Source organism: Convolutriloba macropyga, chromosome 10, assembly GCF_964194025.1.
Source record: "Convolutriloba macropyga chromosome 10, txConMacr16.3, whole genome shotgun sequence".
Classification (NCBI taxonomy): domain Eukaryota; kingdom Metazoa; phylum Xenacoelomorpha; order Acoela; family Convolutidae; genus Convolutriloba; species Convolutriloba macropyga.
The window spans coordinates 8,330,492-8,434,196 of NC_134477.1; the positions used below are offsets into that span (position 1 = coordinate 8,330,492).

Here is a 103,705-nt window from a genome sequence, read left to right on the forward strand (position 1 = left end):
TCCATAGGAAGCCGCTAAGAGCTTTAATTATCCAGAATTTATCTTGGACTACAAGAAGTACGAAGAGTAAAAAAAACAACAAATTCCTTTCAATTCTGCTCGAAGCCATTAATACTAGAAATTATTTACTGAAAATTAATCTTTTCATTTGTGCCCCCTTTTCTAAAGGCCAATAACCTGATACTTGACCTGTCAAAAATGTAACAAGACTAGAAAAAGAACCTCAAAGACGTTAAAACGTTGAAAAATCAAATTTTTTCTAAAATTTTGTAGTATCATAACAGAAAAATGAATACTTAAAACGTAAAACAACAAAAAAAGTATTGGTCCATTTGAAAGACCATAAAAACTGTTTTATTGAACTTTGCAACAAACTGACCAAAAAAGAGAACAAAGTCGCAAAACTCAAAAATCCATGGTTTATTTTGAAAATATGTGTCGAAACGACGATAAATTTTCGACAAAAAACTGGATTGGTATCCTTGAAACTTAAACTTTTTGAACCTGTCTTTAGTACGCTTAGATCTGACTTGTTTTGTTCTTTAATTAAACAACAAAAAAAAACAAAAAAAAGCAAAAATCATGTAAAAAAACATCGAGTGTTTAAAATCCGAAAAACTTCCCGCTTCCCGAAAACAGTGATTACGACAAAAATAGCCTTACCATTGCCGTTCGACCATTAGAATTACGTGTTTCTTCCGCATTTTATAGTTATGGATAATTTAACTATTAACATCAACATATAATAAAAATATTCAAAATTATTCTGTTAGAATAGCAAAAAACCGGCAAAATGTTAATTCGAAATTACTCACAAAGAATGCACAAGATACAATTGCTATTTCGCAAGCAGTTTTCATTTGTGATAATCCCGCAAAATTTAGGAAAGGGTACTAAAATGCTTATTTTATTCCATTTTTACTGAAAAAAAGGCTCAATTTGGAAAAACTTAGCAACAATTGATGCAAGAAATTAGAATAAACAGTTCAACAACATTCTTCTGTTTTTGGGGTAAGACAAAGAAAACAACTGTTTTTACTTAAGTTAACATTTTTTTGGCAACATTGGAAAAAATTGTAAATGTACGGAAATTATGAACAAAAGCAACGAAAATCAGTCAACTGTCCACGAAAATATAAACTTCGATAGCCCCGTGGAGAAAAAATATTAAATCCTATTTAGTTAAATATTCTACGATGGACGGGCCTTTTAATGACACCACTCACAACGGTCATTATATTTAAAAAAACCGTCTGAGTATATAGTCCCTCCACCTTAACGTAGGTCGGAACATGAATGCCAATTTAACATACAAAAATCATAAACATCAAGCTGTGTTCTTATCTCAAAATTAACCAAGACGGCACCTATATTCGCAATTCAGTGGCTTTTGTTGCGAAACTTGCTCAACAATTTCAACGCTTTCTCCTCAAATACTATATTCAAAAATTGTCTCGATAGAAGCTCACTTAGCTGTAAAAATGTGTGTGGCTAGCGATTTTTAGTTCCGACCCTAGTGAGTTTTTTGTTCCGACCCTCTTGAGGGGGGAGGAACTATATACTCAAATGGGTTTTTTTTGTTCCGTGAATTTTCGCCGCTCGATATAATCATCGTAGAGAGTTGAGACTGGTATCAATAGAAAGCTCGTCCAGCGTAGAATATGGAATTAAAAAGATTTTTTAATTATCGTTTTCTACAGGGAGTTATCAAGGTTTTAACATCTGAGAAAAGAAGAGTGAATTCACGTTGTTTTTATTCACATTTTCCGGAATTTTTGCCTAAACTTTCGTCAATTTTGCTAAAATTTGTTATAATTTTAAAGAATAGTGTCGTTGATTTTATTTTTGAAGACGAACAAGCATTGTTGATTGTTTTGATTTAATTTTTTTGGTCAAAAAATCTGCTTAAACATTTCAAAATTTAGCCTTTTTCATCAAAAACAGCACGAAGTAAGCTACTTTAGTCCATTTTCATTAAATTTGTCGACAGTAAAGCCCAAACAACACTCATACAATCTTTGTAGACTTAGAGGGGGGCTATTTCTACTTCACAGTCCGCTGAGAGTGCACTGTAGTTAAAATTTGCCGTTTTTTGCTAACTTTATTCGTTGATTATCAAAAATGCAGAATTTATTTTGAGTTTTCAACTAACAAATTAACTATATCTACAACATTCGAAAAATCAATTGTTCCTAACGGACAATAAGTATTAGCAGGGTTAGTTTTGGGCCATTCTTGGACTGCTACAATCTTAAAAAAAATCGGGTTGTAATCAGTCGGTCTTTTTTTTTAAAAAAAAAGACTTTTTTTTAATAATAGAGAACAGAACATATCAAATCAAAGCTCAGGAGTGATAGGTCCAACTGAATCGCTTGCTAAGCAGCTCCAAGCTAATGAATTTAGTTTTTTAATTGAAAATTTGTGGTCGTTTCTTTTTTTAAAAATAATTGACTTTTCAATAAATAATGGCTTAATTAACTTTTCCTCTACTTTTTTCCTAATCTGTTAAACTTCCAGCTTAGTGTCAGCAAAGAAAGACTGCTTCTTCTTTCTACTGATTTAACATTTATTCTCGGTTGCAGTTTCAAGCCTGAAGTTATTGTTTTCTGGCTTTGATACTACAAGACTTCAGATTTTTCTTTGTTTTGATATTTGCCAGTTTTTCACGTTTTCTAATTTTGTCACATTATCACATTATTGATAGTTCTCATGTCACCTTATTAGCATTCAGAATAAGACAAAATTGAAATATTAAAATCCTGAAAGATATACATCATCGTCTTAATGGCCTCGACGCCTCTTTCTTGAAGAAATCAATTGAATTTTTTAATTTTGTCTCTAACTGTCATTTATACTTTGTCGCTTCGGTCATATGAAATTTCCTGTATAGTATCACACAGTCCAAATTTGCGCATCTGAGCAGCCAAAATTCAAAAAGAAAAATATCAAACGTTTTAGACAAGAAAATTGCGCATTTTATCGTTTTAGGAAAAAAAATTTATTGAATATCATTACATGTGCGATCGAATTGGCTCAATCTGGTTCTGTTTAATAGAATTTGCGAATTTACTGGTGTGCAACTACGTGCATGCCTCAAATAGGAAAGAGCAGAACAAATTGGCAGTGAAAGAAAATAGTATCCTTATTATCCTAGTTATACCACATTTACGCTATCCAAAAATATATTATAAGACCAAAATCTATAATGTAGGCTTTTATAAGTTGGTCAAGTCATATTTGACGGCTGTTTGAGGGATAAGTTTCAAGAAGATAAGCTCAAAAAACATGCACGAACTGAAATATAACGATTTTAACAATTAGCAAAGAAATACAGCAAAAAACCATCAAAGCCAAAGTTTGAACGGGTATTTAGCGACGATCCACCCACGTTTGCGCGACTGTATTACCACTACTTTCAAATACTTTGTTTGTATAATTCACGATAGGGATGCTTTCTCATACTCAAAAATACATAACCGATGTTCATAAATTGCTTTTAAAAACTTCGTTTTTTTCTGATTGTTTTGAGGTCACAATGCCGAACCCAAAAAATCATGTTCTGCCTGTTAGAAGAACAAGACGTTTTTTCTTGGTTAAAACTGAGCAAACTTCGGCTCTAAAATTCCCCTGAAAAACCATGATACAGTACTGAATAGACTAATTACTATTACAAACTATTTTTCGGGAATGATATAGTATGTCACTAGGATCCGGGCAGATAAAATTTAAACTTTGCATGCATACGTTGTTGATTATTACAAAAGAAGTTGTCAGCAATAATAATAATAATAACAATTGTTGTTTCTGCGTAATCGCAGTGGAACAGCATTAGGCCTACAGTAGCCTGTTTTCAGCTGCCCTTTTTCTTATTATTCCCCACCTTTCAGGCTGATCTTTTCATGAGCAGCATTGCTCTTTTTTGGTGACTACAGCCACTTTTTTTTGCGTCTGAAACTTTCACGTGGTACCATCATTGCAGCCAACATTGGTCAGGCTATGGTCAACCTGAAGCTATGGTTAAGTAAGAGCTCATCCTCACACAGACAGCTTCACGGAGGCAGGGGATTGAACTATCAATCATTGGCGTGTGAACCACACACCTTACCTCTCGGCTATCACGCGACTATCCCGCCAATCTTTTAGTTATTTCTATTACACAAGAAATCCCTTAATATTAGTATCAATGATTTGAGGTAGTAATACACCTTATTAAGATACAATTTTGCTCAAAATTTAGCTTGCATTTGTTTCAATCCAACGTTGCAATTCAGTTCGTTTTTTCCCGACGTCACAAACGACAAATATACTCGGGTCGAGTGCGATTGATTAGCGTGTTAGATTTGAACGTTTCTTACAACTTCTTGCAAGAAGATGCATCGGCTTGCAAGCTTTTCTTCCGAAACCGCTGGAGAGTTCTCACAAGTTAACCACTCGACTCAAGAGATATGTTCTTACAAGATAACCCCTCTGCTTGTTCAAGCTCAGGGAAAAACGGTAAGACTGGGTCCGCTTACATATCTTTGTCCAGAGCATTTGATTACACTGAAAAGATAACCGGGTCGAGGAGTCCACACTAAAATTTGCTTTTTGAACGTAAGAATTGCGTTAATTTTGAAGAATCTGGTGAAAAGAAAAGAAGTCTTTGCTAAGAATCGCAAATCGTAGTTCAATTCACCGCTCAGTTTACCAAAATTTTTCACCGCAGGAAACATCGCAAAAAAGGTAAAACAATGGTGCTGAATGCGTTGAGAGCAGTTAAAAAGTAAAAATCAGAGCTCAGAATCGCAAAATTAGGAAATTTCACCATTAAATTTACCAATTCTCTTCACCGCAAAAAATATTGCAAAACAGATGTAGGAAGAGCGGTGAAAGCGTTGAGAGCGGTGAAAAAGAAATTCGCTGCTGGAAACTGCTAGAAGTTCACTACAAAATTTGCAGTAAGTTTCAACATTTCACCACTAAGTTTGCACAATTTTTTATTGAGTTCATTCTTAAGAAAACACTATGTAAGATACGAGGTGAAAACTTTAAAGGCACTGAGAAAATTGCCGACTTTAGAGCAAAATTCACTGAGAACCTAGCTGCAGTAGTAATAGCAAAGGTCGTTTTTTGACAAAAAAGATTTTCTACTTATGCTTTCTGTTCAACTTTCTCCGCGGGCCATTTTTTGATGTTTTCGATGCAACCAGTCGACAAATAGAAAACTTTTATCTTTTCAAAAATTTCAGTAAAACAACTTATATAAATCCGGAAAATATTACGAAAATCTACGAAAATGTCAAAATAAATTGAAACTCATAGTCAGTATCTCATTTGTATTTTTAGTATAGCTTGTCGGGAACACAGTTAGAAGTTCATCTGATTTTGTTTGCAAATATGCAAATATATTTATTCGAAAAGAGTTAATTTTTGTCGGAATAGGGAGTTATTCAAATCAAATCAAAATTTTTGTTCATTGTCATCTATTTGTGGTAAGTCATAATATCATAATTAAAACATGTTTTTGGAGCATTTTCTCTCTAAAAAAATATGTTATGATCGCTTAAATTGGCGAGAAGAAAAATTCCACCAAAAAACACCGTAACTTTGTGAAAATTTTGGTTTTTATCGATGATTTTGTTTAAATTTTTCCCCCATTCCTGTTGTAGCGGTGACTGGTTATTTTCTCCGCCTAATCCGTGAAGAGAAAAGATTCACTGTTGACAACCGCGAATTTTACAGAATTTCAGCGCATAGGTTTTTCAAAAATTTTGTTAGATCTGATTTAAATTCACAAGAAATATCAAAGATTTTAGTGACAGAAGGCGCTGTCGAATAAGAAGTTGTTGACCGGAGGTGGGAGGTTCGACCTCTCGTGCGGCAGTTTCTTTTTTAAATGAAATTCGGCGATTGCGGTGAAATTATAAACTTCACCGCTAAAAACTGCAAACTGGACGCGGAGGTGAATATTCACCAAAATCCAAATACTTGTTTTTCTGCAAAAATATTCATCTATGAATTTCAACAACATCTACAAAGGGTTCAAAACAAAATTTGCTGCTAATTATTTTTAATCCCAGATGTAATAGAATGTAGCCGTGTCTTATTCTGGGTTTTGTATAATTCTCAATGGTAGTTGAATCTGGTTTACCGATCATAAGAGCCCAAAATTAACTGTAACCTTTGTGATTACCAATGTAGAATTGTCTTGTATCCTGTTTACTTAATTGGTTTTGTTTATTTTTTCAACCTAAGCAGGGCGGATCTTCAATCTTTCAACTGAAGCTCAAACAAGAATATTTGTCGAAGTGAAATGACAGACTGACAAAGAAAGTCTATATTTTGAATTTGGTTCACTTTTGATTTTCAACCTCGATTGTGAATAGTTGTCATTTTGTTTACTTCTAGTGACTAGCTAACTCATAAATTAGTGGGTAGATTGGTGCTGGTTTGTTGACAAGTTTATCTTACATCGTTTTCAGCTGTCCTTTTAAGTCTTTAATAGTATTCAACTAGGAAAAATATTTTATTTTGCTTTCCCTAATTAGGAATCGTTGCAAGTTTTATCAAGATGCCAGTTTACTTTATTTATAATCTAAGATGGTATTATTGTGAAATGTTTTACCAAATTTCCTATTTATTGATATCAATAATTGTTTTAGTTGGTTTGTTCATTATTATTTTCAATTTCGTGGTGGCCCGGATTTTCATTTCGATATCAAAACTGACTCCCTCCGACTCACTCATAGTAACAGGTCTGGGTCTTTCCCTTTATAAGCCCCCATTACCAAAAAATGTTTCATACCCGTGTTGCTCATCATAATTGTTTTCCCAACAATCATACAAAGTCATATATGATTCTTAGTAATCATACAAAGTCATATATGACTTGTATGAATTCTTGACATCAATAATAAGATCATAAGAAAAATAAACTTATCCTAAAAAAACTGGCACAGCAACACTTCGTACCATAAGATCATATAGAAATTAAACAAAAGAGCAAAAAAACGCCTACATTTACTAAAGCATCTTGGTAATCATACTAGGTCATATATGGTTTTATGAAATCTTGACAACCATACTAAGACCATCAAAAATGTTACCATTGCAGTATATACATGATGTTAACGTGTGGCTGACCTCCAAATACTACCTAAATTGAGGTTTTGGCCAGAGAAAGACATAGAGTCAAACTAAAAGGAATCAGCAACAAAGCAATTTATATTCTCACTATTTAATTTTTTGAAAAGCAACATTTAGGCTCCGCTGGCCAGCTGGTAAAGGTCGGCATGGACTTTTATTATTGTCTGGCATGTAAGTGTACCCAATTGGACCTAATGCACTCAAATAAAACAGTCATATATAATATAATGCAAAAATGTCACCTCTCATAATGTTATCAGAGCTGTAAGTAGATAGAAAAACTCTTAAAAGCTGGTAGAGAAATTTCAATGGTCGGGAAAAAAATTTCAACCGCAGTTTTATGCCTCTATCTATAAGTTCAATTGAGTACTAAGGCTGTTCTGCTATAGGAGGTCCCTAAAAAAATTTGGAACCTTCATAAAAGTGCCACTTAACAATTTTTGCGGTGACATTATTAAGACATTTAAAAACGTTTATTATCACATCAAAAATGTTACCATTGCAGTATATACATGATGTTAACGTGTGGCTGGTCTCCAAATACTACCTACATTGAGGTTTTGGCCAGAGAAAGACATAGAGTCAAACTAATAGGAATCAGCAACCAAGCAATTCATATTCTTATTATTTATTTTTAAGAAAAGCAACATTTAGGCTCCGCTGGCCAGCCGGTAAAGGTCGGCATGGACTTTTATTATGGTCTGGCATTTAAGCTGACCCAATTCGGCCTAATGAACTCAAATAAAACAGTCATATATATTATAATGCAAAAATGTCACCTCTCATAATGTTATCAGAGCTGCAAGTAGATAGAAAACCTCTTAAAAGCTGGTAGAGAAAATTCAATTGTCGGGAAAAAAATTTTCGACCACAGTTTTATGCCTCTATCTATAAGTTAACTTCAGCACTAAGGCGGTTCTGCTATAGGAGGTCCCTAAAAAAGTTTGGAACCTTCATAAAAGTGCCACTTAACAATTTTTGCGGTGACATTATTAACAAATTTAAAAACGTTTAATATCACAACAAAAATGTTACCATTGCAGTATATACATGATGTTAACGTGTGGCTGGTCTCCAAATACTACCTACATTGAGGTTTTGGCCAGAGAAAGACATAGAGTCAAACTAACAGGAATCAGCAACAAAGCAATTCATATTCTTACTATTTATTTTTAAGAAAAGCAACATTTAGGCTCCGCTAGCCAGCCGGTAAAGGTCGGCATGGACTTTTATTATTGTCTGGCATGTAACTGTACCCAATTGGACCTAATGGACTCAGATAAAACAGTCATATATAATATCATGCAAAAATGTCACCTCTCATAATGTTATCAGAGCTGTAAGTAGATAGAAAACCTTTTAAAAGCTGGTAGAGAAATTTCCATGGTCGGGAAAAAAATTTTCAACCGCAGTTTTATGCCTCTATCTATAAGTTCAATTGAGTACTAAGGCCGTTCTGCTAAAGGAGGTCCCTAAAAAAGTTTGAAAACTTCATAAAAGTGTCACTTAACAATTTTTGCGGTGACATTATTAACACATTTAAAAACCTTTAATATCACATCAAAAATGTTACCAGTTCAGTATATACATGATGTTAACGTGTGGCTGGTCTCCAAATACTACCTACATTGAGGTTTTGGCCAGAGAGAGACATAGAGTCAAACTAATAGGAATCAGCAACCAAGCAATTCATATTCTTATTATTTATTTTTAAGAAAAGCAACATTTAGGCTCCGCTGGCCAGCTGGTAAAGGTCGGCATGGACTTTTATTATGGTCTGGCATGTAAGCTGACCCAATTCGGCCTAATGAACTCAAATAAAACAGTCATATATATTATAATGCAAAAATGTCACCTCTCATAATGTTATCGGAGCTGCAAGTAGATAGAAAACCTCTTAAAAGCTGGTAGAGAAAATTCAATTGTCGGGAAAAAAATTTTCGACCGCAGTTTTATGCCTCTATCTATAAGTTCACTTCAGCACTAAGGTGGTTCTGCTATAGGAGGTCCCTAAAAAAGTTTGGAACCTTCATAAAAGTGCCACTTAACAATTTTTGCGGTGACATTATTAACAAATTTAAAAACGTTTAATATCACAACAAAAATGTTACCATTGCAGTATATACATGATTTTAACGTGTGGCTGGTCACCAAATACTACCTACATTGAGATTTTGGCCAGAGAAAGACATAGAGTCAAACTAAAAGGAATCAGCAATTAAGCAATTCATATTCTTACTATTTATTTTTAAGAAATGCAACATTTAGGCTCCGCTGGCCAGCCGCTAAATGTCGTCATGGACTTTTATTATTGTCTGGCATGTAAGTTGGCCCAATTGGGCCTAATGAACTCAAATAAAACAGTCATATATAATATTATGCAAAAATGTCACCTCTCATAATGTTATCAGAGCTGCAAGTAGATAGAAAACCTCTTAAAAGCTGGTAGAGAAAATTCAATTGTCGGGAAAAAATTTTTCGACCCAAGTTTTATGCCTCTACCTATATGTTCACTTCAGTACTAAGGCCTTTCTGCTATAGGAGGTCCCTAAAAAAGTTTGGAACCTTCATAAAAGTGCCTCTTGACAATTTTTGCGGTGACATTATTTACAAACTTAAAAACATTTAATATCACATCAAAAATGTTACCATTGCACTATATACATGATGTTAACGTGTGGCTGGTCTCCAAATACTACCTAAATTGAGGTTTTGGCCAGAGAAAGACATAGAGTCAAACTAATAGGAATCAGCAACAAAGCAATTCATGTTCTTACTATTTATTTTTAGGAAAAGCAACATTTAGGTTCCGCTGGCCAGCCGGTAAAGGTCGGCATGGACTTTTATTATTGTCTGGCATGTAAGTTGATTCAATTGGACCTTATGAACTCAAATAAAACAGTCATATATAATATAATGCAAAAATGTCACCTCATATAAGGTTATCAGAGCTGTAAGTAGATAGAAAACCTCTTAAAAGCTGGTAGAGAAATTTCAATTGTCGGGAAAAAAATTTTCAACCCCAGTTTTATGCCTCTATCTATAAGTTCAGTTCAGTACTAAGGCCGTTCTGCTAAAGGAGGTCCCTAAAAAAGTTTGGAACCTTCATAAAAGTGCCACTTAACAATTTTTGCGGTGACATTATTAACACATTTAAAAACGTTTAATATCATATCAAAAATGTTACCATTGCAGTATGCACATGATGTTAAGGTGTGGCTGGTCTCCAAATACTACCTACATTCAGGTTTTGGCCAGAGAAAGACATAGAGTCAAACTAATAGGAATCAGCAACAAAGCAATTCATATTTTTACTATATATTTTTAAGAAAAGCATTATTTGGGCTCCGCTGGCCAGCCGGTAAAGGTCGGCATGGACTTTTATTATTGTTTGGCATGTAAGTTGACCCAATTGGGCCTAATGAACTCAAATAAAACTGTCATATATAATATAATGCAAAAATGTCACCTCTCATAATGTTGTCAGTGCTGCAAGTAGATAGAAAACCTCTTAAAAGCTGGTAGAGAAATTTCAGTTGTCGGGAAAAAAGTTTTCAACACCAGTTCTTTGCCTCTATCTATAAGGTCACTTCAGTACGAAGGCCGTTTTGCTAAAGGAGGTCCCTAAAAAAGTTTGGAACCTTCATAAAAGTGCCACTTAACAATTTTTGCGGTGACATTATTAACACATTTAAAAACGTTTAATATCATATCAAAAATGTTACCATTGCAGTATGCACATGATGTTAAGGTGTGGCTGGTCTCCAAATACTACCTACATTCAGGTTTTGGCCAGAGAAAGACATAGAGTCAAACTAATAGGAATCAGCAACAAAGCAATTATTATTTTTACTATATATTTTTAAGAAAAGCATTATTTGGGCTCCGCTGGCCAGCCGGTAAAGGTCGGCATGGACTTTTATTATTGTCTGGCATGTAAGTTGACCCAATTGGGCCTAATGAACTCAAATAAAACTGTCATATATAATATAATGCAAAAATGTCACCTCTCATAATGTTGTCAGTGCTGCAAGTAGATAGAAAACCTCTTAAAAGCTGGTAGAGAAATTTCAGTTGTCGGGAAAAAAGTTTTCAACACCAGTTCTTTGCCTCTATCTATAAGTTCACTTCAGTACTAAGGCCGTTCTGCTAAAGGAGGTCCCTAACAAAGTTTGGAACCTTCATAAAAATGCCGCTTAACAATTTTTGCGTTGACATTATTAACAGATTTAAAAACGTTTAATATCACATCAAAAATGTTACCATTGCAGTATATACATGATGTTAACGTGTGGCTGGTCTCCAAATACTACCTACATTCAGGTTTTGGCCAGAGAAAGACATAGAGTCAAACTAATAGGAATCAGCAACAAAGCAATTCATATTTTTACTATATATTTTTAAGAAAAGCATTATTTGGGCTCCGCTGGCCAGCCGGTAAAGGTCGGCATGGACTTTTATTATTGTCTGGCATGTAAGTTGACCCAATTGGGCCTAATGAACTCAAATAAAACTGTCATATATAATATAATGCAAAAATGTCACCTCTCATAATGTTGTCAGAGCTGCAAGTAGATAGAAAACCTCTTAAAAGCTGGTAGAGAAATTTCAGTTGTCGGGAAAAAAGTTTTCAACACCAGTTCTTTGCCTCTATCTATAAGTTCACTTCAGTACGAAGGCCGTTCTGCTATAGGAGGTCCCTAAAAAAGTTTGGAACCTTCATAAAAGTGCCACTTAACAATTTTTGCGGTGACCTTATTAACACATTTAAAAACGTTTAATATCACATCAAAAATGTTACCATTGCAGTATATACATGATGTTAACGTGTGGCTGATCTCCAAACACTACCTACATTGAGGTTTTGGCCAGACAAAAGACATAGAGTCAAACTAATAGGAATCAGCAACAAAGCAATTCATATTCTTACTATTTATTTTTAAGAAAAGCAACATTTAGGCTCTGCTGGCCAGCCGGTAAAGGTCGGCATGGACTTTTATTATTGTCTGGCATGTAAGTGTACCCAATTGGACCTAATGGACTCAAATAAAACAGTCATATATAATATAATGCAAAAATGTCACCTCTCATATTGTTATCAGAGCTGTAAGTAGATAGAAAACCTCTTAAAAGCTGGTAGAGAAATTTCAATTGTCGGGAAAAATATTTTCAACCCCAGTTTTATGCCTCTATCTATGAGTTCACTTCATTACTAATGCTGTTCTGCTAAAGGAGGTCCCTAAAAAAGTTTGGAACCTTCATGAAAGTGTCACTTAACAATTTTTGCGGTGACATTATTAACACATTTAAAAACGTTTAATATCACATCAAAAATGTTACCATTGCAGTATATACATGGTGTTAACGTGTGGATGGTCTCCAAATACTACCTACATTGAGGTTTTGGCCAGAGAAAGACATAGAGTCAAACTAATAGGAATCAGCAACAAATCAATTCATATTCTTACTATTTATTTTTAAGAGAAGCAACATTTAGGCTCCGCTGGCCAGCCGGTAAAGGTCGACATGGACTTTTATCATTGTCTGGCATGTAAGTGTACCCAATTGGACCTAATGGACTCTAATAAAACAGTCATATATAATAAAATGCAAAAATGTCACCTCTCATAATGTTATCAGAGCTGTAAGTAGATAGAAAACCTCTTAAAAGCTGGTAGAGAAATTTCAATTGTCGGGAAAAAAACCTACAACCCCAGTTTTATGCCTCTATCTATGAGTTCACTTCAGTACTAAGGCCGTTCTGCTAAAAGAGGTCCCTAAAAAAGTTTGGAACCTTCATGAAAGTGCCACTTAACAATTTTTGCGGTGACATTATTAACACATTTAAAACGTTTAATATCACATCAAAAATGCTACCATTGCAGTATATACGTAATGTTAACGTGTGGCTGGTCTCCAAATACTACCTACATTGAGATTTTGGCCAGAGAAAGACATTGAGTCAAACTAATAGAAATCAGCAACAAAGCAATTCATATTCTTACTATTTATTTTTAAGAAAAGCAACATTTAGGCTCCGCTGGCAAGCCGGTAAAGGTCGATATGAACTTTTTTATTGTCTGGCATGTAAGTTGACCCAATTGGGCCTATTGAACTCAAATAAAACAGTCATATATATTATAATGCAAAAATGTCACCTCTCATAATGTTATCGGAGCTGCAGTAGATAGAAAACCTTTTAGAAGCTTGTAGAGAAAATTCAATTGTCAGGAAAAAAATTTTCGACCCCAGTTTTATGCCTCTATCTATAAGTTCACTTCAGTAATAGGGCCGTTCTGCTATAGGAGGTCCCTAAAAAAATTTGGAACCTTCATAAAAGTGCCACTTGACAATTTTTGCGCTGACATTATTTACAAATTTAAAAACGTTTAATATCACATCAAAAATGTTACCATTGCAGTATATACATGATGTTAACGTGTGGCTGGTCTCCAAATACTACCTACACTGAAGTTTTGGCCAGAGAAAGACATAGAGTCAAACTAATAGGAATCAGCAACAAAGCAATTCATATTCTTACTATTTATTATTAGGAAAAGCAACATTTAGGCTCCGCTGGCCAGCCGGTAAAGGACGGCATGGACTTTTATTATTGTCTGGCATCTAAGTTGATTCAATTTGACCTAATGAACTCAAATAATACAGTCATATATAATAGAATGCAAAAATGTCACCTCTCAAAATGTTATCAGAGCTGTAAGTAGATAGAAAACCTCTTAAAAGCTGGTAGGGAAAATTCAATTGTCGGGAAAAAAAATTTGACCCCAGTTTTATGCCTCTATCTATAAGTTCACTTCAGTACTAAGGCCGTTCTGCTAAAGGAGGTCCCTAACAAAGTTTGGAACCTTCATAAAAATGCCGCTTAACAATTTTTGCGTTGACATTATTAACAGATTTAAAAACGTTTAATATCACATCAAAAATGTTACCATTGCAGTATATACATGATGTTAACGTGTGGCTGGTCTCCAAATACCACTTACATTGAGGTTTTGGCCAGAGAAAGACATAGAGTCAAACTAATAGGAATCAGCAACAAAGCAATTCATATTCTTACTAATTATTTTTAAGAAAAGCAACATTTAGGCTCCGCTGGCCAGCCGGTAAAGGTCGACATGGACTTTTATTATTGTCTGGCATGTAAGTGTACCCAATTGGACCTAATGGACTCAAATAAAACAGTCATATTTAATAAAATCCAAAAATGTCACCTCTCATAATGTTATCAGAGCTGTAAGTAGATAGAAAACCTCTTAAAAGCTGGTAGAGAAAGGTCAATTGTCGGGAAAAAAATTTCAACCCCTGTTTTATGCCTCTATCTATAAGTTCACTTCAGTACTAAGGCCGTTCTGCTAAAGGAGGTCCCTAAAAAAGTTTGGAACCTTCATAAAAGTGCCACTTAATATTTTTTGCGGTGACATTATTAACACATTTAAAAACGTTTAATATCACACCAAAAATGTTACCATTGCAGTATATACATGATGTTAACGTGTGGCTGGTCTCCAAATACTACCTACATTGAGGTTTTGGCCAGAGAAAGACATAGAGTCAAACTAATAGGAATCAGCAACAAAGCAATTCATATTCTTACTATTTATTTTTAAGAAAAGCAACATTTAGGCTCCGCTGGCCAGCCGGTAAAGGTCGGCATGGACTTTTATTATTGTCTGGCATGTAAGTGTACCCAATTGGACCTAATGGACTCAAATAAAACAGTCATATTTAATAAAATCCAAAAATGTCACCTCTCATAATGTTATCAGAGCTGTAAGTAGATAGAAAACCTCTTAAAAGCTGGTAGAGAAAGGTCAATTGTCGGGAAAAAAATTTCAACCCCTGTTTTATGCCTCTATCTATAAGTTCACTTCAGTACTAAGGCCGTTCTGCTAAAGGAGGTCCCTAAAAAAGTTTGGAACCTTCATAAAAGTGCCACTTAATATTTTTTGCGGTGACATTATTAACACATTTAAAAACGTTTAATATCACACCAAAAATGTTACCATTGCAGTATATACATGATGTTAACGTGTGGCTGGTCTCCAAATACTACCTACATTGAGGTTTTGGCCAGAGAAAGACATAGAGTCAAACTAATAGGAATCAGCAACAAAGCAATTCATATTCTTACTATTTATTTTTAAGAAAAGCAACATTTAGGCTCCGCTGGCCAGCCGGTAAAGGTCGGCATGGACTTTTATTATTGTCTGACATGTAAGTTGACCCAATTGGGCCTATTGAACTCAAATAAAACAGTCATATATAATATAATGCAAAAATGTCACCTCTCATAATGTTATCAGAGTTGCAAGTAGATAGAAAACCTCTTAAAAGCTGGTAGAGAAAATTCAATTATCGGGAAAAAAATTTTCGACCCCAGTTTTATGCCTCTATCTATAAGTTCACTTCAGTACTAAGACCGTTCTGCTAAAGGAGGTCCCTAAAAAAGTTTGGAACCTTCATGAAAGTGCCACTTAACAATTTTTGCGGTGACATTATTAACACATTTAAAAACGTTTAATATCACATCAAAAATGTTACCATTGCAGTATATACATGATGTTAACGTGTGGCTGGTCTCCAAATACTACCTACATTGAGGTTTTGGCCAGAGAAAGACATAGAGTCAAACTAATAGGAATCAGCAACAAAGCAATTCATATTCTCACTATTTATTTTTAAGAAAAGCAACATTTAGGCTCCGCTGGCCAGCCGGTAAAGGTCGACATGGACTTTTATTATTGTCTGTCATGTAAGTGTACCCAATTGGACCTAATGGACTCAAATAAAACAGTCATATATAATAAAATCCAAAAATGTCACCTCTCATAATGTTATCAAAGCTGTAAGTAGATAGAAAACCTCTTAAAAGCTGGTAGAGAAAGGTCAATTGTCGGGAAAAAAAATTTCAACCCTCGTTTTATGCCTCTATCTATAAGTTCACTTCAGTACTAAGGCCGTTCTGCTAAAGGAGGTCCCTAAAAAGTTTGGAACCTTCATAAAAGTGCCACTTAATATTTTTTGCGGTGACATTATTAACACATTTAAAAACGTTTAATATCACACCAAAAATGTTACCATTGCAGTATATACATGATGTTAACGTGTGGCTGGTCTCCAAATACTACCTACATTGAGGTTTTGGCCAGAGAAAGACATAGAGTCAAACTAATAGGAATCAGCAACAAAGCAATTCATATTCTTACTATTTATTTTTAAGAAAAGCAACATTTAGGCTCCGCTGGCCAGCCGGTAAAGGTCGGCATGGACTTTTATTATTGTCTGACATGTAAGTTGACCCAATTGGGCCTATTGAACTCAAATAAAACAGTCATATATAATATAATGCAAAAATGTCACCTCTCATAATGTTATCAGAGTTGCAAGTAGATAGAAAACCTCTTAAAAGCTGGTAGAGAAAATTCAATTATCGGGAAAAAAATTTTCGACCCCAGTTTTATGCCTCTATCTATAAGTTCACTTCAGTACTAAGACCGTTCTGCTAAAGGAGGTCCCTAAAAAAGTTTGGAACCTTCATGAAAGTGCCACTTAACAATTTTTGCGGTGACATTATTAACACATTTAAAAACGTTTAGTATCACATCAAAAATGTTACCATTGCAGTATATACATGGTGTTAACGTGTGGCTGGTCTCCAAATACTACCTACATTGAGGTTTTGGCCAGTGAAAGATATAGAGTCAAACTAATAGGAATCAGCCACAAAGCAATTCATATTCTTACTATTTATTTTTAAGAAAAGCAACATTTAGGCTCCGCTGGCCAGCCGGTAAAGGTCGACATGGACTTTTATTATTGTATGGCATGTAAGTGTACCCAATTGAACCTAATGGACTCAAATAAAACAGTCATATATAAAAAAATGCAAAAATGTCACCTCTCATAATGTTATCAGAGCTGTAAGTAGATAGAAAACCTCTTAAAAGCTGGTAGAGAAATTTCAATTGTCGGGAAAAAAAATTTCAACCCCAGTTTTATGCCTCTATCTTTAAGTCCACTTCAGTACTAAGGCCGTTCTGCTAAAGGAGGTCCCTAAAAAAGTTTGGAACCTTCATAAAAGTGCCACTTAACAATTTTTGCGGTGACATTATAAACACATTTAAAAATGTTTAATATCACATCAAAAATGTTACCATTGCAGTATATACATGATGTTAACGTGTGGCTGGTCTCCAAATACTACCTACATTGAGGTTTTGGCCAGAGAAAGACATAGAGTCAAACTGATAGGAATCAGCAACAAAGCAATTCATATTCTTACTATTTATTTTTAAGAAAAGCAACATTTAGGCTCCGCTGGCCAGCCGGTAAAGGTCGACATGGAGTTTTATTATTGTCCGGAATGTAAGTGTACCCAGTTGGACCTAATGAACTCAAATAAAACAGTCATATAGAATAAAATGCAAAAATGTCACCTCTCATAATGTTATCAGAGCTGTAAGTAGATAGAAAACCTCTTAAAAGCTGGTAGAGAAAATTCAATTGTCGGGAAAAAAAATTTCAACCCCAAGTTTATGCCTCTATCTCTAATTTCACTTCAGTACTAAGGCCGTTCTGCTAAAGGAGGTCCCTAAAAAAGTTTGGAATCTTTATAAAAGTTTCACTTAACAATTTTTGCGGTGACATTATTAACACATTTAAAAACGTTTAATATCACATCAAAAATATTACCATTGCAGTAAATACATGATGTTAACGTGTGGCTGGTCTCCAAATACTACCTACACTGAAGTTTTGGCCAGAGAAAGACATAGAGTCAAACTAATAGGAATCAGCAACAAAGCAATTCATATTCTTACTATTTACTTTTAAGAAAAGCAACAATTAGGCTCCGCTGGCCAGCCGGTAAAGGTCGACATGGACTTTTATTATTGTCTGTCATGTAAGTGTACCCAATTGGACCTAATGGACTCAAATAAAACAGTCATATATAATAAAATGCAAAAATGTCACCTCTCATAATGTTATCAGAGCTGTAAGTAGATAGAAAACCTCTTAAAAGCTGGTAGAGAAAATTCAATTGTCGGGAAAAAAATTTTCGACCCCAGTTTTATGCCTCTATCTATAAGTTCACTTCAGTATTAAGGCCGTTCTGCTATAGGAGGTCCCTAAAGAAATTTGGAATCTTCATAAAAGTGCCACTTGACAATTTTTGCGGTGACATTATTTACAAATTTAAAAACGTTTAATATCACATCAAAAACGTTACCATTGCAGTATATACATGATGTTAACGTGTGGCTGGTCTCCAAATACTACCTACATTGAGGTTTTGGCCAGAGAAAGACATAGAGTCAAACTAATAGGAATCAGCAACAAAGCAATTCATATTCTTACTATTTAATTTTAAGAAAAGCAACATTTAGGCTCCGCTGGCCAGCCGGTAATGGTTGGCATGGTCTTTTATTATTGTCTGGCATGTAAATTGATTCAATTTGACCTAATGAACTCAAATAAAACAGTCATATATAATAGAATGCAAAAATGTCAGCTCTCAAAGTGTTATCAGAGCTGTAAGTAGATAGAAAACCTCTTAAAAGCTAGTAGAGAAAATTCAATTGTGGGGAAAAAATTTTTTGACCCCAGTTTTATGCCTCTATCTATAAGCTCACTTCAGTACTAAGGCCGTTCTGCTATAGGAGGTCCCTAAAAAAGTTTGGAACCTTCATGAAAGTGCCACTTAACAATTTTTGCGGTGACATTATTAAGACATTTAAAAACGTTTATTATCACATCAAAATTGTTACCATTGCAGTTTATACTTGATGTTAACGTTTGGCTGGCCTCTGAATACTACCTACATTGAGGTTTTTGCCAGAGAAAGACATAGAGTCAAACTAATAGGAATCAGCAACAAAGCAATTCATATTCTTACTATTTATTTTTAAGAAAAGCAATATTTAGGCTCCGCTGGCCAGCCGGTAAAGGTCGGCATGGACTTTTTTTATTGTCTGGCATGTAAGTTGACTCAATTGGGCCTAATGAACTCAAATAAAACAGTCATATATAATATAATGCAAAAATGTCACCTCTCATAATGTTATCAGAGCTGCAAGTAGATAGAAAACCTCTTAAAAGCTGGTAGAGAAAATTCAATTGTCGGGAAAAAAATTTTCGACCCCAGTTTTATGCCTCTATCTATAAGTTCACTTCAGTACTAAGGCTGTTCTGCTATAGGAGGTCCCTAAAAAAGTTTGGAACCTTCATAAAAGTGCCACTTAACAATTTTTGCGGTGACATTATTAAGACATTTAAAAACGTTTATTATCACATCAAAATTGTTACCATTGCAGTTTATACTTGATGTTAACGTTTGGCTGGCCTCTGAATACTACCTACATTGAGGTTTTGGCCAGAGAAAGACACAGAGTCAAACTAATAGGAATATGCAAAAAAGCTATTCATATTCCTACTATTTATTTTTAAGAAAAGCAACATTTAGGCTCCGCTGGCCAGCCGGTAAAGGTCGGCATGGACTTTTATTATTGTCTGGCAGGTAAGTTGACCCAATTGGACCTAATGAACTCAATTAAAACAGTCATATATAATAAAATGCAAAAATGTTACCTCTCATAATGTTATCAGAGCTGTAAGTAGATAGAAAACCTCTTAAAAGCTGGTAGAGAAATTTCAATTGTCGGGAAAAAAACCTTCGACCCCAGTTTTATGCCTCTTTTAGAATTCTCAATTAGTGGGGAGTATGCCCATATATATTTTCCATAGCATTTTACGGAATTGAGATAGTCAAAATTGGCTCTGAAGTCAGGTCACCACGCTTTTTTGGTCATTTGGTACGGTACCTTATAATTGCTATAATTCCTTGAAGAATGCACCGATTGTGCTCATTTTTCAATATGATGCGTATCTCAAGCAGTGCTACAAACTTTACTAGGGGGGTTTGTTTTTGTTACGCCGTTTTGGAGAAATTGGCCAATAAACTTGCCCTCGATATTAGCCCCAGAAGCGGTTGACACCAGCGGGTGACCCCGTTGACACCGTTGACAACTTGAAGCTTTGAACTGTATTAAAAAAAAATAGTGTTTTGAATAGCTCGTCCAACGTAGATTCTGAATACGTATACTTTATATAGCTTTTTCAGAGGTTTAGGTGTTCAATTTAAGCTCTGAAGACAGTGTACCTCTACTACAGGGTCATTTGGTACGGTACCTTGTTTTTGCTATAACTTCTTGAAAAATGCACCGACTGGGCTCATTTTTTAATATGATGCGTGTCTCAAGCAGTGCTACATTTGTTTCGTGATGGTATGAAACAAGTGATGGTATATATGGTTTTAAAGCCCGTTTCACGAGCAATTCAATGAACTATGTCTCGTTTCAATTGGTTCCGTATTTCAGAAATTATTAACGATTTTTGACCTCGAACCTCCGAAAATGACCACATGCTCACTGCTCGATCTTTAATTTTTCTTTAATCAGAGTGTTTATGATGATAATCGGTTAATATGAGTTGCGATATTATTGCAGCAAACTTTTAAGACTATGGCGAATGCTTTTGATGCACCCTTGGGGAAACAATTACCGAACGAGCGTTTGGTACCAATTGAAAAATGAGCATTGTGGCTGAATTCTCATCGGCTTTGATTTCCTAAGTACTTATCTGAAACAAGTGGTGGTATATATGGCTTTGAAGCCCGTTTCACGGGCAATTCAATGAACTATGTCTCGTTTCAATTGGTTCCGTATTTTAGAAGTTATTAACGATTTTCGACCTCGAACCTCCGAAAATGACCACATGCTCACTGCTCGATCTTTAATTTTTCTTTAATCAGAGTGTTTATGATGATAATCGGTTAATATGAGTTGCGATATCATTGCAGCAAACTTTTAAGACTATGGCGAATGCTTTTGATGCACCCTTGGGGAAACTATTACCGAACGAGCGTTTGGTACCAATTGAAAAAAGAGCACTGTGGCTGAATGCTCATCTGCTTTGATTTCCTAAGTACTTATCAGAAGCAAGTGATGGTATATATGGTTTTAAAGCCCGTTTTAAGGGCAAGTCAATGAGCTATCTCTCGTTCCAATTGGTTCAGTATTTCAGAAGTTATTAATAATTTTCGACCTCGAACCTCCGAAAATGACCACATGCTCACTGCTTGGTCTTTAATTTTTCTTTAATCAGAGTGTTTATGTTAAAAACCGGTTAATATGAGTTACAATATCATCGTATCAAATTTTAAGACTATTTTGAACGTTTTTGGTTCGCTCTTCGGGAAGCTATAACCGAACGAGCGTTTGGTACCATTTGAAAAAATGGCATAGCAACTGAATGCTCGATGACTTTTCATCGGTCCAAGGAGTTGTCCAATTCCAACCAAGCTCGGTATGGGGTATCACCAGTGCATTTGTAGTGCAACACAAAAAGATTTTTTGGTATAGCTTGCCAAGCAAAAAAGTTGGTGTTTCATACGGAAGTTTTTGAGTTTTGCTAATAACGAATATCAAATCTAGTTATTTTTGATTGGGTCAGGAAGTGGTCCAAATTGAACCAAACTTGGCGTGGAGTATATACTGGGTAGGTAGAGTGTAGGAGAAAAAGATTTTTTGGTATGACTCGCCAAGCAAAAAAGTTGGGTTTTCATACAGAACTCTTTGAATTTTGCGAATAACGGATATCAAGTCTAGTTATTTTTGATTGGGTCAGGAAGTGGTCCAAATTGAACCGAACTTGGTGTGGAGTATCCCCTGGGTATGTAGAGGGTAGGAGAAAAAGAATTTTTGGCATAGCTTGTATAGGAAAAAAGTTAGCTTTTCATACGGAAATTTGCGATTATTTCAGAATAATTTTGATTAAGTATAATTAAAATTAGCTCTTTTTGAGCGGGTCAAAGAGTTTTCCAAATCAAACCAAACTTAGTATGGAGTATCCCCTGTGTAAGTAGAGTATAAAATGCCACGAATTTTGCCATAGCTTGTCTAGTAAAAAGTTTGGTTTTCATACGGAAATTTGCGATTATTTCCATGGACAACTTTTTCCGAGACAAGCTATAGCAAAATTCGTGGCATTTTATACTCTACGGACACAGGAGATACTCCATACTAAATTTGGTTCGATTTGGAAAACTCTTGGACCCGCTCAAAAAGAGCTAATTTTAAATATACTTAATCAAAATTATTCGGAAATAATCGCAAATTTCCGTATGAAAAACTAACTTTTTTTCCTTTACAAGCTATACCAAAAACTCTTTTTCTCCTAAACTCTACCTACCCAGGGGATACTCCACACCAAGTTTGGTTCAATTTGGACTCTTTCCTGACCGAATTAAAAATAACTAGATTTGATATTCGTTATTCGCAAAATTCAAAAATTTCCGTTTGAAAACCCAACTTTTTTGCTTGGCAAGCTATACCAAAAACTTTTTTTCTCCTACACTGTACCTACCCAGGGGATACTCCACACCAAGTTTGGTTCAATTTGGACCACTTCCTGACCCAAACAAAAATAACTAGATTTGATATTCGTTATTCGCAAAATTCAAAAATTTCCTTATGAAAACCAACTTTTTTGCTTAGCAAGCTATACCAAAAATCTTTTTCTCCTACACTCTACCTACCCAGGGGATACTGCACACCAAGTTTGGTTCAATTTGGACCATTTCTTGACCCAATCAAATATAACTAGAGTTGATATTCGACCTGACGAAATAGACCTATTTTTGAAATTCAATAATCGAAATATTCGAAAATTTACGTATGAAAAACTAAAATTTTTCCTATGCATGCTATACCAAAAAGTCCTTTTTCCTATGCTCTACCTACACAGGGGATACTCCATACCCAGTTTGGTTTGATTTGAACAACTCCTTGACCCGATGAACCGCTCATAAGAAGTTATTAACGATTTTCGATCTCGAACCTCCGAAAATGACCACATGCTCACTGCTCGATCTTTAATTTTTCTTTAATCAGGGTGTTTATGATGATAATCGGTTAATATGAGTTGCGATATCATTGCACCAAACTTTTAAGACTGTGGCGAATGCTTTTGATGCACTCTTGGGGAAACTATAACCGAACGAGCGTCTGGTACCAATTGAAAAAAGAGCATTGTGGCTGAATGCTCATCGGCTTTGATTTCTTAAGTACTTATCAGAAACAAGTGATGGTATATATGGTTTTAAAGCCGGTTTTACGGGCAATTCAATGAGCTATCTTTCGTTCCAATTGGTTCAGTATTTCAGAAGTTATTAACGATTTTCGACCTCGAACCTCCGAAAATGAACACATGCTCACTGCTCGGTCTTTAATTTTTCTTTAATCAGGGTGTTTATGTTAACAACCGGTTAATATGAGTTACAATATCATCGTATCAAACTTTTAAGACTATTTTGAACGTTTTTGGTTCGCTCTTCGGGAAGCTATAACCGAACGAGCGTTTGGTACCATTTGAAAAAATGGCATAGCAACTGAATGCTCGATGACTTTTCATCGGTCCAAGGAGTTGTCCAATTCCAACCAAACTCGTTATGGGGTATCACCAGTGCATTTAGAGTGCAACACAAAAAGATTTTTTGGTATAGCTTGCCAAGCAAAAAAGTTGGTGTTTCATACGGAAGTTTTTGAGTTTTGCTAATAACGAATATCAACTCTAGTTTTTTTTGATTGGGTCAGGAATTGGTCCAAATTGGACCAAACATGGTGTGGAGTATCCACTGGGCAGGTAAAGTGTAGGAGAAAAAGATTTTTTGGTATAGCTTGCCAAGCAAAAAAGTTGGGTTTTCATACGGCAATTTTTGAATTTTTCGAATAACTAATATCAACTCTAGTTATTTTTGATTGGGTCAGGAAGTGGTCCAAATTGAACCAAACTTGGTGTGGAGTATCCATTGGGTAGGTAGGGTGTAGGAGAAAAAGGTTTTAGGTATGGCTCGCCAAGCAAAAAAGTTGGGTTTTCATACAGAAAATTTTGAATTTTGCGAATAACGGATATCAAGTCTAGTTATTTTTGATTGGGTCAGGAAGTGGTCCAAATTGAACCAAACTTGGTGTGGAGTATCCCCTGGCTAGGTAGAGGGTAGGAGGAAAACAATTTTTGGTATAGCTTGTATAAGAAAAAAGTTAGCTTTTCTTACGGAAATTTGCGATTATTTCCGAATAATTTTGATTAAGTATATTTAAAATTAGCTCTTTTTGAGCGGGTCAAAGAGTTTCCTAAATCGAACCAAATTTAGTATGGAGTATCACCTGTGTATGTAGAGTCTAAAATGCCACGAATTTTTGCTATAGCTTGTTTAGGAAAAAGTAAGGTTTTCATACGGAAATTTGCGATTATTTCCATGGAAATAATCGCAAATTTCCGTATGAAAACCTAACTTTTTCCTAGACAAGCTATAGCAAAATTCGTGGCACTTTATACTCTACGTACACAGGAGATACTCCATACTAAATTTGGTTCGATTTGGAAAACTCTTTGACCCGCTCAAAAAGAGCTAATTTTAAATATACTTAATCAAAATTATTCGGAAATAATCGCAAATTCCGTATGAAAAACTAACTTTTTTTCCTTTACAAGCTAAACCAAAAATCTTTTTCTCCTACACTATACCTACCCAGGGGATACTGCACACCAAGTTTGGTTCAATTTGGACTCTTTCCTGACCGAATTAAAAATAACTAGATTTGATATTCGTTATTCGCAAAATTCAAAAATTTCCGTTTGAAAACCCAACTTTTTTGCGTGGCAAGCTATACCAAAAACTTTTTTCTCCTACACTCTACCTACCCAGAGGATACTCCACGCCAAGTTTGGTTCAATTTGGACCACTTCCTGACCCAAACAAAAATAACTAGAGTTGATATTCGTTATTCGCAAAATTCAAAAATTTCCTTATGAAAACAAACTTTTTTCCTAGCAAGCTATACCAAAAATCTTTTTCTCTTACACTCTACCTACCTAGGGGATACTGCACACCAAGTTTGGTTCAATTTGGACCACTTCCTGACCCAATCAAATATAACTAGAGTTGATATTCGACCTGACGAAATAGACCTATTTTTGAAATTCAATAATCGAAATATTCGAAAATTTACGTATGAAAAACTAAAATTTTTCCTATGCATGCTATACCAAAAAGTCCTTTTTCCTATGCTCTACCTACACAGGGGATACTCCGTACCCAGTTTGGTTTGATTTGAACAACTCCTTGACCCGATGAACCGCTCATAAGAAGTTATTAACGATTTTCGACCTCGAACCTCCGAAAATGACCACATGCTCACTGCTCGATCTTTAATTTTTCTTTAATCAGGGTGTTTATGATGATAATCGGTTAATATGAGTTGCGATATCATTGCACCAAACTTTTAAGACTGTGGCGAATGCTTTTGATGCACCCTTGGGGAAACTATAACCGAACGAGCGTCTGGTACCAATTGAAAAAAGAGCATTGTGGCTGAATGCTCATCGGCTTTGATTTCTTAAGTACTTATCAGAAACAAGTGATGGTATATATGGTTTTAAAGCCGGTTTTACGGGCAATTCAATGAGCTATCTTTCGTTCCAATTGGTTCAGTATTTCAGAAGTTATTAACGATTTTCGACCTCGAACCTCCGAAAATGACCACATGCTCACTGCTCGGTCTTTAATTTTTCTTTAATCAGAGTGTTTATGTTAACAACCGGTTAATATGAGTTACAAAATCATCGTATCAAACTTTTAAGACTATTTTGAACGTTTTTGGTTCGCTCTTCGGGAAGCTATAACCGAACGAGCGTTTGGTACCATTTGAAAAAATGGCATAGCAACTGAATGCTCGATGACTTTTCATCGGTCCAAGGAGTTGTCCAATTCCAACCAAACTCGGTATGGGGTATCAGCAGTGCATTTAGAGAGCAACAGAAAAATATTTTTTGGTATAGCTCGCCAAGCAAAAAAGTTGGTGTTTCATACGGAAGTTTTTGAGTTTTGCTAATAACGAATATCAACTCTAGTTATTTTTGATTGGGTCAGGAACTGGTCCAAATGGAACCAAACTTGGTGTGCAGTATCCACTGGGTAGGTAGAGTGTAGGAGAAAAAGATTTTTTGGTATAGCTTGCCAAGCAAAAAAGTTGGGTTTTCATACGGAAATTTTTGAATTTTTCGAACAACTAATATCAATTCTAGTTATTTTTGATTGGGTCAGGAAGCGGTCCAAATTGAACCAAACCTGGTGTGGAGTATCCACTGGGTAGGTAGAGTGTAGGAAAAAAAGATTTTTTGGTATTGCTTGCCAAGCAAAAAAATTGGGTTTTCATACAGAAATTTTTGAATTTCGCAAACAACGAATATCAAGTCTAGTTATTTTCGATTGGGTCAGGAAGTGATCCAAATTGAACCAAACTTGGTGTGGAGTATCCCCTGGGTAGGTAGAGGGTAGGAGAAAAAGAATTTTTGGTTTGGCTTGTATAGGAAAAAAGTTAGCTTTTCATACGGAAATTTGCGAGTATTTCCGAATAATTTTGATTAAGTACATTTAAAAATAGCTCTTTTTTGAGCGGGTCAAGTAGTTATCCAAATCGAACCAAATTTAGCATGGAGTATACCCTGTGTATGTAGAGTCTAAAATGCCACGATTTTTGCTATAGCTCGTCTTGGAAAAAAGTTAGGTTTTCATACGGAAATTTGCGATTATTTCCATGGAAATAATCGCAAATTTCCGTATGAAAACCTAACTTTTTTCCTAGACAAGCTATAGCAAAAATTCGTGGCATTTTATACTCTACGTACACAGGAGATACTCCATACTAAATTTGGTTCGATTTGGAAAACTCTTTGACCAGCTCAAAAAGAGCTAATTTTAAATATACTTAATCAAAATTATTCGGAAATAATCGCAAATTTCCGTATGAAAAACTAACTTTTTTTCCTTTACAAGCTATACCAAAAATCTTTTTCTCCTCTACTCTACGTACCCAGGGGATACTGCACACCAAGTTTGGTTCGATTTGGACTCTTTCCTGACCGAATTAAAAATAACTAGATTTGATATTCGTTATTCGCAAAATTCAAAAATTTCCTTATGAAAACAAACTTTTTTGCTTAGCAAGCTATACCAAAAATCTTTTTCTCCTACACTCTACCTACACAGGGGATACTGCACACCAAGTTTGGTTCAATTTGGACCACTTCCTGACCCAATCAAATATAACTAGAATTGATATTCGACCTGACGAAATAGACCTATTTTTGAAATTCAATAATCGAAATATTCGAAAATTTACGTATGAAAAACTAAAATTTTTCCTATGCATGCTAGACCAAAAAGTCCTTTTTCCTATGCTCTACCTACACAGGGGATACTCCATACCCAGTTTGGTTTGATTTGAACAACTCCTTGACCCGATGAACCGCTCATAAGAAGTTATTAACGATTTTCGACCTCGAACCTCCGAAAATGACCACATGCTCACTTCTCGATCTTTAATTTTTCTTCAATCAGAGTGTTTATGATGATAATCGGTTAATATGAGTTGCGATATCATTGCACCAAACTTTTAAGACTGTGGCGAATGCTTTTGATGCACCCTTGGGGAAACTATAACCGAACGAGCGTCTGGTACCAATTGAAAAAAGAGCATTGTGGCTGAATGCTCATCGGCTTTGATTTCTTAATTACTTATCAGAAACAAGTGATGGTATATATGGTTTTAAAGCCGGTTTTACGGGCAATTCAATGAGCTATCTTTCGTTCCAATTGGTTCAGTATTTCAGAAGTTATTAACGATTTTCGACCTCGAACCTCCGAAAATGACCACATGCTCACTGCTCGGTCTTTAGTTTTTCTTTAATCAGAGTGTTTATGTTAACAACCGGTTAATATGAGTTACAAAATCATCGTATCAAACTTTAAGACTATTTTGAACGTTTTTGGTTCGCTCTTCGGGAAGCTATAACCGAACGAGCGTTTGGTACCATTTGAAAAAATGGCATAGCACCTGAATGCTCGATGACTTTTCATCGGTCCAAGGAGTTGTCCAATTCCAACCAAACTCGGTATGGGGTATCAGCAGTGCATTTAGAGTGCAACACAAAAATATTTTTTGGTATAGCTCGCCAAGCAAAAAAGTTGGTGTTTCATACGGAAGTTTTTGAGTTTTGCTAATAACGAATATCAACTCTAGTTATTTTTGATTGGGTCAGGAAGTGGTCCAAATGGAACCAAACTTGATGTGCAGTATCCACTGGGTAGGTAGAATGTAGGAGAAAAAGATTTTTTGGTATAGCTTGCCAAGCAAAAAAGTTGGGTTTTCATACGGAAATTTTTGAATTTTTCGAACAACTAATATCAATTCTAGTTATTTTTGATTGGGTCAGGAAGCGGTCCAAATTGAACCAAACCTGGTGTGGAGTATCCACTGGGTAGGTAGAGTGTAGGAAAAAAAGATTTTTTGGTATTGCTTGCCAAGCAAAAATATTGGGTTTTCATACAGAAATTTTTGAATTTCGCAAACAACGAATATCAAGTCGTTATTTTCGATTGGGTCAGGAAGTGATCCAAATTGAACCAAACTTGGTGTGGAGTATCCCCTGGGTAGGTAGAGGGTAGGAGAAAAAGAATTTTTGGTTTGGCTTGTATAGGAAAAAAGTTAGCTTTTCATACGGAAATTTGCGATTATTTCCGAATAATTTTGATTAAGTATATTTGAAAATAGCTCTTTTTTGAGCGGGTCAAGTAGTTATCCAAATCGAACCAAATTTAGCATGGAGTATACCCTGTGTATGTAGAGTCTAAAATGCCACGATTTTTGCTATAGCTTGTCTAGGAAAAAAGTTAGGTTTTCATACGGAAATTTGCGATTATTTCCATGGAAATAATCGCAAATTTCCGTATGAAAACCTAACTTTTTTCCTAGACAAGCTATAGCAAAAATTCTTGGCAATTTAGACTCTACATACACAGGATATACTCCATGCTAAATTTGGATCGATTTGGATAACTACTTGACCCGCTCAAAAAGAGCTATTTTTAAATATACATAATCAAAATTATTCGGAAATAATCGCAAATTTCCGTATGAAAAGCTAAATTTTTTCCTATACAAGCTATACAAAAATTCTTTTTCTCCTACACTCTACCTACCCAGGGGATACTCCACACCAAGTTTGGTTCAATTTGGACTCTTTCCTGACCCAATCAAAAATAACTAGAGTTGATATTAGTTATTCGAAAAATTCAAAAATTTCCGTATGAAAACCAACTTTTTTGCTTAGCAAGCTATACCAAAAATCTTTTTCTCCTACACTCTACCTACCCAGGGGATACTGCACACCAAGTTTGGTTCAATTTGGACCACTTCCTGACCCAATCAAAAATAACTAGAGTTGATATTCGACCTGACGAAATAGACCTATTTTTGAAATTCAATAATCGAAATATTCGAAAATTTACGTATGAAAAACTAATTTTTTACTATGCATGCTATACCAAAATGTCCTTTTTTCCTATGCTCTTCCTACACAGGGGATACTCCATACCCAGTTTGGTTTGATTTGAACAACTCCTTGACCCGATGAACCGCTCATAAGAAGTTATTAACGATTTTCGACCTCGAACCTCCGAAAATGACCACATGCTCACTGCTCGGTCTTTAATTTTTCTTTAATCAGAGTGTTTATGTTAACAACCGGTTAATATGAGTTACAAAATCATCGTATCAAACTTTTAAGACTATTTTGAACGTTTTTGGTTCGCTCTTCGGGAAGCTATAACCGAACGAGCGTTTGGTACCATTTGAAAAAATGGCATAGCACCTGAATGCTCGATGACTTTTCATCGGTCCAAGGAGTTGTCCAATTCCAACCAAACTCGGTATGGGGTATCAGCAGTGCATTTAGAGTGCAACACAAAAATATTTTTTGGTATAGCTTGCCAAGCAAAAAAGTTGGTGTTTCATACGGAAGTTTTTGAGTTTTGCTAATAACGAATATCAACTCTAGTTATTTTTGATTGGGTCAGGAAGTGGTCCAAATGGAACCAAACTTGATGTGCAGTATCCACTGGGTAGGTAGAGTGTAGGAGAAAAAGATTTTTTGGTATAGCTTGCCAAGCAAAAAAGTTGGGTTTTCATACGGAAATTTTTGAATTTTTCGAACAACTAATATCAATTCTAGTTAATTTTGATTGGGTCAGGAAGCGGTCCAAATTGAACCAAACCTGGTGTGGAGTATCCACTGGGTAGGTAGAGTGTAGGAAAAAAAGATTTTTTTGGTATTGCTTGCCAAGCAAAAATATTGGGTTTTCATACAGAAATTTTTGAATTTCGCAAACAACGAATATCAAGTCGTTATTTTCGATTGGGTCATGAAGTGATCCAAATTGAACCAAACTTGGTGTGGAGTATCCCCTGGGTAGGTAGAGGGTAGGAGAAAAAGAATTTTTGGTTTGGCTTGTATAGGAAAAAAGTTAGCATTTCATACGGAAATTTGCGATTATTTCCGAATAATTTTGATTAAGTATATTTAAAAATAGCTCTTTTTTGAGCGGGTCAAGTAGTTATCCAAATCGAACCAAATTTAGCATGGAGTATACCCTGTGTATGTAGAGTCTAAAATGCCACGATTTTTGCTATAGCTTGTCTAGGAAAAAAGTAAGGTTTTCATACGGAAATTTGCGATTATATCCATGGAAATAATCGCAAATTTCCGTATGAAAACCTAACTTTTTTCCTAGACAAGCTATAGCAAAAATTCTTGGCAATTTAGACTCTACATACACAGGGTATACTCCATGCTAAATTTGGATCGATTTGGATAACTACTTGACCCGCTCAAAAAGAGCTATTTTTAAATATACATAATCAAAATTATTCGGAAATAATCGCAAATTTCCGTATGAAAAGCTAAATTTTTTCCTATACAAGCTATACAAAAATTCTTTTTCTCCTACACTCTACCTACCCAGGGGATACTCCACACCAAGTTTGGTTCAATTTGGACTCTTTCCTGACCCAATCAAAAATAACTAGAGTTGATATTAGTTATTCGAAAAATTCAAAAATTTCTGTATGAAAACCAACTTTTTTGCTTAGCAAGCTATACCAAAAATCTTTTTCTCCTACACTCTACCTACCCAGGGGATACTGCACACCAAGTTTGGTTCAATTTGGACCACTTCCTGACCCAATCAAAAATAACTAGAGTTGATATTCGACCTGACGAAATAGACCTATTTTTGAAATTCAATAATCGAAATATTCGAAAATTTACGTATGAAAAACTAATTTTTTACTATGCATGCTATACCAAAATGTCCTTTTTTCCTATGCTCTTCCTACACAGGGGATACTCCATACCCAGTTTGGTTTGATTTGAACAACTCCTTGACCCGAAGAACCGCTCATAAGAAGTTATTAACGATTTTCGACCTCGAACCTCCGAAAATGACCACATGCTCACTGCTGGATCTTTAATTTTTCATTAATCAGAGTGTTTATGTTAACAACCGGTTAATATGAGTTACAATATCATCGTATCAAACTTTTAAGACTATGTTGAACGTTTTTGTTTCGCTATTCGGGAAACTATAACCGAACGAGCGTTTGGTACCAATTGAAAAAATGGCATAGCAACTGAATGCTCGGTGACTTTTCATCGGTCCAAGGAGTTGTTTAATTCCAACCAAACTGGTACTGGGGTATCACCAGTGCAATTAGAGTGCAACACAAAAAGATTTTTCGGTATAGCTTTCCAAGCAAAAAAGTTGGTGTTTCATACGGAAATTTTTGAGTTTTGCTAATAACGAATATCAACTCTAGTTATTTTTGATTGGGTCAGGAAGTGGTCCAAATTGAAACAAACTTGGTGTGGAGTATCCACTGGGTAGGTAGAGTGTAGGAGAAAAAGATTTTTTGGTATAGCTTGCCAAGCAAAAAAGTTGGGTTTTCATACGGAAATTTTTGAATTTTTCGAACAACTAATATCAATTCTAGTTATTTTTGATTGGGTCAGGAAGCGGTCCAAATTGAACCAAACTTGGTGTGGAGTGTCCCCTGGGTAGGTAGAGTGTAGGAGAAAGAGAATTTTTGTATAGCTTGTATAGGAAAAAGTTCAGCTTTTCATACGGAAGTTTGGGATTATTTCCGAATAATTCTGATTAAGTATATTTAAAAATAGCTCTTTTTGAGCGGGTCAAGTAGTTATCCAAATCGAACCAAATTTAGCATGGAGTATACCCTGTGTATGTAGATTCTAAAATGCCACGATTTTTGCCATAGCTTGTCTAGGAAAAAAGTGAGGTTCTCATACGGAAATTTGCGATTATTTCCATGGAAATAATCGCAAATTTCCGTATGAAAACCTAACTTTTCTCCTAGACAAGCTACACCAAAAATTCTTGGCATTTTAGACTCTACATACAAAGGGTATACTCCATGCTAAATTTGGTTCGATTTGGATAACTACTTGACCCGCTCAAAAAGAGCTATTTTTAAATATACTTAATCAAAATTAATCGGAAATAATCCCAAATTTCCGTATGGAAAGCTAACTTTTTTCCTATACAAGCTAAACCAAAAACTTTTTCTCCTACCCTCTACGTACCCAGGGGATACTCCACAACAAGTTTGGTTCAATTTGGACCACTTCCTGGCCCAATCAAAAATGTCTAGAGTTGATTTTCGTTATTCGCAAAATTCAAAAATTTCTGTATGAAAACCCAACTTTTTTGCTTGGCAAGCTATACCAAAAAAATCTTTCTCTCCTACACTCTACCTACCCAGTGGATACTCCACACCAAGTTTGGTTCAATTTGAACCACTTCCTGACCCAATCAGAAATAACTAGACTTGGTATTAGTTATTCGCAAAATTCAAAAATTTCCGTATGAAAACCCAACTTTTTTGCTTAGCAAGCTATACCAAAAATCTTTTTCTCCTACACTCTACCTACCCAGGGGATACTGCAGACCAAGTTTGGTTCAATTTGGACCACTTCCTGACCCAATCAAAAATAACTAGAATTGATATTCGACCTGACGAAATAGACTTATTTTTGAAATTCAATAATCGAAATATTCGAAAGTTTACGTATGAAAAACTAAGTTTTTTCCTATGCACGCTCTACCAAAAAGTCCTTTTTTCCTATGCCCTACCTACACAGGGGATACTCCTTACCCCGTTTGGTTTGATTTGAACAACTCCTTGACCCGATGAACCGCTCATAAGAAGTTATTAACGATTTTCGACCTCGAACCTCCGAAAATGACCACATGCTCACTGCTCGATCTTTAATTTTTCTTTAATCAGAGTGTTTATGTTGACAACTGGTTAATATGAGTTACAATATCATCGTATCAAACTTTTAAGACTATGTTGAACGTTTTTGGTTCGCTCTTCGGGAAACTATAACCGAACGAGCGTTTGGTACCAATTGAAAAAATGGCTTATCAACTGAATGCTCGGTGACTTTTCATCGGTCCAAGGAGTTGTCTATTTCTAACCAAACTCGGTATGGGGTATCATCAGTGCAATTAGAGCGCAACACAAAAAGATTTTTTGGTTTAGCTTGCCAAGCAAAAAACTGGGGTTTCATACGGAAATTTTTGAGTTTTGCTAATAACGAATATCAACTCTAGTTATTTTTGATTGGGTCAAGAAGTGGTCCAAAATGAACCAAACTTGGTGTGGAGTATCCCCTGGGTAGGTAGAGTGTAGGAGAAAAGGATTTTTTGGTATAGCTTGCATAGGAAAAAATTTACTTTTTCATACGTAAATTTTCGAATATTTCGATTATTGAATTTCAAAAATAGTTCTATTTCGTCAGGTCGAATATCAACTCTAGTTATTTTTGATTGGGTTCGGAAGTGGTCCAAAATGAACCAAACTTGGTGTGGACTATCCCCTGGGTAGGTAGAGTGTAGGAGAAGAGAATTTTTGGTATAGCTTGCCAAGCAAAAAAGTTGGGTTTTCATACGTAATATTTTGAATTTTGCGAATAACGAATATCAGCTCTAGTTATTTGTGATTGGGTCAGGAAGTAGTCCAAATTGAACCAAACCTGGTGTGGAGTTTCCCCTGGGTAGTTAGAGTGTAGGAGAAAAAGATTTTTGGTATAGCTTGCCAAGGAAAAAAGTTGGGTTTTCGTAAGGAAATTTTTGAATTCTGCGAATAACGAATATCAACTCTAGTTGTTTTTGATTGGGTCAGGAAGTGGTCCAAATTGAACCAAACTTGGCGTGGAGAATCCTCTGGGTAGGTAGAGTTTAGGAGAAAAAAGTTTTTGGTATAGCTTGTCAAGCAAAAAAGTTGTCATACGTAATATTTTGAATTTTGCGAATAACGAATATCAGCTCTAGTTATTTGTGATTGGGTCAGGAAGTAGTCCAAATTGAACCAAACTTGGTGTGGAGTATCCCCTGGGTAGTTAGAGTGTAGGAGAAAAAGATTTTTGGTATAGCTTGCCAAGGAAAAAAGTTGGGTTTTCATAAGGAAATTTTTGAATTTTGCGAATAACGAATATCAAAACTAGTTGTTTTTGACTGGGTCAGGAAGTGGTCCAAATTGAACCAAACTTCGCGTGGAGTATTCTCTGGGTAGGTAGAGTGTAGGAGAAAAAAGTTTTTGGTATAGCTTGTCAAGCAAAAAAGTTGGGTTTTCATACGGAAATTTTTGAATTTTGCGAATTACGAATATCAACTCTTAGTTATTTTTATTCGGTCAGGAAAGAGTCCGAATTGAATCAAACTTGGTGTGGACTATCCACTGGGTAGGTAGAGTGTAGGAGAAAAAGAATTTTTGCTATAGCTTGTAAAGGAAAAAAGTTTCTCATACGGAAATTTGCGATTATTTCCGAATAATTTTGATTAAGTATATTTAAAATTAGCTCTTTTTGAGCGGGTCAAAGAGTTTTCCAAATCGAACCAAATTTAGTATGGAGCATCTCCTGTGTTCTTAGAGTATAAAATGCCACGAATTTGGTTCGATTTGGATAACTACTTGACCCGCTCAAAAAGAGCTATTTTTAAATATACTTAATCAAAATTATTCGGAAATAATCGCAAGTTTCCGTATGAGAAACTTTTTTCCTTTACAAGCTATACAAAAATTCTTTTTCTCCTACACTCTACCTACCCAGGGGAGACTCCACACCATGTTTGGTTCAATTTGGACTCTTTCCCGACCCAATCAAAAATAACTAGAGTTGATATTCGTTTTTCGCAAAATTCAAAAATTTCTGTATGAAAACCAACTTTTTTGCTTGCCAAGCTATACCAAAAAATCTTTTTCTCCTACACTCTACCTACCCAGTGGATACTCCACACCAAGTTTGGTTCAATTTGGACCACTTCCTGACGCAATCAAAAATAACTAGGTTTGATATTAGTTGTTCGCAAAATTCAAAAATTTCCGTATGAAAACCCAACTTTTTTGCCTAGCAAGCTATACCAAAAATCTTTTTCTCCTACACTATACCTACCCAGGGGATACTGCACACCAAGTTCGGTTCAATTTGGACCACTTCCTGACCCAATCAAAAATAACTAGAGTTGATATTCGACCTGACGAAATAGAACTATTTTTGAAATTCAATAATCGAAATATTCGAAAATTTGCGTATGAAAAAGTAAATTTTTTCCTATGCAAGCTATACCAAAAAGTCATTTTTTTCCTATGCTCTACCTACACAGGGGATACTCCATACCCAGTTTGGTTTGATTTGAACAACTCCTTGACCCGATGAACCGCTCATAAGAGGTGGGGTGGTACTAAACGTGATTCTCCAAATTTCTCACTCCATAGCTGTTCAGAATTGGTCCACTGTTGTTTTTTGCAGCCCACTGGTACTTGCGTTTGGCCCAGTTTAGTTATCGTAACTGCATTTTCTAGTTTAGTTGGCCCGGCGCCTCTTTGCACTTCATGTGCTTCTCATTGTGTCAATGTACTTCATGTGATGTATTTAATTCTCAGTCAAATTCTCCTTTCAGCGGTAGGTGTCACCCAGCTGCACGGGTCGAGGCAGCGCCCAAATAATGTGATCGGCGATCGCAGGGCACAAAATTAGTAGGCTAAGTTAAGAGATAAGATTTTAAGAAATTTTTTGATCAAATTTAGATGCAAATCCTTTTTAAAACTCTGGTGTGGGGCACCAAATGTGTATTTTGAACATTTCAGCATAAAGATCTGCCTGAGTGTTATCCCAGCTGCTATTTTAAGATATGCATGAGGTCTTTGAGTATTATAAAGTTGGCATAATAGGAGATTCCCACTTAATGAGGATGAAACCTTATATTCCTTCACATGTACGTGTTCTCGGACGGGGAGGAGAACGAGCCCATAATGGTCTCCGCTACAGAAAGTATTTCGACGGGCTGGACATCATAGTAATATTCCTCGGAGGCAATGAAGTCACGGGAAAAGATGGGGCTGAAAGTCCTTCGACAATAACCGAATTTGTTGATGACATAAAGGCAATTGCTGCTGCTGCGAAGGAAATGGATATCCATTGTTTAACGGTAGACCTTGTACCGAGAGAAGCTAACCCTGCCGGTACTGCAATGTCTAACCAAAGGCTCTTAAAACGTTTCAAGAAACGTCATGTGACGTTGAATGGCTTCAAATTTATTCAAGCGAAAGACAAAGTGCACATCGAGAATTATGACGAATTGTGGGAAGTTCTTTACAAGAAAATTATTATACGAATTGTGGCGGCAATTGCATATGACGGCTGCGAAGGATGAGGAGTAATCAAAAATGACATTGATGTTGTTATTTGTAAAATAGGAAAGCCGACAGTGGCTGATACTCAAAAGTTTTGATTTTTTGTGCTTTGAACTGAATTATTATTTGAACAGCCGATAGTGGCGTTGTTTTTTTTCCTGATGATGACTTCTAAATTTGACTTCTACTTAATTGAAACTACTGTTTAAAGCTATGTTTTCAATAGCAGTAAAGACATCAGTAAACGTAACGTTTCGCAGCTAGTTTTGGGGTAAGTCGTATTTTTTCCAAAAAAAAAATGTTAAATCATTGAACCGAAGGCCTGACTGTTTTAAAGTGTTGCTTGAATCACCGATTGGGGTGTGTAGGACTTTTATTAAGTTTCATAGGCGCTAGGGTAGAATTAAAACTTTGTAACACCTAATGTGGTGTAGAAGTCACACCGATTGTGGTGCAAAAAAAAATTTTGTGTGTACTTGTCTGTGTGTGTGTCTGTTTGTGAGTATGTCTGTGCGTGGTGTGTGTTTGTGTGTGCACTCCTCTGTTTGTGGGCACGTGTGTGTTTGTGTGTGTGTCTGTCTGTGTGCGTGTGTGTTTGCGTGTGTCTGTGAGCTGGTCTGTATTTGTGTGCGTGACTGTTTGTATGTCTCTGTCTCTGTGTGCTGGTTTCTGTAAGTGTGTGTGTGTGTGCGTCTAAGTGCGTGTCTGTCGGTCTGTGTGTCTATCGTGTGTGTGTGTGTGTGGAGTGCGCGTGTCTACGTGTGCGTGCATGTCTGTGTTTCTCTCTCTGTATGTGTCTCAGATTTTGTGTATGTGTTTGTCGGTATGTGTGTTGTGCGTATTTGTTTGAATGTATGTGTGTGTGTGCGCGTGTGTGTGTGTGCGTATGTGTTTGTATGTGTGTATGTGCGTTTGTGTGTGTATTTGTGCGTCTCTCTCTCTCTCTCTCTCTCTCTGCTTGTGTTTCTGTTTTTCTGTGTGTGTGTGTGTGCGTTTGTGTGTGTGTGTCTGTGTGTGTGCGTATGTGTTTGTACGTATGTGTGTGTGCATATGTGTTTGTATGAATGAGTGTGTGTGATTGTGTGTGTGTCTGTGTGTGTATGTGTTTGTATGTGCGTGTGTGTATGAGTTTTTATGTGGATGTGTGTGTGTGCGTGTATGTGTGTGTTTGTGGTGTTTGTGTGTGTATGTGTGTGTGCGTATGTGTGTGTATGCGTATGTTATTGTATGAGTGTGTGTGCTTGTGTCTGTGTGTGTGTTTGTGTGCGTATGTGTTTGTATGTGTGTGTGCCTATGTGTTTGTATGTGTGTGTGTGTGTGTGTGTGTGCATACGTGTTTGTGTGTATGTGCGTGTGTGTGTATGTGTTCTTATGTGTATGTGTGTGAGTGTGCGTGCGGGCGCGCGTGTATGCGCGTCTCTGTGTCTGTGTTTCTGTTTTTCTGTGTGTGTATGTTCGTGTGTCTGTGTATGTGTGTGTGTGTGTGTGTGTGTGTGTGTGTGTGTGTTGTATCGACGGATATTGTTTTCTGTGACAAAAGGAGGAGTTGCATCTTTCCATTTCGCGATTTCTGTTTCTTCGAATTTTGTTAATCCTTTAGGTCAACAATGCTACGTTCTCCGAGGTCCACAAGAGGACTCTCTACTCAAAATTTTGATGATTTTGACGAAAAACCAATGAAGCGGGCCCGGGAAATAACTTTCATCTTTGTGAAAAAAGGTTATTTGAGTCCAATTGTTATTGCCTATAACAGTGTCATGTGGCCAACTGATATGACGACACGACAGAAAGTCAATTTGGCCAACAAGAAGGAAAAAACGAAATTGTTTTTGAGTTACGAGGGAAAACCTATTCTTTGCTCATTAAGTTGTGTTGTGGAAAACAAACTAATTTCCGATGCCCAGAAGCAAGTTGGTGAAAAAATGGTAGCCGATGAGGGACAACTGAGTGATATTAGTTTTCACAGCACTCAGCAAGTTAGCCCTTCGCCCTTACCATCATTATTTAAGCGAAACGTTGTTTGTAATGCCCAAAATGCTGGTACCAAAGCGAAGAAGAGCATTAAATTCTCTGAAAAAGATGCTGATCCAGAAGTAAGTTTGTATCAAGAAAAAACAATCTGCCAGGAAACCGCTATTGATGATCCCTCCGCTGACAACTTGTTTGATCTGTCGGGCTTAAAGGAGGGTTTCTCGAACAGCATTCAGACAAAATTTAAAGAGATGACTGAAGTTCACGAGGAGCACGCCCGTAAGCTCTGTAAACAAAATAGCAGTTTCCGAAACCGACTGGTTGAAATGCTTAGACGTGACAAATGCGTGGAAGCCCTAAAACCATCAGTTGTCGTTTCTGGTGAGCCAATAAAATTTGGGGACTTGGACTTGATGACTCTGAACCCTATAGGTGGGCCCTCGTCCTTTGGGCGGTTGTTAGCGGCTACGTTGTTCGGTGCCGAAGAAAAGTATGAGCTTATGAACAAACGCCTGGGTGCTAAAATAATGCGATCAAACTGCCGTGAAAGAGCCAGCTTAGAAAAAGAGCAACTCTTCAAAGACTGCATTGCAAGATTTTATCCGGATGATGTCAACAACGCAATTTCGCTAGCAATCCGAGGAGGCAATCAATACGTAGTTGACATGAAAAATAAGTATCAAAAATATGATGAGAATATTCCGCCTAATGATTAAAATAGACTGGCCTTATATCTATTGCTCCCAAAAACTGCTTTATATAGCAACCGTTGCCTTTAATATAAGAAGGACAGACTGTGGTCTACCATGTGCTGTTGATTTGTTGTTGTCATTCACGTTATGTTAACGTTTCCAGATAAACTAATGATTTATTTGAGGGACGGAATGGTTCTTTTTCATTTTGATTTCGTCATTTCTCCTTATTATCGGGCCGTAGACGCCTTCTCTTAAACTCTTCCCTATACGCTGATGGAGAACGACCGACTGCGGTCTTCAATTCTGTTAAGTTTTGCTTGTTTGCTTTTATGTTTCTTAATTGATCACAGATTAGCTCAAAATTTATTTGAGCAAAAATATTATTTCCTTGTTTCGTGTTTTGTTATTTTTTTTCTATATATTGCCCTATACACATACTTCCTCTACAACCAGTGATTTTAAGATTATTGAGAAGGACCGACTGTGGTCTTCAATGCGCTGTAAGATTGTTGCTCTTATCATTGATTACAGTATATTATTGTTCATATTTAATCTCATAATTATCCAACGAAGAAACTTCAATTTCCTCCGTTTTCATGTTTTCTCTGCCTCAAACAACTGAATAGCTGAAAGGAGTGGTTGCATCATTGAGAGGCAAAATTGTTAGAGGGAAATGGGTTTTCTATAATTCGTCAAATCAATATCTTTCTTTAGGGTCCGCTGCTTTTTTGTAGTTAATGTTGATAAAGGTTTTTGTTCTAAAGAGTAGTTTGATATCCTTTTTCTAGATACTGTTTTAATCTCTCGCTTATCAGCTCTACTTGACTCTAGCTCCGAATCTGAAGATGAACTTGCTTGTTCTCAATCTGCTGTATCGTCACTTGATGAATCTGAGAATGATGTCATTTCAAACTTGAGTCACGATGACGGAAGAATGCCTACTCCTAGTCATGTTGTTAAGCCTGGCAAAACTTCAACTCTTCAGCAAATAAATCGAGCGGTTGACGACTTGAATAAACATCTGGATATCATGATTCAATCACATAAGACGTCACTTAGAAAAATACGCCAAAGAATGCAGGCGGACAATCAAGAGTTTCTGGCTACTCTCGAAGCTGAGTTATCAGGCGAGCGGGTAGTAAACCACAATGAGAATTTGGGGCAAGTGATACACAACGGTAGAAATTTAATGTCTCTTGTTGCGGGGAACAACCCGTACCGATTTGGACGTGAGCTGGCAAAAGTCGTGTTTGGCGAGGGTAACGATTGCCTGCTCATTGATTTTATGATTGGCCAGGAAAAGAGCAGCCCGTTCTCAAGGCCTCGTGTTGATCCTCAATTGGAAAATGTTTTCTGCAAGGTCGTACGGATGAAATACCCGCGTGATCCTGAGCATTGTTTAAGAGAGGCAAGATCAGCTGCAAATCAATTCGGTTTAGATTGCCGAAGACGAAAGCGCAGCATTGCAAATATGCTCTCAGGAAGAGATGAAAGAGTTGATGAGTAGTGTGTTTGATATAAAAGGAAATTGACCCAAATGTGATAGCAATTCTGGCTCTTGAGATCTCCAGTACTTAATTTCATTTGATATTTATTTCTGCAACTGAATCATTTTGTTGTTTCTACCATCGGTGCTGCAACCAAGAAAATAAAACATAATTTGATTTTCAGTACGATATTCGTTTTTCACCATGAGATCTCTATAAAAACTATATAAGATAACCTATCGGAGCACCGATTGTGGTGTAATTAGTTTTGTATCGTCGACTGTGGCGTATTTGTTTTTCATGGAGCACCGATTGTGGTGAAAAAGGACTCACAAAAGAATTGATTGCGTTTTAAGGTAACCTATTGGAGCACTGATTGTGGTGTAATTTGTTTTGTCTTGCCGAACGTGGTGTAATTGTTCTTCAAGGGGCACCGATTTGGGTTTAAAGTGAATCACAAAAGAGATTATTGAGTTTAAGCTATCTTATCGGAGCACCGATTGTGGTGCAATTAAGATTGTAACGCTGACCGTGATTTGCTTGTTTCCCTTAAAACACCGGTTGTGGTGTCGAATATCTTGCAAAGGAACTGATTGCCTATTAAGGTATCTTTTTGGAGCACCGATTGTGGTGTAACTAATTTTGCATCGCCGACTGTGGTGCATTCGTTCCCTATGAAACACCTATTGTGGTGTATATTAATTTCTGACTTCTAATTGCGTTGTTCTCTCTTTGCTTTGGATCGAATATGGTTATTGTAGATCTGATTTAACGTTAATTTAGGAAAAGTTTTTCATTTTAGAATTATGCCAAACTCGGGAAAGCCTAAATCAATAGTTATTGCGCAGTGTGATGCCCACATCACTAATAAGGTTGTAATGAAAGCTGGAAAAAAGTCAGGTCCATGGTTGAGTCAATTCCTGAAACTGATTTTGAGGAGATGTGTAGACTTGACAATCGATTTAAAAGAGGCTACAATTTGTTAACAAACTGTTATAAGGATGCAACTGATTCTGGATTTCATTTCGAGCATGACGCTTTTGGTGGTTATGGTCTTTTTCTTAAAGGAGGCGATTTGTATGTAAAAAAGAAGAAAGATTTTTTGCTGCCTGGTTTGCACGCCGTGCTTCAGACTGTTAACGACGAAGACGTGGATAAGTTTGAGCCAATATCCATCTTTGCTCGCACGGATCTGTGCAAAAAGAACCGCATAATGGTTGGGCCAGTTCGCTTTGCCAATCATTCCTGCAAACCGAACTCTGAGTATGTTGCTTCCAGTTACAAAGGTCATCAATGTGTTCGACTAAGAGCACTTCAAAATATACGAAGAGATTACAGTCTACTATGGCGCAAACCTCTTTGGTACTGGAAATTGGAATTGCAGTTGCGAACATGTTGTGGCACATGCTAAAAAACCTTCAGTATTTAGTGACAGCTTAAATTGATCTCTGCAAACCTTGAGAAACGTTTCGTGCAAAAAGCTCGCAGAGACCGCACGGCTTTGCCTACAAAAAAGCAAAAATTTTCCGAAATGAGAGATTTCTCGAGTGAATCTTGTTCTGACGAAAGTTTGTTGGTTGGCGATTGTGCTACTACGGACCATTTCCTGTCTGAACCTGAAGCACAAATTAGAGACGAAACCTCTGAACGCTATGGAGTGAATACTCAAGATGAATCTCCCTCTGAGGCTTCTTTTAACGATGACCAAAACGCCACCGAAGACCGTATAAGCTCAAATTATGCTCCTGAGACTGACATGCGCTCATCTCATTGTCATGAAAATGAACCAAAAGCAAGCAATAATGACGAAAAATTAAGCTCTGATGGTTTTGAGGAAGCAACTGATTTTGGATCAGTCACGGAACAAAATTTTGTTACCGCTATTCACTCCATATGCGCCAAACACGGAACATCAGATCAAGAGTTGAAGGATTGGCTTGCATTGATGAAAACTGCGTTTCCGAATTCATACGTAGCCAGTTTCAGGAAAGTAAAAAGCATGTACCATGTTCCTGCTAAGTTTCAAGAAAACTGCCTGAAAAAATGCGAGTCCGGACAGTTCTGGTTTTTAGATTTCAAATCCGAGCTTTTGAAAATTTTATCTCCTAATTGGGATTCTATCGAAAAATATTCGAAATTATGGAAGAAAGAAACCGATATAAACGTGAAACCTTGCATTATAAATGAAAACAGAACTGTATATATTTCCCTAATAATGAACTCGGATGGCGTGCGGTTTGTTAAATCGAGCCCCGTTCAGCTTTGGCCTGTTTGGTTTGCAGTTGCAAATTTGCCTCCGGCTTTACGATGTTCCTTTAAAAACATAATACTTGGAGCACTGTGGTACGGTTTTTGCAAACCTGATTGGAATGGGGTCTTTGGCTATTTATCGCTTTTCTTTCCAATCACAACTAATTTGGAATTAAAAAATGTTAGATTCAAGGTTGTTGTGAGATTAGTTTTATTAGTTGCTGACATTCCCGCGAAAGCGTCCATCCTCAACATGCATCATCACTTAGCCAAGTACGCGTGCACACTTTGCCATATCGAAACTCAATTAGAAGATAGAATTCGGTACTTTCCGTACAAGAAATTTCCGATGCGGACTATAGAAGGACACGCTGAAGATGTTCAACAGATTCAGAGAGAGAACTTAAATTCCATAAGAGGGATCAAGGGACCAAGCATTTTGTTTGAACTAATACCAAATCTGCCGTTAACTGCACCCTATGATTGTATGCATCAAGTTTACTTAGGTGTTACTAAAGTTCTTCTGCAGGTAATTATTAAAAAGCGTGAAGGCCGATCTCGAGTGTCTACAGCGTTCAGTATCAAACTTCAAATTGCCTTCAGACTTCAAACGGAAGGCCAGATCTTTAGATCAGCTCGAATATTTCAAAGCAAACGAGCTCAAGTTATGGTTATTGTAATTAGGGCCTGCTTTGTTTGCGGAAAGTATCAACGAAAGGCTCGCTGAGCGATTTAGTTTACTGAGTTATGCCATAAGACTTCTAATGACTTCCTCTGAGTATGCCAAGGATGCAGAAAAACATCTGGATAGGCTGCTTGATATGACCCAAGAGGACCACTCAGAAGTGGTTTTTTCCGCAAATGTGCACGCACTGACGCATCTACCTTGGCAAGTTCGTAATTATGGTCCCTTGTGGACGAATTCCGGTATGATGTTTGAGTCAGCAAACTATCTGCTTAGTTCCAAATTTACAGGAACAGTAAATCATCTCTCCCTTCTCGTAGAGAGATATCACAAAAGCAAAGATGTAAGGCGAGCTACTTAGAAAACGACAGATTAGCAAAATTTTGTAGTAAAATGAACGGGACTAGAATGTTCAAAAGAAAAAGCATTCCGCCTACAGAGATACCCGAAGCAGCAAGAAGTTATGGGACTGCGTTTTATAAAAATCAACAGTTTTCCTTTTTTCAAATCGAGGGATTTGGCAATACGAAAGATTGCTATGTCTGTGTGTTGGTCGATAGGCAAATGATTTGCGGAAAAGTGAGGTTCTTTTTTTCTAACGGCAGCAAGAATTATGTTTCAATCCAAGTCTACAAACTGAAAAAACTATTCAAATCGCCAATTGGCAGTCAAAATGCACTTTACAGTTATATGCTAGTTGAAGAGCCGGAAAGTGAAGACTTTCTATCAGTTTCTGAGGATTTTGTAACTGAAAAACTTATCCGTTTCGATATGTCTGCTATGATTTATTTCGTTCCTTTGCTAAATATTTTTGAACACGATTAAGAACTTTCAGTCTCTGACAGAATTGTGGAACAAAACTTTTAAAACATTAGTCTGATCAAGTAACACCTTTTTATCTGTAATTGACAACTTTTTCTCGATTGAAATTAAGTAATTAATGTCTTATCTAACATGCTTTTCAAATTTCCGTATAAAAATGAACTTCAGCCTAAGCTTGCTGTAGCAATATTTCTCAGCGTTATTCACTCCTCATAGACATGAGACGTCTGACAATAAGTTTGAATTGATTTGAACAACTCAATAAATCTTGAAATAAATATAAGTAGTTATTCAAAAAAAATTAAAAAATTACATACGAGAGATTCTTTTTTTTCCTAGGCACTCTATAGCATAAATTTGTCTTCGTTTTCTGCTCTACATTCCCAGGGAATACTTCATTCGAAGTTTGGCTTGATTTGAACTATTGCTTCACACAATGTAAAAGACTCATTTTTAAAATTTGGTATTCTCGAAAATTTTTGTATGAGAACCTAATTTTTTCCCCAGTCAAGCTATTGCAAAAAATTCTTTTTGTTTTACACTGTACATACACAGTGTATAACCCGTGCCATTTTTCGTTTGATTTGGACAATTCCCTGGTCAGATGAAAAATATTTATTTAAAAAATTCGGTATTCTCGGAAAACTGTCTGAAAATTTCTGTATGAAAACTTAACCTTTTCCCTAGGCAAGCTATAGAATAAATTTCTTCCTTCCACACTCTACATACCCAGGCTACAAGATGTGTAAAAATTGGTTTGATTTAGACAATTTCTTGGTCAGATAAAAAATGTTCATTTTCAAAATTCGTTATTCTCGAAAATCCAAAATTGAGTGAAAACCTAACCTTTTCCCTCGGCAAGCTATAGAAAAAATTTTTTTGTCCCAATCTGTACACACAAAGGTTATACTATGTGCAAAATTTGGTTTGATTTGAACAGCTCCTTAGTCTAATAAAAAACCTTATTTCCTTGATCAGATAAAAACATTTATTTTCAATATTCGTTATTCTCAAAAATTTCTGTATGAAAAACAGACACTTTTTCCCCAGGCAAGCTATCGCAAAAAATCCTTTTGTTTTACACTTTGCATACACAGGGTGTATTCCGTGCCATCTTTTGTATGATTTCGACAATTCCTTGGTCCGATAAAAAAATATTTATTTTCAAAATTCGTTGTTCTCGAAAATCCAAAATTTCTGTGTGAAAACCTAACTTTCCCCAATCAAGCTATTGCAAAAAAATCATTTCGCTTAACACTGTACATACATATTGTATACCCCGTGCCATGTTTTGTTTCATTTGGAAAATTCCTTGGTCAGATGAAAAATATTTATTTTCAATATTTGTTTTTCTGGAATAACCAAAATTTCTGTGGAAAAACCTAACTTTTTCCCTAGGCGAGCTATAGACAAAAATTCTTTCGTCGCACACTACATACACAGGGCACACTCTGTGCAAATTTGGTTTGATTTGGGCAAACCATTGGTCTGATTATAAAAACTTATTTCCTTGGTCAGATAAAAAATATTTACTTTCAAAATTCGTTATTCTTTAAAATCCAAAACTTTGTGTGAAAATCTAACTTTCTCCCTAGGCAAGCTATAGAAAATTTTCTTTTGTAACTTACTCTACATACAAAGGGCATACTCTGAGCAAAATTTGGTTTGATTTGGAGAACTCCTTGGTCTGATAAAAAATACTTATTTTCAAAATTCGTTATTCTCGAAAATCGAAAATTTCTGTATGAAAACCTCACTTTTTCCCCAGGCAAGCTATTGCAAAAAATCCTTTCGTTTTACACTTTACATACACCGTGCCATATTTTGCTTGATTTGGACAATGCCTTGATCGGATAAAAATATTTTTTTTTCAAAATTCGTTATTCTCGAAAATCCAAAATTTCTGTGGAAAAACTTAATTTTTTCCCTAGGCAAATTGTGGAAAAAAATTCTTTCCTAACCCACTCTACAAAAACAGGTTATACTCTGTGAAAAATTTGGTTTGATTTGGACAACTCCTTGGTCTGATAAAGAAAACTTATTTCCTTGGTCAGATACAAAAATATTTTCAAAATTTGTTATTCTCGAAAATTCAAAGCTATCGCAAAAAATCTCTCGAAAATCCAACGTTATTGCAAAAAAGTCTTTCCTATTACAAGCTACATACACTGGGTATGCCACGTGCCAAGTTTCGTTTGATTTGGACAACTCCTTGATCTGATAAAAAATATTTATTTTTAAATTTCGTTATTTTTGAAAATTGCAAATTTCAGTATGAAAACCTAACGTTTTTTCTGTTCATCTATAGACTACTTTCCGTGTCTCATGATGTATGACTCTTACATCCAGTAAAATTGTTGTTCGATTTGTAGCTCATGGCTGCAATTTTTTTGTTTTTTTAATATTCTGTCAAAAAAAAATAATTTTTCAAATAGGAAAAAAATCGGTTTTTTCTTAGGTGCCCCTTTCCCTGTGCCCTTATGAGGATTTTCCCATTAGGTTGTTTGTCTTCCTTGCCTTTATATGTTATGGTGCTACATTTTGTTGTTATGGTGCTACATTTTGTTTTTTTTTTAGGTTCTGGCTTATCCGGAACCTGTTTGTGTCTTTTTAGCTATGAGAGCCTCTGTTTTTTTCTTGGGCTGCAAAGGAAAACTCGCCTAAAGTGCGGACAGTTTTTCTTGCAGTTCGAGATAGTAAGAGGTATCACAAAAAAACCTGGACAGATTCATCATATTTCTTAAAAATCATACTAAGATCATATATGATTTCTTAAAAATCATACTAAGACCATATATTATTTCTTAATACTCATAGAAAAATAATATATGCTTGTTCGATGTTTCAGCGAACGCCATTGCTTATGGTTTCTGGGTTTTAATACAAAGATCATTAATGACTTCTTAAAAATCATAGAAAGTCATATATGAAGAAATGGAAATCTTATTAAGATCATTCTAAGATATAGTCTATGATTTGTATGGTATCATATATGATCTTAGTATGATTATTAAGAAGTGGCGACACGGGTAGTCGTGAGGTGGGGGGGGGGGAGGTTGTAGTTTTGGTAGTTTGTGGAGGACAAAAATTTCGTAAATTTTGGGTATAATGGGAAAGTTCCACAGGTCTTATTGGTGACGGTGTCTACGGTTTAATCTTTTTATGCAGCCCGATAGCCCTGTTAGCTTATTATTATGACCACACGTATAGCTTTTCATCTTACTACAAAAAGAGCATTCCGGTACTCTGGTTGATTTTGGACAGTTCTTTGGCACTTTTCTCGCTACTGATGGTGTTTCTCATGACAATGAACCGATACGTTGCAGTTGTGAAGCCTTTCAAATACAAATCCTACTTTCAAACACGCAATGTTCGGTTGATGATATCAGTTGTAGCCACTGCCACAGTTGTTTTCCTGGTTGTTGGGGCGATCTTTCTTGCATTCCCGGAAAGACGGTTTCCATACCAGGGACTTAGCGGATCTCGGTCCGATTACTACGACAAGCCACCAAGAACTGTAGCAAACATTGCTTTCTATTTTTGCGCTTTCATATGGCCGTGCATTCAACTATTCATTGTCTTTATTGATTCAGTGCTCATGATTTATGTCTATATCGGAGTTGCCAGCTCGTATGATTTGAAAATTGTCTCGTGTTTCATGAGGAAAGAATCTCAGTCGCATAAGTTGCAAGAGGGAAAGACTTCAAAAGCCACTACAGGTGCAACTGACCTCAATGAGTATAGAGGTAAGTCTTTTGAGCATATTGACAAAAACGAGCTGGAAAGTTAGAACAATTAGAGGTCACAGGAACAGGTGCGCATCGCAAGGCAATTCTGATCACACTTACGAGTACCAGGCTAAAAGGATCAAACTTGCCTCATATCAAGCTAACTTGAGTGGTGCATGCGGTCATCGGACCTGAGTTGTGTCGCGCAATCGAAGTGAAAGACTAATTTGGATCGCGTACATTGGATTCCAGACCTATCCAATCAGAAATTTAAACTATTTTTAAAATAGTGGTAAACATTGGTATAAGGCATTTTCGAGAATATTAGACTTTAGTAGTATACTAAAATGCACGTATTGTCACGGGGGGGGGGGGGGGGGACGTCCCCACCCGTGACGAATCGTGCGGTACATTTTTTGAGGTCGAAAAATTTTGTCTCTCAATTTTGCCGGAGGGACAAAAACTTTTAAAAATTTTCTCGATTTGTGCCGGGGACAATTTCTCAAATTTGTGGGGACAAAAACTTGTAAAATTTTTGTCAATTTTGTGCAGTAAGAAAAAAACTTGTGAAATTTTTGACAAATTTGTTGTGTGGGCAAAAACTTACGATATTTCCAGCAATTTTGTGCGGGGATAAAAACTTGTTAAAATTTCACAGTTTGCTGGAATTATTAATCTTCAGTCAGCCTTCAACAAATCAGAGTTCGGCAAAACAAGTCCAAATTGGATGGTTTTGATCCAACATCTGGTTTTAATTTGATAGTTTTATTGCCCATTTGCTATCCCAGATTAGGGAGTGTGGGCAGATTAGAAAACCAATAAAATTTAAGTGCCAGGGCTTCAAATTGAGAATTATTGTGTCTGATAAGAAATTTGCAGCGTCAGAGGTGAAAAGAAGGCAACTTTGCAGAGAATAAGGAAGAAATATACGTTTGAAATGGACAAAATAAATGCTCGAAACTAAATGAAATGTTCCAAAAAAGTACTGAAAAAGTGTTTGAAAGTGTGCGGTAAAGCAATTCATCTACCACGTTTAAATGACGGGAGAGTTAGAAATCGAGAAAAAAATTGTGTATTGGATAATTTTAAGCAAAATACTTCCAAAAAAAGCAATTCCATTATGCACAATTTGTTTTGCATTGTGAATGACAACAATTTTCAGACCGGTAAATTGTGTAACACAAGGTGTTTGCGGGATAATGCAAATGTGATCACGTAATATGTTGTAAAACTTGGGTAAAATTCTAAAAAATCTCAAAATTTTAACGGGAAAAACTGATGTCCGACTGAACCTTACAGCGTAACCTAGGCAAAATGATAGATTGAGCAGTCTATTTCCTTTATTTACTTAAGAAAACTAACTTCTCGTTTTTGTGAAGGACATTCTCTTTTTTTTTTACTTTACTTTAATAAACAGTTTTCCTGTTATGTTTTTGTTCTCCTGATGGTTTCATAGCACTAAAAATAACTATAGCTGTATGTCTATAATGTTCATCTATTTTCATCCAATTTGGACTTGTTTTGCCGTACTCTGATTTGTTGATGGCTGACTGAAGATCAATTTTAAACTTGTGCATATGATAAAATATGCTTTTGTTATTTTTGTTTCGCAAGTTTTGGTCTCGGCGTTTGTGATTGGTTGGCCAAGTTTTAGATATTTTTATGTCTACTACATGCGCCAACATGTGTTTTTCATTTCCATGAGCACTTCACTGTGGTCGACTTGGCTTCTCTGATTGGTCAGTCGAGTTAAAGCTTAAATACCGTCTTGCACATATTTGAACACGTATTGTTTTATTATCAAAGACAAGGTGTGGTCACAAGTTTGAGTTTGTGTTGAGAAGGTGTGGTCTGTTTTTATTACCATAAGCAATTCAGTTTGGTCGTCTCCGACTCTCTGATTAGTCAGTCGAGTTGAAGTATTAATACCGTCTTGCACATGTTTGAACACGTGTTGTTTGATTATCAAAGACAAGGTGTGGTCTTTTTTTATTACCATGAGTAATTCAGTGTGATTGTCTCCGACTCTCTGAGTGGTCAGTCGAGTTTATGCTTTATTGCCGTCTTTCACAGGTTTGAACACGTGTTGTTTTATTATCACAGACAAGGTGTGGTCTTTTTTATTACCGTAAGCAATTCATTGTGGTCGTCTCCGACTCTCTGATTGGTCAGTCGAGTTTAAGCTTTATTACCATCTTGCACATGTTTGAACACGTGTTGTTTTATTATCAAAGACAAGGTGTGGTCACAAGTTTGAGTTTGTGTTTAAAAAGAAAGTAGTATGTCGTCGTCTCAAGATTACTTTGATTTTTATCACAATATAGCGCGTTCTGAAAAAACGATTTGTTGTTGCCTGTGTGAAAACATATGATAACACTGGAACTTGTATATCGCTGAAACTTTTCAAAAAAGAAAATGGAGACAACGAATTTCGTTTCAACCAAAAACTCACCCTCTCTATGCAGGAATTGTATAACACGGAACAAACAATACTAACAAAATAACTTTCACACTAGAAGATCTGAGAAAAAGAAGAAACAACGTCTTTAAATGAGTATTAGAAGTTGATATCAAGCTTCCGTTTCTTTGGAGCAAAGCAAAGGCTCACTGGTGGCGTCTCAAGACTGCTGCTGGCAATAATGGAAGCTTCCGCTACCTTGGGAGTTGAGGGAGTTGGCGTTGAGTCTGGTAGAGGAGAATTTGACCGAGTTGTAATGTCTGGAACTCGGGGCTTTTTGGAATCCGCCAGAAACTATCGATAATTTCCAGGTCCCTCCAATAGCCCTCCTGATTTTCGTGTAGAGCAATCTCTTTGATATCATAGTCGTAAAGAGTTTTCCTAACAATTTCATCTATCGTCTCTGGATTGAAAACAAATTCTCTTACGTAGCCGGTAACATGTTCGATCGTGTACTGTGCTCCTTTCATCAGCGCCTTTTCAAATCTGAATGATTGGATGTAGTTAAAAATTACAATTGGTTGCGCCATGTGGTTAATTGTAATCCACTCGTTGTCCCGCAACTCTTGTTTAACAATAACGACTTTCTCTTTTTTGTAAGTTTCAAATGCTATTGTTCTCAAATCGGGATTTGCCTCTTCTTTCAGAATATTTGTCACCGGAGACATCTTCAAACTTTGAAGACAATGTTGCGGTTAATGATTTGTTGTGGTAATTTGTCAGGTAGTGAAAACTTTTGGTCAGCTTTTCTATATTATCAAAAGATAAAACAATTTAATCTAGAACTTAAGAATTTTGTATCAATCCTGTTTCGAGAATAATTAGATTGTTATCAAAATTGGAGAAAGGAAAAAGAAATGAAGAAAGACTGTGGAAACAGTTTGCGAGTATTTTCAGTTTGTTGTAGAGCAAAGATTTGGATTTTGTGAGCAACCAAACAGTATGCAAGAATTGAAAGAAAATGATTATCTGCGTTCAATTGTTTTTGCTACTTGTTTAGGCGTGTTGCTTCTAAGAATAGCTCAAAAACATACCTGTCACGTAGAGCATAATAGTTGGATATATTTGGTTTTTATCTTAGCCAATCAGAAAACAGCAATAACTATACTTGTCACGTAGAGCATAATAGTTGGATATATTTGGTTTTTATCTTAGCCAATCAAAAGACAGCAAATTTTGAAATGTAAACTTAGTTCTAATAAGGCGAAAGTAGAGTGACTACAGACAGTATACGAATGCGCTGTTCTATGTCTTATCATAACCAATTGGAGAATTCATGGACAAACTAAAACAACATGCAGTTAGCATTGGGGTTACTGGTTCTTGGTGTTTCAAACTATAAAAATTAAAACCCGATAAGTTAGTCTGTCGCTATTATTAGAATGACAAAATCTTATTCACTCTTTGTTTAAAGATTGTTAATATTAAATGGTTTAGACTCTTCAGTGAAAAGCATTAATAACTTTGTTGAGTTGCAGTTTGGTAAGTGAAAACAAAAGACTTGGCATGCGTTTTGATCAACTAGTTCTTTGTAGAAACTGTTTGGAAAACATTCACGACAAATATTAATCCATTTCTACATCTTATCCTGCAAAATCAGTAAGATTTAACTGTTTCTTGGCAGCAAGTGAATATTTTAGTGAGTTGGACTCCTTTGATCATGATATTGCTCTAAAGTTGCGTCCATATGGAGGTCTAATTGGCATCGACAATTCATCTCTCGACAAGTATCTAAAAGTATCAAAAATTTTACGTTTGCACGCTAATTTACGCGACGCAGGAGCTTTCATATACGAAATATATAACCAAGGACCTGGTTATTTTTATATGCTTCCGTGGAAAAGCAGCAACTGTTTTAGCGGGCATTTGTCGGGAATATTATTTTGCCTTTATATAAAGATTTTTCATCCGTCAATTTTTCTTTTATTGGAATGCTGAGCAGCAAAATGGATGTGTAAGACGTTGAAGGATTTCGTCACAGAAAAGAAAAATTTATTGTTAAAGAGTTTGGAATTTGTACTGAAGACTACCTTGACTGTGTGTCATTTTTACCATCAAGAAGTTATAGTGGGTTAACAACTCAACAAAAGTAATCTTTCAGATGGTTGAGTAGAAATTCGCACGGTATTGATTGGGACATAGGAAATTATCCCTATATTTATCTAACACAAATAATTCAAAGCGTTCGCTTGCGGAATCCTGGTGCAATATTCTACGCTAAGGGAGCGGAAAAAATTAAGTTTTTGTCAGAACTGCTTGAATGTCCTGTTATTGATCTCAATTCACATGAGTGTCCCTCAATATCTGTGACCTATTTTACACAAAATTGTCAAAATCATTCAAAGGGCAAAAACATTTTCAACAAACATTGTGCAAAAGAAAAAGCCATTTTCTATTTCAACTGGTTAACCAATGAGAGAGAAATTGACGAAAGTGGAGGCACCGTTGTCACCGAGTTCAACAAATTGTGCCTTGATTACGGGGGACGGGAATCTGAGTCTTTAAATTTCCAAAGATGAAACCATAAAAACCAGAAACCAGTTCTTACAGAGAAAAGTTAAATTGTTGCTGACTGAGGACGAAATTTGCTCATTCACTCATTTAGTGTATTATATTGAACCTTTTCTTCAGTGGAAAAAGCAGAATGTCAAAAAATCAACCCAGAGTCTGTCCTCCGAAACTCTTACTGATGTCGAAGCACCCGGTTGGTGAGGAAATTGACAAAAACGATCCTTCACTGCCAAAAGAGATTCAACACTTGGTGAAGGAAGAAAGAGTGCACAAAATTGTTCATTATAACAAAACTGAGAGACTCTCTGAGTGCTTTATGGTTCATATGAAAGACTTTCTATCTGAGTTTAATTGCTTTGAGTTGTTTTGTGTAAACTGATATCCAATTTATACTTTTTTAACAAGTTTTTTTTTGTGTTGAGATGGAGGGAGTAACAGTCGATAAAGTTGACGCTGTTGTAGAAGATAATTATTTTGAAAAAGAAAGTAGCAGCAAATCGTCTTGGAAATTTTGTAACCAAACAACTTTGCCACGATCGGAAGTTGTATTTTTTGTGCAAATGTTTGTTATTTTACTGCTAATATCACTTTGTATTGTGAAGTTAACCGTGTTAAAACCAAATTGTGAAGAAACCTCAGTTTGGATATTCATATTGTCAAGTTTATTTGGATACATATTACCAAATCCAAGACTAAGAATAAAATTATATCTACGCAAGATAGAGTCTTCAGTAGGGCCCTCATGTTGTAGGGCCCTCAGGTTTCGTTGTAGGGCCCTCAGGTTGTGGCAAAACGGAGTTAATTTTCAAAACGTTGAGTGGAAACACATTTTACCCAAAATTGAACCACATTATTTTTTTATACCGAGAAATGCAACAAATATACATCAAAATGGAGCAGAAACTTGTAGTTATTTTCAAAAAGTATGCCAATTTTAGAATTTTTGAATAACCTTGAAAACTGTTTTTTGATAATCAACTACTCGTGCGAAGAAAAAATATAACGACAAAGAATTTGTTAAGTTGGCTACTGCAGGGCGTCACAAAAAGATTAATGTTATTTACATAAATCACAATCTTTATCAGCAGAGCAAGTGGTCTCATACAATAGACCTGAACACATCACATATCATTCTGTTCAAATCAGCCCGCGATATTCAACAAGTCGAACTTTTAGGCAAGCAGTTAAATGTTGTTAAATTTTTAAAACATTGCTATCAATTGGCAACGAAAGAACCATTTGCGCATTTGCTTATCGATCTTGATCCAAAAACTTCTGATTGTTTACGATACTGTTCAAGTATTACTGAGCCAGGTCCTACAGTGTTCTACCTTCCATCTGATAAAGCAGAAACAACCCCTCTAAACAATGAAAGAGATAAAAATTATCTATACTGAAGCAAATGGTGCATTTGCAACCAAAACATTTAAGGAAATACCTGCGCAGTTGTGATAGTGATGTTATACTGGTTCTATGTGAATGTCTTCACAATGTCTTGCTGTGTCTTGTTAGAGTGAAAGCAAGAGACTTAGAAAAAAACAGACACATATTTGAAAGTGTTCTCAAGAAAAAGTCATCAATGGATAAACGACGAGCGCTTTTTCTAACAAAAACCGGTTTCGAATTGATTCAACTTATTACAAAATTTTGTTTCATCCATTTGAGTTAAACCATGTCAACTGCTGAAGAATTTATTTTGATTCCCAAAAATCAGTTTATGAAAGAGCAATCTTGAACCTCACAAATTCTAAATGATCCCAGTGTTCAGCATACCAGCGCTCAATTTTCCTTTTTGAACCGTAAGCGACCAAATGAAGACACTAAAAAAGATTTCCAGGAAATTTTAGATACAAGGGAAACAATTGATCCCACTGGGTTGTCAAAAAAACTGCGAACAAAATTCTTCAAAATTCTAACGTTTTGGCGCCAGCGAAATTTACCAGGACGGAGAAAATAGTTAGCCTCATTAAAGAGTCAACAAAGGTTGTTATAGACAAGAATGAAAATTTCATTTTTGACAGAACAGCAACAGAAATAAAAGTCCCAATTTTTCTCTATGATTTGCAGCAACCAACTAAAAAAAACTAAGTAATCCAGATTAATTTAAGATTCTTGAGGTTTTAAACATAAAAGAATACTTGCTGATCAACAGAAATGCTAAAATTGCGATCCGGCAAAGAGCGCAAAGAACTGCCAAATCAAAAAAGAAAAGGAAAACTGTTTCGCCAAAAGGAATCAAGCACAAAGAAACAGGTCAATTACTTACAGAAGAATCCTCAGACGCCGTAAGTGGTTTCGAAACTTCGAAGGAAGCCAGAACTCAGCAAGAGGAGAAGAACTGGGAGTCTTTCGACGAATGAGAAAAAATTGCTTGAGTTAAAATATACGAAAAGTCCGGCAGCATACGGAAGCGTAAGAAATAAACAAAGAATCACAAACTTGAAACCAAGTAAAGTGAAATTGTTCCTAGAGGGCAAAAATGGCCACACAAAGCATAAAAAAAATAGAAAAAATTTTCCAACACTAAAGGTTATTGCCTACGATATAAACGAAATTTGATCGCTAGACTTGGCTCATGTGGATAAATTAGCAAAAGAGAACAAAGATTTAAAATATTTATTGGTTGCGGTGGATTGTCTCTCACGTTATCTACGAGTCGAACCCTTAAAATCAAAGTACGCCACAACAACAGCAGATGCGTTTAAGAAAATGATAAGGAACAAGTGACCTAAAAAAGTGGTAAATGCTGGTACAGAACTTAAAGGCTCTTTCAGCACTCTATGTCAGAAAAATGAAATCGAAGTTTATAAAACTTTCAGCGAAAAAAAATCAGCATATACGATTGCCCAAGAATTTGATATACAAGTTTTTAGAGGACAAATGGACATACTCGTATATTAATCAATTGCAGAGCTTTGTACAAACCATTAACTCTAGAGTCAACAGAGTAACGAAATTGGCGCCCAATAAAGTGACAAAGAAAGATGTTCCTTACTTGATATCATTAATTTTTTAATACGTCATCAAAACTAGTTCGTCGACCAAAATTTTACGTTGGGGACTTTGTGCGAACATCAAAAGCGGATGTTCCTTTTAGAAAAAGATACAAGCAAACATTTACCAACGAAGTTTTTGAGATTCACGATATACCTACAAACCAATCCCCCTATTTATGGTCTCATTGACGCGACCCAAGAGCCAGTCAAAGGAAAATTCTATGAATTAGTGTTGGTCAAAATAGAGACAATAGTAGCGAAATAACAAAACATGAATGAATTCACCGTTCACTTAATTTCATCAGCATCTATGAATATTTTTCCTCAAAACACCTTGTCCTCATTCAAAAATTATTTCAATGAAGAAATTAATTTGGAGGGGGATTGGCGAATTGCACTAAATGAAATTATCTTCCCGGCAAAAATAAATCAAGTGAACAAAAGTGATTTGAAGACATTTTCTTCTGAAGGCCTTAAGGTTTATGAGAAAAGTATTCCATTTGATGCTGTCTCCAGACCATACGGAGGAGAACAAGCTATCATTGGAATTGGTTCCTATAAAAACCGTGACCATCTTTTGAGATTCTTGAAAACAGCTACTGGATTGCCTCATTTTGACTATCAATTTTACAAAATCAATGGAGTTTTATTCCTATTTTTTGGTAAAAACGAAGGAATTACTTTTCCGGATAACGAAATTTTGAGTATACTAGGTTTCAACGGTATCCAAGATGGGTCTGGTTATCATATTGGATACAAGATGTTGGAAACTTTTGAAAATCTGACCATGGCAGATGACGAAGAAAAAACTTTTGCTGGTGATTATCCTTTTGATTTGTCTGCAGGGAAGCTACTGATTTTTATTTACGTTAACATAATTGAGTATCAATACGTAGGTGATAATAAAGCTCCTCTTATTCGAGTCATTGATTCAAAACAACGCCTGAAAAACGGTTGCCCCTGCGAAATGGAGCCAACACACAGAATTGTTTTCAGCAATTTGGAATACAAAAAGTTATTATCAAAAAAATTTCAGTCAATTGAAATTCAATTGCGGAGAGAAACCGGACAATTAGTTCCATTCGCTGGAACAGGAAAAGTTATTTTGACATCAAATTTTAAAAAATTCGACTAAAAGGAAGCCTACTATCAACAGCAATCGGTGTCACCATACTTTTTAGGACACTATTGCCAACGAGTAAGTGGTTTTGGGGCTTTAGCAGCAGGTATTGGCAGAGCCGCATTACCGATTGCAAGAAAGTTTCTTTGGCATGTAGCCAAAAAGATTGGACGTGAATTAATTGTTCAAGCAGCTCCTGAGCTGGTAGATGTAGTTACAAAGAAAAAGACTCCAAAACAAGCAATAAAGTCGACTGTGCAAAAAACTGTAAGAAAACAAGTGGGCGGGTCAAAAACAGGAAGAATGCGTAAATTAAAGACCAACGGTGAAAAGTCAAAACAAGGCATTCGTAAGAAAAAACCTTCGACGAGAAGTCGGTCGAATTTCTTTTCTAAAGTTCAAAATGATTACTATTTTACTGCCCGCAGAGGCATTACACACCACATTTGATTTGTTCGAAAAACAGCCTCTGCTTATTACTTTTGACAATGCTTTTACTCAAAAAGTCGGACCATCATATTCCCCGGATGGTCCAATGTTTGAGTTTGAAGTTTTGGGTGACAGGAACAATTTCATAGATTTACAAAAACTTCTCCTTGAAATAAAATGCAAAATCTCCCGGAACAATGACGGCGATTTAGGGACAGGAACTGATGCAACAATTACAGACGTGCCATACTTAAGCAATAACGCATTACCTTCTTTATTTTCAGAATGCACTGTATCTGCTAACGGTGTTAAAATTTCCAACACAAACGGAAACTATGCGCATAAAACATTCATTGAAACGGAATTTTCTTCTGGAAAAACTGCAAAAAACACATGGCTAATTTGTCAGGGATATTATTACGAGGATGAGCCAGCTAACATTGATGGCACCGATGGTCGCTCGGACGACGTAGCGGCCAGAAAAGCTCTTGTTGCTAATTCCAAGGAAAACTATTTTATTGGAAAGCCGGCGAGTGATGATTTTACTTGTGATAAACACCTACTTAGTGGTGTTACTCTGCGAATTTCACTTAGAAGGTCTACAAATGAATTTGCTGAAATTTCAGAGTCAAACAAACATTACAAATTAAAAAAATTGAAGCTAATCTCTACGTTAGAAAAATGACAGTAGCGGATCATGTTTTGACGGCAATTGAGAAAACTCTACTAAAAACGCCTGCCGCGTATCGCTATACAGAAGTATTACCAGGAACTTTTTTAGCTACAACTGGAATAAGAAGTTGGAGCCATGAGGATTTTTTCTCGAAAGAACCTGTACGACGTATGATAATTGCAATGGCAACAAATCAAGCATACCTCTGAACTAATCGCACTAATCTTTTTCACTACCAGAAATTTAATTTGAGCCAAATTGTTGTCTGTAGAAATGGTCAACCTATTGTTGGAACTCCTGTCTCAACAACTTTTAACCACCTCATTTATTTCAATACTCTGGAAGCCTTGGATTTTCTTGACAAAGGTCGGCATGGCATAACTCTGGATAATTATCCCCATCACTTTATTCTAGCTTTTGATTTAACTTCAACGCAAGAGGCCTCTCATGATTTCATTCATCCAGAACTTACAAATTGCTCAATTTCAGTTCAACTTACATTTGACGAAGCATTGGCGGCCAACGTAGAAATTTTATTTCTGGGCGAAAGAAACTCAACGTTTTATGTTAATTCGGAACGAAATGTGACAAAAAACTCAATTATCACCTACCTAACCGATGGATAGTGATGAAATACGCTATTTGTTGGGAAAATGAATTCATTTGAAAAATTATTTTTATGGAGTTTTTGCAGCGGACAATTTTCCAAAGCTAACAAGAAAAGGATTTGTTGTAGTTAATGCTTCACCAGCGCAATATGAAGGAAGTCATTGGATGGTTATTTTGTTTCACGAAAACAAAGTTTATTTGGCTGACCCGCTTGCACTCCCGATACAAAACAACCAAATACTGTATTCCCGTCTGGTACAGTTTTACAATGAAGTAACTCAAGTACTCGAACTTAAACCAGTTCAAAATCAAAACTCAAAACTCTGTGGACTTTTTTGCAATTATATTGCGCATGTGATGTTTGGTTACGAATATCCTTTGATGTTGAATATGAACGATAATGATTTGTTACGCTTTGCTAATCATATGCTCTAATATTTTTTTTAAAATAACTTTTCGTTGCTCAATTCTTTCTTCAAAGACAACAGAACAAGACAATTGCTAATTAAAAAATTTTGATTTCATTTTAAAATTTATCAAAAACAAACTATTATCAACATGCATACAACCATAGCCACTATTTAATATATCGAGTATTTTTGAAAGCTCCCCGTTCATACCACCATTATAAATACTATAAAATCCTTCAATCGTACAAGTAAGCCAAAAGTCAGTTTGTGTTTGAACATCCTGTGTCATTATCATGTTGACATTTGGTAATTTTTTCTTAGAAATTGAAACAGTTAGATTGTGCTGGTCATTATAACTGACTGCCTCTTGAAGTTTTTCCATAACTTCGCCATAATGCACTATGTGAGAAGACCCCCGAATGAGCAGTTGAAAACAAGTGAAGAGACATGGTATTGTATATGGTTTAGAAGAAGTATCCTTGAAGGACTGCGGTAATTGATCAAAGGCAGCAATGACATGGCAATGAAATTGTTGTACTTTGCAATGATCTTCATTTTTTGTGCTAGCTGTATGCGAAGTTTTTTGTAAGATTAGAATCAAATCGAGGCTTAGTATTGCAAATAAAATATCAAAAAAGTTTTGGGAATTTTTGAAAACATTCAGGCGTACGTTCAAACATTGCTTCAACCATTTTCTTTTGCTATTTAATTCTCTTTATCACTCTCTGAGGCTTTTTTGATTTTTTTGAATCTGCAGCTACGACTTTCACCATTCGTTTCTAAATTGAAACCAGGCTGTAACTTCCTTTTGCCAGAACTGCTCTGGTCGTTCGCAAACTTGGAGAGAGTTATTGTTCTGATGGCATCAATGTTTTCTCCTACTGGCTCCAATTCCTGCATAGAGAGGGTGAGTTTTTAGTTGAAACGAAATTCGTTGTCTCCATTTTCTTTTTTGAAAAGTTTCAGCGATATACAAGTTCCAGTGTTATCATATGTTTTCACACAGGCAACAACAAATCGTTTTTTCAGAACGCGCTATATTGTGATAAAAATCAAAGTAATCTTGAGAAGACGACATACTACTTTCTTTTTAAACACAAACTCAAACTTGTGACCACACCTTGTCTTTGATAATAAAACAACACGTGTTCAAACATGTGCAAGATGGTAATAAAGCTTAAAGTCGACTGACCAATCAGAGAGTCGGAGACGACCACAATGAATTGCTTACGGTAATAAAAGAGACCACACCTTGTCTGCGATAATAAAACAACACGTGTTCAAACCTGTGAAAGACGGCAATAAAGCATAAACTCGACTGACCAATCAGAGAGTCGGAGACAATCACACTGAATTACTCTTGGCGCATGTAGTAGACATAAAAATATCTAAAACTTGGCCAACCAATCACAAACGCCGAGACCAAAACTTGCGAAACAAAAAAAAACAAAAGCATATTTTGTCATATGCACATGTTTAAAATTGATCTTCAGTCAGCCATCAACAAATCAGAGTTCGGCAAAAACAAGTCCGAATTAGATGAAAATAGATGAACATTATAGACATACAGCTGTAGTTATTGTTAGTGCTATGAAACCATCAGGAGAACAAAACAGAACAGGAAACCTGTTTATTAAAGTAAAGTAAAAAAAAAGAGAATTTCCTTCACAAAAAAAGAGAATTAGTTTTCTTAAGTATATAAGGGAAATAGACTGCTCAATCTATCATTTTGCCCAAATTACGCTGTAAGGTTCAGTCGGACATTAGTTTTTCCCGTTAAAATTTGGTCATTTTTTAGAATTTTCCCCAAGTTTTACAACATATTACGCGATCACATTTGCATTATCCCGAAAACAACTTGTGTTTTACAATTTACGGATCTGCACTTGTTGTCATTCACAACTCAAAACAATTTGTGCAGAATGGAATTGCTTTGTGGAAGTATTTTGCATACAATTGTCCAAAAACAATATTTTTTTTTTAAAAATACACAATTTTTTTCACGATTTCTAACTCTCCCGTTATTTAAACGTGGTAGATGAATTGCTTTACCGCACACTTTCAAACACTTTTTCGGTACTTTTTGGAACATTTCATATAGTTTCGAGCATTTATTTTGTCCATTTCATACGTATATTTCTTCCTTATTCTCTGCGAAGTTGCATTCTTTTCACCTCTGACGCTGCAATTTTCTTATCAGACACAATAATTCTCAATTTGGAGCCCTGGCACTTAAATTTTATTGGTTTTCTAATCTGCCCATACTCCCTAATCTGGGATAACATATGGGCAATAAAACTATCAAATTAAAACCAGATGTTGGATCAAGACCACCAAATTTGACTCCATTTTACTTATATCTTGTTAAATTACATAAACTTATCAAGAGATTGAAATAAAGAAACGGTAAGTCAATTTTATGTCTTTCGAAAACCCATGAATAGTCTCTTTGACTAAAAAACGGTTTAAGAATTTGTAAACTTTAAAATCAACTTAATGGACCCCAAAAAAATTGCAATAATTTCACAAGTTTTTCAATAATTCCAGAAAACTGTGAAACTTTAGCAAGTTTTTATCCCCCGCACAAATTAGCTGGAAACATCAAATTTGGCCCACACAACAAATTTGGCAAAAAATTCACAATTTTTTCTTACCGCACAAAATTGACAAAAATTGACAAAAGTTTTTGTCCCCGGCACAAATCGAGAAAATTTTTACAAGTTTTTGTCCCTCCGGTGAAATTGAGAGACAAAATTTTTCGACCTCAAAAAATGTACCGCACGAGTCGTCACGGATGGGGACGTCCCCACCCGTGGCAAAACGTTATGCACGATTTGTCACGGGTGGGGACGTCCCCACCCGTGACGAAACGTTATGCACGATTTGTCACGGGGGGACGTCCCCCCGTGACAATACGTGCATTTGAGTATACTACTGACTTTACTTTTTCAATTGCCTTTCATGTTCTTCAGCCATGAAAAAAAGATACTTTCTAAGAAAGAAAATGTTTCAGACTACCAGAGGGAGACAATTTTTAGTCCTTGGTGTGGTACTTGCTGCTCATGAACTAAAACAGGGAAGTGTTTACTTAAAAAAACAGTGTCTTTGGGGGTACATTAGAACTTCTTTTTCGGTTTGTTGCCTGTTATTTATGCATTACCTTCTGGTTGTGAACAGGCTATACAGTTCGGATTTGACTGAACAGATTCTAGATACAGCTCTGATAACATTATCCGGAAAAAAGGCCAGACAATTCATAACCCAATTCATGCTATGATCAGAGTTTCCAGACTGTGAACGAGACGTTGTTCAGAATTATATAAAAATCCGTACGTAGTACGATGATAGGATTGCACACATTCTTGGTTGGAACGTCTCATCTCCTTCATGTTATACACTTTTTTTCCCACTGCGCTATCTCTCACTAACTTCTGGTATTTTGATGTATCAAATTCATGAATTTATGAATATAAATCAAACTCACTCTACTTTCTGTAAAACATGCGCGGTGAGTTTTCGTAAAATTATTTTTTAGCTGTGAAATTACATATTTCAGCGGTGAAAGGTGGTGATTTTTTTGTAAGGCTACCGCTTACTTTAGTGGTAAAATTTGCCGCTTAGAAAAAAGTCTCAAAAAGATGTTAGATTAAGGGGTAATCTTAGGTGGGTAATTTTATGGAGTAATTTTAAATCTAACAGTTCTTCCCTTACTCCCCATTACTTCCTATCTTACATCGTTTTACCCCCTTAATTAACCCTTTAATCTTGTATTTTTGGACACTTTTTCTAAGCGGTGACTTTATGTAAGTTCACCACTGAGATTGGCGGCGAATATATGTAACTTCGTCGCATTCACCGCTTATCTCGCAAAATTTGGAAACCTTTTTTTTCAAAGCGGTGAAATTATGTAAATTCACCGATATATTAAGCGGTAAATTTATGTAATTTCACCGCATTCACGGCTTATCTTACAAAAATTCCCGCATTCACTACTCATCCTACATAATTCTGCGTTGAATGGCGGTGACACCCCGACCCGGGATATGTCAGTGTTTAGTTATACATATTCATATATACATATATATATATATATATATATATATATATATATATATATATATATATACATATATATATATATATATATATGAATTTGTATAAATGGCGTCGTTGGTGTTGTGCTGCTGAATCTTTCAGCATGTCTTTTCCTGGGACACTCTTTTTTTAGCACGGACTGCAGCTTCTATTTCACCGTCCAGGTCTATGGAAAATTGTAAGTGATGCTCTTCCACGTATTTTGAGCAAAACTCTACAGTGCTCACAGTTCATAACATTGGTTTCAAAATCTGCCAGGAGACTACGTTTTTGCTGTTCCCTTTTGTATCTGTTTGTCATCTATCACTACCGTTGAAAATTCCAATCTATCACATTTTTTCTCTTTTTATTTCGGCCTGAACGTAATTTGGAAATCTCGGGAACCTTAAACTTTCCCCGGTCGAGCAAAAATTGGGAAATTATGTAATATAAGTGGTGAAAAAATGTTGTTTTCGCCGTAAGTTTCTTACATAAATTTGCAGTGAAATGCGTTGAAATTATGTAATTTCACCACTAGAGTAAGCGAACAATTTTTCACCACATTTCACACCTTATTTTTACCGGCCCTACATGGATTCGATCTTCTCATCTTCTGCATGTCCGCCACTTCTTATTCAACTGCTGCCACCTCTTAAAACATGTGCTTTGAAATTTTGTAAGATTAATGGTGAAATTTAAATATTCAGCGGTAAACTGAGGTGATATTTTGTAAATTCACCGCTTACACTAGTGGCGAAATTACATAAATTCACGATTAAAAGAGTTTCAAAAAGATGTATGGTTATTCATGGGTAAGTTTTCCGTGCGTCTTTTAATAAAGTATTTTAACTTCGTTGGCAAAAAACAATTCGAAGCGTTCGATTCGTTCAAGCGGTGAATTTATGTTATTTACGACTAAATTAAGCGGTGAATTTATATAATTTCACCTTCAAATTCAGCACTGAAATTATGTAATTTCACCGCAACCAGTCAATAAATTTTTTTTCCACCGCATTCACCGACTGATTTATGTAATATTGCCGCATTCACCGCTTATCTTACAAAATTATCAACATTCACCGGTTATCTTACATACTTTTGCGTTGATTGGCGGTGACACCTCAACCCGGGTGTTTAGAGACTTCGTTTGAAGAAGAGGCGGAGCATTGAGGTGGCAAAGTAGTCGCGAACAACAGTGCTACTGTCTCTGGAATTAACTGTGGAGACGAGGTCACAATTGCATCCCTTAGCGCTCAAGCAGAGATTAAGCGACTTAAATCTCAGCGACGTGTTACTAAAGTGTTTTTTATTGTGGGCCTTACGTTCATCTCGACTGCAATCCCAACCACTTTAACGGCCTTTGTTTACGGCATACGAATTGTATTTAACCTTGAACATCACTATTACGACACTGTTGCCTCATATTATGGACCTAGAGCGGTGCTTCTTCGACTTCCATACTGTTTTGTTGCGTTGAGTAACCCTTTCCTATATGCATATTCCAACCAAAAAGTGAAAGAGAGTCTGAAAACCTTGTTCAGAAAAATATGTTGCTGCTGTTGCTGCTGTTGCCAACCCGCTACTCAAAACCCTTCACCCCAATCATAATCATATCGCTAAATATTCTGTAGAGCAAAAGTTCGAGTCAAATTACGAGGTGCTATTAATAAGAAAACCAGTTTCTAACTGACTAAATTATAATCTCACCATATATGCTTGCTGTCCATAGACATATTTTTAATCACAAGACAATAAAAACAAGTTTAATACCCGCCAAAAGTATACATTGAGAGTTTTGAACCAATTGGAACTCAACCTAATGTGTCAAATAATAGATCAAGGGAAAATGACCACTGATCAAAAGATCTAACTGACCTCTGATTAGTTTTTTATTCGTTCGAAAAGATTATTGAGTTTGAACTGCGCTCAAAATTATCTATCCAATTCCACAAATACCAACTCAACATTTTTTTATACATATATGGCTAATCTAGGATTTCAAAAACTCATCATTGAAGGTCTTTGATTGTTTGCAAGAATCTTGCATTAGAACTAGTCATCCTGCAAGATCTTGCAAGATAAAAATCCGGTCTCGACTGGTGATCTCTGCTGGAATCAAATTGAAACCAAGATACGAAAGGTGGAAAATGGCTCAAGATTGCGTGAAATCATTCAAAATATTTGTAGCAGCAGACACCTGACAAACCTTTTGAGAGTCTGGCTTGAGTACCATTTTTCAGAATAGAGTGAACCAAAAATTGCCAGGTCAGACCAAACCAAATTATAACTAAGTGAAGATTAACCTGAATCATGCAAATCACATTTGACCTTGTATGATTACGACCTACAATCTTTTATGTCTTTTTATCCCAAAAGGAATTTTTTATGATTCGTCACACGGGAACGTTTATTGATTACTCTTACTTAAAACGGCTCTAAATGTGTTACCCATGCATGAGTTATAGCAGATTGAGTTCATTTCCTTTGTTTGCCCCGAATATCACGGGTTCAAATTTGTCGTAGATCAGACCAGAGTATTTTTGACGAAAAGTTTGAGACATCGATATTCCGAAAAATGATAAATTTGATCAGCCATTTAGGTGCAAAAGTTTTAGGCATTGATATTCCGAAAAATTATAAAATTTATCAACGATTTCGGTGCAAAAATTTGAGCAGTCAGGAGTCAAAATTGACATTTCCAGTTTTCATTCGGATCACAGCTTTGGTGAACACTGAACAATTAGTTGGTGCTTATTTGTATATATATTCATACACAGATCAACAAATTTTGTTATGATTAAACATAATCAACACATTTAAAGCAATGCTAACTTTTCGTAGTCTCATAAATCAGCTATTCGTTTTTAGTATCATATGATACTAGAAAATAAAAGTTGATTAACAAGATTACGAAATGTTAACATTTCCTTAAATGTGTTTAATGTGTAATCATAACATAATGTTTTGGTCTGTGAATGTATAGCCTATCACACCCTCATAATTCCAAGACAATTGTATCCAATCAAAACAAACATCAATTGAAAAATTTGAACAAATGAGCCGAGCATTGTAATTTTGCTCAAATTTTGACATTATCAGTGAATCAAATTTTAAATGTTATTTGATTGTTTATGCAGCATGATAACGTACAATATGATTTGCTTCCACAGTTTACCCTTCCTGTTTTTTTTTCACTTTTGTCATTTACTGCATTAATGTAATTCATTATTACAATTTTTATTGTTAATTTTGAACACTATTGCTTTGAACACTTCGATGGCGTCATATTAATGCTTTTGCTCATTGCACTACTAACCATCGATTGAGAAAAACTATTGGCTTAATTTTTTCATAAATGAATCATCTATAATTTATCGTGATTATGTGTTATTGTATATAGATTTTACCGTGAAAAAAATTCACAATAGAGAAGAAGTTTTTAATAGAACTAAAGTTTTTTTAATGCGCGAATACTTAGACATTTTTAAGAAAAAGGCGAAATAAATTGTACCCAATGTTTTGGAGAAAGGAAAATTTTTGTTGAAATTGTTTCCTTGCGGGATCTATATGAAAACCAACTGTTCGAAAACTTATATTCTAAATTCAGTAAAATAGCTGAGAGATCTCTACTGTGCATACAAATTGCTCGAGCCTTTATGTGTTCTAGGGAGTTTGGATTGAGCTCAAAAATTTTACAGTGTTCCAAGTATAAAAAATAGAGTTAAAATTTCTTCGGAAATAAGAAGGCCGAAAAAGTTACTGTATAATTAAAGCTCTATCTTGATACCTTTGATTTCATAAGATTTCATTTTGAACTAAACATTTGGAGCTAGCAAATCTTATGTCGACAGACTTGACCGAAGTATTATCAGTGCTTCAATTATGCCTTTTGAAAAAGAATGTTTAAACAATAAGTGTCCACAGTGTACTGGTTTTTGTGCGGTTGAAAAAAGATAGCAAATTATCTGGTGTAAGTAATGAAAAGATTCGTTACGTTTCCTTTTGCAGCGTGTCTGCAGAAATGTATCTATGAAATGAAGAACTAGCTAGGCGTCAAAAAAGTTAAATTCATCCCAGCTTTGCAATTGGTTTACATCTATATTCTGGTCTGAATAATTTCTACACTATGATTGATAGTCGCTTCTCAAATTTAAACAATGATCAACAGGTTTTAGCATTGATCGAGAACACATTAAAAGACTTAACATTATGCGTTTTTTTAAATGTGTAGAACGCTCTCAAAAGTGTTTCCAATATTGAGAAAAAAAATTGAAAACTTTTTTCAATTTCTTCTAGTTATTCGGTTTTTGGTAATACTTGGAATTGTCTCAATTGCACTGACAAGGAATGATAATCTTATAAATATTTTAATATTTTAGAAAATAAGTTTTTATCTCTTTTCGATTTAGCAATATTGTTAATCTCAAATTAAACCTTCCATTTTATAATTGAGTATTGTCGAAAACGTTTAATTGGATATCACAACAATAAAATTCAAATCCGATCTGATTTTTAACCAGTCGCTGGCTTCTTAATTTATTAAAAGTTTATGAGATTTTGGACCTCGTTTCACTTATTTTGTAAGGTTATACAATCTGAATAGATTTATGATAGCAACCTGAGGTACAAAGCAAAAACATTTATAGAATTTTATCAGGAAAGAAAGGTTATTCAAGTTTTGACAAGTGAACAAATTTCATTTTCATCATAATTGTTTTAACAGAGAGATTTTCTGAATTTTTTCTCCTCAAAATATTAAGAGGTAGTTTTTGATATATTCGCTGATTAACTCGATTTTCTTTCATTTTGTCGCTCTCTTTCAGATGTCACGGACAGCAGTTTTTTGTCCTAGGCCTATTTCGATGTGCCGATTATAAGGGATGCCCCTCCATGTACGTTTATTAAAGATGTAGAGTGCCGCATTCTATTCATTTTTTTTTGAAACCTTGTCGGGATCCTGTTTAGAGACTACGTTTTGTTGGGATACAAAAGCTCTCCGCCTGTGTAACTGTACATCGGCTAAATTACTGCCGTTGTATTAGCATATTTTGTCCTTTTCGTTTCGCTGCAACTTGATTTAAATACCTGAGGTTATTCACGCCTGTTTAGAGATTCCGACTGAGGATATGCCGGGGCATCAAGCTGATATAATAGTCACAAACAACATTTCCACTGTACCTGGAATGAACAGTGGAGACGAGTTCAGAACTGCATCTCTTAAAGCTCTAGCTGAAATTAGGCGACTTAATTCTCAGCGACGTGTTACTAAAGTGTTTTTTATTGTGTGCCTTACGTTTCTCTCCTCTGCAATCCCAACCACTTAAACGGCCTTCGTTTACGGTATATAAATTGTTTTTAACATCGGACGTGCTTATCACGACACTGCTGCCACGTATTATGGACCCAGAGCAGTGCTTTTTTGATTTCAGTACTGTTTTGTTGCGTTGGTTAACCTTTTTTCAATCTGCATTTCCCAACCAAAGAGTGAAAGAAAGTCTAAAAACCCGCTTCAGAAGCATATTTTGCTGCTGTTGCCATCATGAAAGTGGAAAGCCTTCAACTCTCTCAAAATCATATTGTTAATTCTGCTGAAGAACAAAAGTTCGAGTCAAATTACGAGGTGATATTAACAAGAAAACCAGTTTCTAATTGAACAATTTAAATTCTCGCCATATACATTGGCTGCCCACGCCCAGTGCGACGATTCCCGATAAATCCTGCCGGGAAAAACGTGAAAATAACATTCCTTGTATTTCCCGCTAAAATTTCCTCCAAATTCCTGTCAGGAAATTTAAAGGTGTGACAAGAAAAAGCACAAATTGTTGTGATGGTCGAATTTCCTGATATTTTCCTGACAAAGTTACTGGTAATCCCAGTCACGATGTCGAGAAATTACCGTAAGTTACCAGCGAATGCCATTCCCGGTAGGATTCCTGGTGTTTTCCTGCCGGGTAGGCATATTTTCAATCAAGAAACATTAAACTTAAGTTTAATGCACGCCAAAATCTACATTGAGCGTTTTCAACAAATTGAAACTCGACCTAATGTTTCAAAGGATCGGCCCTGACAAAATGATATCTGATCATAGGATTTAACTGATCTCTGATTGGTTTTTCATACTTCCAAAATGATTTCTTTTACTGAATCGGGTGAATTGCGCTCAAAGTTATTTATTAATTTCCACAAAAATCAACTCAGCAATTCTTAAGACAGATATAGTTCATCACAGTATAGTGTATATGAAATCTTTATTTCTTTCTTAAAATGGTCATAAAAACACCATTTGTGAAACTTATTTATTGAGTAACCAAATAGCTCTGTATAGACACTACTCTATAATTAACAGCAATTACTAATGGAAACAAAAAAATTACCGATGTTACTGAATTGTCTAATTTGGATAATCTGATCCAACAAAGAAATTAAAGAACACACATAAAAATTTGTTAACACAACTTTGTAAATACAACAAGGGTATCTTAGTCGCACATGCTGCATCTAAGCCACCCAAAAGCCAAACTTCACAGAAGTGAAATTGTTTTCAGAAAAAAATTGTATTGAAGCCAACAACAAATATGAAAAAATGGATTGATTTGAAGTCATACCAGCAATCTGAAACAAAATTGAGAATGTATGAATGAAATGCATCTAGTTCAGTCGATGCTCCAAAACCAAACGCCATTACGACTAACAAAAATGGACATTCACTTATTTGAAATACGACAACCTGCATAACATAGAAAACGAAAAGCCAACAAATCTTAATTTCTCGATAAAAAGGAACAAACCAGGAACAAATTCGGAACAAATCCTAGACTAGCAGCATATCTAAATAACTATTCAGTTTTTTAGGGCATTCATCAACCAATTAGTGCTTCAAGTTACGCGTAGCACAAGAAACTTTCAAGTATGATAGGCTTAGTGGGAAATTGGTCAATTGATACCCCTAGGGTCATCGAAGGTGTAATAATCACCCTCGCAAATCTTCAGACTTGTTGAAGTTTGGAAGAGAAAATGTCTCTAAATTAATTCTAGAGTACTTAGCACAACTTCATACTCTTAAGGCATACTCTAAAAATAGCGCAAACATAATTCTAACCATTCTAAATTAGTTCCATCTGAGTGTATCTTTTTTGTGCTACTTTATTTTTAATCTTTCACCAGGTGATTCAGTTGCCTGTAAAAACCATTTAAAAAGTTTAATTACTTTTCTTCGTTTCATGGAACTTTGATATGTGGATCCTAACCAAACGCGTTATCAAAATAAAATCTAAACCGATTGACTTTTTTAACAACTGAATTCATCACTTAATAAAAATATCACTGATGAAAACGATGTGAAAATAATATCAACATGAAGTCGAGAATTGAAAACGAACAAAGTTAGAACTTTTCCAGATCTTTTTTAACAAGTTCAGGAACAACTTAATCCATTATGAGCATCAGGAAACATTGGACAAATTGAAAGTGGATGTGCAGAGTATTTAGCATTCCACAATCAACCGAAAGATTCGATCAAAGCAGAAGAGTTTGAGGCATATCTTAGTACAGTCGACATTATGGAAGCGAAATTGAATCTATTATATCTGTTGACAATCTGGGATACAAAATACATCTGGAAAAGTGAGTAAAGATCACAAGGACAGTAAAAAGATAATAACCAGGAACAATTATTTAACGACAACAGATATTCCTATGAATCTATTCAGAGTTTCATCGCCTTCTCACAAGCGTGTGACAGATACCCAAAAAGCATAGCCTGAAAGTTCTACTTTTTGTTATAAAAAAGTTTCTGTCAATTTATTTATCAGCAGTTAAGAAATATAGTCCGTTAGAATCCAGATGTACAACGGGATTACAATTTTCAAAACTGTTAAAAAATTTAGCAATTGGGAAATCTATTGATATGAATTTATCATTGATATTAACATCACTCTTATGAACAAAACGAGTTTCTTTTTGTTTTCATTTGTAAAGTTTCCACTAAATTTCAAATTTTGCGCTTTTAAAGCAGAATAAAACGTGTAATTTTTGCTACAGCTGTAATTTTTACGCAATAGTTTAAGATGCATCTATATCGCTCAAGGACTGGCCGAGTGAAAAGTCTTCCAATTGTTTAAAATGACTCTATAATGGTTAGGAAAAATTTGAAGCAAGTGAGCAATGATTTTACGTTGATTTATAGGAGTAAATTATTGAAATTAGTAAGCGAGTGGTAACTGAAAATACTTTGAAATATTAGGAATAGATGAAAAGTTTTCTTTAAACATGGTTTTTCTTTAACAATCAAAAAATTTGTTTTTTCTTTTATAGTTGATGTGGTTTTAAATTTTTCTTCTTAATTTTATGGTTCGCTTATAAAAAAATAATAAATAATAATAATGATAATAATAATAATAATAATAATAATATTAATAATAATAATAATAACAAAAGTTTCATTGATAATAATAGTGATAAAAATGAGCTAAAATTATGGTTTTTCTCAGTTAACAACGATTACTAAACTAGAAACACTGATAGAAATAAAAAATCTAGAAAAAGAAACGAGACGAAATAGATTAGAAGATAAATTTAAACAACAAGATTAATATGATAACTTAGAAGTATTTTTTTGATCCATTAACAAAAACATTAATTTTACAAAAATATAAGCTTGATGAACAATCAACTCTAATGATTGATAATCAACAGCAAACACTACAAGCGTTAAAAAATATAGAATTGCTATTTTCTTTAACCATATCTGACTAAATAAACATTTCATAGTTGACAATGGGCTGGTTAGAGTTCTAGTAGAAATTGAAGAACAAAATCAAAATAAATTAGAACAAAACAGGTTGATGCATCTTCAAATAAATTTAATATGAATGATGTAGTTGTATCACTAGAACACAATGGTATAAGAATAAAAGATAATTTCTTGACTTTTAGTAAACTTCCACCAAAATTTTTACTAATAGGGATGTAACTGAACGAGATGTAGGAGGAAGAGAAGACAAAATTAGAGAATTTTGAAAAAGTTAATATAGATCAGCAGTTACTAGAAGTAGTAGGGCAAAATTTGATACAGATTTAATGCAAAGATATATGAGTGAAACTGCTTCGCAGATAGCAAGAGCTATACTCTGTGGCAACGTGGCGACTTCGTTGAGTCTAGTAGTGAGAACACTGCCCTTGAGAGTGTACCAAGAAGTTAAAGCTAGTAGAATAACAAATTCTGACGATTTAAAAGAAAGATTGAAACTGATTATGTTAGTACAAAAGCAGGACATGGTCGATTATATGATAAGATGCTAAAATTCACTAAGAATTAGTATCAACAAAAGTTATTACTGAAGAACAATTGCATAATTTTATTTTCATTAATCCTAGATAATATCATAATTAAAAAATACTTTTTATCAGATTTAACTAAAAAATAATAATGATCATTCTTTTTATATTAAAATGAAACAACAACAACAACAACAACAAGAATTAGCTAAGAAAACGTTCTCACCACAAATAACAAAATTAAAAAGAGAAAAAAATTATACCACTATACAAAGATGAAACACGGTCAGCTGATTTAATTGATAAATCATCATTAAGTAATTATAAGAATAATTATTTACTCTATCTGTACTATTTATTATTTATGTTAACATTTACCGTCATAGATAAATTTCACAAAAAACGCTTTTCCACAAAAAATTTTACTAATAGGGATGTAACTGAAAGAGATGTAAAAGGAGGAGAAGAAAAAATAAGAGAATTTTGAAATAGTTATTTATCGATCAACAGAAACTAGAAGTAGTAGGGCAAAATTTGATACAGATTTAATGCAAAGATATATGAGTGAAACTGCTTCGCAGATAGCAAGAGCTATACTCTGTGGCAACGTGGACATAGTAGTGAAAACACTGCTCTTGAGGTTGTACCAAGAAGTTAAAGCTAGTGGACTAACTAAATCTGACGATTTAAAAGAAAGATTGAAACTGAATAAAATAGAACAAAAGCAGGATATGGTCGATTATATGATAAGATGCTAAAATTCTCTGAACCGTTATTATAAACAATAGTTCTTACTGAAGAAATATTGCATAAGTTTATTTTTATAAATCTTGGATAACATCTTTTAAAAAAAAATACTTCTATCAGATTTAGTTAAAAAATAATTATTATAATTATTTTTATATTAAAATTAAACAACAACCACAACAACAAGATTTAGCTAAGAAAACGTTCTCACCACAAAAAACAAAATTCTGAAAAGAAAAAAATATACCATTATACAAAGATGAAACACGGTCAGCTGATTTAATTGATAAGTCATCATTAAGTAATTATAAGAATAATTATTTATTCTATTTGTACTATTTATTATTTATATTAACCTTTATCGTCATGGATAATTTTTTAACGAAAACGCTTATTCCACAAAAAATATTATTAATAGGGATGTAGCTGAACCAGATATAAGAGGAGGAAAAGAAAAAAATAGAGAAGTTATTTATCAATCAACAGAAACTAGAAGTAGCCAGGAAAAGTTTGTAACAGGTTTAATGCAATGAGATATGACTGAAACTGCTTGGCAGATAGCAAGAGCTAAACTCTGTGGCAACGTGACAACTTCGTTGAATCCAGTAGTGAAAACACTGCTCTTGAGAGTGTACCAAGAAGTTAAAGCTAGTGGACTAACAAAATCTGACGATCTAAAAGAAAGATTGAAACTGATTAAAATAGAACAAAAGCAGGACGTTGTCGATTATATGATAAGATGCTGAAATTCTCTAAACAATTTTTATCAACAAAAGTTATTGGTGAAGAATAATTGAATAATTTTATTTTCATAAATCGTAGATAATAACTTAGTTAAAAAATACTTTTTATCAAGTTTAGTTTAAGAAAACTTTTATTATTCTTTTTATATTAAAATGAAACAACAACCACAACAATAAGAATTAGCGAATAAAACGTTCTCACCTATTATCTATTACGGTAAATGTTAACATAAATAATAAATAGTGCAAATAGAATAAATAATTATTCTATGAAACATAGAATAATTATTTATTCTATTTGCACTATTTATTATTTATGTTAACATTTACCGTAATAGATAATTTTAACAAAAATGCTTGGGCAATACCTCTAATGAAAACGTGTGGTATATCTGTAAATAATTGTTTTAAAAACATTTCTACCAGAAGGTAGAACTCCAGAGGTTGTACGTTTAAAGGTTTAATTGTTAACTTTGACAAGACCAAATGGATTTATGCTGACCATGTATTGACCTAAAAGCAATGTTTATAGAAACATTGAACAGAAGATCAAGACACACAATTATTAAACCAATGTCTATAAAAGGCATTAGTAAATCGAGAAACATCTGATGATAAATTTCAAAGTTCCATAAAATGACGTCTGTTGATGCATCAAAAACTCCTGAAAAAGTTAGATACTATCACACTGCTAAAAAAACTACACTAAAACTAATATGTGGTGATTATGTAAGAATTGCTGATAAGCGTAATAATTTTTCATAATGATATTCATCTAATTGTAATACAAAATTATTTACAATGTTCTAAGAACACAACCACCAACCTACAAAATATAAGATAATAATGGTGAAATAAAAGAAGGTATATCTTATGAACAGGAGTTACTAATGTCTAAACTAAACTTTGAATCCAAAAAAGTAAATTTTTAAAATCACTTAATATATTTCTTTTTTAAGCTAAAATTGACAATAAAAACGTTTAATCAAGCAAAGAAAAATCAAACAATAAAAACATCAATTAACCTAACAACAAATAATGCACATCAATTATTCATAGAAATTAATGACATTAGATATATTAAAAGAACGTACTTAATCGTACTGATAACAAAGATGTTGTGAATAAAGAAATTTGAAAATAAAACCTAATAAATTCTTTTAGGAAAGCAGATATTTTAAATAATAACACAACTGAAGTTCCTGGACTTACTACAGATAAACTCCAATCACAATGGATGATACTGCAACTATGATATCAGAGACAAATGAAGCAATTTTTCTAAATTTGGTTAAATAAATAGACTATTTGCGAAACTATCTAACACTTAAAATAATGTTATTCAAAATTGTAAAAAAAAAGTTGTCATTGATAATTTTTCTTAATACAATCAATAAAACAAGAATATGATAATAGACCTATCAGACTATCCCTTAAGAAGTTAATACCACAAGGCATAACAGCTAAACTTGTAGAAAAAAAGTGACTTGGCAGCAACGAAGAAGCAAGATTAGAAAAGCACTATCAATTTTGTCAAGAAAATTTATTGAAAAAATTGAAAGTTATTTCAATAATAAAAATGACCACGATACAACCAACGGAACCAAATGAAACACTATTAAATCCCAGAGAACGCCTACTATGTAAGTCAAGCAATTAATAAGTTTAATAGCAATATTTGTTTTATCCAAGATATTTTATAATTACTATGAAAATGAGTAACAATTATACTAGAAACTAATAAATATAAAACATATTCTAACAAACCTGCGATAACAAAAATCATATTAACATCTACAGCAGCAACACCAACAACTACAACAACAGTAGCATTTACTGGAATTGGATTACCCTTTTAAGTACCAACAGCATTTCCAACAGGAACTGGTTGTGGTTCTCTATCAAAAAGAATTAAGCTAAAACAGAAAAAAGATAAAAGAGTAATCAAAAATTTATATACTAACAAAAGAGTTCAGTGATAAATTTATTAAGCTTTGAATTAAGTCACAAAAAGATAATGAAATAGATACAAACGAGTATAATGATTTATTTGAAGTCTATAAAGACAACGAAAAAAAAACAAGAAAAACAATTAAGTTCTTTAAAGAACTAATGTTCTTTTATGCTGAGGATAATATTGTCTACTTATATTATCATTTTTATTAATAATAACATTAGTATTAATTTAAGTAGATAGTTAATGTTTCTTTAAATATATAGACGATGCTACTGCTAGTGTTATTTATAGCTAAATTTAATGTTAATGCTACTTGCTATTGCTAGTGTTAATTTCACTATAAACAATCGATTTTCTTTTGCACCGAGATATGGACCTCTACCCTTTGTACAACACTTAACCCTTCACTTGTTGTTGCAACTTGAATCAAATTAGCTTTTGTTGATAACCCTTTTCCTGGATTTCTACTTGCTATTGACGTAAAAACATTACTAGCATTATCTAATACCCTTACTGGATTATTAGCAGATTTATTTCCAAAAATAAATGCGGCTTTAACAACATTCTTAATGAAGACTTTTAGGCCCCCTGCTCCAAAAACAGCATAAAGTGCTGTCGACGATTTTTTTCTTTTGTAGCAACTACAAGAATTTTTGAAATTTTGATACGTTTAGCAGATAAAAAACCATAAAAATTAATAATACTAGAATAAAGTCGACCACCAACGCAATATGAATTGCTTTTACACTCTCTTCCTTTTGACAATTTTTTTAAATTAAAAAGCAACATAACATATTACAATCCTTTTACTCAAACTACTATAACTAATAATAAAGCCAAAACTAAATCTAAACCTAAACCAAATCTCACTCCTATTAAAAAGAAACTAGTTATTATTTTTGCAAAAAGTTTTGCAATTTATTATAAAACTTAATCAAACCAATTATTTATCTCGTCTTCCAAAATTTGTCTATAACGTTACCCAGTTTGTCAACGCCGGGATCGTTTATCAATTCCATTATTTCTTTTCTAAATATGTAGTATGTTTTATTAAGAGGAGAGTTCTGTATATTATTCACAAAAATCCTTTATCATCTAATATATTCAAACTCATTTCATCATGTCTTTTTGTAACCATCTTATCATGTACTATTTGTATTCTATTTAAGAATTTTATTATTAGTCTCATCTGATTTATCAAGATTATATGAAACTTAGTACCAAACTATCTGTATCTGTATAATGTAGTTTTAATTAATTATCCTTCTTGGTATTATGTGCTTGTAAATATTACTAGAACTTTTACATCCATAATTCACTCAACTCTATAGTAGTAAAACCAAGATATACAGGTGGACCGTATTCTATTGTTCTCTTTGAATACTCGATCAATGTGAATTCATCATATCTAGTAAGTGTTCTTTCACTACTACATTATATGGAATCAATTAATATTGTTCTTTTACTCTTTACATTCATCAGTGTACTGAATGTCCCATAATATGAAATAACCACAATCACTATCATCATCAGTTGTTTAATATGTCTTCTAGATTAACATCAATGTACTTAAATTCTTCTTAAGGTAACAACTTTTGCATCATTCCTAGTTCAAATAGATTAATAGTATTTTGTTACCAGATCGTCATAACACTATAATCTTTATCAAACTTTCCATTGCTGTTGTTGTCACTATGTGGATTGCTACTATCCTATGAATCACTCATAATAACAAGAATCCGCCTCTTTTACTAGTATTAAGGTCTTTTATCATCTGTATATCTTGTTATATATCTAGTGTCACGCCACAACAGTAGCATTTACTGGAACTGGATTAGCTTTTTAAGTACCAACAGCAATTCCAACAGGAACTGAATATGGTTCTGTATCAAAAACAATTAAAGCTAAAACAGAAAGCAGATAATAAAGTAATCACAAATGTATATACTAACAAAAGAGTTTAGTGACAATTATTTTAAGCTTTGAATTAAGTCTCGGAAAGATAATGAAATAGATACCAACGAGTATACTGATTTAGTTGAAAACTATAAAGATAATGAAAAGAGCAAGAAGAACAATTAAGTTCTTTAAACAAGTAATGTTCTTTGAAACTGAAGACAATATTGTCTACTTATATTTTCATTTTTATTTATAGTAAGATTAGTTTTAATTTTAGTAAACAGTTAAGGTTTTTTTTTAAAAAAAATATAGACAATGCTACTGCTAGTGTTAATTTATAACTTAATTTAATTTTAATGCTATTTGCTATTGCTAGTGTCAAAGTTACTCTAATTAATCGATTCTATTTTGCACCTAGATATAAACCTCTACCCTTTGTACAACACTTTATCCTTCCCCTGTTGTTGCAAATTGAATCAAATTAGTTTTTGTTGATAACCCTTTACTTGGATTTCCACTTGTCTTTGACGTACCAAAATTACTACCAATATCTAATGCCTTTACAGGATTATTAGCAAATGTTTTTCCAAAAGCAAATGCGGCTTAACCAACATTCTTAAAGAAGACTTTTATGCCCCCTGCTTCCCAAACATCATAAGATGCTGTCAAAGATTCTTTTCAATTGTACTAACTATAAGAAATTTTGAAATTTTGATACTTTTAGCAGATATAAACCATAAAAATTAATAATACTAGAATAAAGTCGACCACCAAAGCAATATGAATTGCTTTTACACTTGCTTCCTTGTGACAGTTTATTATAATAAAAATGAACATAACAAATTTCAATCCTTTTACTCAAACTAATATAACTAATACTAAACCCAAAACTAAATCTAAACCTAAACCAAATCTTACTCCTTCTATTAAAAAGAAACTAGATATTATTTTTGCAAAAGGTTTTGTAATTCATTATAAAACTTTTTCAGACCATTTACTTATCTCATATTCCAAAATTTATCATTACCCGGTCTGTCAACTCCGGGATCGTTTATTAATTCCATTATATCTTTTCCAAATATGAAGTGTGTTCTAGTATGAGGAGAGTTCTGTATCTTATTGACAAGAATCCTTTATCTTCAAATATATTCAAACTCATTTCATCTTGTCTTGTTGTAACCATCTTATCATGTATTTTTCTACTCTATCTAAGAATTTTATTGTTTGTCTCATCTGGTTTACCAAGATTACTTATACCAAGATGTTTTTTATTAAAACTTCCACCGATGAAACTTGGTTACAAACTATCTGTATCTGTATAATGTAGTTTTAATTAACCCTTTTGGTATTAGGTTCTCGTAGATTGCACTAGAACTTATACATCCGTAATTCACTCAATTCTATATTAGTAAAATCAAGATATACAGGTGAACCGTATTCTATTGTTCTCTTTGAATACTCGATCAATGTGAATTCATCATATCTGGTAACTGTTCTTTCACTACTACATTATATGGCTTCAATGGATATTGTTCCGTTTTCTCTCTACATACATCAGTTTTTTCAATATCCCACCTAATGAAATAACCATAATCACTATCATAATCATCAGTTGTTTAATATGTCTTCTAGATTAACAACAATGTACTCAAACTCTTATAACGGTAACAAATTTCCATCAATCATAGTTCATACAGATTATTAGTATTTTGTACCAGAGCGTCCTAACACTATAATCTTTATCAAACTTTCCATTGCTGTTGTTGTCACTATGTGGATTGCTACTGACCTATGTGTCACTCCTAAACACAAGTATCCGCCTCTTTTACTAGCCTCTTTTACTATTTTTGGGAACTTTTATCATCTGTATATCTTGTTATGTATCTAGTGTAACGCCCCCACTGTAGCATTTACTCGAACTGGATTACCCTTTTAAGTACCAACAGCAATTCCAACAGGAACTGAATGTGGTTCTCTATCAAAAACAATTAAAGCTAAAACAGAAAGAAGATAATAAAGTACTCACAAATGTATATACTAACAAAAGAGTTTCGTGAATAAGTTTTTAAGCTTTAAATTAGGTCAAGGAACGATAATGAAATAGATACGAACGAGTAAACTGATTTAGTTGAAGTCTATTAAGACACTGAAAAGAACAAGAAAAACAATTAAGTTCTTTAAACAAGTTTTGTTTTTTTAAACTGAAGATAATATTGTCTACTTATATTATCATTTTTATTAATAATAACATTTGTATTAATTTTAGTAGATAGTTGATGTTTTTTTTAAAAAAAATAGAAAATGCTACTGCTAGTATTATTTTATAGCTAAATTTAATGTTAATGCTATTTGCTATCGCTTCTGTTAAAGTTACTATATTTTATCTATTTTCTTTTGCACCTAGATATAAACCTCTACCCTTTGTACAACACTTAACCCTTCCCTGTTGTATCAGATTGAAGTAAATAAGTTTTTGTTGATAACACTTTCTTAGGATTTCCTAAAAAAGTAAAAAGGAAAATATGCCGTATAGGTTGTTTTTTGTTAAAATAACAGCATGATAATTTTTTGTATTTTTTTGTGAATATAACACTAGGGTAATAGTTTGCCATATTTTTTGTTAATTCGACAGTAAGGTAACAGTTTCACTTTGTATTAATAATCTTGTTATTATAACAATTTAACTTATTATTAATGCCTTTGTTAATATAACAATTTTCCTTGTTTATTTTTCTGTTGATGTAATAATTTACCTCATTATTAATGTTTTTGTTAACATAACAGTAACGTAATAGTTTACCTTCATCGTTTTTAATACTACTATTTGATCGTATTGTTTGATTATTATAACAGTATACCTTAAATGTTGTTAAATTATCAGTTTACCTTAATTTTTGGGAGATTTAACAGTTTTCATTATTATTAATGTTTTGCTTAAAATAAAATTTTATCTTATTATTAAGATTTCTGGTTTATATAATTGAAATAGAGATAATAATTTAATAGTTAATATTTTATTTCTTCTAGTTATTAGTAAGCATAGTGCATAAGTAGTGCTATCTGAAAACTTAATAAAGAAAAATTTTCAGAAATGTTGTCTTTTGATTAATTATCTGAAGAATTTAAAGACAAAAAACATGCCGCATAGGTAGTTTTTGCTAATTAAACTGTAAGATAGTTTTTTGTAATTTTTTGCTAATAAAACAATAGGGTAACAGTTTGCCTTACTTTTTGCAAATGCAACAGCAAGAAAACAGTTAACCTGAATTTTAAAATTTTTGTAAAAGCAAAAATTTACCCTATTGTTAAAGTATTTGTTATTATAACACTTTTCCTTGTTGTTTATATTTCAGTTGAGGTAACAACTTACCTCAGCATTAATGTTTCTGTTAATGTAACAGTAAGGTAAGTGTTTACCTTATTATCAATGTTTTCGTTGCTATAACAGTTTTTCTAGTTGTTTATTCTTCTGATGATGTAACAATTTACCTCATAATTAATGTTTTTGTTAACATAACAGTAACGTAATAATTTAACTAGTTCGTTTTTGATTTTAACATTTTATCCTATTGTTTGGTTATTATAACAGTATAACTTAAATTTTGTTAAATTATCAGTTTACCTTAATTTTTGGGAGATTTAACAGTTTTCATTATTATTAATGTTTTGCTTAAAATAAAATTTTATCTTATTATTATGGTTTTTGGTTTATATAATTGAAATAGAGATAATAATTTAATAGTTAATATTTTATTTCTTCTGGTTATTAGTAAGCGTAGTGAATAAGTAGTGCTATCTGAAAAGTTAATAAAGAAAAATTTTCAGAAATTTTGTCTTTTGATCAATTATCTGAAGAATTTAAAGACAAAAAACATGCCGCATAAGTAGTTTTTGCTAATTAAACTGTAAGATAGTTTTTTGTAATTTTTTGCAAATAAAACAATAGGGTAACAGTTTGCCTTACTTTTTGCAAATGCAACAGCAAGAAAACAGTTAACCTGAATTTTAAAATTTTTGTAAAAGCAAAAATTTACCCTATTGTTAAAGTATTTGTTATTATAACACTTTTCCTTGTTGTTTATATTTCAGTTGAGGTAACAACTTACCTCATTATTAATGTTTCTGTTAATGTAACAGTAAGGTAAGTGTTTACCTTATTATCAATGTTTTCGTTGCTATAACAGTTTTTCTAGTTGTTTATTCTTCTGATGATGTAACAATTTACCTCATTATTAATGTTTTTGTTAACATAACAGTAACGTAATAATTTAACTAATTCGTTTTTGATTTTAACATTTTATCCTATTGTTTGGTTATTATAACAGTGTAACTTAAATTTTGTTAAATTATCAGTTTACCTTAATTTTTGGGAGATTTAACAGTTTTCATTGTTATTAATGTTTTGCTTAAAATAAAATTTTATCTTATTATTAAAGTTTTTGGTTTATATAATTGAAATAGAGATAATAATTTAATAGTTAATATTTTATTTCTTCTAGTTATTAGTAAGCGTAGTGAATGAGTAGTGCTATCTGAAAACTTAATAAAGAAAAAGTTTCAGAAATGTTGTCTTTGAGTCAATTATCTGAGGAATTTAAAGACAAAAAACATGCCGCATAGGTAGTTTTTGCTAATTAAACTGTAGGATAATTTTTTGTAATTTTTTGCTAATAAAGCAAAAGGGTAAAGTTTGTCTTATTTTTTTGCAAATGCAACAGTAACGAAACAGTTAACCTGAATTTTAAAATTTTTGTCAAAGCAAAAATTTACCCTATTGTTAAAGTATTTGTTATTATAACACTTTTCCTTGCTGTTTATATTGCAGTTGAAGTAACAACTTACCTCATTAATAATGTTTTCGTTAACATAACAGTAACGTAATAGTTTATTCGTTTTTAATTTTAACATTTTATCTTATTGTTTGGTTATTATAACAAAATACCTTAAGTTTTGTTAAAATATCAGTTTATCTTATTTTTTGGGCGATTTAACAGTTTTCATTATAATTACTGTTTTGCATAAAACAAAATTCTATCTTATTATAAAAGTTTTTGGTTTTTATAATTGAAATTGAGACAATAATTTAATAGTTAATGAATAACATCTTTAATTCAATAGTGAGAGTAGTGCATAACAATTGTTATCTGAAAACCTAATATATAAAAGTTTCAGATGTTAATGTTAATTTAATAGTAAAAAAATGTTCAAATTATTATTAATGTTTTTTTAACATACCACTTTAACTTAGAGTTAAATTTTTTTTATCATAATAGTTTACCTAATTATTTATGTTTTATTTAAAATAACCGTTTACCTTTATATTTGTGTTTTTTTTAAATAACAGTAAGGTAATAATTTACCGAATTCTTTTTTAATTTTAACATTTTATCTTATTGATTGGTTAATAAAACAGTTTACCTTAGTTTTTCTTTTATATCAGTTTACCTTAGTTTTTGAGTGATTTGTGTTTACTTTTAAATGAATTTTTGCTTAAAATCATTTTACTTTATCATTGATGTGTTTTTAACATAAATGAAACAGAGATAATAATTTAATAGTCAATGAATTGTTTTTTGTGGCAAATAGTGAGAGTAGTGTATAAAAAGTGCTATCTGAATTCCTAATATATAAAAGTTTCAGAAGTTATGATTTTGCGCCAGTTTTATGGAAAAAGTAAGAAAGGAAAATATGCCGTATAGGTAGTATTTTGTTAATATAACAGTAAGATAATTTTTGGTAATTTTTTCGTAAATGTAACAATAGGAAATAGTTTGCCTTACTTTTTATAAGGTAACAGCAAAGTAACAGTTTCAATAATTTTTAATATTCTTGTTATTGTAACATCTTACCTTATCAAAAATGTTTTTTTAGTATAACAGTTTATCTTGGTGTTTGTCTTTCTGATGATGTAACAATTTACCTCATTATTAATGTTTTTGTTTATGTATCAATAAGGTAAGTTTTTACGTTATTATTAATGTTTTTGTTAATGTAATAGGTTACCTTATTTTTCAGGTTTGTGTTATCATAACAGGTTACCTCAATAATTATGTTTTTGATAATGTAGCCGTTTACCTTAACATTATTGTTTTTGTTAAAATAACAGTAAGGTAGTACTTCAATTTATTAATTTTTTTGGTAAAAATAACAGTAAGGTAATAGTTTACCTTATTCTTTTTATATTTATCATTTGATCTTATTTTTTTGGTTCATATAACAGTTTACTTTTTTTAATGTAACAGTAAGGTAAGTGTTTACCTTATTGTTAATGTTTTTGTTATTAGAACAGTTTTTCTAGTTGTTTTTTTTTCTGATTAAGAAACAATTTACCTCATTAATAATGTTTTTGTTAACATAACAGTAACGTAATAGTTTACCTTATTCGTTTTCATTTTTAACATTTTGTCTTATTGTTTGGTTTTTATAACAGTGTACCTTAAAATTTGTTAAAATATCAGTTTACCTTATTTTGTGGATGATTTAACAGTTTACATTATTATTAACGTTTTGCTTAAAATAAAATTTTATCTTATTATTAATGTTTTTGGTTTATATAAATGAAATAGAGATAATAATTTAATAGTTAATGAATTACTTAGTGAGAACACTTTGAATTCAATAGTGAGAGTAATGCATAAAAAGTGCTATCTTAAAACCAAATATATAAATGTTTCACATTTGTTTCCAATTTTTTGAAGAAATTAAAGACAAAAAAGATGCCCCATAGGTAGTTTTTGTTAATAAAACAGCAAGATATATTTTTGTAATTGTTTTGCTAATATTACAATACGGTGATAGTTTCCCTAATTTTTGGTGATGATACAGTAAGGAAACAGTTTACCTTATTAATAAAATTTCTGTTTTTATAACATTTTTCCTTATTAATATTTTTTTTATTTTAACATTTTACCTTATTATTTATGTTTTTGTTCATGCAACAATTTACCTTATTATTAATGTTTTTGTTAATATAACAGTAAGGTAAATGTTCACCTAATTATTAAAATTTTCGTTGATATAACAGTTTACAACATTATTGAATTTTTTGTTATTACAACAGTTTACCTCATTCTTTATGTTTTTGTTAACGTAACCGTTTACCTTATTATTAATGTTTCTGTTGAAATAACAGTAGGGTAGTAGTTTACAACATTTTTCATATTTTTGTTAAAAAATAACGGTAAGGTAATAGTTCAACTTATTTTTTAGTTAAATTCACAGTCTATATTATTTTTTAGTTAATATAACAGGTTACCCTATTCCTTCGTTATTATAACAGTTTACTTTTTTGGTGATTTAGCAGGGTACCTTATTACGAATCTTTTGCTTAAAAATGTGTTTTATCTTTTTGGTAATGGATTCGTTAATACAAATGAAATAGAGATAATAATTTAATTGTTAATGAAATACATTTGTGGTCAAAAATGAGAGTAATGCTTAAAAAGTGCTATATGAGAACCTAATAAACACAAGTTTCAGAAGTGGTGTTTTTGAGCAAACTCTATGAAGAAAAAGACGGAGAATATGCCGTTCAGGTAGTTTTTTGCTAATATAACGGTAAGGTAATATTGTGTATTTTTCTTGTTAAAAAAACAGTAGCGTAATAGTTTGCCTTTCTTGTTAATGTAACAGTAAGGTATTGGTTAACCTTATAATTAACGTTTTTGTTAACATAACAGTTTGCCTCATTATTAATGTTTTTGTTAATATAACAGTTTACCTTGCTATTTACATTTTTGTTGATGTAACATTTTACCATTGTATTAATGTTTTTGTTAGTATAACTGTAAGATAACTGTTAAAATTAATATTAACGTTTTGGCTATTATAACAGTTTGCCTGTTATTAAATTTTTTTTAATATAACAAGAGGAAACAACTTATTTCATTTTTTCGATTATAACAGTTTATCTTATTGTTTTTAATTGTTTTTGCTAATAAGAGTAAAATAGAGATAACAATTTAATTTTTAAAAAACCATTTTTTGTAATAAATTTTGAGAGTAGGGGATGAAAAGTACCATCTAGATACCTAATAAAAATTCCAGATTTTGTGTTTTCAGGTCCAATTTAAGAAAAAAAATAGGGACGGAAAATATGCCGTATAGATAATTTCCGTCTTTTTTATTTTTAAAATTGGCTTCCAAATAGTGTTCTTGAGAATTTTTTTTGATTTTCTGCTAGAATATTGCAAAACAAACATTAATCTTGCAAGAAACCTTGCATTATAAACATCCTGTCTCGATTGGGGATATCTGCTCAGATCGAATTGAAACCAACTCTGGACAGGTCATGTGGAGACAATCATCCAAATTTCAACACTGTACTTTAATCAAAATGAAGTTTTTTAAAAAAGATTGAACTGCTACATAAACACCAGTTAAAAAGAGGTAATTAAACATAGTCGAATTGTGTAGAGTATTGGGATACAAAAAGGGGAAAGAGGGTTCCAAAAATATTGAAATATCCAAAACACTTGCAGCAGCAGACGCCTGGGAAACTTTTTGAGATTTTTTGGAACAGAGCGAGCAGCAATTTATGAAAAAGTGAAAATGGCATTGAACCACGCAAATCAGTTTGGTCTTGTATGATTACCTACCAAAAAACTTTATATCTTCCTATGACTAGAAGAAAGTTTTAATGATCTCCAACCTGGGTACTTTTCACGTAGCTCAAGGCACAGTTCTTTTTCTGCAAGATATCGCAGGTAAGCTCTGCAGAGTTCAAGTACCAGAAAACTCTGATCAGTACACCAAAGTAAGATATCTTGGTTGGGGATCAGAGCACGACGCTTGGTTCAACTCCAAATCAATTTGGTCGTATTCAAAATACAAAGAGCAATTGGGCAGCCGTCGGAAAATTAACACAAACGTCTCAAATAAAATAGACAATCGATTGGTCTCCTGTGATTCCACTTAAAAAAATAACTCATTTTTTGAAAGTGTTGATCTCTCAATAAAGTCAAAAAGTAACAAATTTCCCGGGGTATTGACAATGTTGAGCTCTTACGTGCCAACCTGTTGCTTTGTTCCAATCAAAATCAGAGCAGGATGGTCTCAAATGCTATCAACCATTCTTCTTAAATGTGTTGAAGCTGCAGACAACAAGACGAATTGTCAGAAAGTTTTCGCAGTTTAAAATTACGTTCTACGTGCTTGTAACCGAGGAGGCAAAAAACAAAAGCGCAAACCGGACCAAGGTCTTGCAAAACGCTTCGATCGTTGGAACGCCTGTGGATATGGGAATCTTCTGTCAGAAGCTGTTTCCTTGAAACAAAGACAAACATCGAACGGCATTGAAGAAATAACAGTCAGAGCAAAAACTTTGAGCTTACAAGTTCAATTTGACCGAGCTGCTAAAGTTTTAGCTTGTGAAGGTCTCCCACCGGATAACCAAGCATTCAGAGCATTGGAAAAGTTAAACTCGAAAAAACCGTTAACCGGCGTCAGTATACCCGACGACATTGCATCCAATGCGTTCCAATTCTGTGAAAACGTAGTTTATGAACAACTGAAGACATTCAGCAAGCAAACTGCAGCCGGTCCCTCTAAAATGTTTCCAGAACATCTCCAGCACGCAGTAGACTGCACTGCACCTGGTCGGTCTGTGTTTGCACTGAGAGCGATAACAAAGTTTGTAAACTTTGGCAGCAGGGGACACTTTCCTGCTTTTTTTCCAAAGCACTCTGCTGCACTTCACTCACGGCTCTATCCAAAAAGAAAAGCGGGGTGCGCCCGATAGCAGTTAGTGAAATGTTGCCACGCCTCATAGCAAAATTCATGGCATGTGAAGCTAAATCAGAAGTAGTTGAGCTGTTTGATTGTCTGCAATTAAGAATCAAGGTTAGAGGAGGCTCTGAGGCAGTCATTCATTCGTCAAAAATTACATACGACAAAACAGTTGGTGGCCAATCGGACGAAGTTGTGCTTCAAATTGATTTTAAAAATGCTTTTAACTCAGTCAAGCGTTCACAATAACCAAAAACACTTGTGAATTTATTCCTAGAATTATCGCCTTCACCAATTTTTGCTACTCCCAGCACACACCAATCTTTTGTAGCAATGCAACCATTAAAAATGAATCGGGTGTTCAGCAGGGTGATCTGCTGAGACCATTTTTGTTCTCCTTGAGGTTATGGCCAATCATACAGAAGATCAAAACTTCAGTTCAAAGTTTGCTACAGCACACTTGGTACTTGCACGGGGTTTTTTGCTGCGTCTGAAGAACAAATCAAGCAAACTCTTGAAATCCTAGCCAACAAAGGTCATGAGAGAGTTCTAATCATGAGAACAGGCAAATTTGAGATGTGGGCAATTAAAAAGCTACCCTCCGTTAATCAGGCAGTGTAAAGGAATTTGGGAGACGGTTTTTGAAGTTCTTGGCGCTGCAATTGGTTCAAAAAATTCGTCGCTTCTTGTTTGATGAGGACAGTTCAAATAATATATCTATGCTTGACAATAAACAACACCTCAGCGATACTGAATCTGTGATCCGTTTGGGAACAGGGAAACTAGTATACTGTTTACGAACTGACACTCAATCAAACGAGATGCCGAAGTATTGAAAAATTTTGATGACGGCCAAAACGATGTGTTGGATCAAATTTTTGGCACAAATATGGGTGATGACGGATGGAAACAATGTTCCTTAATCTTTCCTACCTATCAGTTGGTCGGGACTATGCTTCAGACAGTCACGAGAGCAATACAAAGGAGCGTTCTTGGGCTCAATTTTAGCCTCAGAAGAACTGGTCAAAAAATAACAAGTAAGCGTCCCTCTGAAAGTAACACTGTTAAAGAGTTACACCGGAGTCTGTAAGCGTTCAATCTACATTCGCACACGCAGAAGAATATCCGAGAAGCACGTGATAAAGATAAACTCGCTGCCTTAATAAGAAATCAAACCAGGGAAAAAACAAGACTCCAATCACTATGCCTGCCTCATGCTGGCAGGTGTTTTCCTCAAATTCCCACTCTATTTCTACACTTTTTGGTTAAAGAAAATAAATTCAGTGTCAAGTACAGAAAAAACGCAATCTCATTGCAGAAAAAATTTCACACCCAGGAGACGTCTATCTGCCTTTTTGAAAATCTGGCCAATCTGGCGCTCTAGACATAACCTTGACTTCTTCTTTGCAACCAAACATTAATTTCCATGCGGCAGAGAAGCTGCAGAAGATCAGAAACATGCTCAATATGAAAATAGCAATGCTCAACAACGAATTGTGTTCATCCATCTGGCAATCGAAATACTGGGCGGTCTGTCGAGGACTCTGAAGAAGGCCTTACTGCGCATGACGTTGTTAGCTGATAGCAGAAATCATCAGTCAGTGGGAAATTCCATTGTCTTCGAAAGAGCGGGCCAATCACTTTCTGTTATTTCACAAGGATCAGCTAATATGCTGTTGTGGCGAGCTCCGTAGTTGAACGCAATTAGATTAACTTGTCGGTAAGTGGTGACCCGATTACTTGGGAAGCAACGTGGAGATAACTATTCCTAGACGCTTGTGTTGAGCTGAATCAATCTATTGATGAGTTAGAAATACGCCCAGAGTCATTATTGTACTTTCCCAATGAGAGGGGTTAAAAGGCTTAGGAAGAGTGGAAGAAACATCAAAGATCGGATCGAACATTATGATTGGCAATAAGAAAAATCCAGCAAACATTTTATCATTAGATCAAGATAAACCAAGATTATTTAATAATGGAGACCACGCAGGTTGCAATATACGCAGGTTGCAATATATTGTAAGAATTTCAAAAAAACTTTTCAGATTACTCTGACATAATATGGCGAGTAGAGTGTTGTCCATACATGATTAACATCAAAATGTCTTCATCACCTGTGTTTGCACCGAATATCACGGGTTTAAAGTTGTCACACATCAGAGCAGAAACTGTTTGTTGATATAGATCAAGGCGTCGATTTTTCCCAGAAATAAAAAAAATATCAGCCATTTAGTTGCAAAAGTTTACAACATTTCCAACTTTAATTCCGATCACTGTCTTGGTGTACAACAAGTCGTTGCTGCTTATATAAAAGCATATATATATATATATATATATATATATATATATATATATATATATATATATATAGTAAAAAAAAATAATAGTTGAATTATTATAGATTATGAAGAATTAACATTGCCTTAAATGTCTTTATTATGTGTAAACATAACATAATGCTTTTATCACTGAATGTATGAACTGTAACGCCCTCAAATTGTATACAAAAAAAATAAACATTACTTCAAAATTGAGCCGGGCATTTTAATTCTGTTCAATTTATGACATTGTTAGTGCCTTGTGTGTTTTTAATGTTATTTGACTATACAGTGTTGCGAGGTTCAAATATGACACGCACTTGCAGTTTACTTTTCTTGTTGCATCTGTTTTCTCCATTCATTCCAGTACATTGAATTTCATGTAGTGTTCAAAATTAACGATTTTCATTGTTAATTTTTAACACTCTTGCATGAAATTCAATATTACAACTGCCAATTTCAGTTCCGCGTTGGCTTCATAAAAATATGCACTTGCCCATTGAATTACTATCGATTGAAAAAAAATTAATGGCATAAATACTTCACCAATGAATGATCTATGATTTATTGTGATTATGTGGTATTATAGATTTGTCAGGTGAGGAAAAAATTGATACCTTTTTTTCGAACATAATTATAGTTTTAAGGACCAAATGGTTGGACGATTTTTGGGAAGAAGTCGGCGAAAAGAAGGCTAACGCTGAGTTGAGAGAGGATTTTTTTTTTGTACAAATCGTTTTATTGGAGGATCTTTATAAAACTTTACTAATAAATCCTTCTATTATAAATTCAGGAAAAAGCTGATAAATCTCTAGTGACTACTTGTGCTTACGATTAACTCTAACCCTTAATGTGTTTTATAAGGTTTGGATCAAGATCATAAACTTTTCAGGGTTTAAAGGTTAGAAAAATGCTTTAAAATATGTTCAAGGTTGAAAAATGCTTTAAAATATGTTTAGAAAGAGAAAAGTTTATAAAATTACTGCATACTTAAAAGCTATATCTTAATACCTTTATATTCGGATAATTGCATTTTTGTATTTGCATTCGTGAAGTAACTTTTTGGAGCCACCAAATCGTATGTCAGAACTGACAGAAATGACAGAACTGATCTAATTTTTAGTAGCGTTTTAATGATGCCTTATGAAAAAGTAACGTTCGAACATATTGTAATGTTTTTGTGCGATTGAAAAAAAAACTGAGAACGAATTAGCTGATTTTGATAACTTGTGCTATAGAATATGGCAATTGTCTTTGTTTATTAAACTGTTTCAATCGAGTTCATAGAATTTCCATGTTATAATTTCTAAGCACAACAAATCTTATTCTGAAATACAAGTTCTGAAATATTTAGGCTTTTGAAAAATGTTCCTTGTAAAATTTGTGAAAACCTACTTTTTCTCGCAAAATGTCGCAATAAAAATGGATACAACATGAAATTCAAAAATCGGTCCTAAACAAGTTGTTAGCATCTATAATGGCTTGCATTTGAACACCATTTGGTGAATCGAATGTTGGTGGGACAAATTAAGGTGGATTTGAAAGTTGAGTAGGTAAAATAGTGATTTTCTGGGGGTGACCGAATTTATAAAAGTTAGTTATGATTCGGAATTTACCTCAACATGCTCAAACTTGATAGGGAGTTAGTGCATACCTTGAGGCAAGTTCCGCTGTTCTCAATTCCAGGGAATTTGTTTTAGAGATACCATGGGGGGAACTTTAGACTTCCAAATAAGGCTTAGATTCTTGAGTTCATAGTTTGACCGGTTGATTAATTGGTAGCGTCATGAGTCTGATACGGCTTTTGTGTTAGTTTGAATAGCTTAAGTAGAAGTCAGCAATGTATAAAGAAGGCGTTCAGGTCATTCAATTGTTCTTTTAAAGTCATAACGAACTCTACGTAAGTGAGGACCATTTGTTGTCCATAGCAGCGGTTTGAACAAAGTTGTTGTTCACGCGTTGTAATACGTCGTGATTCGAGTAGTTGCCAAGAGGGAGTAAACCAACATGGTTGTTGTTGTGGCAGCAGAGCTATCGAAGGCTCCAAATATCTCTGACATCGTAGAGGAGTTCAACTTAAGTAATAAAAAAGAGAGAGAGAAGATCTGTTGTGAAGTGAAGTTGGTCTTTCTTGATAGAAGAATGACTTTTGTAAAGAATATCGAGAGCCAAGAACGAGAGATTCGTGAGGCTGATATCAGAGCAGATAACTCTACTTATTCAGTTTGATTTAGAGAGTTTGGGATCTTGTGATAAATTCCATTATCTTAATTTGAATTAATTTCTGTTGCTTAAAACCCAATTGATTTATTTTTGATTCTGTTGATTTATACTATCAAATTATATCAATTTATCTTTGAGCAACCGAGTTGATTCCGAGCCGGAGACAGAGCAAGCCGGGGACACCGTGAGTAAACTTTGAAGAAAACCTTTCCACCAAAATAAACCTTTCAAGTTAGGATTTCGGGTGGTAGTGTCTCCCCGCCTATTAACCTAGTCTAAATACGAAATTCTACAGTGGCGCTCCTGGGTGGGCCGGTTCTCTTCGAGTACACTTACAATCAGTTGAGCACGGAGAGTAATCCGAGCTCCGTTCGTGACGAAGAAGTCCTGTGTTCATAAGTAAGCAATGAACGAAAACGAAAGACAGCTTTTTGCGGAGGCTGTGGTCGTGGCTCAAAACCAGTTGGCGGTTAACAACACAGCTGGCAGGCCCGAAAAGTTCCCGTCGGCGTTGTTTCCCGATTGGTTTTCATGGAAAGCCCACTTTTCATACCTCATGGACAAACATGGTTGGACGGATGAGCAGGCTCGAAGCACAATACCTACCCTTCTTGTTGGTTGGGCGATGCAGGAGTTTAATGCCATGCCCCGACACTATCGAGTTCAGGAGCAAGACCAACCCGCTCCCACTCTGGCAAGAATGATGACGTAATTGGACCCGAGGATGTCACCCTACAGGAATCCGAGGACAGCGAGAACGGAGTTCAAGAACTTGGCCCAGGGCGAGAAAGAGGATATTCGAGAGTTCTCCAGACGGGTGAGGTCGCTTGGGGAAATTGCCAATGCCACCATGAATGCAGCTACGAGGGATAACATGAACCGAGAGCAGTTCATCGACGGGTTGTTTGATCTAGAGATACAGGAATTGCTTCTGCGGGAGGACCCCAACACGTTCAATGATGCTGTTGATAGGGCCCTTAACATCGACGCAATCAGTCGAGGATCCAGAATGAGGCAGCGCAGGCGGTTGGCAACCACCAGGTACCTTCAACAGTCAGACCAATTCGTGGAAAGACATCATGTTCAAGCTGTGAGTGGACAAATGGAACCCGACAGGATGAAGGTAGAAATGGACGAGATGAAGAAACAAGTAAAGAATCAGGCAGACATGATTAAATGGATGTCCGAAATGATGACTAAATTTGTCAATTCGGTAATTCCCGGACCACCGAAAGAAACAACAGGAGATCAGGACGGAAATCCGCGCCGATTGTTCAACCCGTACCCCGAAACCAGCCGCTACGGCCAGAACTTTGGCAGCACCGATAGGAAGCAGTCTGGGACCTTAAAGCAAGGAGTCCGCTGCTACAATTGCTCTAAGATGGGACACTACGTGCGGAAATGCAACGAACCAAAACAGAACCATTTAAACTAAGACGGGCCGGGAGTCTCCAACGATTTAGGAAAGAAGGTTTCATCCCGGCCGAAAACAAACAGGATTCAACTAATAACCGTGACACTTTAAACGATATAGAAGCAGTCAACAAACTACCGGAACCACGGTTTCTCAAACCCAAAATTGCAGTGAAGGGGGAACCAGACAAACGAACTGGAAGTATTACAGTTACGGGGGAGGTAAATGGGACTCCAATAGAGATTTTGGTGGACACAGGAGCTTCAACCAATATGATAAGATCTTCCACATTTGACCAACTTAAGGAACCGCGAAAACTGATGCGGTACCGTGGACTCCTGGAGGCAGCGGACGGTCGGTATGTAAACGTTACAGGATCAGCAACAATTCATCTCAAAATGGGTGGTATTGATGACGAGTGTGAAGTCCTTATAATTGACGGACTCAAAACGGAAATGATTCTCGGACTCAGGGATCTTCAAAAGCATAATTGTGTAATCGATTTGCAGACCAACCAATTGTGGACAGCCCCAGTGGAGTCAGCTATTATACCTTTGAATAGTGGAAAATTGTGGGGAACTTCGCAGAATGGTAACACGAAGCCGACACATGAAGCCGAAACGAAAGAAGCGGTCCACCAGATCCTGGAAAAAGTTGGCAAGGAAGACCAAGTAGAGGTTATGATGGCCTCTGGGAGTATCTACGATGAGGATGGTGAGCATGACGACAACTTAGGACCTAACAGAGAAGAGGAAGAGGAGACCTTAGCTGAAGGGGCGATTAGAAGCCAACAAAACTTATGTCTAAATTCAGGGGATGAGTTCAAAATGCAAGCTGGTGAAGATGTTGTTCCTCTAAATTCACCTGAACGGGAAGCCGAGCAAATTTTGAAGAAATGTGCCCCGGAAGCACGAGGAGATCACTGGATAGCACTGCGGGATCTTGTCATCAAATACAGAGACGTGTTTGCCTTGGATGATTCCGAGCTGGGATCTACCGACGTGGTCGAGCATCGGGTTGAAACAGGTAGCAGTAAGCCTATCAAGGTACCGCCACACCGAATCTCACCAGCTAGGATACCAATCATCCGGGAAGAAATTAGAAAAATGTTAGCGAGAGGAGTGATACAGCCATCAAGAAGTCCGTATAGTGCGCCAATCGTACTACAGAAGAAGAAAGACGGGAGCTGGAGGTTCTGTGTGGATTATAGGAAACTGAATGATGTCACTGTGAAGGATGCCTATCCGATGCCTAACCAAGCCCAAGTGTTTGACGCCCTGAGAGGAAATGCATTTTTCTCTTCTGTGGATCTAGCAAGTGGATATTGGCAAGTTCCTGTAGCCGCCGAACATAGACATAAGACCGCTTTTGTTACCCCAGACGGAGGTCTCTATGAGTACGTCCGAATGCCCTTTGGCCTGTCAAATGCGCCCGCAACCTTCCAACGACTTATGAACGAGCTATTTCAGCAGAGTCTATACCAAACTAATCTCATCTTTCTGGACGATGTCCTCACCTATAGCAAGACGGCAGAAGATCACTTGAAGCATCTCGAGGAAGTGTTCGTGACGTTACGTAATGCAAATTTAAAATTGAAGCCGAAGAAGTGTCAGCTTTTCCAGAGACAAGTGATGTACCTAGGTCACGTCATCGGAGTAGATGGAACGTCCCCCGACCCCGAGAAGACGTCAAAAGTTAAGGAATGGCCCGTTCCCAAGACAGTGAGAGATGTCCGGTCCTTTATTGGATTCGCTAACTACTATCGAAGATTCGTCAAGAACTTTGCAAGCATCGCCAAACCCTTGCATGATTTGACTAAGAAGAGTGCACGATTTGAGTGGACCCCAGCTCAGCAAGCATCTTTTGACCAGTTGAGATTAGAGCTGGTGACTGCCCCCGTTCTCCAGTACCCCGACTATTCAGGTTCTTTCATTGTAGACACTGATGCCAGTAATGTTAGCATTGGGGCAGTACTTTCCAACGAAATCAATGGAGTGGATCGACCCCTGGTGTTTTCGTCACGAGTGTTAAGCCGGACAGAGATGATGTACTCGACCACCAAAAGAGAGGCTTTGGCGGTAATACAGGCCCTGAAGTGGTACCGACCATATCTGTTGGGCGTTCCATTCGTCCTAAGAACTGACCACGCCAGCTTGCGTTGGATGTTTCAACAGGACGCGGATGGGATGACTTTCCGGATGATTCAGAAGCTTCAGGAATTTGACTTCATGTTTGTGCACAGAGCAGGCAATCAACATGGCAATGCTGACGGTTTATCAAGACGCACGTCAGAAGAACCAGACTGGGCTCCCGGAGAGAGAGAAGAATTGACTGGTAGTTGTCCTGAGCCTGTTTCCCTAGAAGTGGCTTCGGCAAGAACCCGAGAATCCTGTGGAATGATCCGAGAAGAAGTGGGAGGAGGCGCCGACTCGGAGGAAGATGCACTGGATGGTCAAGCAATAGTTTGGAGTAGAGAGACGCCTGATGTAGAGAAAATGCAGCAGGAGGACGAAGCTATTAGCAGAGTTTTCCTGTGGCTCCCCTATAATCCGGGAGGAGATCTTGAGAGTTTTGGTTCCAACTTAGTGACGCGAGAAGAAGCAGTGCACATGGGCCCGAAGTATTGGCATATTGGTCTAGATGGAACGAACTCACCGTGAGGAAAGGCATCCTCTACCGGCGATGGTATTGCTGGGACGGAAAACCCCCAATACTTCAAATCGTTGTTCCCGTAGTGGGCCGGAAGGAAATTCTTGATCAGTTGCACGCATCCCCAGTCAGTGGGGGGCACTTTGCTGTAGAGAAGACGTTAAGGAGAATCCGCCAACGTTTCTGGTGGCCACACATGAGACAAGATGTTGAAAAGAAGCTCGCTTGGTGTCTGCCGTGTGCAGCTAGGACTACAGCTGGGAGAAAGAGGATTGGAGGACTTGTGCCATTTAAAGTTGGGATACGATTCCACACGGTTGCAGCAGATATCTTGGGTCCAGTTACGATGGCCAACGAAACGCGAGCCAAGCACATATTAGTCATGACAGATTTGTTCACGAAGTATGTGGTCAGTGTCCCATTGAAGGGTACTGAAGCACCCGATGTAGCAAAAGAGATTGTGGAAAGTTGGATTTTGCGATTTGGTGTACCCGACGTACTTCACACGGATCAGGGAAAGAACTTTGGGAGTGAGCTCATGCTGGAGGTCTGCAGGCTGTTGAAAATTGATAAAACTAGGACCTCACCATATCACCCTTAAGGCAACGGGCAAGTTGAGAGGCACAATCGGGTGATTTCCGATGTCATCTCGAAGTATTGTGCGGACAACCCGCGAACATGGGATAAACTGTTATCCTATTTAAGTTTTATTTACAACACCACAATTCACAGGACTACACAAGCAACTCCTTACAGCCTTGTGTATGGACAGGAGTGCCAGTACCCCATAGACTTATTCTATCCAAAGCCCCACGACGAAGAACTTACAAGAGACAGCTTTGCGGAGGATTTGTCAGGCTTATTCAGAGAGGCTCATGCATCCGCTAGGGAATCTCTAGGAGTAAACCAGAGGAGGCAGAAGGATCAATACCACAAGAAAGTCTATGGGAAACCATATGAAAAGCAGGACAAAGTGTGGGTTTACTCAAAGCATAAAGCAAAATCTCGGAAGTTCTTCCTGCCGTGGGAAGGTCCTTATGTAGTTTTAGAACGAACATCGGAGGTTAATTACAAAGTAGCAAAACCAAGTCAAATGGCAAAATGGAGGATACTACACTACAATATGCTCAAACCGTACTTGGAGGAAGGCGATGCTTGGAGCCCAAAGGAAAAGAAGAGGACTACGGCTCTCAGGTCCGAAGGGTTTCTGGAACATCCAAACGTAGATCAAGACGATTGGGAAGAATAGGGATTCGATCTACGCCCAACAGAGCAGAATGCTAGGATGCGACGCCTTGCACGGAGAAGGGAACGAAATGAAGGGGTTGAGGAGGACGTGCCGAATTTGGAGGAACTGTTTCACGAGCAAGTTGTAACGGAACCAGCCAGGGTACCGGAGGAAATTCCAACTGATGGGGGCAGGCTGGAAGCGCCAGTAACTGCTGACGATGCACGAGTAGAGTCACCTCTTCGTGAACCAGGGCAACTAGCCCAAGCCCAGCCATCGGGTGTTCCTGAACCTAGGGAGGTAACAGTAGTCTCTCCAGATACGGGACCTGCAAGACGACCCAGACGAGAGATCCGCCCAGTCATTCGGCTGGGTATTGACGAATAACTAATAGAAATGGGAGGAGGCACTACCACCTACTAACAATTTAACGCAACACTTTTTAGTTATCGACCCCAACTAACGACAGGCTGTTTAGGATTCATTCAACTGGACCATGCTGACTTTCAAACTCATTCTGATTTCAATTGCGGTGATGGGACCGATGGAAGCAATGAAGCTGGACGGTATCTCTTTCAATCATACGGCAGGAGCGGCTTTCACCACGGAGACGCCAGTAATCATAGCTAGTGCCATGGAGTCGACTTGGGTGTCCATCCCTTTTCCTATTCTTCCGGCTATCAACAAGACCCACCTAGACGTTGCCTTTCAAGAATTTCAATTCAAGTTTGCGAAACGCTGGAACGGTTACTACAAACAACGAATCTGTGGAAACAAGGAACTGACGCAGAGCTATATCAATGTCACTTACATAGCACTCAAGGGTATAGAATACGAAGTGGACGACATTGCTCGAGTGCTAGCAGAAATGAAGATACGGGCCGAAACGTTCATCAATGGTTCTTTACACATTCACAGTAGGGAGCGACGATGGGTGAAACCATTGTTGATTGGAGCCGCGGCCGCCATCGTTCTGGCTCCGGTCCTCAAGCAGGGATTCTGTCACTACTTCTCATTCTTTGGATTTTGTGGAGGAAGGCAAGCAATTGACGAGTTAGGACGGGAGGCAGAGTTTCTTGACAAAGCTGTCAGGACGATAACTTTGGAAACCGGGGAGCGGATTCATTTGCTTGGGCATTCACTTAACAAGACCCAGAACCAGTTGAAAATGGTTTCTCACGATGCGAACGCGAACTTCCAAATGATCCGGGATGCGATGAATCGATTGTTGGAGGAAACCGACGGAGCTTTGGATGGCCAGCGGCTATGCGTCAGTTCGAAACATCACGATGTCTACCAGGAGGCTTCACGATTTTCAACGGCCATGCTAAATTACTCGCAAGCTTTGAACGCACTGCGGGAGGAACTTATTGCTTTCAAAATCGGGTTGCACAACTTTGGATACATTTTGGATGATGCGTTGTCTTCATTGACAAGGGGACTAATTCCAGCTACCCTAATTCCCCCAGAAGTATTGCAGAAGGTCCTTGATGGTCTGGAACTGGACAGGATGCGGGAAGCCATACCTCGATCCGAGCTGATGACCTACTACGGATTTGAGCTAGTGGATTCTACAGTGATAACGACCACGGGAATTAATGTACTCGTAAATATCCCTCTTCATCACACTAGCGGATTGTACCATGTCTATCGAGCTGTGGCGTTGCCCCAACCTATTGACGATGGAGTTACGGCAACCCAATATTTGTTCCGAAAGTCTCACCTTTTAGTTTCGGAGAGAAGAGACCATTTCGCTGAAGTGTCGGAAGAGAAAATTAATTCGCACTGTGTAGGAACTAACCGTCTGAAGTTGTGTCTGAAACCATTCTCCATGTCCCGAACGAGTGAAGCCACTTGTCTATCCAGCTTGTTTTTTGACTTACCTGCCGCCGCCCTGAAGCTGTGCCCGCAGGAAGTTGTTGTATTACCAGAGGAGCCAACAGCGGACTACTTAGACGACTCGACTTACTTGGTTACAGCCAGGTCTTCTGCCTACAAGTTCTTCAATTTTACTCATGGGTTGAAGCAGACTGGTTATCCAGTTCCTGGATGTCGTAGCTGTTTGCTCCGGCCACCTTGCGATGGACGATTTGAGAACCCCAGTGGAACTCTAATTCTGTACCCGGACCCCAGGACATGTCAGTACAGCAGCGGAATGATGATCAATATCCAGCAACATCCTTTGCTGCGCACCCTATTTGCTACGCTAAGGAAAGTGGAATCCGAAAGAGTAGGAGCAGAGATCCCCAATGCTTTTCGTGATCAGGCTCATGGAGAAATGCTAGAGGTTCTAAGACTTAACCTGATCGAATTGCCCGAAGAGACTGTGGACGAGGAAAGTATGGAGCGGATCTCGTCCTTTTGCCGAAGGAATTATTAACCAACACATGCCTTTTCATTGGAGTGCATATCATAGCCGACCAGCCAATGTCGTGGTGTGGTTCTTATTAGCCATAGTCCTGTTCTTCATGGCATACCTTTTCTATCGATCTTGTATGAAGAACCCCGCCCCGCTGTATAAGAGACTTTTCCGACAACAAAGGAACCGCTTTCCGTGGTCGAGGATACCCCGAGATGACAGTACTGACTTTTCATCGAGACCTGGCACCGGTCAACCTGGCTTTTCACCACCTCTTGGAGCTCCACCCAGCTTCAACTCGATTTTCGAACTGAATGAGGCGGCTATCTTGCCGGCGTCGATGTCGGAGACCCCAAGACGTGACACAAGCACGGGAATGGGCATGAGAGTGAAGAGAGTGTCGCTACCCCAGGAGAGGTCTTTCTCACCTGGTGAACAACTGCGTGGTGGGGAGTTATGAGAAGTAACCGGTTCCTGTACTAGTGGATAATACTCAGACTTAAGCTTGTATACTTTGACCTTGATCACTCTGACTTCGACTTCTTATGTGGTAGGCCTTAATCACCCTTTCATTCTAGTGTTTAATTAGAGTATTACTTGTTACTTTCATTGTATATAGATAAAAAGAATTGAAGCGCCAGCCTAGAACAACCCCCCCCCCACCAATGCAGTAATTGATATCAATTGTTTTAGGGAGTATGCAGGGTAACTCCAATGGGTTTTTACAACCCCCCCTTAACTTCTAAGTGGAATGGGTATAAAACTGCACTTCATTGTAAATACTTTTTCATGTAGTGTTACTTGTATATACGAGATCTATATGATCTTATTTGAAAATCCCAAACTCTCGAAAACTGATCGATGGATAAAAGGAAGAAAAACTAAAATATTTTAAGCATATAAGATACGTAAGCATCGGTAAGGCTACAAGAGTAAAGGAAGAAGTAAGTATGAATTAGAGGGTTGAAACACAGGGGGAAGGCGAGCAAGGATTATTCCTTTCTGCGGTTGGGGAACACAACTCGTGGTCTCAGATCATCCAGTAAGCTTATGACATCCCATGAGCTATTCAACTGACCCGAATTAAATAGGCCTTCGATCAAGCTGAGAAATTCGTAAGTCTCGTATGTGCTGAACATTAAGCTATCAATTGAGTCAGGGTCAATGACAATAGTAAACTCGTAATAATTTGTGGGACTTTCCTGAATTTGAATATTAGAAAATCCCTCCCCAACCAAAGTTTCTAACGCCGGAATGTAATAGTTGGTGTTGGTCATTTGTATTTGTTTTGCTGTGATAAGATATAAGGTGTTGTTTACAATGAAAGCTTTGGAACAATGAGATATTTAAACAGTAGAAGTCAAAATAAGCACGCGTTGGTTGTACAAAGAAAAGATTTCTGTTTTTTTTTGCTGTTGAAAACTAATGAGCTCTATTCAGCTTTGAGTTAATTGTTCTGCAAGCAATCACTAAAAACTAATGAGATTCAAGAAGAATGAAACTGGTGTAAGTGACCGAGGAGAGGATAAACTGTGTGGAGAATGAGAAAATCAGAAAGTAGACAATTCATTTTGGTTCTCTTTATCGTAACGCTAAGTTCAGTAACTTAGGCTTCAGAAAGTTGAAGAGTGAAATTATAACAGCCAACGCCCGTTCGTGATGGATCTAACAATGTACCCGGTGATCCCCGAATACCATCCGGATGAGTTCGAGGATGAGGAGAAATGGGTGTGGGAGTCCTTTATGTTGGGACTGAGGTTACGAATCAAAATGATCCGTGTGTCCTTCCACTATCTGATAGTGGAATTGAGGGAAAGCGGCGGATTTGTCCTTCTGGAGGAGGGGACTGGCCCATGGCACGAGTTGAGGGGCTTCCTATCGAAGGATTGGTCGGCCAATTCCGGTGAGATTGCAGGGGAGGGCGATGGAGCTAGTTCCTTCCATCCAAGTGTCGGCTCAGAGAGTATCGATTCGCTGAGGGTGGGGTCTACCGACAGGCTTACCAGCTACTCCTCCTACTTCGAGGAGCTATCGACGGAGTCGGAGAGTGGAGGAGTTTTTGAACTAGAGTCTATTTCCAGCGAAGATGACTGCGTTTTTGTCAGCTAAAGTTTCACGATTGGTGGAAAAGAGGCTGATTTGATCCTAAATTCTATAGTATATTATTATTAAAATCAAATTAAAGCGAATGGGACAGGGGGTCAAGATAGTATGAGTATAGTGAGTAGTCTTTTTCTAAGTTTAGCAATTATTCAGGAGAATAATACTCTAGAAGGGAGGAGTGTAGAATTTGGAAAATCCTACGTTTCTCATAAAAAAGTTGCCATAAAAATGGATAGAATTTGAATTTCCAAAGTTGGCTACCATCAAAATCATAGTAGGACTGTTGGCTTGCGATTCAAGGCCATTTGACAGACCAGGCTTTTATGGAACAAAAAAAGGGTTACTTAGAAATTAAGTGGTTGCAATATTGTTTTTCTGAGAGGGACCGAATTTGTAAAAGTTAGTTATCATCCGGTATTAACCTCAGTGTGATCAAACTTGGTAGGGAGTTAGTGCACATCTTGAGGCAAGTTCCGCTGTTGTCAATTCTAGGGAATTTGTTTTAGAGATACCATGGGGGGAACTTTAGTCTTCCAAATAAGGCTTAGATTCTTGAGTTCATAGTTTGACCGGTTGATTAATTGGTAGCGTCATGAGTCTGATACGGCTTTTGTGTTAGTTTGAATAACTTAAGTAGAAGTCAGCAATGTATAAAGAAGGCGTTCAGGTCATTCAATTGTTCTTTTAAAGTCATAACGAACTCTACGTATGTGAGGACCATTTGTTGTCCATAGCAGCGGTTTGAACAAAGTTGTTGTTCACGCGTTGTAATACGTCGTGATTCGAGTAGTTGCTAAGAGGGAGTAAACCAACATGGTTGTTGTTGTGGCAGCAGAGCTATAGAAGGCTCCAAATAACTCTGACATCGTAGAGGAGTTCAACTTAAGTAATAAAAAAGAGAGAGAGAAGAGCTGTTGTGAAGTGAAGTTGGTCTTTCTTGATAGAAGAAAGACTTTTGTAAAGAATATCGAGAGCCAAGAACGAGAGATTCGTGAGGCTGATATCAGAGCAGATAACTTTACTTATTCAGTTTGATTTAGAGAGTTTGGGATCTTGTGATAAATTCCATTATCTTAATTTGAATTAATTTCTGTTGCTTAAAACCCAATTGATTTATTCTTGATTCTGTTGATTTATACTATCAAATTATATCAATTTATCTTTGAGCAACCGAGTTGATTCCGAGCCGGAGACAGAGCAAGCCGGGGACACCGTGAGTAAACTTTGAAGAAAACCTTTCCACCAAAATAAACCTTTCAAGTTAGGATTTCGGGTGGTAGTGTCTCCCCGCCTATTAACCTAGTCTAAATACGAAATTCTACAT

The 103,705-nt window shown here is 35.5% G+C and overlaps 1 protein-coding gene and 1 long non-coding RNA gene across 3 annotated transcripts; both read left to right on the forward strand.

The window, feature by feature from the left end:
- The first annotated feature begins 6,370 nt into the window (after window positions 1-6,370).
- On the forward strand, window positions 6,371-65,585 carry LOC142348298 (uncharacterized). Of its 2 annotated transcripts, XR_012760717.1 has the most exons (4): window positions 6,371-6,734; window positions 47,857-48,477; window positions 63,894-63,938; window positions 64,878-65,585. It is a non-coding gene; the product is annotated as an uncharacterized LOC142348298 (long non-coding RNA). The 2 variants fall into 2 exon arrangements; XR_012760718.1 differs by lacking the exon at window positions 63,894-63,938.
- Window positions 65,586-97,037: 31,452 nt separating this feature from the next.
- Window positions 97,038-97,940, forward strand: LOC142347904 (uncharacterized). The gene is made up of 2 exons (XM_075399065.1): window positions 97,038-97,238; window positions 97,464-97,940. The coding sequence occupies exons 1-2, from the start codon at window positions 97,038-97,040 to the stop codon at window positions 97,938-97,940; spliced, it is 678 nt and encodes a 225-aa protein (XP_075255180.1).
- Window positions 97,941-103,705: the final 5,765 nt, after the last annotated feature.

Bases quoted from the DNA above. Each gene is read 5' to 3' on its own strand.
- LOC142347904 (XM_075399065.1), top strand. From the start codon at position 97,038: ATGGCCAACGAAACGCGAGCCAAGCACATATTAGTCATGACAGATTTG. The intron at 97,239-97,463 runs GTCTGCAGGCTG...GTGTATGGACAG, and splicing joins GGAGTGAGCTCATGCTGGAG to GAGTGCCAGTACCCCATAGA.